This window comes from Lepisma saccharinum, chromosome 3 (assembly GCF_977018435.1).
Source record: "Lepisma saccharinum chromosome 3, izLepSacc3.1, whole genome shotgun sequence".
Classification (NCBI taxonomy): Eukaryota; Metazoa; Arthropoda; class Insecta; order Zygentoma; family Lepismatidae; genus Lepisma; species Lepisma saccharinum.
The window spans coordinates 68,626,393-68,749,826 of NC_139231.1; the positions used below are offsets into that span (position 1 = coordinate 68,626,393).

The following is a 123,434-nucleotide window of genomic DNA, read 5'->3' on the forward strand; positions in this document are numbered from 1 at the left end:
CCGGGATCGGGAAAGAAAATTTCCGTCCCGATCCTGACTTTCCGACGTTTTGGGATCCCAAGCAGTCTGGAAATTCCGAATGGTCATTTTAAAACGTCGTCAATTCTAGACATTCTCTGCATTGTGGTTTTGTACCAGAAGTGCAAAAACAAGCACTTAAGATGGAAATTACATGTAGAATTCGAGATTTCAAGAGCTTTGGGAAATTTCGAACACATCCCGTCCCGAAAATTTTCCGACTTTTTCGGGAAATTGAGAATTTTCCCCGTCCCGACCCAAAAAATTCTGTACCCCACACCCCTACCCTGCAGTATGGTAAACCTTATCTCCAAAGGTAAATAAACTGTCCTTGTCGCCATTGTACTCATAAAAATGAGTATTTTTTCTCTTTAACGACTTTAACTATAATTTACTGGGAAAAGGTTGAATTTGTTTTGTTTAAAACATGTTTAAAACATGTTTTTTTTTAACTCATGTTTAAAACTATGTTTAAAACAAAAAAACATGTTTTAAACAAAAAAAAACAGTTTGTTTTGTTCTTTTTAAAAAAAACACAAATTTTGCCAACCCTGATCTGGCCGGAACTCAGAGAATAAATTCAAACCGAACATATTCATAATTGTGGTCAACTAAATATCACAATATCTTAAACTCAATCCGTATCACACTGATTTAAACTTTGTTCTTGTACAATTATTGTAAATAATACACAAACCGTGTAATCTTGGTTCTTACCGTAGAAATTGATCAAGCCGACACAATTTCTCCTTGCATAAATCTATGCTGGAATGATGATCGTCGCGTACTCTTCGTGACGTCTTCATCCATACGTCTTCTTACGAAGAATCACCAAGAATATCCTGTACGACTGCGCCATAGATGTAAGCCTTGTTTTTGTTGTGTGTGATTTCTTATCTATACATTTACAAGACATACAAACACGTAGGTTCAAATTAACAAGGTAACTTTAATACATGGAAGCCATTCACGTACATCTTACACACGGTTACTATAACAACCAATCAATAACATGCTATAGAATACAAATTCTTCTTCTTCCTCTTATCATGCGTCTATCACATACAACATTCATCACAAATACAACATTCATACAACGTTGTGGCAACGTTAGTGTGTTGACTGGGGAAGTACGCAAGTGCACAGCTTGCAGTACAGACGGGAGCTGACTAGGTCACGTGATTTCCACACTCGTTGTTCATTTGTTTAAAATCTAGGAGGTAGAAAGTCAGCAACACAGGTTAAATATACGTTATGGGCCATCAAGTTGTTGGTTAAAGTTCTTATAATTTGTAGAAATGTATGTGTACGAACATTTGACAATGCTATGTGATTTATATTATGGTGAAAAACAAGTGTTTAAAACGTGGGGAAAAAGAGTACTAAGTTTTATCTACTGATTGTATTTGGCGCTGCAGTCGAAGTGCAATCGAAACACTTTCACCTCTAGTCCACGACTTGAATACCGCACTCCAAGACCATACTCGGAGGATGCTCACTTCAAGTATGGTCTTGCACCTTTCGGACACGGCCTGAGGAATAAGCGACACTTAGTTGACTTCTGTGACGAGCCATGTCAAATGTTGATCATAACTTAATTTCAAAGAATAGAAAATATCTTCAGAGAAACTTTTTATGCGAAATTTACGAATGTTCTTTTTATCAACTAATTGTTAAAATGTGAATTTATTTTTTTGATTCATTATCTCCAGTTGGGGCTGTTGATCTTTTTGCAAGTTTAATCTCTGCAAATGTTGTCAAGAGAATTTCAGCGTGGATTTGAGTTTGACGATGACGCTGTGATGTTTAAGTATCATCGAAACCTGTACTGCTCCACACGCCCATTTAATTTGAAAATAAGTCCTCCCGGATGGGAGAGTGGCAACAATTTGTCGCCTTGAAATGAAGGGATACAGAGTTCAATACACGGTGGAGGCACATAGAGGTTTGGATCCAACTTTAAACTGTAGGTCCAGCCCCGATTAGCCTGTCTACGCATGAAGTGGGCTTAGAAGCAGAACTTATTTGAAAATTGGACCCAAAACCAACAGTAAAGTTTTAATGCTTCTCTGCAACCACCTATTATTCCACATTAGTCTGGATTAAAATGTCGAACACTTTTTTCCTCTATTAGATACATTGATCTACCACCAGAAATAGGGTGACCAGACACATACATTCAAAAAAGAGGACAGAGCATGGCGAAAATTGAAGACAAAGTCATAAAAAAGAGGACACCGCAAAGAATGGCTATACATTTGCCATTACTCATAATTTAATCAATATACAAAAATCCTATCAACATTTTGCTCACAGATGCTTTTCAGAAGATCTCTTTCAAGAACTTCATCTTACCTTTAAGCAAAGAAAGCAATCTCCTAAACTGTTTTTTTTTAACAAATTACAAAGAATATCTATAATTTGAAGGGCAGAATTTTACTCTTTTTCTAATTTTTGGATATTAGACTGAAATATCTCCACAAATGAATGCAAATGTAACAAGTAAGATTTGCTTAACTTATTTCGAAAAGCCAAATTAAAATTTTAGGTAGTTTCGATTGGGTACAGAAATATGATTTCAATGCCACGAACATTTCTAGCATTCTTTCAACAGCAGGGGAAAGTGGCAACCACTTACCCCATATTCGTTTCTTCCATCCTTTAAAACTGGATATTTTCTTTCGCTTCGTTATTTCATGAAAGTAAATATTACTTAATAATCAAAATTCTCACTACGCATTTCTGTATCGCGTATGTATAACTCGAAAAGGAACTGGCCGACCTCTGTGTTGGAGTGGTTAGCACACCGCGCCTCAACGTCAGAGGCCTCGGATTCGAATCCCGGCCTGGGCATGTGTGTCCTTCATCAAAATCATCATATCATCGTTCATACTCATCTTCGCGATTAGCCAAAAGTGGCAGAAAAGCGAAGTAAAATAAACCAAATCAGTCAACCGAAAAGGAACTGCACAGACTACATACGTTCCAGCAGTCTCAGCACTTAATACTAATGACGGGTGCAGAAATTTGCCTATTTGCCTTTTTTATTCCTTTGTAGTAAACCATAGACTTTCATGTTTAAACTTTAAAGTTCGTTTCATGGAGTTTCTATTCCGAAAACACATTTTTATAGTGTCCATTATAAGTTCCTATTTTGATGGTTAGTGCCTATTTTGCTTAATCGTGCCAAAAAATGGATATTCTGCAATCTTTGCATACTTCAGCTTTTTCTTACGTGCATTTGGCTTTCCCTATATTGAAAGATGTAAGGCTTTGTTGATGATGTACTGACTGAAATCTGGAATTCTCAATTGGAACATTGTTTTTAATATTTTTTTGTTACAATGGTGCAAATTGTTTATTCATCATTTGTTCAAATCCACACAGTCGTTAGCACAAGCTCTTTTTGTGAGAATTATTTTAACAGATGATTCCCCGCAAATGTGAATTTCGATCAAAAGAGTATTATATAACACCATTAAGCCTTGTTTTGATGATATGAAAAACTCAATATGCTGACTAAGGCATAAAGTATAAATTTCTGCCTTGGTCAGCATATTGAGTTTTTCAGAGTATTATAGTATGTTAATCGCTAGCGCACTTTTATGTATAAACTGAAGTGCTAATACAGTATAACTGTGCATTGTAAGAAGAAAATTTAAATAAGTTCATATCCATTGCCTATTTTAATGTATTTTTTAAATTTTAGGGTGCCTTTTAAGTGCCTATTTTCGTGCATTTTCTTACTTTATGGGACTTTTTAAGTGCCTATTTTCATCATTTTGGTGCCTATTTGACTCCTATTTCAGAGGTGTTTAGTGCCTTAAATACGCGCCCTACTAATGACTCAGTAGGGAAAGTGATCGTATTGAGCTCCCAGATGCTAGGTGAGCATTGCTCGAATTAACGTGCACCAAATGAAGCATTATGTATGCAGCACATTTGCTATATGGTCAATGCTATACTCTTTCCAAAAAAGGAGGACATTTACCGATTTCTAAAAAATCCGCCCGGACGCCGGACAGACACCTAAAAAGGAGGACATGTCCGGATAAAAGAGGACGTCTGGTCACCCAGAAATAACCCCTCTCTTTTCTTCAAAACTTCTTGATCTCAAGCCCTGGACGAAGAGTGTTTCCAGCACCCACCTATGTTTTTCAACAAATTCCAGAAATAATGCACATGAAATTTACTAGGATACGTAACTGACAACACAAAATTCGCTGTAAATGAAGAAAAATATTGCAAAATAATTTATTTTAGGCGGATTTAGTTCGAAAAAAAACTGTGACTGGAATGAGTGGCAGTCATGCGTTCCCTACGCCGAAGACAGAGCCGAAGATCTACGAAGAATGCCGAATGCTTCCTTTCCTTTGCCGAGGGGGAGCGAAACGGAGTCACGGAGACTGATGGTCGCTTTCTATTTTACGACGAGGACAAACGTCTCGCGGTTTTTACAATAGCCCTTACAGTGGCGCAGGAACGGGGGGGTACAGGGGTACATTGTACCCCCGCAAATTTTTGGAGGGGGTACTGTACCCCCTAAATCCGTAAATCGAGTTGTACCCCCTGTACCCCCCTTTGGTAATTTGACAGCAGACGGAAGGTGCTACTGTTAAAATTACCTATTATCAATTCGCCCAACAAAAAAAAATGTATTATTGTCTATAAATTTTAAGCATTCTAGTCCTTACCACAAAAATTCAAAACATTTAATTGTAAACTTATTATACTACATTGTGCTTGCTACTAGTTAGTTCATTGACATAAGTTCTTGGAAACCTCTGTAAGGAGATGAAAATTGTTTAAAATGTGTGTGGAACGATGGAATCAGATTGACTCTCGGACAATTACGCTGCAGACGATTTCTGCTTTGCGTAAGGGGGGGGGGTACACATTTCTAAAGCAGTGGTCGCGCCGATTCGAAGATATGATACAAATCTTCATCAGAAGAGTATATGACTGACCCCATTTTCTTTTGAATATTTATAATGGAATTTTCCGAAACGAAACACTTACACGAACGAGACGAGACACAGACCAACCTGGGGGGGGGGGGGGGGGGGCGTCCAATACATTCCTGTACCTCACCTATATTTTTCATGAATTTGTAAGAGGGTGTTGGGAAAACTATACTTAAACCTATATATTAAGATATATATTTTTTAAAAAATAGAGTGCCGATTAGCCTATCTGAGAATGAGGTGAATTTGGAATAAGTTTTCATAACTTCAGAGTGGAAACCGAAAGAAAAATAAGCACAAACAAGAACGAGAAGGACCTCACCACACAGGAGACGAGATGAGGCTGTGACAATTCTAGACTCATCGCATCGCGATATCATTCCTAGGTGAAATTAAATCTTTCCTAGACATTTAAACAGGGTGCAATTTTCGATTTTATCAGAGGGGGGACTATTTTTTTACCTATGTATTAGGTATACTTATAATTGGACATTAATTGCTTAAAATCTAATTGTGATATCGAATGCAACACAAACACAAAGTCATTTTATGTTAAACTCTAAAGTCAAATTGTAAGAAAATTACATTAGTCAGATGAATGCACGAGATAAATGAGACTCACTGCAGGTTCTATTGGTAGATTTTGGATTGGATTCACAAGGTCTCTGGGAGTAAGATGGGAATATTTGATTGATTGATTTGGTTTATTTTACTTCGCCTTTCTGCCACTTTTGGCTAATCGCGAAGATGAGGATGAGTGATGATGATATGATGAAATTGATGGACACTCAAAAATAACACCCATGGGCAGGCCAGGATTCGAACCTGGGACATCAGGCGTCATAGCGCGCTATGCTAACCCCTCCGCCACGGAGTCCGGCGAGGTGGGAATGTGTTTTGGATTTTCTTTGTAGATGCGAAAATCTTTAACTGTGACGTACACATGCTTCTGCTTACATTAAAGTTTACCTTTTCACATAAAAGATAAATTGACATGTCTTCCTAAAACACACGCATGTATCTGCATTTAATACCACTACATACGAAAATAAACCTTGGCCGGCTCTTCACATTGTCCACCAAAAATTGAAAAGAAAGAATAAACTTTTGAGCGTATGGCTTTCCTTGCTACTTCTGAGAGCTGAAGGATTTCGGTTTTGTAAATGTACCGAATGATATTACTTTCAGTACTTGAAGAGCGTCATTAGGTACAGCTAATTATATTATAAATAAATGATTTGTCAAATTGTTCACAAATATTTCAAAGTTAGACATCTTACGAATTGATTGGGAACCATCTGAACTCATTTTTTTCTTTTTTAAAACAACAGCCTATAGATGTCTGAGAAAATACCAAATACATGGCTTCTAAAAGGCATTGGATGTGGTACACATCTGCCATAAATTGTTTAAAGACATTTTGGACTTTGAAAATTAGAATGAACGGAACTGAAGTGGAACTCTATATAATATAGTTTCTATATCCAGTGGGTGGGAGATGATTATTGCTTGTTGGGGTGGCTCAAGATCCCCCTCACTCCTGATTTTCCGTTCCGTGAAATCCAAATAAGCCCAGAATGAAGTCCAGAGCTTAGCCTTATGTGTTTCAGAATTGTTATCTGATTTTAAAATCTGTTTTTTTTTTTAAAAAAAAACGTAAATTCTAACAAAAACAATGAAAAATATTTATGCATATTGTGCATTAAATAACAGGACATTCGTGTGTGTTGTTCTAAAAGAGAATATTTATCATGGCTTCACATTATAACTAGGTATCAAGGACGTTTTGTGGGGTCCAGGGGGTCCGGACCCCTTCCCCCCGAAAGACTTACCAAGTAGTGAAAGTAATTTATCAAAATATAATTGTTTAGCATTTGTTATACTCAATTTCCATCGATGCCAATACCATGCTTGAACAGCGTAACAATTAAAAGTTAGGGTGCGGCAGAAATATCTCCCGGATTTCATTTGTGAATAACAAAGCAACGATAGATGTTATGCAAAACTTTATTGCACAGTTGGAAAGAACAGGGTTTACCATTTTATTGCACATTTGCAAAGAACAAAATGTTCCAATTATTTTTTGTCAAAATTGCCACAAGTCACCATTTTGTGTGACATAGTTGACTTTGTTTTAAAATGATATCGTCCAAATGGCGATCTGCACAGTGTACGCATTTCTGAAGTCTCGCCCTGAAGTTCTGCATTACCCTCCTAGTCATGTCTGGTCGGTATTGCCGCTCTTTCCTGTCTGATACCATCTTTCAGATCATTGACTGTCCTCGGCCTTCCTTGGTAAACTTCAGCCTTCAAGTACTCCCACAGAAAGAAGTCGCAGGGTGCGAGCTCGGGGGAACGAGTTGGCCATGGAAGGTAACTTCGTAGTGAGATTAGACGCCCTGGAAACATTTCACGTAGCACGTTCATCGATACGCGTGCTGTGGCACCATCCTGTTGGAACCACACAGCCAATTTGCCACGTTCGTTCGATTGCGGCTGCAGGAAGTTGCGTAACATCCATACATAACGGTCAGACGTTACATTAACTGCGTGCCGTCTTCCTCAAAAAAGTTCATGTAGTTGTCTCGGCACATATGGGAAACAAAATGGTAATCCTTGTTCTTTCCAACTGTGAAATAAAATTTTGCATAACATCGGTCGTTGCTTTGTTATTCACGAATGAAATCTGCTGCACCATGTATACTCGATGGTTTTCTCCGCTGAACTTATTGGAAGGCAAGGAATTTGCCGCATACGGCTTTGAAGGATTCCAAAGATTTATGCACACTACTAATGATAATATCCATAAAATATTAATCAGGAACTTTACTTTTCGTTAATTGAATCTAACTCCTTTTTTTGTTATTTAAATATTCAATTCTTTTTCTATCTGACATTAAATTCCTTGCCAGGACAGTTGTCTTGGCGATCTTAACTACACGTACGCTAGATAATGAATACTTGCTGTTATACTTCTATTATTTTACTATCTTTTACCTATTCATGTAATAATAACAATACAATATTAATTAATGTACATATTTAATTAATTAATATATTAATTTAATTAAATATAATTATCCTAATTATTATTATTGCTACACTTGATTGGACATATATATATGTGTGTGTGTGTGAGGGGGGCGGGGTGTGGGAGGCTGAATTTTGTACCCCCCCAAATGAAAAACGTTCCTGCGCCACTGAGCCCTTACAAGTAGATATACGACTACATAAGAATAGTTTGAATGAAACTAAAAATAAATTGACCACATAAACACAGTTAATACTTCTACTTTGTAAGGGAATTACTCATTCCATGGAATAACCGCTCATGCTGTGAGGTTACTAACTGAACTATGATTGGGTGCACACATAATGTTTAACACTGATGGAGAAATCATTCAGACTCTTGACTCAAATTACAAGTGTAGAATTATTGCATGGAATATATCAGAATAAGAATTGTTAATGTTATTCATAAAATAACTAACTTTCATAATCATGCAGAGTTTCAATTTATAACTTCAGATAGAGAATGGTGACTTGTGAAGATGCCAAATGAGGGGGACTAGGTGCCCACAGATAAAAAAGCCTTGATGCATTAGTTTGCTGTAAATGTACGTTATCACAGGACATGATATTATTGTATTGATTCTCATTACTCATTCTTCAAATGATCGTTAATTATACTAAATTTAATTACATATCAGAAATAAAGGGAAATTTTAAAATACTTTATTAGTGTTGTAATTTGAGGTCTATGACATTCCCTTGTTTGAAGTTCGATATCCCTCCAGACGAAAGTTGTTACATTCAACAGGGCCAGCGGAAGGGGGGGGGGGGGACCATGCCGCCGCCCAGAGCGGCAAATTTCTAGGGCGGCAAAATTGGAAGAGAAGAAAAAATAAGCCTATTAAAAACTTGAAAGTTATAATGTCACTGATAAAACTTGTTCGAAATAGGCTCAATTTTACTCCACATAAATGTAGTGAGCAAATATCTACAAAACATTAATAGATGCTGTTAGATTTCTTACAAATATATCAGAGCACTTTGAAATAAGAAGAAGTGATGAAAAATTCCAGTTACTTAGTCAGTGGCGGCGACTGAGTTCCAAAAACAGGGTGGGGCAAGGTGCCAAAACTGGTGGGTAGGAAGATAGTACGTATATTTCCCTTTGTAAATGAGGTTTAGCATAGTGCGGAGGCACAAGTGGCGAGAAGTGTGGGGTGGACTGCCCCCCTCTAATCGCACCACTGTACTTAATTGATGCGAAAGAATGGCATCAAGCCCGACCCTGTGGCCGAGTGGTTAGCACATCGCGCTGCGACGCCAAGGGTCCCGGGTTCGAATCCCGGTCGGGCTTGGTTGTTTGTGAATGTCCATTCATCAATTTCATCACTCATCCCCATCTTCGCAAATTAGCCAAGAGGCACAAAACGCGAAGTAAAATAAACTAAATCAAATCAAATCAAAGAATGGCATCAAATTTAGATATAGACGATCCAAAGATAGGCAATACTGTACAGGTCCGAAATCGAAAGAAGCAGTAGTTCCAGTATGACGAAACTTATCGAAGATCCGCAAACCCGGTACAAAGTCGATTTCTTGCTTGATATTAGTAAGCTTAAAGACATGCCATCTGAGCATGAGAGTCGGGAGGGGGGTTCGAACCGGTCCGTCGATCACTCCTAGAAATTGGCATAGTTTATTTGAAGCTCGAAAAAAACGTTTTGTCAGATCTGGAGCTCGTCACTTTTATTGTTAATTGAAGAAATAACGATCAGTTAATATTTGAAAAGAAAAACCAAAGTAAAAACAGCGTTAGATCAAAAATACAGTAACCAGGTTGTTTTCATATTTTACCATTTAAACTAAAATAATAAATGGTCCTGCAGTTTTCAAAATTCCAAAAAAGTGAGTTCTAACAGTTCTATGGGGTGAGGCGAAACAACAGAACTTTATTACTAACACTTTCCCAAATATTTATATTTTTCTTGGACAAGTTATGCAGAAGTTAACAACAAAATAAAATAGCTATGCATTTCAGTACACTAACTGTATGAAGTGGATATTCACTAATTCGGTGGATCGATTAGAAGTCTCTCCCCAACGATATAATAATAAAAAAATTGGAAAAAAGTAGGTTTATTTTCATTGGTTTATAATAGGTATTATATCATAATAATCAAGACAATGATAATAATAATTATTATTGTTGTTATTTCTACTATTCAAGTTTTATCAATGGCCTGACCGTCTCTATAAAAAATTCTGGCGACGCCGATGCATCTGATCTTTTGTCTCAAAAGTGTGCAAAACTTGCCTGTATATTAACACATGAAGGCTCCAAATATATTTACCCTACTGATTTAAAACATGAACTGAAAGTACTTTAGGCTGTCATAAAACAGAACAGTGCACCAAAGGAGACCATACGAAAAATAACATTACATATATTATTTTTAAAAAATGCAATCATATCATAAGCCTTCAATGGTAAAAATATGAGTCCAAGTCTCCAAGGCATTTCTTTCCTAATACTTGTTACATTTAAGATACGTATAATGAAATTGTAATTTAGTGTCGCATTTTTAAAGTTTTGTTGTGGTAGAGTCATCCGTTTGTTCAATGGTGTAGCATTATTTATTTTGTTTCTTATTTTATAGTTTGGTGTTTTATTTAAGAATATGTTGATTTTCAATTTCCCGTTGCTGCGTAATGACGGGCGGGAGGGTTCGAAAGGGAGCGGCATTTGCCGCGGTTGCCAAGTGCGGCGAAATGGCTAGCGCCGGCCCTGATTCAACATTATGTAGATGAGCGCCTGAAGTGAAAAATCTTAGGTGGGGGGTTTGGTTGAACCTGGAGGTTTAGGTGGAGTGATCTTCCTATGGTTGATTGATTGATTGATTTAGTTTATTTTACTTCGCGTTTTGTGCCTCGTGGCTAATTTGCGAAGATGTGAAGATGGGGATGAGTGATGAAATTGATGAATGGACATTCACAAACAACCAAGCCCGAGCGGGATTCGAACCCGGAACCCTTGGCGTCGCAGTGCGATGTCCCTATGGTTTAACATGGTGAGATAGCTGGGGGGGGGCGGGGTGCTTTGCGAAAATGTTGCTCACTTCAAGCTTTGATGGATTTAATAAGCCTATTGAATTATTTTTAAAAAAGTCAGCTTTCTTGCAACTACTGATAATGTATAGCTATGAATTCCATTGAAAGTTTTATTTTAGAATTAGAAATGAGTGTGTCTTTTCACTAGAGAGAAATGAAAGCTGTGGAACAAGAAAAATGCTGCCAACTAATTTCATATATTTTCATTGATTTGAAACACTTGGCGAAAAAAAGCCGGAAAAACTTTTTTTTTCAGTGACAATATTTTCTGGGAGAGCAGTCATATTTAATACATGCTTAAGAGAAAGCATAAGCATCTAGTGGTGCATATTTCTCAATGAAGGGATCCGTTTTCTGCCCCTTCCCTGGTGTCGTCAGTGGAGTTTCCAGAAAATGTATTATGGATATCTACGATATTGATGTATTATGTAATATTCGCCCTATTCCAAATATCTTAAAGGTAACCTGCTTATGACGATTGAAAAAATTGGGATTCAAATCCTCGTTTGGTACATTCAAGAAACCATCTACAGGGGAATGATGGAACAATTGGCTTGCAACACTGTTTTCAGACGAAGAGGCGTTACAACTGACGGCACGTTTCTCAACCACCTTTCTTGCTAGAGCCAAGTCCTTAGTCTTTCTGACAACAGGCTAGTATCTTTCGTTGTTTCGTTAGGAATGTTAGACTTAAGCCTCTTAACATTCATACAATGCATTTCTGTGACATGGCAATTCAAAGAGTGGGGCCTGACCAAAATGGTGTTTGAGAAACGTCCGATAAGTGATACCTAGAGCCCGGAAGTTTGGCAAAATGCCTCTTTTTATCTACTGCATATATTGATAATTTTTTTCCGGATATACGTTTCTTATGTTGTTTCGAATGTTTTAGAAGCCTTTTCATTTTGCCTATTTTGCCTATTTGGGACCCCACTGCCTATTTTTAATTATAATGCCTTTTTTTTGCCTTTTTCAATGAAATTTGACCATTTTTTTAAAAAAAAATGTGTATATGAATTATTTTTCTAAAAAAAAACGTTGTTGGCATTTATTTTTCTTTCGTTTATTATGTGAATAATTTTCGCCTTATTTAAGTAATATTGAACTCATGCATGTTTCGACATTGCTGAAGGAGAAAAGTGTGAGAAAAAAGTATTTCATGCTGATTTAGGATATTGCCTTTCGGTTAACATTTCCTTCTGCATGATTGACTGCTGAAGTGGACAGGTTGATTTCGAACACAAAGAAGATATTTCTGAAATATCTCTCTCGAACCTGAAAATTTAAGAAAGTTCCATCTGAGCTTAGTTTACCTCCGCAACCAGTATTGACCAGATGGGGAACCTGGATATTATGCTAACAACCTTGAAAAAATCAGTGAGGTGATAGATGCTCAGTAGAAGTTGAATTAGATAACGTCGGTCGCTATTTAATATTCGCAATTAATTTGCACGTACTTATAACTAATTTGCACGGGTTTTAATTAATTCGCACGTACTTAGAATTCATTTGCAAGTACTTAGAATACTTTACATTTATGTATTTGCATGTTTATAACTTTTTATGAATATATAATTATTTATTTTATGAAAAATATGTATATAGCAGGTAATTAGAGGTACTAAACGCTATGCATATGTTTTTATATTCATTACTGCAAAGTATGTAACGTATAAATCGATAATATTAATGTTTATAGTATTGAAAATAAGAGTTTATGGTTTATGAACCGCTATGAAAGGTGTTAATGGTACGAAAGAAGACGGTCCCGGTATTCGAAACCGCGATATGTAATTTTATTAATTAGTACTATGTAATAATGTATGTTATTATGGTATGAAACACGATGGTCTCAGACGCTAGACAGAATACTGTCTCCGAATCTCGACTCGGCGGTGAAGGTAGACGAGAAAGGAATTTGGGGAAGTGCGGTGAAGGTAGACAGAGAGAATGAATTAATATTCCGCGCAGGTAGAGGAGAAAGGAATTTGGGGAGTGTGCGTTCAAGGTCAAATGACGACAGAACAAAGAACGAACCCAATTGACCAATCAGAGAACGCGTCGGTAGGTTTTCAGAACCGGTTTTCTCCAAGGTTAACCAGTACGCAAGAACAGGGGAAAGCTATGCAATACTGTAGGGCAGGGGAGGGACTCAACCAGACAACAAAGGATGTCTGGAATGCGCAGCAAGGGTCAAATCTCTGAAGCTATGCGTCGCTTGTAGAACTGGTTTCCGCCGCCAATTAATATTCCGCTCAGGGTTGCCCCAAGGCACAGGCCGCTTTAGCGCAGGTTTTTTTTATCTGTACTATGAAGAAGGGAGAGCTATCAGGGACGGGGCCTACAGTTTTCACCATTTGCTTTTATCACGGGGTAACGAACCTAGGACCCTTTGATTATTGATTTAGGTAGTAAATGTATGTTACTGTGTGCTATTTAACTTAATTTTGAGTTGTTTTTTTACCAAACTTTGACTTTATGTCAAACATTTTCACAGCTTATCCTTATTTTTACAAAAATAACACTATTTATACTATTCAGGCAACATATTTTATTAAATCTTGGACTCACAAAGACAATTTTTCAAATTTTAACTTATTATTTTACAACTTGATATTAATTTTTTACAAAAATAACACTATTTGTACTATTCAGGAAAGACTTTTAGTTACATTTTCGACACACTAAGTGTGTGTTCTCAACTTCTATCTGTTTATTAGGCTTATTATTACTCAAATAACACAATTTCAGCTGTTCAGGCAACATTTTTTATTAAATTTGGACTCACAAAAAGACATTTTCTAAACTTTTAACTTATTATTTTACAACTTTATGTTAATTTTTTACCAAAATAACACTATTTATACTATTCAGGCAACATTTTTTATTAAATTTTGGACTCACAAAGATATTTTTACAACTTTTTAACTTATTATTTTACAATTTTATACCTATTTTTAACCTAAATAACACTATTTATACTATTCAGGAAAGATTTTTAGTTATATTTTCAACACACAAAGTGTGTGTTCTCAACTTTTATCTGTTTATTTCACAAGTTTAGGCTTATTTTTACCAAAATAACACAATTCAATCTGTTCAGGAAAGACTTTTAGTTACATTTTCGACACACTAAGTGTGTGTTCTCAACTTCTATCTGTTTATTAGGCTTATTATTACTCAAATAACACAATTTCAGCTGTTCAGGCAACATTTTTTATTAAATTTTGGACTCACAAAAAGACATTTTCTAAACTTTTAACTTATTATTTTACAACTTTATGTTAATTTTTTACCAAAATAACACTATTTATACTATTCAGGCAACATTTTTTATTAAATTTTGGACTCACAAAGATATTTTTACAACTTTTTAACTTATTCTTTTAAAATTTTATACCTATTTTTACCTAAATAACACTATTTATACTATTCAGGAAAGAGTTTTAGGTATATTTTCGACACACAAAGTGTGTGTTCTCAACTTTTATCTGTTTATTTCACAAGTTTATTCGAATATTTACTCAAATAACACGATTTGAACGTGTTTTTTTATTACATTTTGGACACACACACACACACACACACACACACTTACACACTTACACAGACACACACATACACACACACACACACACACACACACATACACACACACACATACACACACAGAGAGAGAGAGAGAGAGAGAGAGAGAGAGAGAGAGAGAGAGAGAGAGAGATTTTTTTCCAAGTTTACAGGATTATTCTCCACGTTTACTCAAATAACACAATTCAAATGTGTTTTGAATTAAATTTTGTACACACGAAGTGTGTTTCGTCAAGTTTTACCCTTTATTTTTCAATTTTATGCTTATTTTACCAAAGTAAGACCTCTTAGTCTATTCAAGAAAGAGTTGTCAATTATATTTTGGATGCAAAAGTATGTTTTGGCAAGTTCTACCCTTTTATTTTACAAGTTTAGGCTTATTATTACTCAAATAAAAACGAAAGTTTGTTTATTTTAGAGTTTGCTGAGTATTTTGTTACTGTTGTACTAGGTAAAAGTTTTCTAAATATATCAGATAGGGCTCTGTATATTTTTGTTTTTGCTATTTTGGAGATGATGCGATGAGATCAGCACCACTCTTCATCTGCTTTTTTATTTTATGTACCCTAATATTATTTTGAGGCTTAGTGAATTCTAGAGCCTATTTATGCAGGAGAGAGGGCTTGAAAATTTTGATCTCAGATAACCCACAACTATTTGTCAGAGTATTTTAAAGGATATTTTATACTTATTATGGGCCACTAGAATATCTAAGCTTGCTTAATTTTAATGCCTGTAACGCTGTTATTGTATTTCTAGCTAAGGCTTACTGGATAAAGTACACGAAATGTTTAATATTTCGACTATTTGCCAAATTTTTTGTGTAACGAAAATTATTGTGTGTCTATAAAGACTGAAATCCTTTTATCGAGGGGTCCACAACTGGACGCTTACCAACATTGTTTCTTTTCTTTTTTAAATATAACCATTTATCAATATATTGACAATTCACAGGACAAGACGAAGTTCACACACGACTGACTATATGAACCATAGGTCCACTTGCTAAACTTTTTTCTATGCTAGAAGAATAATTTAGCCTTATAGCCTTTTTCAAGGTATTTTTGAAGTATTACTGGTGTTTGGGTGCATCAACACTTGGGTTATTTCCATTTGGTTTATTATACGAGGCTACAATCACTATCTGAACACTGAAATCCTCAGATTGAAACTTAAAGCTTAGGCTGTAACTAGGGACTTAGTATGTATATCGACAATTTATAGGACAACACGAACCTTACAAAGGATTGTAGGTGACGTAGGACCAGACGCCAGAGCTTTGTTAATCTGCAAGAAGCACTTACAGCTAATATTACGAGGAAATGAGGTTGATTTTTACTGTTTGACAAGAATGCTATCTTTTATACACCCAATATTTGCTTTTTCAAGTAACTACATGTGCCAGAAGCACTTACAGGCCAACTCTAACTAGACTTCGACTTATTTTATATCAGGTGCTAAATTTATAAAGAACTATGATTGTGTATATTTCTGAGGAAGTACGCAAAAGCAGATTACCCGATTAAAGTATCTGAAAAACAGATTTTTCTATGTAAGTATATTTTAATGACTGGATTATTTAACAGATCAAACAGGAAGACTGCAAAATTCATTAAATGTAGTTTTATCGTATAGGTGGTTTCAGAGATATGAAAAGAACAAATATAAGATTTCGCTTTTTTTGCTTCTGAGGCTAATCGCGACGCTAAGGGTAAATGGCGAGGAAATGTAACGGAGGAGAAACACTCCCAAAAGTTATGGGCTGCATGTAAGTTAATACCACAGAGATATTACAGTAGGTGTAGGTTCTACCACCAGAACATTTCTATCATAATAATACTGGTTATGCTGTACTGTTAGCTAAAGATGCTGATATTTGAGAAACTTAAAAGCTTATTTGCAAAATTTTAGATAAATAATAATCTGTTAGACTGTAAACATATTTTATATCCATTCTGCAAAAGATCCGATGACAAAATTTAAAAATTGTAATCGCCCAGACAGAGACTCGAACCCTGGACAGATAGGTTAAAAGCCTAACGCTATACCAACTAAGCTATCTGGTCACAAGGTATTCTTTTCTTGAAAAGTTAGTTATGTTAAGAAATATATTGAAACACTTGAGAACACTCTTGGTCTGGTTCGACAGAGAAGGAGACAACATTTCCAAATTTTTACAGACTGGGTGTATTTTTCCACTATAGAGGCCTTCACTAATTCGAAACGCTAAAGTTCAGCTAGCTTCCAAAATTGAGGTAAAGATTGTGTTTGGCGAGATTAACAAGTTACAATTATATCCAGCTAAAACTCTCAGATTTACTGTACTAGCCAAGGTTTAGTAACATTTTCTTCACTTTAGTACAAATACCAAAGAAATAGGTATATTTTATTTATAATTTGACAAAATGTACTAGTATTTAATTCACAAAGTTAGGTAAAAAGCAGTATTTTTAAAAATATTGTTACTGCCTTCAAACTTTATGTTATTTAGCCACTAACAACTGGTTTACACTGTTTGGCATCCTTTAAATAGGAAAAGAAGGAATTATTTGTTTAGTATTTTTACTACTTTATATTTATTTAAGAAAACAATTCTACAGTTTAACTTAATTTTAACAAATTGTTACTAATTTATATATCAAAGTTATGTTATTTAGAGTGTATGAAGGCGTATAAAGTTAATATTTGTACTTATCAGTTCAACTAACAATTATATTTTACACACAAAAGATAATGTTTACAGTTAAATTACTTGAATCAGAGAATAATATTTTACAGTAATTGATTCATTCAGCACTAGTCAGTACTTTTATGCATCAGAAAGTTTTCTTAATTTTCTATTACGCATGCTATTTTGGGCTATTCTTAAAATGTATTTCTAGGGCAAACTGGTTTAATTTTCTGCTTATAATGCAAAGTTGACAGTTTTCGCACAATGCATTGTACATTTGTTACATTCTCTACTTACAATCCAAATATTATGCTTATTTAATGTATAACTAACTAACTCTCTAGCCTTCTTAAACCCGAATGTTCATGGCTGCAGCAACTCATGCCTTTCATCTATCCCTGTCCTGAGCAAGATCTATATACTTCTTTCCTTCCCTACCAATTTCCTTTAGGTCCATCTCTACATTATCCTTCCATCTTTGTTTTGGGCTTCCTATTGGTCTTTTACCATCAGGTTTCCCAACAAGAATCCTGTATACTCTTCTTTCCTCTCCCATTCGTACCACATGATCTACACACCTAAGTCTTCTTGATTTAATCATTCTAATACTATCTGGACATGAATACAAATTATGTACTTCTAAATTATGTAACCTTCTCCACTCATCTGTCTCCTCATCTGTTTTAGGCCCAAGTATTTTCCTAAGGATTTTATTTTCAAATATTCTCAATTTATGTTCCTTTTTCAATGTAAGGGACCAAGTTTATTTACTGTATTTAACTTTTATTTTTTTGTAATTAACAAAATTAAAAGCGTATACTGTAGTTATTATATCTTTTTCTATCAGCTTATTTTGAAATCAATATTATTAGATATAGTCTTTGATTTATAACTATATTGCTTTTTTTATCAATTTATCTAAGAGTACACACAGACAAACACATCTGTTCACACTTTTATGTACACAGATATGCCTTTTTTCAATATTTTAGTATGAAGATTGCACTTTAGCTATTTAAGCAAGGGTAGGAAAGGTAGGATTTCTGAGAATTTCTTAATTTGCTCTTCTTATGTACTACGTATGATGTAGCTTACTTGAGTAATTGGAATTTTCTACTGAAAAAAGGATTGCTTGTCTATTTTATTCCTATGTTGTTAAGTTTGTCCATAAGCAAGCCATGTTTTTACTCTATCCTATGCCTTGGAAGAATCTAGATATATTGTGTTTGCAGTTTTATGTTTCTCTAAGGTTTCAGCTATGTAGTTTTTTAAACTGTGCTATGGGTGTGACTATTGATTTCTCTTTCTGGATGCCATGTTGGTTTCTGTGTATTCCTTTTGCTGCTTGAATTTGACTTTTGTGTGTAAAATATAATTGTTAGTTGAACTGATAAGTACAAATATTAACTTTATACGCCTTCATACACTCTAAATAACATAACTTTGATATATAAATTAGTAACAATTTGTTAAAATTAAGTTAAACTGTAGAATTGTTTTCTTAAATAATATAAAGTAGTAAAAATACTAAACAAATAATTCCTTCTTTTCCTATTTAAAGGATGCCAAACAGTGTAAACCAGTTGTTAGTGGCTAAATAGCATAAAGTTTGAAGGCAGTAACAATATTTTTAAAAATACTGCTTTTTACCTAACTTTGTGAATTAAATACTAGTACATTTTGTCAAATTATAAATAAAATATACCTATTTCTTTGGTATTTGTACTAAAGTGAAGAAAATGTTACTAAACCTTGGCTAGTACAGTAAATCTGAGAGTTTTAGCTGGATATAATTGTAACTTGTTAATCTCGCCAAACACAATCTTTACCTCAATTTTGGAAGCTAGCTGAACTTTAGCGTTTCGAATTAGTGAAGGCCTCTATAGTGGAAAAATACACCCAGTCTGTAAAAATTTGGAAATGTTGTCTCCTTCTCTGTCGAACCAGACCAAGAGTGTTCTCAAGTGTTTCAATATATTTCTTAACATAACTAACTTTTCAAGAAAAGAATACCTTGTGACCAGATAGCTTAGTTGGTATAGCGTTAGGCTTTTAACCTATCTGTCCAGGGTTCGAGTCTCTGTCTGGGCGATTACAATTTTTAAATTTTGTCATCGGATCTTTTGCAGAATGGATATAAAATATGTTTACAGTCTAACAGATTATTATTTATCTAAAATTTTGCAAATAAGCTTTTAAGTTTCTCAAATATCAGCATCTTTAGCTAACAGTACAGCATAACCAGTATTATTATGATAGAAATGTTCTGGTGGTAGAACCTACACCTACTGTAATATCTCTGTGGTATTAACTTACATGCAGCCCATAACTTTTGGGAGTGTTTCTCCTCCGTTACATTTCCTCGCCATTTACCCTTAGCGTCGCGATTAGCCTCAGAAGCAAAAAAAGCGAAATCTTATATTTGTTCTTTTCATATCTCTGAAACCACCTATACGATAAAACTACATTTAATGAATTTTGCAGTCTTCCTGTTTGATCTGTTAAATAATCCAGTCATTAAAATATACTTACATAGAAAAATCTGTTTTTCAGATACTTTAATCGGGTAATCTGCTTTTGCGTACTTCCTCAGAAATATACACAATCATAGTTCTTTATAAATTTAGCACCTGATATAAAATAAGTCGAAGTCTAGTTAGAGTTGGCCTGTAAGTGCTTCTGGCACATGTAGTTACTTGAAAAAGCAAATATTGGGTGTATAAAAGATAGCATTCTTGTCAAACAGTAAAAATCAACCTCATTTCCTCGTAATATTAGCTGGAAGTGCTTCTTGCAGATTAACAAAGCTCTGGCGTCTGGTCCTACGTCACCTACAATCCTTTGTAAGGTTCGTGTTGTCCTATAAATTGTCGATATACATACTAAGTCCCTAGTTACAGCCTAAGCTTTAAGTTTCAATCTGAGGATTTCAGTGTTCAGATAGTGATTGTAGCCTCGTATAATAAACCAAATGGAAATAACCCAAGTGTTGATGCACCCAAACACCAGTAATACTTCAAAAATACCTTGAAAAAGGCTATAAGGCTAAATTATTCTTCTAGCATAGAAAAAAGTTTAGCAAGTGGACCTATGGTTCATATAGTCAGTCGTGTGTGAACTTCGTCTTGTCCTGTGAATTGTCAATATATTGATAAATGGTTATATTTAAAAAAGAAAAGAAACAATGTTGGTAAGCGTCCAGTTGTGGACCCCTCGGTAAAAGGATTTCAGTCTTTATAGACACACAATAATTTTCGTTACACAAAAAATTTGGCAAATAGTCGAAATGTTAAACATTTCGTGTACTTTATCCAGTAAGCCTTAGCTAGAAATACAATAACAGCGTTACAGGCATTAAAATTAAGCAAGCTTAGATATTCTAGTGGCCCATAATAAGTATAAAATATCCTTTGAAATACTCTGACAAATAGTTGTGGGTTATCTGAGATCAAAATTTTCAAGCCCTCTCTCCTGCATAAATAGGTTCTAGAATTCACTAAGCCTCAAAATAATATTAGGGTACATAAAATAAAAAAGCAGATGAAGAGTGGTGCTGATCTCATCGCATCATCTCCAAAATAGCAAAAACAAAAATATACAGAGCCCTATCTGATATATTTAGAAAACTTTTACCTAGTACAACAGTAACAAAATACTCAGCAAACTCTAAAATAAACAAACTTTCGTTTTTATTTGAGTAATAATAAGCCTAAACTTGTAAAATAAAAGGGTAGAACTTGCCAAAACATACTTTTGCATCCAAAATATAATTGACAACTCTTTCTTGAATAGACTAAGAGGTCTTACTTTGGTAAAATAAGCATAAAATTGAAAAATAAAGGGTAAAACTTGACGAAACACACTACGTGTGTACAAAATTTAATTCGAAACACATTTGAATTGTGTTATTTGAGTAAACGTGGAGAATAATCCTGTAAACTTGGAAAAAAATCTCTCTCTCTCTCTCTCTGTGTGTATGTGTGTGTGTGTGTATGTGTGTGTGGGTGTGTGTGTGTGTGTGTGTGTGTGTGTGTGTGTGTGTCTGTGTAAGTGTGTATGTGTGTGTGTGTGTGTGTGTGCATGTGTGTGTGTGTCTGTGCAAGTGTGTAAGTGTGTGTGTGTGTGTGTCCAAAATGTAATAAAAAAACACGTTCAAATCGTGTTATTTGAGTAAATATTAGAATAAACTTGTGAAATAAACAGATAAAAGTTGAGAACACACACTTTGTGTGTCGAAAATATACCTAAAACTCTTTCCTGAATAGTATAAATAGTGTTATTTAGGTAAAAATAGGTATAAAATTTTAAAATAATAAGTTAAAAAGTTGTAAAAATATCTTTGTGAGTCCAAAATTTAAAAAAAAATGTTGCCTGAATAGTATAAATAGTGTTATTTTGGTAAAAAATTAACATAAAGTTGTAAAATAATAAGTTAAAAGTTTAGAAAATGTCTTTTTGTGAGTCCAAATTTAATAAAAAATGTTGCCTGAACAGCTGAAATTGTGTTATTTGAGTAATAATAAGCCTAATAAACAGATAGAAGTTGAGAACACACACTTAGTGTGTCGAAAATGTAACTAAAAGTCCTTCCTGAATAGTACAAATAGTGTTATTTTTGTAAAAAATTAATATCAAGTTGTAAAATAATAAGTTAAAAGTTGAAAAATTGTCTTTGTGAGTCCAAGATTTAATAAAAAATGTTGCCTGAATAGTATAAATAGTGTTATTTTTGTAAAAATAAGGATAAGCTGTGAAAATGTTTGACATAAAGTCAAAGTTTGGTAAAAAATAAACTCAAAATTAAGTTAAATAGCACACAGTAACATACATTTACTACCTAAATCAATAAAAAGGGTCCTAGGTTCGTTACCCCGTGATAAAAGCAAATGGTGAAAACTGTAGGCCCCGTCCCTGATAGCTCTCCCTTCTTCATAGTACAGATAAAAAAAACCTGCGCTAAAGCGGCCTGTGCCTTGGGGCAACCCTGAGCGGAATATTAATTGGCGGCGGAAACCAGTTCTACAAGCGACGCATAGCTTCAGAGATTTGACCCTTGCTGCGCATTCCAGACATCCTTTGTTGTCTGGTTGAGTCCCTCCCCTGCCCTACAGTATTGCATAGCTTTCCCCTGTTCTTGCGTACTGGTTAACCTTGGAGAAAACCGGTTCTGAAAACCTACCGACGCGTTCTCTGATTGGTCAATTGGGTTCGTTCTTTGTTCTGTCGTCATTTGACCTTGAACGCACACTCCCCAAATTCCTTTCTCCTCTACCTGCGCGGAATATTAATTCATTCTCTCTGTCTACCTTCACCGCACTCCCCCAAATTCCTTTCTCGTCTACCTTCACCGCCGAGTCGAGATTCGGAGACAGTATTCTGTCTAGCGTCTGAGACCATCGTGTTTCATACCATAATAACATACATTATTACATAGTACTAATTAATAAAATTACATATCGCGGTTTCGAATACCGGGACCGTCTTCTTTCGTACCATTAACACCTTTCATAGCGGTTCATAAACCATAAACTCTTATTTTCAATACTATAAACATTAATATTATCGATTTATACGTTACATACTTTGCAGTAATGAATATAAAAACATATGCATAGCGTTTAGTACCTCTAATTACCTGCTATATTCATATTTTTCATAAAATAAATAATTATATATTCATAAAAAGTTATAAACATGCAAATACATAAATGTAAAGTATTCTAAGTACTTGCAAATGAATTCTAAGTACGTGCGAATTAATTAAAACCCGTGCAAATTAGTTATAAGTACGTGCAAATTAATTGCGAATATTAAATAGCGACCGACGTTATCTAATTCAACTTCTACTATGCTCTTCCAGAAAATGAAGCGGTTTCAATTCGTGATGTGAAAAAACTCCTGTGCTATTCAAGTTTATTTTTGCACATAATAGTGCATTGCCAGAGACAATTACAATTATAGCATCCATGAAAATCTACGAGGAATCTATGCAGCAGATGATGGAAGTGCCAGGAGAAAAGGGGTCAGCTGTTGTGGAAAAGTGCAAACGGGTAGTGAGTGCAAATGAGGACTTGAAACCAGGGTTTCGGAGCGGAGTGCGGAGCGTACTAAAGGAGCGCTCCGGAGCGACTTTGAAGCGTCATTTCTACTCCGCTCCTCGCTCCGGAGCGGAGCGTGGTACGACAGCACTCCATCCGGAGCGGAGTGGTTCGATTTCTTGAGAGACACGCTCCGCTCCGGAGCGGAGTGGTTCGACTTTTTGAGTCGCACGCTCCGATCCGGAGCGGAGCGTGATATAACAGCACTCCGCTCCGGAGCGGAGTGGTTCGGCTTTCTGGGACACACGCTCCGATCCGGAGCGGAGCGTGATACGGCAGTACTCCGCTCCGGAGCGGAGTGGTTCAGATTTTTTAGACGCACGCTCCGATCCGGAGCGGAGCGTGAGACAACAGCACTCCGCTCCGGAGCGTGGTGGTTTTGACAGCACGCTCCGATCCGGTTAGGAGTTTTTTTTTTACACGAATGCTGTAATGCAACTATGAATAATGGAATGTGCGCATTAAAGCCGATTTCCGTGACGGAGTGGTTATAGTGGAACCACATAGAAAAGAGCCTGCAGTCCTGTTTCCACGTACTCCAGTTGTTGGTCTGCATGATCGCCCCCGCTTGGAGGGGAGGGACAGAGTGGATCATGCTTCCTTATGGCCCTAGTCGAACGGGTGAAGGGGGAGGTGCGCGGGGACTTTTGGCCGAAGCATTTTTGTTTGTGTTCGCTCTACAGCACAGCACCCTATCACGTCAGGGATCCGTGGGGTGGTTCAAAACCCGGCATGGGCTTGTACAGGGTCAACGAAGTTAGTAATAAGTTTGTTTTATACACTTGTATGTTGAATTGTACCTTCTGCAAATATGCTGTATAAAGAAACAAACTGCCAGAGTACTAAGTGAGGCGAGTGTACAATCTTTGTGTGAATCGTTAATCAATTTAATCATAACATCAATCATCTCCATCTTCGCGATTAGCCGAAAGTGACAAAGAAGAGATGTAAAATGAACTAAATCAATCAATCAATTATGCACATTAAACATTGGTAAAACAATACAAGAATGTTGTTTTGGCTCAATAGAGAGAGAGAGAGAGAGATAGAGAGAGAGCTATAGTACGTAAATTGTTCATTTGATATAAGTTGAAATATGAATTACGTAAATAGTATTTCTGTATTGAGATGAAGTATTTTGTATTGTGACTCTTAGATATAAGAGTTTGAATGTTATGTGTTGAATGGGTTACGAATAATTTCAAGCAATCAGTTTTTCTGCTTTGCGAATTTGTCCGACCCACCTCCCCCATACAACAGACAGCTTCGTTTTGTACCGTATTCCGTGTTCCTTGCAGGCAGCGTTGCCAGGTCATATTTTCAAAAGTCGGGAGATCGTCCCCTGAAAAATCAGGAGATCTGCTTAAAAAATCAGAAGAACTAATAATAGCGGATTATCAACGTTCTGGGGGGGGGGGGTTGAGTGGGAAAAGCTTTCCACTATCATTATTGAACGTTAATTAGTAATTTTAGATGTCAAAAAATAATACTGTTATGTTAATACAAATTACTATGAATTTGCGCTTCAAGTGGTACGATAACCCCACCCCTTTAATTCACCTAAGGTAAAGGTACAGTTTCCCCCAACCAGTGGCGATGATCGAGTGCCAAAACAGAGGGGGTGCAAGTGACAGAAAATCAGACCTCGATTTTCTGTTCATCTCTCAGAAATATTCTAAAATAAATGGTTGTGACTGTGCGTGGATTTATGTACTTGCCGTTTAGAAGTTTATGGAAACATTTCGTGATTTTTGTGTTAACTAAGACTAGAGCTTCAGCCACTACGCATTCGGGGATATATTTTTGAATTTCTCTACCTGATAACACCTTAGCTTGCTTTTATTTAAAATTAGACAAAGTTAGAGGATGTAAGAACGCCCACAGCTTTTTTTAACAACACATTCAAAGCATACTCGCATTAATGGAGAAGGGCTATCATGCCTGAACCCCCGAAATATCCTTGAATTAAAACTTTACTTTCAATCACGGAAGGTAACCAACCAGTATTAGACAGATTGATTGATTGATTTGGTTTATTTTACTTCGCATCTGCCACATTTGTCTAATCATAAATATGTGAAATTGATGAAGGGACACTCACAAAGAGCACCCATGCCCAGTCCGGGATTCGAACCCGGGACCCAGTATCAGTCGCGGGTTTTTCCATCAACTTTTTCCCCAGTCACTCCAGACAATGTAAATGTTAATTAAATCGCCTTTTGCATTCGAGGATTATCTGGTATAAAATCGGAAAAGAGAATTTCTACCGTCAAAGGTAGAGTGTTCCCCTGTGCATAGCACCACGCCATGAAGGCGTATAGGGGGTGTGGGGGTAACGCCCCACACTTTCTTGATCCGGTCGTGAGTGGGGTTGATGTGATCAGCATCACGCCCCTGACCGCCTTTACCCCCCAGGGTTTCCCCCAGGTACCCATGTGATTCGACGCTGGGTGGGCGCCGGGGCCGCTTCCACCGTTTCCAACCCCTGTTTTCACTATGCTTGCCAAACCTAACCTAAAAAAAAGGTAAAGGTAAAGTGCTCCCCTGTACCGTCACAGTATTGATTGAGTATAAAGGGACATAAGACCAATTGTAGTAGCAGTTACGCTCAGAAATGGCTTAAATTAAAACATGAACTATTATTTCTAAGTTAAGAGACTGCGACGTATAAGCATAGGTATAAGTCTGCAACAGCAGTTTACTAAGCCGACCTCCGTGGCTGAGTGGTTAGCACAGCGCTATGACATCAGGGATCCCGTCTCGGGATCGATTGATTGATTGATTGATTTAGTTTATTTTACTTCGCGTTTTGTGCCTCTTGGCAAATTTGATGGGGATGGGTGATGAACTGATGAAATTGATGAATGGACATTCACAAACAACCAAGCCCGAGCGGGATTCGACCCCGGGACCCTTGGCGTCGCAGCGCGATGTGCTAACCACTCGGGCCCAGGGTCCTGCCGTCTCGGGATCGAATCCCGGCCTGGGTACGGTTGTCTCTTTATCAATTTTATCATATCATCACTCATCCTCGTCTTCGCGATTAGCCAAAAGTGGCAAACACTACCATAAAACTGAAAACTTGTTCCTATGTGTGGGTGGCAACATTGGTATCTTGTTGTAACCAGTTTTCAGTTACCTTCCCTTTGACAAAAACCGCAACGGATGGGACACCCGTGTTGGAGTTCCCAATGCACGAAGGGCTCAAGAAGCCGCGCGTCGTTCCCAATGTCATCAAGCCTGGTATAACCACATTCTATGGTATAACCCTCCTCCACCACCTACCTCTCTCTCTCTCTCTCTCTCTCTCTCTCTCTGCGGAATATTCATGGGTCTTAGCATTCCATCAGCTGAATATGTATGTAAATTTTAAATCAACTTTCCATTTTTATTAAAATAATTGTTCATTATAAATATTTAAGGAAGCAAAATATCAGGAGATTTCCACATTTTCCTGAAACTTGTCAGGAGATCAGTAGACCGTGCTGAAAATCAGGAAATCTCCTGCGAAATCAGTAGACCTGGCAACACTGCTTGCAGGTGACTCAGTGCAATCGGCAAGCGCTTGGTCTTGTGCCCGTTTCAAGAGGGAAGGAGGGTGTTTATGTGTGCTTTCGGGGTTGAGAACTTCGTTCGCTGCGCTGTACGTTGCGTTCGACTTATCCGTACATGGTAGAGACATCGCCTTTACCAGACAGCTCCAGTGTTGCCAGTTGTATTAGAATTATGCTACACCAATTCTGGCTAGATTGTTCTCTTTTAAAAGTATTACTTGCGCGTGTTGTTCTTCTCTTCACTTTCACAAAAAGAAGTGGATACATTATTAGGACTTTGCCAGATTTCAGAAAACACACACATACACACATACGTAAAAGATATGAATAAGAGGTTGTTCATTTGGAAATTAATTTCCAAGTAGTATTTTTATGCTCTTGTGAATAGATGTAAAGGAAAGTGAAGTCTCTTATTGTTAAACAGAATTATAAATGTATATTTGCTTAAGGATTAATTTATCACAATATACATTGCAATTATACATTCAACATACGTTGAAACAATGCCTTGTGTTATGGACTTTTGGTGGATTTAAGATTCAACAATACGCTATCGAGAATAGACCTACAGTTTAAATCCTACCTAATGTGGGATTCGAGCCACTATGTCCCTCCACCGGGAGTAGTTGTATTGGTACTACTATAAACTCAGGAAAGTATGAACCCCCCCTCAAGCAGATTTGCTATACTTAAAACTTGCTCAACATGTTCATATGAGCTTTTTGCTCAAGTGTGGAGCTCTTCCTAATCCAAGATTTTTGTAAAAAATGCCCTCGGGAATTTTTCAGAAAGTATGAACCCCTCAGATTGATTTGGCTATACTTACAAAAGGCACTTCTGTGAGATTGTTGTCCATAAATTTGTTAAAAATGATGGCCACACTTAAAACTAGGCCACCCACACCTATACACACCCATACACACCTACACCCACCCACACCCACCCACACATATTTACTTCCGGTCTACTTCCGGTCCACTTCCGGTCCACTTCCGGTCCACTTCCGGTCCACTTCCGGTTTAAGTTCAATTGGACACCAGGCTCAATTTGTTTATCTATTATTAAGACAATGCAATATGCAGAGACTCTAGAATTGCTCTGTGACCCTCTCATTTCTTACATCATAAACATATGATTTTTCTCCTATGAGAATGACACTACATATGGTGTCATCGGGTAATGCCTCGTGGAATTCACAGATAATTTTAATGTTTGTTCTGTCATTCACCACAACTTGTTTCCTTTTTGAAGTGTTAATTACAAACATGGGTCTCTGTGTCTTGAATTCATCTGGTGCGTAATACATGTCAGTACTGCCAGTAGTGACCCTCTTGAAAGCCGAAAATGCCTCATATAATTTAAGAAAATCATCCTTGGACATGTCTAAATTGTAATTTTCTCTAGGAAATACCTCATTTCTGCCATTTTTAAGATATATGTTCTTGATGTTGCAGCTATCAAATTTACTTGAATTTTTTTCCTGATTGTTGTGTCTCCCAGTCTGAAACAGTACCACCACAAAATCAGGCATGTCGTATTGTATGCTGGAGAATGAATTTGTAGCATCAAATTCATAATATGTACCAGATGCAGGCTTCTGTACGCATTGATATGTGTAAAATTGCAGAGGAACCTGTGGATTTTTTATTATATCTGCTTTGTATTTAAGAGCGTAACTGGCCTCATATTCAACAACCGGGATTCTTAGCTCCATAGTCTGAATAATGCATTTGCCTGCATCTGGTAAGGTATTGGGCAGAGCTTCCCCTGTAGAGTTTAATGTGCTGTACCTCATCAAAGCATTATTATCATTTGCAGCTCTTCTAAATGTAATTCTTAACCCGCCTTTCCACATAATTTCTTTGTAATCCGAGAAGAATCCTGGCAACAGGCGCATGGGGAACAGCACTGTGTGATTCTTGGATAATATCTTATCACCAGCTTCAAATCCCCCTATTTGGTAGTATGAAGCCTCGGTTTTGGATAATTTTAGTGTGGCCAAAGCTGTGGAGGTAATGCCGGGATAATCCACTCTGTTTATAACAACGCCATGCTTTCTGATCTCAATTTCAGAGAACAGATGCGGCACAAAATTGTCCACCAATCTTATATTTGAATTTGCCGGAAAATCTGTTCCATCGAGCTTTACAACATCAAATTTGATGTATAGATCTGCTCTGTGGGGGTGTATAAATCCATCCCCTACATCAAGATCAACCTCAATTTCTGTGTTGGGTTGATTTAAATTTGCAAATGTCCTCCTGTTTGGGGGGAATGATTGTAGCTCATAACTCTCAATATTTTCCATTGTATGTATTTTTATTTAAATGTTAATCTCTATGATAGCAGTTGTTGTGGCTCCAGCAAAATCAACTAATTCTTCTTTTTCATTAGTGACCATCAACTCAATGTAATCTATTCTATTATGGCACACAGGAAAATATAATGTTGGGGATGGATTGTAGATGATCGGCTCCATGAATTCGGAATTAGGTTTGAATGTTGCAATGATGCCAGTTTGTTTGTGAGTGCCTATGCCATTTGATTTGGTGATCATACCCTCGGCCACATTACAGTGAATATTCAGAGTCTCTATGGCTAAGAATTTAGGTATATTCATAGCAGTGTGTTTGATGGCCGCTTCAAGTTTTGTGTTGTTCTCAAATCCCAACAGCTCTCCTATAGTACCCAGATGCACTGTTTCTGTAGCAGACACAATCTCTACTCTGTGAGTGACAGAATTTTGACTTAACACTACACCTCTGGGTAATTGAGCATTTAGAGTGGACAGATTATACTGCCCTGGAGTGATGACAATTTTTTGATCCCCTACTGCAATTGTGTTGTTGTGGTGTGTAATATTAGGGATCAGGTACATGCCGTAAAATGCCCTGAGAGCTATTGTTTTGGGATACACTATGTCATCATGCAATTTGAGTTTCAATATTGAATTTTGGCTGGTGAGATGGAATACCCCCATGATGTTTCAAATACCACAAGGCTTTTTGAAAATTTTCAATTGATGGTTTATTTATTTGAGACATATATCTAAGAACAGATAAACACAAATGTCCGCAATTAACATCTTTGAAGTTTTGAAGACGGGCATTATTGTAATAAAGATTAGCTGAATTTAGATATTTTATTAAATTTTCAGGTGGAACACCTCCAAATGAATCAAACACAAATGCCTCATTTTTTAAATATTTAAGATAACAGATCCAGTGAGTGCCCTGATTTTTGTACTCATCCAAATTAACAATGCCACACTCTTTGTTGAGTGGTTGTTCTGGCAAAGAATCAGACATGTACACACCCCTAAAATTTTTGATGCCCAGTGGCTTGATCAAAGCTTCAATATCTTGGTTTGTAAGCGGCTCTTGTTTTTTTTAAACTTATTCATGGCTCTCTTAACACCTTTGCCTTTTTTCTCCATTGCCAGGTTATGGCGCCTCTGCTCATCTAATTCTGCCCTATTTTTCTTGGCATCTATTACTGTTTTTGCTATGGCAGCTGATCCCCCAGCCAAGCTCCCAACAGCCCCCGAGGGCAGCTAAGATGGCCGGGATGGTAAATATGAAACCCCCTACATGTGATTTTTTTCTTGATTGCTGTAATTTTTTTAATTGGGGGGTACTAAGCAACAATTTCATACCATGTCCCTTTGCAAGACAAGAGCTTTTTTTCTTGCGCTGCTTTTTGGTCAAAAGACTATCAATAGTTTTAAGAGATTTGAGACCTGCATAAGGTATTTGATACATAACACCCTTGGCCTTCATTGTAGGTTTATTATATACATATTCACAACCCCCACCCCAGTTTTTGTTTGGTGCTCATAGCTATGGTGGTCCCCAATGCTGATATTCTCTCACTTAAAGAAGCATCTTTGCTTACAAATCTACCAAATGCAGCCTCTTCTAATTTCTTGTCTGCAACATGTCTCTTGTCAAGATCAGAATGTGTGTTGTATGCTATGTCATGGTCTCTACAAGCAGCATCTAGGGGATTAACACCAGGGTCCCCTCTGTTTAATCTATGATCCAATTTTGTGCCTGGACCACAATACTGATAGCCTGGAATGTGTAGTTCAAATGGCAGCTTGTTTATAATGTCATTAACCAGTCCCCGACCCTCAGAGATATTCCAAAATTTGGGGGGTAGAGTATTAATAATTTTTATGAGATATCCAATCCCCTTAGGGTCATTCACTATAAAATTAGACAATTTGGTGCTTATCATGTCCATAATTCCAACCTTTTCATTGTAAAAATTGTGGTTCCCAGCATTTTCCTCCCCAGCTATCACCAACAACCTATCCACAAGTTTCCTGACATCATCAACCCACACAAATTCTTTGGGCAGGGTGTTGTATTGTTTGATTCCACTGCCAGTCTTGATCTGTGACCATATGGGCTTGATTAAGTTATTGTATTTTGCCCCACTGCTCGACTTGACTCTTTTTTGTGTGGGATCATTGTTCTGGTATAGAGCATCTGATTTTATTAATATTTCTTTGTAATCCTCATAATCTTGATCTGTATAGCTGCCAGGCCTTTTCCTAGTCATCAGTTCCCACAACCCAGGTGTGCCGGTGTACTTAACAAAAGCACCTTTTTCTCCGAGACGAGATTCAGAATATACAATTATATCATCTCCCATAAATGTTACCCTGAAATTGCCAATTCTATGAATGATGCTCCCATCAAGCTCTGTGTCAGCATATAAGCCAAAGACCTCATCTTTGTTGTCTTTAGGTGTGGTTAAATATTTTTGAGCAAGAAGACCCAATTCAATAGGATCCTGACTAGCTTCAATTCTTCGAGGAGCAACAGGACTAGGTGTATGAATACTGGAAAGTGGGGTGAATGGATAATCTAATATGTTCCTTGCAGCTACAGGTACAAGCTCTGTGATCAAATCTTGATTTTGCTCTGTAACAGTTTTGATATTCTTACCTAAATTATTAATAGCATCAATTACAGGCTGTTCTGTTTGTTTGTGTTTTTCATAAATTCCTCGGTTCTCTGATTTCCATCCCTTAAATCTTTTTACAAGATAATCTCTTAACTTAAGATCGTCAATGATTGGTCGTTTCATGGTTGTTTATATACGTCTCTACGTCTAGAAAATTGTTGATTTTATTTCTGTATTTGCCACTATTGGGTTTTCTTGTCATATCAATTGTGACAAACCCATAACTGTCCTGGTTCCAGCACCTGCTGCAAAACTTGGAAAAATCATTGTAGCTCAGGTCCCCACCTACATATTCATCATGTATGTGTTTGAGGTTGGTATGATCTTGATGAAACACACATATAAAATTGCTGTTGTCTCGGATCAGCTGCTTCGGTATTTTTGAAAAAGTCTGTGCCAGGTAGAAACAATCAATGTTTTTGTGTCGGCCCTGTGTAAAGAAATTTCTAACCTTGTTTTGATTATCCAATATAACGTCATCAAACACAACAACAGAATTATCGAGACATTCATCAAGTGGCTTAACATCTGGTTCAAAAGTAGCAATATCTAATCCATCATATAGCTTCATCAGCTGCTGATATTTTAATTGTTCCAAGCTCTTAGAGAAGACATACAAGTGCCTGTTTTTCCAGTCTAACCAGTTGGGGGCCAATAAAAAATTATCAACCATTAGTGTAGTTTTGCCACAAGCAGATGGCCCAACAATAAGACACCTAATATTTTCAGGCAGCAATTTTCCATTTCTCTTATTCTGTTGTTCAGGTTCTGGCAGCCTTTTTATAACATCCCAGGTGCTCATATTATTATTTTGTCTGCATCGATCCAGCTGTTTTCCGGATGACCCAGCCATTTGACAAGTAACTTGTTGCCTTTTCTGCGGATGATTTTTTCTATGAGATATGTGTCAGGCTGTTTAGTTTTGCTGAGTTCTTGTTCATAGAACCTGCCTTTGAGAATTTCTCCTCGATGATCTTTTATTATATATGTGTTAAGGGTCCCAGGTTTAACTTGAACCACTGTAAATAATTCGGTGCTCCAGTTTCTTGTAAAGCCTCTTTTGAATAAGTGCTTATATTTGCTGATTCTTACTTGATCACCCACCCTGAATTTGGCCCTTCTTGTTGTTGCCTGGTATCTAGGATAATAAACAGTCCTGATCAATTTTTGCTCATCAGATGAAGTTACTTCAGAGGGTTTCATGTTGATTGTGGAATGAACCGAGTTGTTATATTTATGTAGAAGTTCTGGAAGAATATTAATCCATTTATAATTACCTTGAAGTGTAAATTGTTTATACATAAGATTTTTTAAGGTTCTGTTGAATCTCTCTACAATTGAGGCTTTGAGGTCACTGTAACTCGAGTAATGTTTTATTGCCTGGCTTTTAATAAATTGTTGAAACACTGAATTATAAAATACTTTGCCATTATCTGTTTGCAAATAGCGCGGTGATCTTCCACTCTGATTGATGATTGTCCTGAAGGCTTCTGTAACACATTTTCCAGTCTTGGATTTGAGTGGCACAGCCCAGGCAAATTTTGAAAATGTGTCTATCACAGTAAGTAGATACTTGTAGCCCTTGTTGATTTTGTCTAAGTTTTTCAACTGTCCACTTGACAACTCAATCAAGTCGCTCTGCCATAAATCATCTATGCCCTTTGTGACTACTGGGAGTCTCTTAAAATTATGTCTGGCCTGTCTGTGTAATTCATCGACTATAATTTGTCTAGACATAATATGTAAACAGGAATATTGCAACTATGGGGTGTTCAGCAGCTGAGACTGCAGGATTTTCTAAATATAATTTGTCCCCTATTTGTATTTTAAATTCCAGAGAGCCATCATCTTCAACATATGCTGTTTCTAATGTATTGGGGTCTGTAAAATCCTCTAACTCTACACTGGTGATTTTCGGTTTGTTCTCAGCATTTGTTATTGATAAGGTAGGGTAGTGGTGTGCCTGTGGCTGATGCCAATATTTGATCTTGATTGGTCTCAGTGTGCCCCCAACAAAAAACTGGTAATAAAATTGTGCAGGGGACAGCATATATATTTTGCCACCTGGTGTAAATGGTGAATCATATTCTTTGTTGGGGATACTGTACAATTCAAGAATTACTGTATGTTTTGGATTCTCGATTATGCCTGTTATTTCCTTTTCTGCTGTAAGCAATCTGCTTGTTACAGATTCAAGGTGCTCATTGATGGTCCTAACAACATCATCATGGCCTGGCTTGATCTTTATGTCCACAATGAGTTTCTTGTATTGTTGCACAATCTCTTGTAGCTGGGTGGCAAAAACAGACAGAGCATTTGCTTGATTGGATTCCATGGTCCCTAGCTGTTGCTTGATATTGGCTACAATTTGTTGCAAATTTTCAACTACTGCCAATTTTGAATTTTGAGCAGTAAGATCATGGACCTGTCTTCTGATATCCTCAAACAGGGCATGCAGTTCATTAATATGTTGATTGGTTGGTAGAGTGGCCACTGTCTGAGTGAGATGTTTGATCTCTGCCTGGATATTCTTGATATCTTCTGATTTCAATATGCGATTCACTGCTCTCTTAATATTTTTAAGTTCCTGTGATGTGGGAAGATTTGATACTGTATTTTGCAAAGATTCAAGTGCCAATTTTACATTGTTTAATTCAGAAGCATCAGCCACATTTTGCATAGCATTTTGGAGCAGGGCTATATCTGCCTGAGTGGGTGTGGATTGTTGTAAAATTTCAAGCTTTGTTTGGATATCATCAATCAAATGATGAAAATGAGATAGTTCAGATTCAGTGTTGAGGTTTTCAAGCTTTGTGATTTGTTGCTGGACACTGACAAGTGTGTCTACAATCCCAGGCAGGCGAGATTCTTGTACATTTGCCAAATCACTTTGCACTGCTGCTATGATACCTTCAAGATGGGTTATGGTACTTTGAATTTTTCCAAAATCTTCATATGTTTCAAGTTGCAGCTTAATTTTTGCTACACTCCGAGTTATTGCATTCAAAGCATCAGAAGATGGCAAATTGTTCATAAAATTTTCAAGTGTCTCAATTTTTTCTTTAACCTCGGCTATGGCATTGTGCAGAGGATCCAGATTAGGTATCTGGAGTGACTGAATCTGTTCTTTCAGAGTGGAAATCACTAGATCAAAATCTTCCTGTGATTTTATGCTTTTGACAATTGTTTGGAGCTGTGTCTGGACATTATTTATCTGCTCTTCTAATTGTTGTTTCAATTGCTCGGAGTTGTTAGCCTGGGTCTTAAATTTGGCTTGAAGAGCTGCTAAAGCTTCTTCTAAACTTTGAAAATTATCCAATGTGGCCAGGTCAGTATATTTCTGAAGCAGTACTTTGAGTTCGGAATCAATTTTAAGAAGAGGGTCCATGCATTGTGATTGCAAATTTGTGATTTCTAATTGAAGACTGGCATTCAGTGTGGTTTGTAAAGCTTGTAAATCACTTCTTAATTTCTTGACTCTGACATCAAGCATCAGAATCTCATCACTGTGATCTTCATGTCTTGTATGGCCAAATATATCATTAGGCATTTTTGTTTATAGGTTATTTATTATAGAGTATCTGATTCTTAATTCTATAAAAAAGGGTATAAGCTTGTCATAAGATCCAGGGACCTCAATATATAAGCAGTCACCAGCAGAAACAGTATATACAGTGCCAGAAACCATGTTTGAGTGCTTAATTCTATAAATATTTCTCCCTACTGAAATCTTGACATCACCCTCAGGGGTTGTAATAAATTGCAATTGCCCACCTACAGGTAATTGGTAATGATTTAAATTATTGTTAAATATGTACAATATTTTGCCTGTTTCATCATCAACATCTGTAAGTATGCTGTTCAGATGAATAATTAACAAGCCACTCAGTTTAGACAGCATATCAGGAGAGGGTTGTGGTGTGGGCAGGTCCATAATTTTGAACCCAAATAAGTTCATAGGCATGTTTATTTATTTCAAATCATGCTCTGTAATTGGGCATTGTTTGCCACTTTTCAAATCACAATGACCCCAAGGTAAAGTATGTATGCCACATGATAAAATGCATCTCTTATCATCATGTGGGTCCAGAGCCACTTTTCTTACAATATTTGAAGTCAATAAGTGATTCTCACTCTGAATTCTATTTTCTGATGTTCTGATTGAATTCTGGGATTTGATGCAATTTTTATAATCTTCAAATTCAAGATCTTTTTCCACAGTTACTTTGCCAACGCCCTTGGCCTTTTTGACAACAGCACTACATGTTTTAAAACTGTACACCTTGGCACTTAACCCAGCAAATTCCACAATAACATCACCAAGTGTCTCATCTTTTAACTTGCCAGGCACCTTTTTGTTGTGGGGTTGAATTCTTGTATGTTCACTGGTATCAAAGTATTGAAACAATTCAGGCTGTGACATATCTTGATAAACATCTTCTGTTTGAATATCAAGAATAAAACTATCCGTATCCATGTACAATAATTTTACACGATCACCATAAAAAGGTTTCAGCACATCATAATACAATATTAACATATGTAATTTGGACGATTCCAATATCACAGCCCCTACATAAATAGGTTTATCAAATTTGATCTTTGTTTTCATCATGTTGAAAAGTGCCATATGCTCATCATAAATTCTTCTGTAATTGAAATTAGGCTTTGCAACCAATTTTTTGCTCCGGCTGGGGTCAGTAATTATTTTAACATCGGTATGTTTTCTGACATTTTCAATAGTTTTGCCATATACTGAATTCACCATCAATTTAAACAAGCCCTTATCAAATTGGCTCTTTGCAGATGTTCGAAGCTCCGTGTTTGTATCAATGTATGGTTTCAACCATTCTGAGTGCCTGAACCTCAAAACTTTTCTAACTTTGGTTACTTGAACACCATGTTTCATCAGGAACTGGAGGTTTTTGTAATATGTAACATAGCCTTGTTTCGGCTCCAGAGTCATCATGAGCTTCTTCTGTTTAGAGCCAGGTGAGCACTGAACCTCGGGAATTGGGGGCAGATCAGAAAATTTGTTGTGCAAATGATCTGGAAATATCAGATCAACCTCTAAGAAGAGGCCATATTCACTGTCATCAAAATCCTTAAGATCCTCAATATTGAAATCTTCAACCCATTCAAGCCCTGCATATGGCAATTTATCCATCATAGCGTGACCATAGAGGTTGTTTGCATCCACAAAAAGTATATAATTTGATGGCCGTGCTGGATCATAATCAGGCATATATTTGTTATTTGCTCTGGCATATCTCTGGGAACATTGCACCATCCCTCCTCTTATACATTTCTCCATAAACAGATACATATCTTGATCGTGGATCAGATCCAATTGCTTTTTGGTGTTGAAAAACGTTGCGGCCCATGCTAGGCCTGGGGCACTGTAAAAATACACTGGGTCCAGTCCATAATTTTGCATGGAAGATTTTCTGAATGCTTGCAGTATATCAGCTAAGAGGGTGACATCAAGTTTTAAATATGCCATGTGATAATCACCAAATGTCTTGCATTTTAAATTGTTCCACATCAACTGAGCATGGTGATAATCTTCATCACTGATTCCAGATCCTCTGATTTTGCTATAAAATGCTTGTTGTGGTGGCAAAGAACACTCATCAAATTTAGAAAAATCTGTAACATAGTCATATGGATATACACCCTTCCGCCTAATTAATTTCAGGTCCTGATTTGGAAACGAGGCACGTGTGATTTTGAATTGATCATCAGATAATTGAGTGGCCAGTGTAGCCAGGCTAGCAGGTAAAAATCTGTAAGAATCAAGAAATCTTATGTGAATAGGAACACCATCAACTTTAATTATCTTGCTAATAGATATATATTTCTCATCATTTTCAGCTAAAATATTTAAATTCTGCTTCTCAAACCCCTCGTACCTGATCAGATGATGGAAATCATAATTGGATGCTCCATGGCAAAATATGGGGATAAATCTTGGTCTCTTGATCTTAATATTACAGCTATTACACAGGGCCTGTTTATATCGACCATCTGTATGAGAATGGTGATGTACCTTGATATTTGTATCTGAAAATTCACAATCACATACCGGGCATTTTTCTGCATTGTTGAAATCTTCAATCTGTTCCTCTGTTAAAGGCAACATAGGCTTTGATTTTAATAAGATGTTATATGCTATGTCACGGCACACATTTTCTATTCTATGTGCAAATATTTTGATGGTATCTGGTCCCTTGTATGAATATTCTTTAATAACAACACCATCCCGTATAACCATAAAACAAAAGCTGGAAGGTTCATGTTGCTGGTACGGTGTAATTGAAGATTCTTCTGGATCTGGGCTACAGAATGCAAGAGATTTGAGGTTCGATTCGAAATCACAGACAATATATGCTGGGTGTTCCAACAAGGCTTCATACTTTTTGAATTTGCAATTTTCACTTGGATTGGGCATCACCATATGAACAGGTTTATGGTTCCCACAGTATTTCAGATGCTCAATTAACTTGTTTTTAGCAATTTCTGCACTCTCTTCCCGAACCCCTTTCACCATTTTTTGACCATCAAATACAGTTAAACATCTTCTGCACAACTTAAATATTTTTTTATATTTGTCTAGTTGTGTTCTCACTAAAGCTTGAAGATTATGTATCAGAGTGTAATGATATGTGCCATCCCCTTCAATTAAGAGCAGATCAATCGGAATAGCAGATTCATCATCAATTGTACTGATTCTGAGAGGTGCTATCGGGCAATTGCCAGTGGAACAAATAAATACATTAATAGATAATTGTTTGCCATTGATGTGCCTGGCCCTTTTTTCAAATTTATCAATATTCTGAACTGACATTGGATATTCCAAACCCTCTATTACATCGTCAAAATCGTGCTCATGTTGTTTATAATAAGTTATTCTCTGAGGATCCCTTGAAACTGGATACAAAGCAGCTAATATACACCACAAAAAGCATTTCGCGTCATTATTTTTTATATTGACCACGGCTCTTTTGTTTTTGATATTAGCAGGTAATGGCACATAAGTGGATCCTTGTAATGGAGTGAATTCAGAAATATTAACATAGAGCTTGTGTGATGAACCGCATAGGCTCCATCCTGACTCTTTTGCCGCAAATTCAGAGTGTTTGATATTCAATTGATCTATCAGCCTGCTTATTATTGTATCTGAATTTGAATTTGAATATACAGGTACAGTTTCTGTTATGTGGGGGTGTGTAAATTTTGTGCCGTCTGGTTTCTTATATTGTACAAACAATTTGAGGGAGAGCTTATAAGATCCATTTTGTGCATTAAGAATTGCCTGCAGATCAGAATTTACACTGTTCAAGAAATTCTCAATGCCACATCTTGGCTCTGATACAAACCGGTAATCCCTAAGTTGGGCATTAAAACTGCTACGGATAGGTGCATGGCGTGGCTGCTTTGCTGCTCTGGCATTAAGAGGTGCTTCGTGCTTTCTTTTCAGACCAGATGTTGATGACTGTACAGAGCAAGTATCTTTATGTTTATATGTGAAATATTCCATGTTATATTTTCTATTGCATTTGGGGCAAATTTTTGTGGGAGTTCTGTATTTGTCCGGGTTACAAATCTTTTGATGCTTGGCCCAATTAGGGCTGGATATATTCTTATTGCATTGATTGCAATATTTTTGATTCGGCATTTTTGCTGTTGTTTATTATATACAATTTCCTGGGTTTCAATTCAAAATTCTATGCTGGATCAGTTGGGCTTCAGCACTGTACTTTGTGTGTGTGTATGCATATATGTGTGTATACACTTAATATTTTTGGCTTTGGTATTTATATACAATTTCTTGGGGTTCAAATCAAAACTCTATGCTGGATCAGTTGAGTTCAGCACTGTGCTTTGTGTGTGTGTGTATGTGTGTATGTGTATTAATATTTTTGGTTTTGGTATTTATATACAATTTCTTGGGGTTCAAATCAAAACTCTATACTGGATCAGTTGGGTTCAGCACTGTGCTTTGTATGTGTATGTATATATGACCTTACTTGGGTTATTCCGCCAAATTATATGCTTCAAGTCTCCTATACTTTGGTGGAGCCTGTTCAGGTTCTGCCCCCTACTTGTGGGTTCCACTGCCAATCCAGCAATGGTGAAGAATCTGCACTGTGCCCTGGCTTTTATAGTTTTACAGAGCCAATAGAAACACTGTGGGGGTGCATTCAGAAACATGAGCTATTCTCTAACATTTTTGCCGAAGTACTTTCTTCTGAGCGCACCTCCCGTTTTTCTGCTGAGCGTACATGCAATCCATACCGCAGCGCCATGCCTCAGCGCCGGGGAAGCGGAATTGTCTGGAACTAATCGATCAGAATAAAACTGCAGGAGCTCTAATAAGACTCAATGCAGGCAAATAGGACTGTGCACCGTGCGGAAAGTATCGATCCCACCGCTTTGGGGCCGTCATGCGCACATATTGTTCAAGTATTGATCTTATACTCTCTCGGTGCTTGATTTTATATATGAACAGATTACAACAAAGAAACTGAATGTAACAAATGCAAAATATCCCAGTTTCTATTCAATCCATTTATCTGAATTGAAGAAACCAACAATTCACATATCCCCATATCATTGTATGCTTGTCCTATTATTTCACTAATAGGCAATGTTCTTGAAGAGTCCTAATAGGCAATGTTCTTGAAGAGGCCTAATAGAACAAGATACAGCGGTATGAGAAATATGTGAATTAAAGATATTTTAGTAATATACGACGTCTTAAGAAAGGAATATTCAGCTCCAAAGTACTTTGTCTAATGCTTGCTACCATTCCCTATTACTGGCAAAAAGAGTTAAAAATATTGACATAATGAAAAAAATTGACTTGTTCCCAAGTGTTCACCGAGTTCAGGCATTTGCACATAGATGGCTCTGTTGTCACGGAGCAATTCTAGAAGAATTACATTGTTTTAATATTAGATAAACAAATTGAAGCTGGTATCCAATTGAACTTAAACCAGAAATAAATATGTATGTGTGTGTGTGTGTGTGTGTGTGGGTGGCCTAGTTTTAAGTATGGCCCAAGAGGGGCATATTTTTAACAAATTTATGGCCAACAATCTCACAGAAGTGCCTTTTGTAAGTATAGCCAAATCAATCTGAGGGGTTCATACTTTCTGAAAAATTCCCGAGGGCATTTTTTACAAAAATCTTGGATTAGGAAGAGCTCCACACTTGAGCAAAAAGCTCATATGAACATGTTGAGCAAGTTTTAAGTATAGCAAATCTGCTTGAGGGGGGGTTCATACTTTCCTGAGTTTATAGTAGTACCAATACAACTACTACCGGGTATCGATCCCAGTGCCCTTCATTACAAGGCGACGTTGTTACCACTATGTTGTCGGGGTATAGCGCGCTACTTTTTTTTCAGTACACATTTATCAATTCTCTCATTATCATCGTCGCGATTAGCCAACATTCAAAGCTAAGTAACAAAAATCAAATCAAATGCCATCTGTGAGGAAGTCACGTATTGCTCGCAGCCCTTTTTTTCAAAATGAAACCATAAAATTCAGGACATGCTCCTATCCAAATAGATAATATTACATTTCGTGTTTATCACGGTTATTAAGGTTTATACATCTTGTTTCGACTTATCTGTTGACTACACATTCTTCATTACTGAAAACTTGCTTTCAGTTTGTTGTGTACAACGTACTCAATACAAAAAAATATTACTTTTATACGTATACGTTTTCTGACTTTCTAGACTCAGAAAGTTAAATATAGCAACATTCCATTCGTCGTTTTCCAAAATTTTTGCAATTTTCTTATAACCACCATGCCTATTTCCAGGTTACTGCTTACAAACTTGAAATGTTAGATATGGCAATCAGACATTTTGTAATTTTTGCAGTAGTATACGTATGTAACCATTAAATACCTATTTCAACTTCCTGCCTTTAAAATTGGGAAAAAGAATCGATATGACAACCCTGTATTTCATACTATTTAAATTCCCCGGTTCGGCTGTATAAAAACAGCATTCCGATTTTCGATTTTATACCTTCATAAAAGTAAACCAAATGTGGCAACTTACATTTTTGGTTAAGCTGGTTTTCAACTTTCTAGTGTCAGGATTTTTAAAAAGTTAGATATGAAAACTCTGTAGCTATTTCAAATTAACGGTAACATTAATAAGCATGATTCCGATTTTCAACTTCATACATTCAAAAATCGAAAAGTTAAAATAAGCAACCTGAATTTCCAATTACTTTAAACTTTTCCCTTTCCCTACATTCAAAGTATCATACACAACCAGCGTAAAAGAAAGTAAGATATGGCAATCATGCACCAGCGAGTGTTTTGCATGAACACCTGTCTGCCTTTTATCTTCCTCCGTACAATTTGCTTCGCTTTTCCTCTGCGCGCTCCTGGCCTTTTAAAAGGTCGAATGGATTTTCTGCAGTAGTTTCGCCAGTGTTACTCGAACCAATATTCCGGAATAACTCACTTCTCCCGCGACGTGGACTGTAACGTCGGGCCGATATGCCGAAGTGCTTAGCCCGAACCAGAAGTTGAACCGAAATGGGTTTCAGTCGCGATCCCTGGTGGCAGGAAATGAGAGAGTGGTTCCATTCTCTCAACTTATAAAACCACAGGTGGCACACCTGCTATTGAAATATATTGCCCCCAGAAGTAGCCTAGTAGTAGAGTAGTAAAAGTGATAATGAAAATGTAATAATAATAATAATATCGCTCTCTTCACGAAAACAGTCCAGTGAAGATCGAAGCTTCCCCTTGCCTCCTCCACACCCTTGGCCCTCCAGGTTTGCCACACTTCTTCTACGCTTCACAGTTGACACATTGCGCGTTGTACAGTCACGGACACTTCCGGCTTGTAACGATTCCATTGAAAGTCAATGTATTCATTACAAGCCGGCAGTGTCCTGACTGTACGTATGCGGTTGAATGTGCCTTCCCTGGTGTATTGTGTAAGGATTATTCCTTGCTTATTGGCAACACTGTAGGTGAGTGACGAAATATTTTCTGGACTGTTTCCGTGGCGTTAGCTTTAGTAATAATCAGTTTTATAACAACAATAACGGGCGATTTTCAAATGCCGTACAAATTCCACAAACAAAATTACTAATGTACTCGGAACCTTTGATCGTTAGTTTTCTGTATACACTCGTATTATCCAACCTCGGATCGCTCCGGAGTCGCTCCGGAGCGGAGTGCGCAAGTTCTTAGAATATCGCTCCTCGCTCCGGAGCGGAGCGTCACAAGGCATCGCTCCGCTCCGGAGCGGAGTGAACCGTTTCCTAAAATTTCGCTCCTCGCTCCGGAGCGGAGCGAGAAATTTTCCAACTTCCTCTGCTCCGATCCGGAGCGGAGCGTGTCAAGGTAGCGCTCCGCTCCGGAGCGGAGTGAACCATTTTCTAAAACTTCGCTCCTCGCTCCGGAGCGGAGCGAGAAATTTTTCCGATTCCCGCTGCTCCGCTCCGGAGCGGAGCGGGCTAAGACATCGTTCCGCTCCGGAGCGGAGCGAACCATTTCTTAGAATCTCGCTCCTCGCTCCGGAGCGTGGGCAACAGTCGGAGCGTTGATCCGCTCCGCTCCGAAACCCTGCTTGAAACATTGAAAACAATTTGTGATATTCTAAAAGGTGAAAATGCTGTTACCGAAATGAGTCCAGCTACATTAGCTTACTTTATGTATGCTCCAATAACTTCTGTCGAAGTAGAAAGATCATTTTCTACTATGAAAAACATTCTCTCTGACAAACGACTATCAATGAATGTTGAGAATTTAAAAAAACACCTTGTAGTTATGTGCAATCAAGATGGAGAAAATTGAAATGCTCTTCCCAATGTAGATTTTAACATGTTGCCAGAAATTATAGATAAAAGTAAGACACTTCCAAATGTGCCTTTTTTTTACATTTTTAATGCCTATTTTCCACATTATAAATGCCATTTTGCCTGCCTATTTTAACGAAAATAAATGCCTGAACTTCCGGGCTCTAGTGATACGTGATACCAATCTAGAAGAGGGGGGGGGGGTTTCCCTTATCACACAACACTAGAGCAACGTTGCGTTCTGACGTCTTCGGCGAAAGCTTTTATTTTGTTAGGCTAAATGCCGAAGTTGTATAGTTAGGCTAGATACGTCTTGTTCTCTTAGCATAAATAATAAATTTTCTGTATTTTTGCTAATATAACCAGATCCAACAAAACAACGTAGGCAGTCCTCGTCTGACGTCATAACGCAAGGTTCTCTAGTGTTGTGTGATAAGGGAGACCCGGAAAAAAATAAAACACATGAAGTAAGATGAAGCGGTATCCAGTACACGTGAGGTAGAAGCACATTGTAATTTTCTTGTTACGTGCACAATAATTCATTTTTACCACTTCCAGCTTGGTTGAATGAAATGATAGATTACGCTAATTGATATAATCAAAATATATCCGTCGTCGCGTTGTAATCAAAGGATCCCGGATTCGATACCCAGTGGAGGCACATAGTGGTTCGGATTCTACTTTAAAGTTTAGGTTCAGTCCCAATTAGCCTATCACTGCATAAAAGTGGACTTAAAACAAAACTCGGTACTATTATCGTATGAGGGAAACACCTACGAATCATATATTTCGGACTTCTTTACATTGCTAACGTGTTATTTTCGAATATGGAACATTTTCTAAAGTGAAATAATGCATATCAATGTCTATTTCTTAGATTTAAGTGTACTTACTGTTACTTGTTGTTTCGAATCTGTAACACATTATGGCCGTGATAGCGTACTGGTTTAGGAGGCGTTCTGAGTGTTTTGTCGATTTATGCAGTGTTGCAACCTCGTTCACCGGAAAATATCTACTTTCGTGCCCGGATTTGAAATTATGCTAATACGTCGCAAACCATTGACGTTAGCCCCACAAACCATTGACGTTAGCCCCTAAAACCATTCACGTTAGCCTCAAAAACCATTCACGTTAGCCCCAAAAACCATTTTCCGTTAGGTTAGGTTAGGCAAGCATAGTTAAAAAAATAAATTAAAAATACGGTAAAAATTTACTATCCTCTATTTTTTTTCGTTTCGTCAATTTTTCACATTCGTACTTACGTATCTGCTTCACGGAACATTCCTGAAGGTGTATCAACGTTGTTTTGATGAAATTAATTGCAATTTTTCACATTACCAGTACGTCTTTCTGATAGGCCTTTTCGCTTGCCTGAGATGAACTAACCTAACCATGCGCCAATGGTTCGTGGGGCTAGCGCCAATGGTTCGCAATTATTTCCAATTTCTAGATCCTGATACTAACACGACACCAAATTTTAACTATGTTTCCTAACCTAACAGAACTAACCTAACCACGTACCAATGGTTCGTGGGGCTAGCGCCAATGGTTTGCAATTATTGCCATTGCACTCTCGTGCAGAAACAGCGTGCCGGACAGAGATTTTCGCAGAAAACAACATGCATTCACATTAAAATGGATCAAATCATTCAGGAACTTCCACAATGCTAAAGAAAATGAGTTCTGTAAGTACTTCCTCCTGTAAATTTGAAGGAATCCGTTTCCCTCATACGATAATGTTACCAATGCGTCATCTTAACACACGGAACATTACACTCTCGTGCAGAAAGCAAATGGCGGGAGCAGAAACAGCCCAAAACTCAAAGTAAAATAGGTAACGGTTCCGATTGTTTTATGATTTTTTTCAAATTCTCCTAGCAGGAAGACTAATTATCGTAGAATTTTGACAATTATTGTCACACGAAATTTGAACCTTCCCTAAAGTAATGAATGAACGTTGTTTGGATTTCGAAAAAGACTTATTTATGTTGTAAATAACGGTAACACTTTACCATAGGGGTGACGGATTTCTTACTTTTTACAGGAAAAGTACTTACGCAAATCATTTTCTGTAGCGTTGTGGAAGTTCGTGAATGTAGTTTTGATCCATTTTAATGCGAATGCATGTTGTTTTCTGCGAAAATCTATGTCCGACACACTGTTTCTGCTGCCGCCATTTGCTTTCTGTACAAGAGCACAATGTTCCGTGTGTTAGATGACATAAACCCCGTAGTCAGTGTTTGAAACTCGCCGTGTTTTCACTATAACATGACGTGCCGACTATTTTTTTTTTAACTATGCTTGCCTAACCTAACCTACCCTTACGGAAAATAGTTTGTGGGGCTAACGTGAATGGTTTTTGGGGCTAACATCAATGGTTTGTGACGCTAACGTCAATGGTTTGCGAGGTATTAGCATAATTTCAAATCCGGGCACGAAATTAGGTATTTTCCGGTGAACAAGGTTGCAACACTGTTTAAATCGACAAAAAACCCTCACAACGCGCGATGAACCAGTATGCTATGGCCATAATGTGTGTTACAGAATCGAAATAACGAGTAACAGTAAGTATCGTAAATGTAAGAAATGGACATTATTTTCATTAGAAATTTATTATTTCACCTAAAGAAATGTTCCACAATGCAGAATAGTACGTTAGCAATGTAAAAAAAAGTGTGAAATAAATGATTTATATGTGTCACCCCTATAGTAAAGTAGTACCCTTTATTTTAATGCTAAGAGAGCCAAACCTGGCCTGCCTAACCTAACTACGAAAGCATGTATTGAACAAAATGTTAAGTAATTGCTAAAACTCTGCAGTATGCGTTAACGGAAGTAAATCGAACCATGTTAAAATTGCATCCTTAGCATGATGAAATCGTAATAAATCAAAAGGAACTTGGGCCCTAAAATATATCGTTCATACGTATTATTTCATGCCTTAGTATTCTATTCTGGCAACAAAGAAGTCTGCATTCGAGCAGGAAGTGAATGTGGTATGTTATCTCTTCTGTCATGAGCAGAAATGGTTGTTTTATGGGGTTGAAGAAGGTAGTGAATGGAAAGGGTAAATGTCTGTTATATCGGAGACACATTTCTTTATTTTTACAGAAGAAACTACTTACGGAAATGAGTTTCTGTAGCATTTTGAAAGTTCGTGGAGGTATTTTCTCACCGTAGAATGCTGCACAACAAGAAATAAACACTTTTGATATATTGTGCATTTTGTGCAAAGCGACAACATTATGCCATTGTTTCCATTATGTACCTGCAGATGGCGCGAGTGTCGAAAGTCACGCGGTCTCGCCACTGTTTCCAAACGTGTTTTTTTTACGAGAATTTTTTTTTAAGTATGCTTACCTAACCTAACCCTACCTAACCTAACCTTGCCATAAATTGTCTGTGGGGCTATCGTGAATGGTTTTTGGGGCTATCCGTCCGTGGTTCGTGGGGATATCGTGAATGTTTTTTGGGGCTATCGTGAATGGTTTTTGGGGCTATTGTGAATGGTTTTTGGGGCTATTGTGAATGGTTTTTGGGGCTATCCATCAATGGTTCATGGGGCTATCATGAATGATTTTTGGGGCTATCCGTCAATGGTTTGTGGGGCTATCGTGAAGGATGTATACGAGTAAGTATGTTAATCAGGTGTTATCTTTTTGGGGCTATCCGTCAATGGTTTGTGAGGACATAATGAACACGAAAGTAGGTATTTTTCAGTTAAGAAGGTTGAAACACTGCATGCCTACTCCAAATCGACAAAACACAAGCAGGACGCACGATGATCCACAGCTGTGCTTGCCATATTGTATGTTTCACAATGGAAGAAAGGAACCAAAAGAATTACTCGTAATGTGAAAAAATCTAAGTTATTTTCGCAAAATGGCACCTTCAACTATGTTCCGCAATACACAATTGGTAAGTACAAACCATCCGAAACACAAAATATCCGACTTTAATGTGTCTCTGATATAACAGACATTTACCGACGGAAAGATGTGCAATCGCCATTCTGACATCTCGCAGTGACAACAGAACGGAACTTCAAGTTACTTATCGTAGAAATTTGGGGACAATTTACCTACTGTACCCCCTCGAGAATTACGTCAATTTTTTTTTTTTAATCTACAGATTTCAATGTTTTATGTAATGTAAAAGTGGTTCCACCATTAGGATAGAACATGCCAAAAATAACCACCAGTACCAAACCTAACAATCGTAACCTAACTACGCAAAATTATAGCTGTTGTTGTGGAAAGTCGTTTTGGGTTCTATATTCACTTGCGTGAAGCCTTCGGGCTGTTCTGCTTCACAGTAAGGTAACATGCTAAGGTAACAGGTGTACTTTACTTCACAATAACACATTTCCGAGAGCTAAAATCAACTGAAAACTTTCATAAACAACAAAATCTTCATAAACCATGGAAGATATTTCACTTTCCCTATGGGGTACAAAGGTCAAGGGTACCAAAATTTCAAATTGGTTTGGTTTTTTCTGGGAAAATCTTGTGGAAGGTGAAATATTTTCAGTCCACACCCAGCAAGCGTAGTTAGAAGATGAAGATGAAAAATGAAATTTTATGGGATTTTCTCGTTACCAGTTTCATAGATCGGAGACACATTAAAATCTGATATTTTGTGTATTGCGGAACATAGTTCAAGGTGCCATTATGCTTTTTACACGAAAACAAACTCAATTTTTCACATTCTGAGTGCTTCTTTTTTTTTATTCCTTTCTTCACTTCCGGAAGACACAATATGGCAGGCACATCTTGACTCATGTTCTGGGTATGCAGTGTTTCAACCTTCTTCACCGAAAAATACCTACTATCGTGTTCGTCACTGGTGGAAATTATATATTATGCAAGGGTAGCTGACGGATAGCCCCACGAACCATAGTATAGCCCCACAAACCATTCACGGAGAGCCCCATGAACCATTTCCGATAAGGTTAGGTTAGGTTTGGTTACATTAGGCAAGCATAGTAAAAAAAAATGGGAGTTTGAAACACTGACAGGGGCTTACGTCATCAAACGTATGCAGCATCCGGTTGTCGTAGGGCAAGTAAATTAAAGCAATGGCAATTGTGCGTCGGTGAGATATTTCTCTTGAAAAATACATGATTTCCTGGTCAAACATATTCCACGATGAAAGAAAATACCTCGACGAACATTGTAAACCTTGGAGAATCTCATTTCCGTAAGTAGTTTCTTGTGTAAAATTGAAGAAATGTGTGTCTGATGTATGAAACTGTTACCAATTTTTCATTTGGTAAGTCAACATTTTGGCCACTAAGGTCCAAGTTCCGATTGTTTAATTCGAAATTAATCATGGTACACAGGAACTTTTTACATGGTTCGATTTCTATGCATGTTAGCACATTCTTCAGAGTCTTAATAATTACTTACTTCATGTTTTCTGGAGAATTATTTTTCTCTTCCATTTGCTCTCGTATGATTGATTTGCGTGCAGCCATTTGTTTACTGTCATCTTGGATATGGACTGTTGCTGCCATTTACTTTATGTGCATGGGGTTTGAAGAGGTATTATGTCACTAAATACTTTCGCTGTTAGGTTAGGCTTGTCAGGTTTAGGGCTATAAGCATTTAAAATAGCATCCCTAAATGCTTCCAACACCTGTTCATGTGACATCTGGTCTCTAGCTTGGAACCTCCTTCAAATCTCGCATGAAAATCTGCCAGATCTCCATGTCTGAGATGGCTGCAAACCATGGGTGGCTGGTTGCTGTATGGTGTGGATGTTCATGTAAGCTACTTAACATTTGGAAGTTACCAAAACTAAAACTTTTTTGCATATGTATGAAAGTGTTTAGTTTCTCTGAAATTCCTTGCTGTTCTGATCGGACTAAGTTGTACATCAATCTTGTTTGACAAACAGCTCTCATTCTATGATCCTACTTGTGCTTAATGAAACTGGATGTATAGTGTATAACAGACGTAACTTATGATGAAAAAATCACAGGAGTACGAATGTGGTGTGTTTTCATGTAGGGCATATAAAAATACTAGGCCTATACTTGTTACAGAGCACACATTTACTTCCTTTCCCCCACTTTTTATCCACGCAAAGTCATATAAATATTATTTTAATAATATTTTAGTTGATGGGACAAACTTTGGTGTGGATAAAAATGACGTTGCACCAGGAGGTGCTGTTTTTCACGCTTCTCACGTTTGCCTGTTTTTACAGATGGAATGACCCTTTGCTCAGATGTTTCAGATTTGAGAGAAATTTTTTATGAGAAGACTGTGAAAGAATGAAGAGTGGCGATTGCCCCCCTCCCAAAAGACATCTAAAAGTAAGCGATCCTCCTCCTGAACTAACAATAAATCATTTGTGAATATAATAATTGGCACATGTGGCCGCGGTGGCTCAGTCTGTAACGCGTCTGACTACCATGCTCAAGGTACCGGGTTCGATCCCCGGCCGGTTCAAATCCGGGAACTTTTCTAACGGTGGAAGCGGCCCGGCGCCCACCCAGCGTCGAATAACATGGGTACCTGGGGGAAACCCTGGGGGGTAAAGGCGGTCAGGGGCGTGATGCTGATCACATCACCCCCACTCACGACCGGATCAAGAAAGTGTGGGGCGTTACCCCCACACCCCCTATACGCCTTCATGGCGTGGTGCTATGCACAGGGGAACACTTTACTTTTTTTTTTTTTTTTTTATAATTGGCAACATGTCTCTCTCACCGCTAAAACTAAGTGATCGGCCAGTCCTGGCCACTATGTCTAAAGTTAACATAGCTTTAATTAACATAGTGGGTGAGTACTAAAAGAAGGTCATCTGCTCATCCCTTCCCATGAGAGAAGGTGGGTACTCTGCCATTACCCATGAATTCTTTCAATGTTTTGTCTGATATGAAGAAACTGAAGGATAATATATATTTTTGTGTGTTCGAATCTTCAATTTCTGGTAGTCGTATTTTGTAAAATAACAATGGAATATATGCTACAAAGTTTGCAGACTACAAACTGAAAGCACAGATTAGGGAAGGTATATGGGGGTGATACTTAGCAGAGTTTTTGTCTTTCTCAGCCCCGTAACATAGAAAATATAGAATTGTACCTGTTTGTTGATTCCATTTTGTGGAAAATATCTTCAGTACAGTGGTCTTACAATATGGTGAAGAAGGAAATCCAAACTCATTATGACTACACTTTACAGAAAGTAACTGCCACAAGCTGTTGTTAAAGCCCTGCATTTCCTGATACACTCCACATTTTATCAAATGCAGCCATTCCTACTCAGGTCAATAATTTGGCTACCTTACCAATTCTAAATTTGAAAAGGGAGAGGGAGATTAGCCCAGGAACTTGAATTTCCAAGTCTTCCATGTACTTATGCATCTTTTTACATGGCTGATGACCTTTTTGACTGCAAACAGATTATGTCTGCAAAGATAGAAGTAAGTTGGCAAAATTTGCCAGTGAATACTTGAACAGAAAACTGCTCTGATCCTGAATAGGCTCAAGGGACTTGTTGGCTACTACGACCTATGTGAAAGAATGCAGCATGCAACCTCACGCGTTGTCTTGTTACCCTAGGGAATGCACCTTCCTGGCCTATATGATCCCTTGTCTGAGCTTGCTCTGTTGGCTAATGTCAAGGAACTGAAGGACGATATTTTAATACTTGAATCTTCAATTTCTCATTGCTGTATGTTGGAAAATGGACAGAATAAAATATATAATACAAAGTTCCCGACACTAAACATGAGAGGTCTGAATAGAGAAGGTATCAAGATGAGACTTGGCAGTCTCTTGCTTGTCTCATGGGTGAGAGGTCTACCTTGTTCTCGGTATTGTCTCCAGCTGCAAATGCCTGTCTCATTGCGATGTATAAACATCCATTTTGTGCATGTCTCACTCCCGATTGTAGAGATGACTTGTGATTTTGAAAAGGTCATCCCGGTTTCACCTCATATTTGTTTTCACCTTGAACTTTTTACGAGAGGGTTCAAGTTCACTTCCCCATCCTACTCACCCTGGATAAGAGCCCCTGCATCCATGCAATGCAGTTGGAGATAGAAGGGTTTTCAAATTAAGCTGTCTACTGCCCCTCCCCCGGAGTACACTGGATTTTCTGTTACATGTTCAAAATTTGTGCACTTCAAAGGAAGACTGGAAGCATAAGTAGCAAATTCCTTTCCACTTTACACTTGTTTTGCAGAGACTGCTATTCTTATATGTTTATGGATCTTTGAGTTGTGTACTTCCTGTTGTAGTGGAAACTTGAGTCCATGTTAATTTCACTAGTGCAACAATAATTTTGGATTTTTTTTTTAAAACTCAAAGTTAAGTTGCAAAAGATGTAGTCTGATTTTTAGAGCATGAGACTATCTTGCTTCCTTCTCCTTTAAATTAGGGAGGGTGTTTTGCTGCACCCTGTATTTGTCGCTGGTACATATGTTTATAATATAGTGCTGACATGTTTGTGAATTTATATGCAGTTCTCTTATTTTTCATACATAGACTACATCTAGTTTGCATGTCTTTTCATATCAGGTTAAGTTGGGAATTCTACTTTTACATTGCAGAAAATGACATTCGAGTCTGGATCTTGTGAGGTATGATGATAATATAGAAAATGCATTGTGGATAGCTGCATTCATTTTTTCTTGAAGTCTAAATGTTAGCAGAATGAAGTTTTCATTTAAGGTAAGATTAGTGAACATTTATGTCTTTAAATTTAGTGTTATATATTCTAGATTGCTTGAATTATATTTCATGTATTAATTAATGTATATGTGAGCAAGGGTTAATGTCTGCAAGATATTGTGAGTTATAAAGATTAAGCAATGTCTACATTATAGGTACAAATCCTGAAATTATGCAATTTTTATGAAAACTGTTACATAGTGTGACATATATTGTTCAGGAAATTAGTAGATAAATGTTATTTAGGTAAAGATATTACCTGTATTTCATGAACACATGTAGAGTGGGAGTGTGGACCAGGTAATGTTGATGTAGGACTCCACACATTTTTTATCTCTGCTGTAGTGGAGCTGATGTGACAAGCTCCAGCCTCTATTACCTTTTCCCACCCCGATGGGTACCCATTGCTTAGGTTCCCACTGGAAAACCTGGAAAGACAAAGAAATCATCCTATGAAAAATCATGAAAAGTGGAGGAATTTTGAAAATACATCCAAGAACAATGTTGAATAAACTTCATTTTCTTAACTAGCAAGTATAGTTTAAATCTTTGTTATTAGACTGTTAACCTTTTGATTACTGAATCCATTTTGCCATGTAAGTCCCCCGGGATCGGGCCAATTGTTAGCAAAATGCAGAGTTTCATTTAGATTACTGTAGATCGGAGGCTAATTGCCCTAGACAGACAAATGATATATTGTTATATGCGGAATGAACCATAGATTCGGACTGTATACATTTTATGCACATTGAGTGGAGGGGTAGGGGAGGAACCGGAAAATTCCAATATTTATGAAGAAAAATGCCCCTCCCCCTGCCCTCCCTGGACAACAAAGTACAGGACATTGTCAAAATACACATGGAAATGATCGCAGGCATGTTAGGAACAAGAAAATAATTGCACTATTATCATATGAGCAATAGAACACGACTTGTACCCCCCAAAATGACATGTCTGTGCGCCACTGACTCAAGCCTCGGATTGCAGAGTTACCTTGAAACGACTGTATATTGGTGGCTAATTGCCCTAGACGGATGAATCAAGTACCATTATACGGTGAATGAACCATAGATTCGGACTACATACAATTTATGGACATTGAGTGTATATATGGATGGGGGCAGGGGAGGAACCGGAAAATTCCAATATTTATGAAGAAAAATTGGGTTTCCCCTTTCTCCTTGGACAACAAAGTACAGAACATTGTCAAAATACACATGAAATTGATCACAGGCATGTTTGGAACAAGAAAATAATTGCGCCATTATCATATGAGCAATAGAACGTGACTTGTACCCACCAAACGACATGTCTGTGCGCCACTGAAACTTGTCAATGCACAGCCACACATTACAAGAACTTTTCGCCGCACAACCACGATTGTGAGTGACTCAGAACCACGGAACTTCTTAGAAGTGTGTTTTCAGTCTATTTTTGGCCGTTGCCAGTCACATTCCTGTCACGTGACGAGCACCTGTACTCTAGTATAAGGATTTCGTTTGATTGTTTTCTTTGTTACACCCCCTCTTTCCTCCACCCCTAACTCCCCCCATTTTTGCCGAAACTGAAAGTACTTGGCAACCTCCTGCTACCGACCAGCAAAATATTCCCAAATCGAGGTTGAACTGCATTATTGTAGTGGAACAAAAATTCCGGCCTTTGATGGGCACAATGCTTTTTATTCTTCAGAAAAAGCCGACAAAAGAAGCTGCCATTTTCATGCCTTTTTTTTGGAACACCAAGACATGCAAGAGTCCTTGCGGTGCAATATATGTGTTAACAACCAATATAAAAGAAGAAAATCGCAATTCCAGCGAATAATAGGGAAATTATGACATAAAAACTATGAACATATCAAAGTATCTCGACTGAGATACTTGGTCCCCGAGGGGTTACCGGTAAGTATCTCGATAGAGATACCTGGTAAACAATAGGTTAAAACACCAAGAAATGGTCTGCAATTTTATTTTTTAGTTGCTAGGAAAACCTGTAAAAGTCAGGTAGTTTCTTTTTTTGCCAAAATGACTAAGAATCCTGTTAGAGGCAGGGTGAGCTCCAGAGCTTCTTTAAGCCTAAGAAAATCCGCACTAGGAATCCAACTTGAATCTCCCGTCTGGCAGTCAGAAGGCCAACTGACTGGACCACAGTGCATTTAGAATTACGAAGTACCCATGCAACCGAATACTTAACACTCCCATCACTGCACTCAATGCCACCTTTATTCAGTATCAACTGTTTGTTCATGAATGGGGAAAGCTGTACACAGAGTAAGGAGATTCTGTTACAAACAGTATTTGTTTTATGTGTTTTGTGTATAAGTATGAGAAATTAATTAAGTGTATTATTATTTCATAATTGCGTGTGGATGAGTGTGTTTGTGTGATATGGACAGATCTTAATTAGAGTTAGTTATTTTAAATTGTAAAGAATTGTGTATTCTTGGGTTTCTTCCATGGTTCCTAAGAGTGTAGTTTTAAAGAACCAATAGGATTTGAACTTTGAGCCCTCCCCCCATGCGGCGAGGGAGTTAGTATAAATATGACCTGTCTGACAGTTCGGACTTCAGCAGCCTCCCATCAGTCGCAAAGCATCTCGAGGCAGTTCCGCCGATGATAGCTTGCACATAGCGGTTCCGCCGTGGGGCTCAAATTAGAGAAATATGTAAATAATGTAAAATAGAGAATCTAAAGGAAGAATCCGAGCCTTGTTCTTTGTAAATAAATGTATAAAGCCCATTACTGCGACTTTCAGCAATTACCCTGCTAGGAAACTTCAGTGTGATCTTGCCTGTAATTGATTCTTTGGTTTCGAGCATTCTGGTGAGGAACAGAATGGGAACCCAGGAATAACGAGCTGATTTAATTGTTTATTTGGGTTTTTCCTGCCAGAAGCGGTCCCTGCAAGGGTGGTGTGTTGCTGAACAATACATGATATTCAAACTTCAATTTTTTGAAAACGAAGGAAGGGATGGAAGTTTTAAGTAGGGGAGAGTGGGGGAATAAGAAACACATGGGGTAATAAGAAATATGGAAAATTAACATAGCCAACAATTTTAAATTTCTAGCATTGATAATTTTTTCTTGCATAGTTGGTAACCCAATGTAGCCAGAAAAAAATAATGAGCTCAATTGTGCAATAAAACGAGCACACAAAAATTATAAAATAATTGACAATTTTTTTTCACCTTATTACCCCAATAGGGGTAATAAGAAACAAGCTGTGTATTTTAATGCATTATATCTATTAAACTGGCTGGAGTAAAAAGATACACTCAACATGTGTATCTTATTTACCCATAATATTTTGGTGCATATTTTTTTTTAATATTTTTTACTACAAAGGAATGAAAATGCTAGAAAATAAATGTAATGGCAAAAGTTTTGATACAGCTCTATATTTTTAAAGCAAAAGCAACTGACAACTTCAAATGCTTATTTCTAATAGGTTTTATGGTAAATTAACAAAGAAAATCATATTTGTGACTTATATAATGTCCTTTTTCTTCTCTGCATATAGTGTTTTGATTCTAACTAGGTTTGAGCAGTTTAAAGTAAATGGTCCATTTCCGTTTAAAGATATAGGGCCACACAAGATAAAGTCTTCATGTACACTTTGTATGTCGTCATAAGAAGGCCAATTAAAAGTAACCGAAGATTATTTGAGGAACTAGATTATGCAGCAGTCTTCTTGAACTTTAGTAACTTGTCCCACATACCAGCTCATGCCATAGTAAATGGCATAGTATCGTTCTGGCATAATAGTATCTGTTTCACTATCATCTTGCTCTTCATGAGATGATTTCTGCTTGCCATGATGAGAAATCAAATTGATTATTGCCCAAAGCAAGGGGTAATAAGATACATGACAATAATCACTCTCTATTTTTGTGACTGAAAAATAACAAAATAGGACCAGAAAGTCCTATCTTTTGTCCACAGAATCACGTAAAAAATATCAAGAATGTATAATCTGTATTTACTATAGAAAATAATAGTGTGAAAATGCTCACTTTCCGATGGAAAAGTTTCACACAAGCATAAACAAATGATGGAATAATCTTAAACATAACCACAATCTTCTTGATTATTTTTTTGTACAGTGATAGACAATTAGTGAGGCTAGCTTGTGATTTTTTTTTTCAAATTTTTACTTTCACAAATAATGAAAATAAAAAATAAGTTTCTTATTACCCCTGTTTCTTATTCCCCCACTCTCGCCTATGGCAATTCAAGGGCCACTCAGGTGCAAGCAAAGGGAAACATTTTTATATGTGGTGACTGCATGGCACGTAACAAATAACTCTTCACTTTAGTTGGCCAGGGGTCTTTCTCTTCTTGGTTCAAACTGTGCTTGAAAGCCCACAGAATGGCAGCCCCACCACTTAGGTGTGTTTCTTTGTGAGTATCGCTTCATAAATTTTTCTAATTATAATTAATCTGTATCATCACAATTAGCCAAAAGTTGCAGAAAAACAACATAAAATTAGTAACTTTTCCAAACAGCACAAGTATAGTGTTACAATAACTCATGAATAATTTTGAAACTGATGTACACAAATGAAAATTTGGTTAGAAAAATAACATTTTGTTCTTATACAGTGTGTTTTAAAAGTCTTTCAGGATTCTAAAAAGTACTTTAAAATACTTTAAAGTAATAGGTTTATTACAACGAAATATTGATTTTTTTACACAGAGGAATACTTAAAATGTTGTTCTGTCCACACTGCTGAATGACATGTGTACTAGTAATCACGTGACTCCAAGATGTCATTGATGCAGGAAAAATCACTTGCGTGTTATGGCTTGCCGAGTTAAAATCTTGTGTTTTGGCATGGAGAAGGTTCCAAACAATCTTTGGAAAAACACCTCCAGCGGAGACATTATCCAGAGATGGTACAAAAAGTTCAAGGTTATGGAAAGCGTACCAGATTTGCCAAGCGGGAGGCCAATAACGAATAACGATGTGGTGGGTGAAGTGCAGGAGAGTGTGCAATGGAGTCCAATGAAATATCTTAAACGAATATCCTTGGAACTGAGAGTGGCGAGGTCTATGTTACACAGTATCTTACGCAAGAAAGGGAAACGGCCCTACAAGTTAAGATTTGTGCACAATCTGATAGAAGATGACTGGGACATGAGGAAGGAATTTTGTGAAATATGTTAACCCAATTAAATGGTGATGGTCTCTCATTCTTTTCTCTGAGGCCATGTTCCACGTTTTGGGAAAAGTGAATAGACACAATTGCTGAATTTGGCCAGTTGATAATCCACACGAGTTCGAGACACGCAAGCGGAATAGCCCCAAGGTCAATGTGTGGTGCGTAGTTTCCATGGACCACCTCATTGGTTCATCATGACACAGTGAATAGCGCCAGCTACCTGAACATGTTACAGACATTCCTTGTCCCGGAACGTCAATTAGGTCCACTTCCAGCAGGATGGTGCCCCCCCCCCTGCACTTTGCCCTTGAAGTTTGTGAGTTTCTTGATGGTCAGTTTGGGGAAGAGATGAATTGGCCAAAGAGGTATCCAGACCTTAAGCCTTGCAATTACTGGTTGTGGGGACATGTCAAGATGCAGGTGTATGCACAGAAACCGACAGATCTTGATGACCTGAAGTTAAAGATTCGTGATGTAATTCACAACATTCTGAACGAGAACCGTCAGAATGCAGATTAAAGCTAAGATTGCAAGAGTGAATGGTGCAAAGCTGGAGATCTGGCAATGAAGCAAACCACATCAAACATTAATTTTAAAGTTTCTTCTGTGTAACAAGCAATATTTCATTGTAATAAACCTATTATAGGTTTTATAATTCTGCAGGATTTTTAAAACACACTGTATATACCTATTAAAATTTCTTACGTTTCTTTTGAAATTTTGTTTTGTAACGATTGTGTCGAATCAGTATTTTTCAGTAGTTTTGAAAAGTTTTAAGTGTTTTGGACCTTACTTCAGGATTTTTCTAGTCTAATTTAAGATTTTTAAGATGTTTAGAGCCCATTTTAGTATTTTGAAAGCACACATTTTAGTATCTAAAAATTTGAGGTTTGGTGATAACATAACATGTAATTTAATTTTCTGATGTAATTCTTGAATATTTTAAGGCAAAATTTTGGTAAATTGATGCATATAATTACAGTGAAATACTCACCCACTAATATTAATCAATATTTTGAACAACTGTTAATTATTACAATTTTCAAGCATCAGTATCGGTGAAAGTATCGGCATCGGTATTTGACCAAAGTGGTAGCAGATCAGCCTTAATTTTTTAAAAATATATTTCATTCTAGCATAAAATACGGTCAATGTTGATTGTGACTAGTGGAGGATTGCTGTCGTTTACTGCTGTCAACATCTACACCCAAAATGAGAAATTTTATAATAATTGGCTGATGCCAGTGATACATTGGTGTGATCCTGAAATGTCCCATAAAATAGCTGTGGCTGCTGCAAAGTACAAACTGTTGGCTCCGAGCAAATACAAGGACCCAACTAGCCTTGTAAGTATCTTTTTTTCTGAGGGAGGGAGTGGGTTTGGATATCTACTGTATTTACTCATGTATAGTGTGCATTTTTTTCCAAAATTTTTGCTCCCAAAAACTGTGGTGCATATTATGCACGGAATAATTCGGATAGCCAACACGAAACCGTACGGGGCCATTCCATGATTTTGTGACACTTGCATTGATTTGTCATGTTTACAGAACCCTATCATGTTATATATCGTTGTAAAGCTTAAATTCTGCAGTTTCTGAATATGGCAACAGTATTCCATTCAGGATGGTAACACTAATGTGCAATGAGATTGAAATAAACTCATCACAAAATGAAGGATCGTTCTGATTTTTGTTGTACTTTGGGTGAATGAAGAGATGAGGAAAAGAAAATAATTAAAATGTATTACTGGCCAAATAATATGACATACATGGAGTATGTAAATGCTTTAATGGAAGAAATAATGTGCTGCTAACTGTTAGTTTTAGGGTCCTGAATGTGCCTCATAAATGTTAGGTTAGTCATGGAAAATATATACATTTTGAAGTTTTTTTTTTTTTTAGAAAAAGTAGAGGAAATTAACAAAACCATGTATAAAATTTTAAAGGCCATTTCCCACGGTTTTTCACTGTGTAGTGTAATGTTCTGCAACACCAAGATAAGCAGTGCTGTTCTGACTGAATTCAAGCATGCACCTTCCGTCACATGGGATGCATATCACCAGTATTTGTTGAGCGAGAAATAGAAAATAACTTCCTGAGCACTGCAAATCCATAACGTAATTTTGATCTCCCTTTCTACTATTACAGAATAAATAAGGTGGTTAAAGAGTGAAAGCTTTGGGATGCTAAACACAGTGGAGGAAGAGGGGGAAAGGTGGCATGGGTTGGTGACTTATTGTTTACACAAGAGGATATTCTCCTCTTGGTCCACATAGCAACAGGTGACTCATTGAATAGGCAGGATGTCATTCACTTTTGATTGGCATAGCAACAGCTTTATGACCTACAACTTTATTATTATTATATTTATATTATTATTAATGCTGCGTATTATATACGAGATATAATTTTTGTCACTTTTCCCAACAAAAACCAGGGTGCACATTATATATGCATGTGCATTATAAACGCACGTGCATTATACACATGTAAATACGGTATATTGTAAAAAAAAAGTGTACTGCAGAAATGATAGTCTAAGGTGATCCATGTTGTCTGGCAACCAGCCACCACAAAAATTACTGTGACCATTTTTTAAGGTATTATCGACTTCTACATAGCTAACAGTAAATTAATTAATTTCATTGAGACAGTTCTTTGAAAATTTATATAGCAAACTAGAATGCATAATTATAATGCACTATAAATATTCAAATTTAAATTATTATTTTTTATGTATGTGTCTCAATGATCTATTACAGGCATTGTTCTGTTCAGTATTCCCAGTGGTTACTTGCAAAATGTTCACTTCTCATTCTAAACCACAGCACAGAGAGCTGGCAACATGAACATGCTCACAAAATGAAAGATACCTGTTTTTCTAAATCAGCAGGAAAACTATTTAATGCTAGAAATTATAAATTTTACAGTGACTTCTAATGGTATGATAAAAAGTAAATGTCTTTGCAATTTTTAAGTTTTATGGGAGAATTTGCTAAATGTGCACATTGTTCCAAGTATGGATACCAGAAGAATTAAAAAAGCGCTTGCTTACAGTCTGGAGCTCTCCAATAATTGATTGCCAATGTTGCAGGCCCGTAGCTAGAATTGATCTCCAGGGGTGGGGGCTCACGGGTTATCAAGGGGGGCTTTGTAAACCAATTTCATTTTTAAAAAAAATTAACAGTATTAAATGAAGGTAAATTATGTGTGGGGGAGGGGTCATTACGTCACATAACATTTATAAATATCACACAAATACTACATTTTTCTACATCTTTTAAAATATCTCTTGAAGTGTTAGTACTGAAATCATCCCTTACACACTTACATACTGCTTTAGATGCATTATTTATATCACACAAAAAAAATGCACAATATTCAATCACAGTGCCTACAGTACATTCCACGTCTGGCTGAAGCAATGAAACTCATCTTTGTTCCCAAAACTTAGGAACCGTTGACCTTAGATGCAGATGCGGAAGGAATGTGGATTATTGACATCAAAGTCACAGATTTCTGTCTAAATGGAGGCCGCAACAGGGGCACTGAAGGTACAGATAAAGAAGCTCCCGCATGAAAGAACTTATTAAGTCCAGATAATCTTCTAAATACTTGCAGCTACTTAGACTTCAGCTCATAAACAAGTTGAGCGAATATAATAGTAATAGCTGCTGTTCCATGTTTGTGTATTTTTCCTTAAAGTTGTGAGCTGTCTAAATTTTCACTTTTCACTGCATACAAATTATATAAAATAGTTTTATCTAATGTCAAGGGGGGCTGATGACAGTGCCGGGGGGGCTGACGACCCCTGCCTGGCTACGAGTCTGCAATGTCGTGAAAGACAAATATGTTTTCTTTCTCAAGGCCATACCACGTCCTTCGTGTTGCCCCCACGTTGTGAGAGCACAGCTTCTGTATACCACGGCTAATCTCGAGGGTTATGGGTTATTTTCTTTGGAATGTAAATCAGAAAGCAGAGATATATGCCAATGGATATAAGAATGAGAATATATATTCTGAAACCTTCACAATTACAAATATTATATGCTTAAAATTATATTCTTCTAGGAAAAAGGGTTGGCTTCTTCTTCTTCCTTTTATGGAGTGGTCAACTTCTTCTTTGGGAAAGGTTAACTTCTTCTTCTTCTATGACAGGATTAACTATTTCTTCTATTCTTCTGTGCAATGGTTAAATATTTCTACTATTCTTATTAGAAAGGATCACCTATTTCTTCTTTTCTTCTATAGAAGGATCATCTAATCCTTCTATTCTTCTGTACAATGGTTAAATATTTCTACTATTCTTATGTAGAAAGGATCATCTATTTCTTTTTTCTTCTATATAAGGATCATCTATTTCTTCTGTACAGTGGTTAAATATTTCTACTATTCTTATGTAGAAAAGATCATCTATTTCTTCTTTTCTTCTATATAAGGATCATCTATTTCCTCTATTCTTCTGTACAATGGTTAAATATTTCTACTATTCTTATGTAGAAAGGATCATTATTTCTTCTTTCTTCTATATAAGGATCATCTATTTCTTCTGTACAATGGTTAAATATTTCTACTATTCTTATGTAGAAAGGATCATTATTTCTCCTTTCTTCTATATAAGGATCATTATTTCTCCTTTCTTCTATATAAGGATCATTATTTCTTCTGTACAATGGTTAAATATTTCTACTATTCTTATGTAGAAAGGATCATTTATTTCTTCTTCTTTTGTTCTATAGAAGTATCTCTAGACTTTTATCATCAATCATCAACTTTGCCTCATCTATCTCCTTTTCCACAAATTTCCTATTTTCCTCGCATGCGTTAGCTATTCGTGCATACATTTCTTTACTTTCACTTCTTCCCTCTTCTATCATATCCATCAGTTTTTTTATTACTTTTGTTGAACCTTTTATCAAATCTTTCTTCTAATCTCCTATTGTTTTCATCGATCTTCATATTATTTTCTTCTAGCTTTTCTTTCACTTCTCCATTACTCTCTTCTACCTTTCTATTGTTCTCTTCCACCTTCCTATTAGTTTCTTCTAACTTCTCTTCTACCTTCCTATTACTTTCATCTATCTGGATCGATAACTTCTGGAACATTTCAATCAAGTTCATCTCTTCTGTCTTCCTTTGTTTTTCCTTCATTTTTTCTTCTTTTTCTTTTAGTCTTTCTTTCTTGCAGCTCCTGCATGTGTAACCTTCTCCTCTTTCACTTAGTCCTATGTATTTTTCCTTTCTTATCCCCTCACACATCCAATGCTTCATCTCTTTGCATGAGCTACACAGAATAATGTCTTCCTTATTTCCTTCTTCTCCACAGCAGTTAAATATTTCCTTTATTTCTTCTAGTTCCTTCATTGTAGCTTCTCTGTTCTCATCCTCAACTTTATTTTCTTTCTCCATTTTTAGCTTTCGCTCTCTTTGCTTTCTGATTCGCAATTCTCTATGCCGCAACGTTGGTCGCCACTTTAAGCCTCGTCCTTTGTGTTGCCCCACGTTGTGAGAGCACAGCTTCTGTATACCAGAGCTAATCTCGAGGGTTATGGGTTCTTTTCTTTGGAATGTAAATCAGAAAGCAGAGATATATGCCAATGAATATAAGAATGAGAATATATATTCTGAAACCTCCACAATTACAAATATTATATGCTTAAATTCTCAATACAAAATTATATTCTTCTTCTAGAAAAAGGGATGACTTCTTCTTCTTCCTTCTGTGGAGTGGTTAACTTCTTCTTCTTTGGGAAAGGTTAACTTCTTCTATAACAGGATTAACTATTTCTTCTATTCTTCTGTACAATGGTTAAATATTTATACTATTCTTATGTAGAAAGGATCATCTATTTCTTTTTTTCTTCTATATAAGGATCATCTATTTCTTCTTTTCTTCTATAGAAGGATCATCTATTTCTTATGTACACTGCTCTCCATAAATTAAGCAACAAATGGTGAACATCCAATAGAATCAAACACAAGGCCAGAGGGTGTACATATTTTATTTGTAAAGAAAGTGACCGTTGTCTGACACTAATACGGGATATGATCCCTAATGCATTCGTTGCTTTCTTTCAGCGTGCCCAATACTCTTCTTCTCTTTTCTCCAACTGTTTTCTCTTTTACCTCACATTTTCTTGTTGTTGCTTAATTGCTGGAGGGCAGTGTACAATGGTTAAATATTTCTACTATTCTTAAGTAGAAAGGATCATCTATTTCTTCTTTTCTTCTATATAAGGATCATCTATTTCTTCTTTTCTTTTATAGAAGGATCATCTATTTCTTCTATTCTTCTGTAGAAGGGATCATCTATTTCTTCTATTGATTAATTATTTCTTCTATTCTTTTGTAGCTCAATTAAATATTTCTTCTGTTCTTCTCTAGAACTCTTTTCCCTGAGCGTTTCCCCCTTTTGTTCGGCCTGAAGCCTGAATTTGGCTAACAAAACTCAGATGTATTTTGGGGTGACAAATCTGGATATAGCGCCACCTAAATAACAACCAAAATGACAACCCAGGATCGCTAATGTAAGAGCGCTATCTATGGCCCAGTGCAACTAAAGTCAGCTAGCGCAATCGCAATGCTTTGGGGCGACAAATATCAATAAAGCGCCACCAAGGGGAAACAACCAAAAACCTAACAAGGCGTTCCTCCTCGCCAGAGATAAAAGACACTGATTTGAATCGACATCTTGACTTCTTTACTCTCCTATATGTCTAATCCATGAGTCTTTCATTAGTCATCATAATTCCTCTATTATATTTCTTATCCTATATTTACAATGGTTTAATCTGTACTCATTATCTTTCATTTGTTTTGTTTAATATAATCACTTTCTGTCTCCTCTAATTTCATCAATCAATTTACTTTCCGCCTATCCATCGCACTGCCACCTATTGTTGCTTGCATCAACTAATTCTCCCTATGTTGATCATTGGGTTCGGCCATTCAGGCAAGTAACAGCCACTGAAGTTTGATGTTACAGAAAAAATTGAGAAATGTGAACAAAAAACAAAGATTCTAATTTATAAAAATAATAGAATCATAATGAATGAATGAAGAATAGATTCATCATTTGTCGCCAGGAAAGCTTGAAGTCTTACTTCAGAATCATAATGTAATTGTTCCAGATCTCAATTTCTAATTTTAAATCATTTAAATATCAAAGTATCGTCCTCTGCAGGATCAGGATCATTATGATTATTTCTATTTATCGTAATTTCAGAAAACTCGCGTGTGGAACCTAGACTTCAAGAACCCCATAGGAATTGCTGCTGGTTTTGATAAACATGGAGAGGCCGTGGAAGCCTTAGGCAGAGTAGGGTTTGGATTTGTGGAGATAGGGTCTGTTACCCCAGAACCTCAGTTAGGAAATGAGAAGCCAAGGGTGTTTCGATTGCAGGAGGACCAAGCTATCATAAATAGGTAAATATTCAATTGGTTAATTAGGTGTTTTTTTTTTTAACCTACATTAGAAGCTCAAATATATATGTTGCTGTCAAAAAATAAAAGTACATGCTTACAATCAGAACAGTGTGGCAAGAGAGAGAAGTTCTAAAGGAAAAAGAAAAACATGAAGGAGAAAATGAATCTCACATGGAAAGAAGTGGAGGAAGCACTGAAGAGAATGAAGAGAGGTAGAGCAGCTGGAGTAGATGAAGTGCCAGTGGAAATGGTACTAGGTGCAGGAGTGATTGGTGTGCAGTGACTGTACAGAGTGTTGAAAACAGTGTGACAAGAGAGAGAAGTGCCAAAGGCACTAACAGTTCGCATATTCAAGCAGGGGGACAGAAAGGAATGTAAAAACTACAGGGAATAACATTAATGTGCCACTCAGCAAAGGTGTATGAGACAATATTAGAGAAATGAATAAGGTAAGTAACAAGAGCTGAACATGAGAGAGGAACAGTATGGATTTAGAAGAGGCAGATCAACAGTAGACCTGATATTTACCATAAGGCAAATGCAGGAAAAGCACTATGAGTATGGAAATGATTTGATTATGGTATTCCTAGATATAGAAAAGGCATATGATAGCATGGACAATGGACATAAGGATTTGGAAGAGAGAAAGGAGTCTAGGAAGATATAGTGTGTAGAGTGCAGAGCACATACATGGCCAACCAGAGCTCTATGAAGAGACCGGAGTGGTTCAATATAGTAATGAATACTGCTCTTCATAATTACAATTGATCCAATTAACGAAGAGGTGGGGAAGAAGATAGGAGAGTTAGAGATGAAGGCCCTGTTGTTTACTGATGACTTAGTAATATGGGGGGACAGGGAAGAAGAAGTACAGAGACAGCTTGATAGTTGGAATAAGGAAGTCAGAAGAGCAGGAATGAAACAGCGCAGAAAAGAGTGAGGTGCTAATAACAACAAGAAACAGAGACAGAAATGAACCAAGAATAAAGATGGACACGGAAAAGGTGAGGGTAGTGGAGAGCTTCAAATATCTAGGAAGCATAATTGAGAGATGTGGAAGAATAGATGAGGTAAACATAAGAGGACAAAGGGGTGGTGGACTATATAAAAGCATTCGAAGATTAATATGGAACAGGGATGTACCTATGAAATGCAAGAAGGTAATATATAACTAGAGGCACATATTTTTGGTAAATGAAAAGCAACATTTCGGTACAAAAACCAAGTCAATTTCGGGTTCAAAAGCTGTAAATGAAATGAAATTTCGCTGTTATAGCAGTGAAAAAGCGGTATATAAAATGACAATTTGGTTTTAAAAATGTGAGTGTAATCCCAAATTTGATTTAAAACCTGTACTATTGCACAAAATAAACATATCCCTTCTAATAGCACATTAAATTATTACCAGAATATTAAGTTTATTCCTGTATAAAGGGGTCCATTTTTGCTCCTGAAATATTTACATCAGAATTAATAATTTTTCCGTGAATTGCATAACTCACAGGATACTTCAGACTTCAGAAAGTGTCACATCTGTATATAAACGGTAAAATTCGTGTTTAAGAGTCTTATTTCGCATGTTGCAGTTCATTTCGCATCATTTCGTGACAAAACAGGGTAGGAAAATGCACCTCACACGTTTCAGAAACATGAAAAATTAACATTACAATGTGTTATTTCACATTTCGTGTTTTCGTCAAAAACAAAATAAGCATGCTTCTATATATAACACATACTATGTGCCAATAATTACATATGGAGCAGAGACTTGGACAATGATAGAGAGACAAAAGAAAGATTCAGGCAGTGGGGATGAAATTTTTAAGGACTATATTAGAGAAGACAAGAAGGGATAGAATAAGGAATGAGGAGGTCCTGACAGTCAGTGGGGTTGGTGAAACTTCAGGACAGGATAGATCAGGCACAGATGAGATGGTTCGGACACGTGAAGAGGATGGATGCAGAGAGACTACCGGTAAGAGCTTACAATACACATAGAGTTCGAATAAGACCAAGGGGGAGATCAAGATGTCGGTGGAAAGAGCAGATAGCAGAGAATGTCAGGAGAAGATTGGAACACCATGGAAAAAGAGGAGTGGTGAAAGACCAGGAAAAAATGGAGAGGCTTGACTTCTATGCCGACCCAGTCAGAGGCAGGAAACGGCAAAGGATGATGATGGTGCTTACAATCAGTGTGGATGTGGAACGTCTTTCCTGATTCCCTCAGGAACATCAATTTTATGTGGTTGACTCTCATTTCTAGTTTTCTTATAAACAAGCCCATTACCTACTATGTAATTTGGTACATCATTTTCGTGTTTTTATGACAAAAATAGCAGAAATGCAACATAAGACAACAGAAATGCAAATACAAATATTTTACTAACAAATAATAGCCGAAACAAACATGCAGGGGAAAATAGGCACCAATTCTGTACTTGGACCAGAAATATAATAAATAACATACACGTACGTTTTTATTTCCATGCTTTATTGTTTTGACAAAAGGTTTGTAATATCACAGTCTAGATGTAAGATTTACAAACTAAATAAATAAGTAAACAAAAGTAGGAAAAAACAAGAATCAAAACCAGCCCGTGACCATCCCAGCAACATATACATCTGTTATTTCACTTGATGAAGACTGAAACAGAGGAATTAGCATGTTTAAAAAATATATAAATGCCAGAACCAATTATGAAGAAAGTAAGTTGATTGATTGATTTGAAATTTTTGGGTGCTTTGGCATGTATCTCCATTTTGCACCCTTCTAAGTATATGGGAGAAAATGCCGTTATTTACAACCCTTACCTTAAAATAAAAAAATAAGAAAGGGATATAAAGCGCCCCTTGAGAAAAGTTAAAGATCAAGTTTTAAACATATCTGCACAGGACAAACACAACTAGGGCTGATTTGATACCAATGATCTTGAGCATCTAGGAGAACGGCCAAGAGAAACAATGCATTTTGTCAAGATTTGTCCTCTTCAAAGATTCGTTCACCCTTCCTTGTGACTTGAGGGTCCAATACAGGAAGTTCCATGTAGATTTCAGAGAAATTCTGTATCCTCCTGGGAATCAGATGACACGATCAAAGGGAGGACAAGTGCTGCACCCGAAGGCATGTAACTGCCTGGTGGTCAACTCTATGTGGAAATAAAATAAACCATTCATTGCCAGTTTTTGCTCATAATCTCGTGGGGTAAGAACGTGGACTTTTTGAAAACCAGCAATATCATCATGCTTCCGGAGTTCTTGAGATAGGGATGAATGTCACTTTGGGGAGGGAGGGGTGAGGATTATTACCCTTCTGTGTAAGTCTTTTGTGCCACTCCTGGCCGATTCCGTCACTGCAGAGACTTGTTTTTATTGCAAATGACAGAGAATAATTTACAGCAGGGCATAAACAGAGCTGGCCAAATGATCATTATTATTATACAAGTATGGCATTTTTTTTAACCATGAAATTTATGTATTTTTATACATCTAGTTTATCACCTTGGAAATAGTTCCCCTGAGCAGCTATACACTGACGGAGGTTTTGTTACCATTGTTTATAGCAGTGTTGGAAGACTTTTGCTGGAATGCCTTTCAGCTCCTTGGTTATGCTCTTCTGGATGTTATCCAAAGTGCCAAAATGATGTCCTTTCAAGTAGTTTTTGAGCCTGGAGAATAGAAAGAAGTTACAGGGACTATGGTGGCTGTGGAACCACAAGAATGCTTTTTTCTGCCAAAAATTAATTGATGGAGATTCCCGAGTGAGGCATTATCATGGTGCAGCTTCGGAGATTGCCGAGTGAGGCATTATCATGGTGCAGCTTCCAACCACATGCAATGCCCAAATTCTGGGTTAAAACCTGATTGACAGTAAACTGATTAAAATCTAACTCGCTACGAATCATTCTCAATCTCAATCGACAGTCTGACCTCTCAAGAGTCCTCGCTCTTTCCACATTGTCACCCATTCTTGAGATTGAAGGTCCTCCTGCACGAGGTTCATCTTGCACTTCTTCTCGGCCCTCTACAAAGCCCATGTGCCCTGGATAGGGAATGTTCTCCATAAGCCCTTTGTAACTTTTCGTAAGTCACAGTGACAAGATTACACAAAATTTAATGGCACAATGTTGCTCAAAATTTTACTGGTCCATTTTTATAACGCACCTCACAACCAATCACGTAGCAGCAGCAGCGGGTTGAAACTTATGCTGAGATTACGGGAGATGTTTATCTAACTGCCATATAAAAGGGAAGGCAGCAGTGTTGTTGGTTTGTGTGCAGTGTTGCCAGTCTCATTACTTTGCTGCCACACCTTGTATATCTGTATTTGTACATATTTTTGTTTTTTTCATCTTTCTCCAGGTTAACCCAAACGACAAGAATGTTGTTTATATGAAATTACAGCAGGGACATTTATAATAATCCACTGATTTTTCAGTGTAATTGCAACACTTTAAAAGACTTGCAACATTTCAAAAACTTCTTATTATTATTTTTGCATCCTCTGGGTCTAGAAAGAAGTTCGCGTAATATGTGACAAGACATTTTGAAGTGCTATTATGCTACATGAGAATAATTTGGGTTTATTTAATGTCATTAATAGAATGTGATGTGATGAGTTGTTGTGACTGTAACTAGCTAACTTGTTATTGTATTGTAACTTGTTATTTTAAACTGGAGTTATTCAAGTATCAGTAGTGGAACCGTTCAGTGTATTGGTATATGTATCGGCAAATGGTGGTATCGATTCAGAAACAGTGTAAAAGGCCCACGCTTCTCAAAAAGCTAAAAACACTGTAAAACATCATCATATCCCAAAACGAATATCAAATCGTTGGAAAGGTTATAACTCTTGTCTGAGAACAAGTAAGTTGAAACTAATCACTTAAATATGTATTCTTGTACTTTATTTTGTTTGCGTTAACTTTGGTAGGTATTAGAACATACCAGAAAATGTTCAGGTTTCTTAATATTTATACAATTTTTGTTTACCATTTTAATTCTCAGGTATGGTTTCAACAGCGATGGGCACGATGTGGTGTATAGCAGGTTGCAGTCATTGAAAGAGAGTGGCAAGTTCTCAGGTGTCGTTGGAGTCAACCTAGGAGCAAACAAAACTTCTTCAGATCCTGTCAGAGACTACGTTGAAGGCGTGAAAAAGTTTGGTGATGTCGCTGATTATTTGGTTATTAATGTGTCCAGGTAGGCCTCATGGAGTAAATTTTAATCCTAGGATTAAATGTAGTAACATGTCCTACACTTTTCTTGTTGACATATGATCTAATAATGTTTAACATAATAGTATCAAAATTTTTTTGTTACATAAGGTTGTATATTAAGCAGGGAAGTAAAATCTTAGTGTGGATAAACTGTTCCCCTCTCTTCAGTAAATACAATGTGTTCAGCCCAAAAGTAGGTCTCTGGATATTAATACTGAAAATTTTGATTCAGCTTACTTAATAAGTTATAGCAAGTACAGTGGCCTGCATTCTGTTCCGTACATATTTGGTTTACTTTAGTACACTGCCTTCTTCAGATAACTGTACAAGAAGTCTGAACTTGTAAGGTTCGGAGACCTGGCAAGTAATAAAACTTTAGCATATATTCTCTTTGCAAAAAACTTTGCGAGCATAACCTCAATGGATGTAGCAACCAGGGTTTCGGAGCGGAGCGGATCAACGCTCCGGCTGTTGCCCACGCTCCGGAGCGAGGAGCGAGATTCTAAGAAATGGTTCGCTCCGCTCCGGAGCGGAGCGATGTCTTAGCCTGCTACCGCTCGAGCGGAGCAGCGGAAATCGGAAAATTTCTCGCTCCACTCCGCTCCGGAGCAAGGAGCGAAATTTTAGAAAACGGTTCACTCCGCTCCGGAGCAGAGCGCTACCTTGACACGCTCTGCTCCGGATCAGAGCAGAGGAAGTTGGAAAATTTCTCGCTCCGGTCCGGAGCGAGGAGCGAAATTTTAGGGAACGGTTCACTCCGCTCCGGAGCGGAGCAATACCTTCTGACGCTCGACTCCTGAGGAGCGATATTCTAAGAACTTTCCCACTTCGCTCCGGAGCGCTCCGAGGTTGGATAATACGAGTGTATATAGAAAACTAACGATCAAAGGTTCCGAGTACTTTAGTAATTTTGTTTGTGGAATTTGTACGGCATTTGAAAATCGCCTGTTATTGTTGTTATAAAACTGATTATTACTAAAGCTAATGCCACGGAAACAGTCCAGACAAGATTACGTCACTCACCTACAGTGTTGCCAATAAGCAAGGAATAATCCTTACACCAGACACCAGGGAAGGCACAATCAACTGCATACGTACAACGCGAAATGTGTCGAACTGTGAAGCGTAGAAGAAGTGTGGCAAAGCTGGAGCGCCAGGGGTGTGGAGGAGGCAAGGGGAAGCTTCGATCTTCACTGGACTGTTTTCGTGAAGAGAGCGATATTATTATTATTATTATTATTATTATTATTATTATTATTATTATTATTATTACATTTTCGTTATCACTTTTACTACTCTACTACTACTTCTGGGGAAAATATATTTCAATAGCAGGTGTGGCACCTGTGGTTTTATAAGTTGAGAGAATGGAACCATTCTCTCATTTCCTGCCACCAGGCATCGCGACTGAAACTCATTTCGGATCAACTTCTGGTTCGGGCTAAGCACTTCGGCATATCGGCCCGACATTACAGTCCATGCCACGGGAGAAGTGAGTTATTCCGGAATATTGGTTCGAGTAACACTGGTGAAACTACTGCAGAGAATCCACTCGACCTTCTAAAAACCAAAAGCGCGTAGAGGAAAGACGAAGCAACTTGTACGGAGGAAGATAACAGGCAGACAGTTGTTCATGCAATACACTCGCTGGTGCATGATTGCCATATCTAACTTTCTTTTACGCTGGTTATGTATGATACTTTCAATGTAGGGAAAGGGAAAAGTTTAAAGTAATTGGAATTCAGGTTGAAAATCGGAATCATGCTTATTAATGTTACCGTAAACAGGGCCAATTAGGAAACGTTTTAATTTGAAATACAGAGTTTTCATATCTAAAGTAAAAAAAAAAAAGTAAAGTGCTCCCCTGTGCATAGCACTATGCCATGAAGGCATATTGGGGGTATAGGGGGTCTGGGGGTAACACCCCACACTTTGTTGATCCGGTCGTGAGTGGGGGTGATGTGATCAGCATCATGCCCCTGACCGCCTTTACCCCCCAGGGTTTCCCCCAGGTACCCATGTTATTCGACGCTGGGTGGGTGCCGGGGCCGCTTCCATCGTTAGAAAAGTTCCCGGATTTGAACCGGCCGGGGATCGAACCCGGGACCTTTAGCATGGTAGTCAGATGCGTTACCGACTGAGCCACCGTGGCCACTAACATATCTAACTTTTTGAAAATCCTCACTAGAAAGTTGAAAACCGGCTTAACCAAAAATGTAAGTTGCCACATTTGGTTTAATTTTATGAAGGTATAAAGTCAAAAATGGGAATGCTGTTTGTATACAGCCGAACAGGGGAATTTAAATAGTATGAAATACAGGGTTGTCATATAGATTCTTTTCCCCAATTTTAAAGGCAGGAAGTTGAAATAGGTATTTAATGGTTACATACGTATACTACTGCAAAAATTACAAAATGTCTGGTTGCCATATCTAACATTTCAAGTTTGTAAGCAGTAACTTGGAAATAGGCATGGTGGTTATAAGAAAATTGCAAAAAATTTGGAAAAACTACGAATGGAATGTTGCTATATTTAACTTTCTGAGTCTAGAAAGTCAGAAAACGTATACGTATAAAAGTAATATTTTTTTGTATTAAGTATGTTGTACACAGCAAAGCGAAAGCAAGTTTTCAGTAATGAAGAATGTGTAGTCAACAGATAAGTCGTGATAAACACGAAATGTAATATTATCTATTTGGATAGGGGCATGTCCTGAATTTTATGGTTTCATTTTGAAAAACAGGGCTGCGAGCAATACGTGCCTTCCTCACTGATGGCATTTGATTTTATTTTTGTTACTTAGCTTTGAATTTTGGCTAATCGCGACAATGTTAATGATAGAATTGATAAATGTGTACTGAAAAAAAAGTAGCGTGCTGTACCCCGATAACATAGTGGTAACAACATCGCCTTGTAATGAAGGGGCACTGGGATCGATACCTGGTGGATGGACATAGTGGCTCGAATCCCACTTTAGGTAGGATTTAAACTGTAGGTCTATTCTTGATAGCGTATTGTTGAGTCTTTAATCCACCAAAAGTCCATAACAAAAGGCATTGTTTCAAGTATGTTGAATGTATAATTGCAATGTATATTGTGATAAATTAATCTTTAAGCAAATATACATTTATAATTCTGTTTAACAATAAGAGACTTCATTTCCTTTACATCTATTCACATGAGCATAAAAATACAACTTGGAAATTAATTTCCAAATTAACAACCTGTTATTCATATCTTTTACACACGTGTGGTGTGTGTGTGTGTGTGTGTGTTTGTGCTTGTTTGTTTGTTTGTTTGTTTTTTGTTTGTTTCTTTACTGAAATCTGACAAAGTCCTAATAATGTATTCACTTCATAAGTGTCTATTACATAACAGAAAGCATCATTGGGTATTCAATATCAGACGAATAACGAATTCCATGGGAATATTTCTGCTAGTTCGTGGATGTGAGTTCAGCTCTCAACGACAAATGGTGTTGGTTTGACCCACTTTAATGTCATTGGTTTGTGTTTGTTTCTCTATCACAGTATATTTCTTTTCCACAGTTTCGGTGTCCTATTTTTTTGCCGACTTATCTAGGATTTGTTTAAAATTACAGATCATGAGAAATATACGATTAAAGGCAAGGCAAAGTTAATAATCCTGTAAAGACAAATTGAAACTTATACTTAGTTGAAATGACAATTGGTCATTGTTGATTACAATAGAAATAGCTTGATCGAAACACTTGGTTTTCTTTTACATACATTTTTGTAATTCTTTTTGTGCACCTTTCCATTCCTACTTGAACAGGTAGACTATAAATAAAAACTTGGCATGATTTCCTTCAATTCATTATTACAGTATAGATCTTCCATGATTCTCGTGGCTTATGATGCATAGAATTAAAAATTACGGATTTTTCTTTCTTGTTCTTGTATATTGATTTAATAAATCTAGTCACATTATAATTCCATTAACCGAGACTGGTTGGAATGATTTATCCATACGCATGGACGTCCGGAAGGGAGGGGGGGCCATGCCACCCGGAAATGAAAGTCAATCAAAAAGCTCATATTTCACGCATATAATTTCATTTCAGTCACAGTAATATATGTTAATTATTGAAAGGGCGTTGCAGGAACATGATAACTTCAAACTGTAGAATTTTTTTAAAGGGAGTAATACTATTTTGAGGAAATTCTGCCTCATTCTGCCCCCCTCCCTTGGAAAAATATCTTTATTGTCCCTTCCCGGAAAAAAAAATCCTGAAGACGTCCATGTATGAGCGGCGTTAAAAATTTCATTAAATGTCCATACATCACCGTTGACAAGCACACATAATATGCATGTAATGATACAAGAGAACACAGCCTTTAAAGGCTTCTTTTTATGACAGTGAAGAGAAGAACAACACGTGCAAGTAATACTTTTAAAAGAGAACAATCTAGCCAGAATTGCTGTAGCATAATTCTAATACAACTGGCAACACTGGATCTGTCTGGCGATGTCTCTACCATGTACGGATAAGTCGAACACAACGTACAGTGCAGCGAATGAAGTTCTCAACCCCGAAAGCACACGCAAACAAGCTATGTACCAGTTTCACCCTCCTCCCCTCTTGAAACGAGCACAAGACCAATGATCTAGCCGATTGCACTGAGTCACATAGTTGCATTACAGCATTTGTGTAAAAAAAACTCTAAACCGGATCGGAGCGTGCTGTCAAAAGCACCACGCTCCAGAGCGGAGTGCTGTTGTCTCACGCTCCACTCTGGATCGGAGCGTGTGTCTCAGAAAGCCAAACCACTCTGCTCCGGAGCGGAGTGCTGTTATATCACGCTCTGCTCTGGATTGGGCGTGCGACTCAAAAAGTCGAACCACTCCGCTCCGGATGAGAGTGCTGTCGTACCACGCTCCGCTCCGGAGAGAGGAGCGGAGTAGAACTGACGCTTCGAAGTCGCTCCGGAGCGCTCCTTTAGTACGCTCCACACTTCGCTCCGAAACCCTGGTAGCAACATGGCATGTCTTGCTGGAACCAGCATTCACACTTGCCCTTTTTCAGTAAGGATACAAACAGGGTGATTTAATTGTTGGTAGATATTTGCATCCAAGTGCCTTAAAATAATGGTGGCCCAATTACCCTGCATCTAGAGACAGTGTACCACCATTGCATGTACATTTTGTGGGTGCAGAGTGTTTTTGATAAAGGATCGCAAGTTGTTGTTATGTTGCTAATAGTAGGCAGTGGGTCATTGTGAATGAGATACTTCTTTGTCTGTTGACATCTATTGACATTTCTCATAAAACCTTTTCCTGAAATAATGTTCAATGGAAAAAAATGTGATATGTGATCATGAGTACTGAAACAAATTCTTAACTATGCTTTAAAGAGAGTTAAAGTGAGCACTGCAGACACTTGTTTATGCTAGGCATTCCACACTTATTTACTGCGGCAGCAATAACTGGTTTAAGGTGGTTCACAATCTCTTTAAAAACAACTACCACAAAAATACAAATAGATTCAAATATGTGCATCAGCAGTGGAGAGAGTAAGAATCAAAGTTTTAATAACCCAAATAGAATTTCCATTGGATGCTGCACGGTGGTGAAAGCAAAGTGGGACCAATGGCCCAGGAACGTTTTTCATTTGGGGTGGTACAAAGTTCCCAGAAGGGCGGATAAACACAAATGATGAAGGAAACAGTAAACACTTACCACACGAAAAGAAATATGGTGATATTTCGCGGTATCACTGTGTCACGTAGTGCAGGAGCACAGAATACTGACGGTAGGATCTGTACAGTCAGTGGCACACACTGACACAACAATTTTGAACTTCATTTGTCTGTGAAGCATATACGCTGCAGATGCTAGTAACTATTATTGGTGAAATGTGCGAATTATATGCGTTCACAAACATTTAAGCCTTAATGCAATTAAAAACAACAATAATTTTCACATTAATTCGTTTTGTTATTAACATATAATAGGACCACTTTTTGTGGAATAGCCCAATAGGGAAACATGAATGAAGTGTCTTTACATTCTTACATATTATATGAATGGCAGAGGGGTTAGGGTATGGTACCATCGTAGCTTCTGTCTTCAAGTCTGCCATTTTGCAGTCAACATCATTTTTTTCATGAAAAAGTGATCTTGGAACTTCAGAATGGACTAGAATTTCGTGTGAAACATGTTGGTATACTTATTTTCAATGTGGCTTTACTATCAATTATTTTGCTTTAACCTATAATGTTTTTAATTACATATGGCTTGATAAGTGTGGTTGTTAACTTGAAGTTTTGTAATTAACTTGGTAGTCAGTCTTAGTGAAGTTTATTGAAGTGTTTTGCAACAACATGACACAATCAGAACGATGTCCAGTGCTCGAAAAATCTTCTTCAGCTCTGAAAATCAGGTGTCACCTACTAGCAATTGTGCATACTATAAGAAGCTAAGCATCACCGAATTTAAAACAAGCTAAATCATGTGAGCATTTAATTATGAAGTGCTTGCGAAGAGAAAGTGGGAAGTTGGGGGTGGGGGACAAAGAGTAAGAAATTGTTACTGATTCTATAGAATGTTCACAATGTTGATTAAAAGTCATTTACACTGTACTGTAATTTGAACTTAGAATCTTCAAAATTTCGTACATGCAAATTTAAAAAATGGCAATATTACAGCAAAACATCACAGTTGCCAGGCAGAAATTTTCAGTCACCATAGTGACCTGGCGACCGGGGTTTTTCGAGCCCTGATGTCTACTAGTTTTCATAGGGTGAAAAAAACATCAACCATGCCACAGAAAACAAAGAAAAATTAAGGTTCAGTCAGCGTAAAGGTTAAAGTTAGGTTGAAATTAAGCATACCAACATATTTATTCTGAAATTCTAGTCTATTTTGATATGTCATGACACCACATTTCCATTTTTTAAAATAAAAAAAAGTTTAAGGAGGGCGACTTGAAGATGATCACCATGCTGGTAAAATAATGTGACAAGTTTCTCCCCTTTCCTATATTGTATACAGGGATGTTTTATTTGTTTCCCTATCTATATTTGTTTCAAAAGGTTTTTCCACACTTATAGATCACTCTGTATATGTCCGATTTAAATGTTGAAGTCATACAATTAGTGATGATGCCAGAAGAGAGGAGAGCTATGTGGGGAGATTTAAGCCCCCATGCAACCAGTCTGCTCCGGCCGACATGGCAGAGTGGTTAGCGCATCATGCTACGATACCAGGGGTCCCAGGTTCGAATCCGGGCCTGTGTATGGATGTTTGTGAGTGTCCAGTCATCAATTTCATCACATCATCCCTCATCCCCATCTTTTCAAATTAACCAAAAGTTGCACAAAAAGCGAAGTAAAATAAAGCAAATCAATCAACGTTCTTTCTCTCTGCGGTACAGCGGTGATATTATCTCTGAAGTAGCAAGAGTTGATGTTTGTGCTGAAACAAAAATGTAATATATCAAAGTGTCAATATAGTAAACAATTTTTAAAACTAGACAAGCAACCAGTACTGGACCACACACTTTACATCGAATGACCCAGGGACGATCAATTTTCATACTGCACACTGGGATGGGCTCAGTGCTTTCATGTTCTTACTAGAGCTGAGTGTCAGTAGCCGGCCTCTATGGAGGAGTGGTTAGCACAGCTCAGTAACGATGCGAGAAGTTCCGGGTTCAAATCCCATCCTGGCCATGGGTGTTCTTTATGAGTGTCCCTTCATCAATTTTATTATATCATCCTCATTTTTGCGGTTAGCCAAAAGTGGCAGAAAAGCAAAGTAAAAGAAAAATCAATCGGTAGTATCAGCAGGGTGGCGACAGACCTGGAAAACCTGGAAAACCGGGAAAAGTCAGGGAATTTGAGGTGTCAAAAAAAGTCAGGGAAATGTCAGGGAATTTCGTCTTCATTGACATCAAACACTCTTTGGAGGAAAATTGTTATAACTCTGGCACTATGGGAGCAATCTACTTCGGATAACTTTTGTTTTGCAGCTAAAACATCAGCGCATGCAACCGTGTACAATTCAGAACACCGGACCGAGGAAGGGGGGCTTGGGGGGGGCACGTCCCCCGAATTTTAATGGGAAAACATACAAATTTGGAGTTTGCCCCCTCTTCTCCCGCTATTTTGGGGAGAAGGTGCAAACCTTAGTATTCTTTTCAAAGAATGGACATTTCTCAAGAGAACGAAACATGTTTCATGTTCTTGGGTGCCATACAAGTTGAATAATAAGCCAAAATGTGATTATTATTTTTTTTTACGAAAAATAGATAATTTTTATTTTTCGAGGAAAATTGTTATAACTTGGGCACTATAGGAGAAATCTACTTCGTATAAGTTTTGTTTTTCAAACAAATCATCAGAGCATGCAACCGTGTACAAATCAGAACGCCGAACTGAGGAAGGGGTGTTGGGTGCCGCGACCCCCGAATTTCAATGGAAAAAAAAAATCTGGAGTTTGCCCACTCTTCTCCCACTATTTTGGGGAGAAGGCGCAAACCTTAGTATTCTTTTCAAAAATGGACATTTCTCAAGAGAATGAAACATGTTTCATGTTCTTGGGTGCGATACTAGTTGAATAATAATAAAAAATGTGTTGTTTTTTTTAAAAAAAAAAATAGTTAATTTGCATTTTTCGAGGAAAATTGTTATAACTCGGGCACTATGGGAGCAATCTACTTCGGATAAGTTTTGTTTTGCAGCTAGAACATCATAGCATGCAAACGTGTGCAATTCAGAACGCCAAACCGAGGAAGGAGGCTTCGGGGCACGACCCCTGAATTTCAATGGAAAAAACATAAAAAATTGAAGTTTGCCCCTTCTTCCCCCGCTATTTTGGGGAGAGGGCGCAAACTTTAGTATTATTTTCAAAGAATTGTCATTTCTCAAGAGAACGTAACATGTTTCATATTCTTGGGAGCCATAAAAGTTGAATAATAAGCCAAAATGTGATTTTTTTTTTTACGAAAAATAGTTAATTTGCATTTTTGGAGGTAAATTGTTATAACTCGGGCACTATGAGAGCAATCTACTTCGGATAACTTTTGTTTTTCAGATAGAACATCAGAGCATGCAACCGTGTACAATTCAGAACGCCGGACCAAGGAAGGGGGCTTGGGGGCATGACCCCTCGAATTTCAATGAAACAATACATAAAAGTCTGTAGTTTGCCCCTCTTCTCCCGCTATTTTGGGGAGAAGGCGTAAACCTTAGTATTCTCTTCAAAGAATGGACTTTTCAAAGAGAAGGAAACATGTTTCATGTTGTTGGGTGCCATACAATTTGAATAATATGCCAAAATGTGAAACTCTGTTTTTTAGTAAAAATAGGCAATTTGGATATTGCTCAGAAAATTGTTATAACTCGGGCACTATGGGAACAATCTACTTCGGAGAACTTTTGTTTTTCAGATAGAACATCAGTGCATGCAACCGTGTACAATTCAGAATGCCGAACCGAGGAAGGTGGTTTGGGGGGCGCGACCCCCAAATTTCAATGAAAAAAACATAAAAATCTGGAGTTTACCCCCTCTTCTCCCGCTATTTGGGAAGGAGGCATGGGCGTCCGGAAGGGGGGGGGGGCAAAGCAGGGGGGCACGGAAATGAAAGTCAACTAAAAGTTATATATTTGACACATAATTTCATTTCAGCCACAATAATATGTGTTAATTAATGAACGAACATGATAAATTCAAATTTAAGCAATGTTTTTGAGGGAACAACATTATTATTGGGGAAAATGTGGCTTTTTGCCCCCCCCCCCCGGAAAAAATACCATCCTTGCCCCTCCCTGGAAAAAATTCCTGCGGACGTCCATGGAAGGAGGCGCAAACTTTAGTATTCTTTTCAAAGAATGGACATTTCTCAAGAGAATGAAACATGTTTCATGTTCTTGGGTGCAATGCAAGTTGAATAATAAGCCAAAATGTGATTTCTTTATGAAAAATAGGTAATTTGCATTTTGCAGCTAAAACATCATAGCATGCAACTAAGTACAATTCAGAATGCCAAACCGAGGAAGGGGGGTTTGGGGGCACGACCACCGAATTTCAATTAAAATAAACAACATCGAAATCTGGAGTTTCCCCCTCTTTTCCCGCTATTTTAGGGAGAAGGCACAAACCTCAGTATTCTCTTCAAAGAATGGACGTTTTCAAAGAGATTGTAACATGTTTCATGTTCCTGGGTGCCATACAAGTTGAATAATGATCCAAAATGTGAAACTGTTTGGAAATGTGGCATGGATATGTTGCAAAGAGTGTGGAGAGGGGATGGGGGATATTCATCAATATGATTTTCCCAGGCTTGCTCCAGACCTGTGTCAGAGTTTCCACGCAAACATAAGAGTATGAAGGTCCAAAAAGCACATCCATTTTGTAATCAGCACCATGATACCATATGGTATCATCGGGCCAGTACGACCTTACTCTGATGATACCATATAGTATCATCGGGGGTGTAAAGGTTAAGCTTCTAAATATCACGTGAAAAATGCATTGAATTATCATTTTTTCTTGTCCGTATGGGAGTAGTAAAGGGACTTGTCAAGAGATGGAGGGGATAAGAGCGGGTGGCGCCATCCGATAGTTGTCGGACGTCGTAGTAAGGCATTTTGTTGGGCAAACTGAAGGAACATGGAAACAAATAGGTTCCATTGATACATGCGATTTTTGTCGAATATCGCCACCCGACAAAGTATCTCACTACACCATGCGACAGAAATTGCATGGACTGCAACATCCAACAAAAATCGCATGCATACACAAGAAGAGCTTTAAACTGCAAATATGCTGCTGGAATTTTATTACTCTTCTGGCTCACTTCACCTTATTTAATGTAGCAGTGCTTACGAAGGTCTTCTTTCATCATCCTGACATATTACTGGTTTCGCACAAGTTAACATATGTTTACAATGACATTGCACTATTCTTAGATATCAAGAAGAATCCAACCAAATGGGATATATATTGAATACTATCACGAAAAAGTGAAACATAAATCTGCATTGGTGAACGTTATAAAAATTGGCAAGTGCATGCTCCCAACCTCAAATTTACTGCAACACTAGTATTGCAATGAAATTAACGCCACTCTCTGTCCTGTCTGTTTAAACTCGTGAGAGATGGTCATTAATCTCTTACTGAGTAAGATTAATGTCCAATATTATGAAATAAAATACTAATAATAAATACGTAAATATTTTAATATCATATTTACTCGAATCATTCAATCATAAAAACAAATCACTTTCTTCAAGAATTTACTTTTCTCTGCCAGCCCTGCTAAATTTTCACTTTCCATCTACTGATTTATACGAGGGGTGGCCAGAAAGTAATTTCCAATTACTAGGGACATTGATTTTTCGCAAACGCCAAAACCGTGAAAAATGGTAATTGCTGCGAAGTTATGTTTAGGAATGTGCAGTTATGTCTGGACACATTTTTCGCCCGTTTGAAATATCATAATAACTCGAATTTGGCATAAAATGCGAATTGTTGGCGTTTTTAGCGATTTTTTTTAAAGAAATGTCCTAAAACAACGAAAAATTCCATGAAATCTAACATTCTTGTCTTTTCTAGGCCATGTTTGTGTACATAGAACATGCAAGTTTTACGTACATGGAATAATTCTGATAGTCACATTAAATCATGTATTTCCCACGATTTTTTTCAACTTCTGTCAAAACCATTTGCATCACAGAGCAAAGTGGCAGGGTTCTAACAGGAGATAGAGTGCGTATCTACCGTCACACGAGAGCCACATCTTCGTATTTGTCGCACGAGATATGTTTTGAATTACCAAGCTAAGTGCGCACCATCAGCATTTGTCGAGTGAGTAATAATGGAGCTCAGTCCTTAGGTCGTCTGACTACTATGCGAGAGACCCGGGATCGATCCCCTGCGGGGGAGAAACTGGATGTTTTCCACCTATTCAAACTGCTCCGGTGCCCACCCAGCAGCATATGAAGCTGGTACCTTGAGGAAACTTTGAGGGATAAAGGTAGCCAGGAGCGTGGTGCTGATCACATCACCTCCACCTTCAACCATTATCAAAAATGTGTGGTGCCATAATTCCACACCCCTATACACCTTTATGGGAAAGTGCAGGGGAGCACTTTACTTTTACTTTCTCAAAAAATCTGTTCCAACATATCAAACTGTCACGTAAATACGTAGACCATGTGACCTACAATGTAAAATAATAGTTTAAAAGCACAATGGAGTATTACGTTTCGGTATATTTGGCAGATAAGTGTTCTAAAACAAAAACGCGAATTCTGGGAAACGTAACACTAACAAGTAAGATAATGCCAATTTTTGGTGCCATAATATATCGGTATCTGTCACGTGAGATTGATTGATTTTAATTTTTTGGGTGCATCTCCACTTATGGTCATTATGCACACTTCAGTATATACGGGGAATATTCCATTATCTAAAATCCTTACCTGAAAATTAAAAAAAGGGGTATGGAAAATAACTTTCCCAAAATAACTTTCAAGATATCAAACTCTCACGAAGAGGCATAAGCCATGTGACTTACAATTTGAAACGGTAGTTTACAAACACCATGAAGTAATAATTTCAGATATTTGCGAGAAAATGCGCTAAAATGAAAATGTGAATTTTGGGGAAAATAACACCTTATAGTTAAAAATAAAAAATAAGAAAATACACCAATTTGAAAAAGAATATATATCAAGGTCTCTACCGATTAGGCATAAATAAGCAAGAATATCGGTTGTAATTTATTGCATTAGTAACAGTGAGTCCTAACCTAATTTTCGGCATAATCACCACCGTTGTTCTGGCATTTGTCGTAGCATGGCACTAAATTTTGTATGCCCATGGTATATGTGTCTGACAGCAAAGACTGGAACTATCTCTACCGCATTGTAGCTGTCAAATCCTTGCCTCACCAGAAACATCTTCAAGGCCGTGGCTGTACAGGGAGTGGTCCAAGATCTCTCACCTGAAGTAATGTAAAGGGCCTGTGTGTACTCAGCTGTATGGGGTTGTGCACATTCGATTGGTCTTCCGTGAATTGTCTGCACCATCGTCTGACCATACTATCACTCACGACGTCCGGTCTGCACACCTTACACGATTGCTGGTGGCTCTGTGCCAAATCCTGAGTGTGCAATGTAGGCTACATCGCAGTCGGTGGGAGACTGTATGAGAGCTGCAATCTTTAACCTAGAACTGTCCTAAAACGGCTGCATTGCAACTGTACCAGATTACAGCTACATGCCACTTCTTCCTTCCTCCATGTGTGTGTGTGTCGCTCTCCGACCACTAGTGCTGCGTATAGGCACCATTGGAGCTTTTTCAGGATGCCCCTCGTATATGAACTTTCAGAAGCTTTTAATATTAGTGTGTTCCTGTTTTAATGTGTGGTTAGCTAAATCAGGTACCTATACAATGCAATTCTATAAATTCCTTGCGTTAAATTTCTAATACCTACATACCTTTTCGTCAGCATTAATGGTATAACTGCATGTTGTCAGTTTCACAGTAGTTCACTTTGATATACTGTACTGAAGCAGAAATCCCATTGATAATGTAAGGAAATATGACACCTTAATTTGTTCGATTCAATTGTTTCACTTATATGTAAGAATTAAGTTGTTTGCTTTACAGAGAAGAGAGAAGTAGCTTTATGCATCGAAAAATGAGTCTGCACACATGGTTCTTGCAAGCAGAGGGTTCCAAACCTCAGTGGAAATATCAACATATAATACCGAGAATGTATAAGGAGACTGATAAATTACAAATTGTATTTCTTAATCAATCACTCTTCACTCTTATCTCATTTAGTCGTAACTTTAAAAATAATCAAGTATTTTATTTTAAACTTACTGCATTTGACAAAATTTCGTAATCCTTCCCTAGCTTGTGAATTGTAATAATTTTCCAAATTCACTATTTTGCAGTTTGAATTCAAATCATAGAGAATGGAGAAATTAAGTCAATTTCATACAAGATAATATTAGTACTTAACAAAACCATAGGTGGATCTGTATGAGTTTATTATTTCCATTTGCAGAAACATCGATTTAGTTTAGTTTGTAATTGTCAGGGAAAAATGTAAATTTTGTCCTGGAAAACCTGGAAAAGTCAGGGAATTTCATTTCTGCTTGTTTGTAGCCACCCTGATCAGTAACTGGAGAGTATCAAATCAAACTGAATCACATATATCAGTCAGTATACATCACAGGGTTCGCAAGAAATACCACGCAATACTTTCATGGAGTCTTACTTTCCAGGAAACTGTGGAGAATTCAAAATTTTCATGTATTTTGCACCAGTATTGTGCTAAAAGGTGTATTTTGTGATAATTCAATTTTACTATTCCAGTCAAATTCTTTGCATATTTTAAATAAAGCCTTTGTTAAATTGATGTGGTGTAAACCAAAGTTAATTACTACAATGTTCAAGCATTGGTAGTGAATAAACGTTGAATAAATTTTATTCTCCTGAATAGCAAGTTCAGTTTGATGCTTAAAACTACATTATTAGCATGTTAAAACACCAAAGAATGGTCTGGAAATTTATTTTTAAAATGCCTGGAAAACCTGGGGTAAAAAATCAGGAAATATGTTTTGCCAGAATAAGTGTTGACCTCGCTAACACATGGAGAATTCAGGCTCAATTCCTGAATGGGTGATCCTTTTACAACAATTCCCATGCATAAAGCAGCGCTGATGCTCATCCAGCCTCGAATCGATGGATACATGGGGGGAGGGAGGGGGTAAAGATGACTGGAGCATGGTTGAATTCGACAATGTGTGGGATCCTACACCCATAGACCCTATGTGCCTTCATGGTGCAATGCACAGGGATATGTGAGTTATTACTGGCATCTGTAAAGTTTATATCAGTACTTTGTGGATATTGGTGCTTCCCTTATATGCATATTCTATTTCTTTCCCAGTCCAAATACTGCAGGTCTGCGTGATTGGCAGAAACAGCAGAACTTGGAAGAGTTATTGACCAGGGTGATTTCTGCCCGTGATTCCCTGGAAGTGTCAAAGAAACCTCCATTGTTGCTGAAGCTAGCACCTGATCTAACAGAGAAGGAAAGGAGAGACATTGCTTCTATAATTACCAAAGAAAAGGTATTTCATTTAGAAGTTCTGCTTTTAATATTAATTTGCCATTATAAATATTATTGCTATGAAGTATAGTTAGGGGACTAGATTTTATTGCAAGTTTAATGATACCAAAAAAATGTTTGTTGTTCCTGGAAATATTTATATATTGTTCATGTATTGTTCATTGATATGCCCTGACCATGTTTTTGATGTCCATAAAATTGCAAAATTGCCCTAGTACATGATTTATCTAATTTTGTGCAAATTTCAACAAATTTTCCACTTAAAAACCACAAAAATCAAACATTCATAGTTGCACGAGTATAAAATTGTTCTTTGTTCTCTTTAAAATGATAATAAAGTGAAAACTTTTAAAAAGGATGATTGTACATGTGGACTCATGCAAATTCAGGTATGAAGGGCTCGGGTGTAAAACATGGTAAGTGACGTTTTGGTCATTTTGGAGTTAACAATGTGCATTGTGTAGTCCATCGTAAATGGAGTCGAATTGTACTCGAAGTGTTTCGTTTTGTCAACGGATGACAGAGCTAGACATGTTGAAAGTTATGGTATCTACCAGTTGTTTCATGTAAAGTATGGTAAGTAGCAAAGATGGCAGCGAAACGGCTGTTACTGAATTGCAACGTGTCTCAGAAAGTTCGTGAGTATTGAGGCAACAGCAAAGATGAGAACAAGTTAGAAAGTGTATACGATTCCCATAATGACCCGGAATATGTACCACCGACTAAGAATGAGGAGGTTGCCAATCAAAAATGCAACTAAAACTTTGCATGGCCACGTACATTCTATTTCATGTAAAACGTGGTATCTACTGTAGATACCATTGTTTACATGCAGCAGTGCTCATGATGGCAGTTTCGAATTAAATTTTACTCTCGTACCTGGATGTGAACTGCGATCTAGTAGAGAAGCACATACTTTTCTTCTACTAGATATAAATAACTGTAGTCACAGAAATTCGTTTGATTTTTTATTGGGTATCGCATTTAAGACTGCTTTAAGATACCAAGCCTTACAAGCAACGTCAAAAATGTGTTATACTTAAGGAATATGTAAAGTGATCTGAATCGTATCAATTATTTGGAACGGTGTAGTGTTTTTTATAAAATATTTCTTTCATACATCTGTAATGCGCATTTTAAAAGTTATAATATTTTTATGGTGTACCTAATAACGTATTTGTAATTTAATTAACTTTTATATTTATGATATGTGTGACTTTGATGAAAGCAAATTATTTTATTGTTGATATTGCAAATATGTCTTCTTCTTGGTTCAAAATTATAACTATTTTAATCCATAAGACCTAAATATCAGTGAAAACTATTAAAAACTTGATCCCTGTGTACATTTGAAATCATTCTTTACAAGCATGTCAAGTTAAAGAAAAATACAACAGAAAGTTACAAGGTCATAATTGTGTCTTCATTGATTTGCTTTATTTTACTTTGCGTCTTGTGTCACTTTTGGCTTATTTGCAAAGATGGAGATGAGTGATGATATGATGAAATTGATGAATAAGCACTCAAAAACATCCATGCCCAGGCCGGGATTCAAACCAAGGACCCCTGGCGTCGTAGCACAATTTCCTAACCACTCCGCCACAGGGGCCAGTAATTGTTATCTTGAAGCTAGAGATTTTAAACTAGGGATGTCCTTTTCAAAAAAATTGTTTTTCGATTTTCGAAAATAAAATTTTTGATTTTTTGTTTTTCAGTTTTTCGAAAAAAAAATAATCTTTTTTCATTTACTGAAAAGTGTTTCATTTTTCGCTTTCTTGTTTTTCGAAAAAAATATTGTTTTTAGATTTTCAAAAAAAATCGTTTTTAGTTTTTCGAAAAAATTCATTTTTCGTCTTCCAAAAAGAGAAATCGATTTTCGAAAAAAAGTTTTTTTAAAAAAAATCATTTTTTGCCTTTATGTTTTTCGAAAAACTTTCGTACTTCCACTTTTCCTTTTCGATAAAATGATTTTTAGATTTTCAATTTTTCGAGAAAATGATTTTTAGATCTTAATTTTTTCAAAAAAAGAGGCCATCCCTATTTTATGTATAAATTGCTTATTGAATCTAAAAAATCTAATATTTCCATAGAATACAATTTGGATAGTCTACGTAACACAGCTTTGTATCGAGAGAGGATTGTGAATCACATTCTGCTTGGCATGCTGAGGTAATAAATAGAGCCTCTGTGCTTGTGAAGTAGATATATGAAGCTGAAAAACCGCTCATATATAAACATTCTTTTATGAATATTGATCTCCATATTAGATGTAAGGAAAGTTATTTTTAATCACAAGCATTCAGAACTTATTTTTTAAATACTAACATAATAGAACGATGAAATCTACTTTTCTAATTGTGTTAATTTCAGTCATAGACATAGGAAAGCAAAAACTTGTTACAACATGTAGCTCAGGTTACTGTTTATTGAATAGAATTATTATTATTAAAGGCTTTCATTTTTGTGTTACAAATTGTTATGGTTGCTACAAAAATTCTAATGTCAAAATATTATTATTGAACTGACATCACAAGTTAGATTGAATAAAGCGGTATCTGATCACTCATTTTGATAATATCGTTGCATGTAAAACATTGTAACTACAACAATTCCTTGAACAACCCTCAAACAAATCGCATTTAGCACCACCGAAAAAAATAATTCGGATGAAATATCATGTTTGTATGATAGTAAACATACAAGTGAATCATATTTGCTGTAAATAATTTAGAAATTTATTTTAATTTGTAAATCAGATTTTTTTTAAACATCAACTTTCAATATCTGGAAACATGCATTTTGTCACTTACTGTGTTTTACACCCGAGCCCTTCGTATGTGTTCAAGGACAAAGACAAGATATTAAGTGCAACATCCTCCCTTGGGGGTAGAGTGGAGTGAATAGTTGCCTAGAAATGCAGTTGTGTAATAGCTTTCGAGTTTGAGAAAGGTGGCTTTTATTCCAGTGACCCAAAAAGTATTTTTTTATGTGTAAATATTAAAATTGTTTAATTGCATGGGAGGAAGAAATTCTGAGAACGAAGCAAACCTGTCTAATCTTCTCATGAAAGCATCCAGCAATCAGAAAGTGCATCTTATTTTTTCTAGAAGTACTCAGAAATTAGATATCAACTTAACCAGAAATGTAGAAGCTCTTTTTGCTCTAGCACACACTCTTTATGTACAGTTTTTGTTTTGACTAGAGGTTTTGAACCAAAAAAGAAAATGTATGTGCATCTTTATTGATGGAATTGGGCGTAACTACAAAATGGTTGTCTTGCTTTAAAGAGTTTTCTTTCCTATATTCTACACAAAATACAATTTCAGTTTATATTCATCTTGTGTTTATCTTGCAATGGAGATGCAGTGTCAACAGAAATTCTAACTTTGGTTCAATCCCAAGTGTGGGTAATCTCGAGTGAGCATTTCTCAAACGCCTCTGCATAAATAAATGGCTTTGGGGCTCACCCATCCTCTAATCAATGGATACCTGGGGGTAACACTTTGGGGAGGGGGGGTAAAGGTGACTGGAAAATCTTGCTGGTTGCATCACCTGCACTTTTATAATTAAAACACATAGTCTAGGAGCTGGAAGAGTTCTGTTGGAATTTTGAGAGCCAGAAATTTTGTTTATTTATATGATTTCTACTACATGTAAGCATTAAAAAAAATTGGTCACATTATCTGACATGGTCATTTTCTAGAAATTTCTGCATTTTGAATTTTTGAAATTTTTTTCTTTCAATTTTTTATGGAATAATATGGGGGAGTAGTGTGTTATTTTATAGGTTTTCAAGCATGCTGAGCTTTGAAAAAGCACACATTATTCTCTAGAAATAAGAATAAATGGAATGTGGCCTTTAAATTTTGAAGCAGGGGACATTAAGACTGAAAAGAAATGTAATGTTTCCCTGTGCTTTATTTTAAATTTCAATCAAACATTTAAACTGTTTCTTTTGCATTTTAAAAATGTACAGCAATTGATGATTCAAACTCTGCAAGGACATACCATAGCTCGTAGGTACTTCTGGCATGTACAGGGTGGACCAAAATCAGTAGGTCTTAAATGTTACGTTATAATAGGATTGTAAGTAATGTCTTATCTACATAATCATAATTAAAGAACCCAGTGTTGGGCTGTTTTCCAGCACATTCATCTACTGTATATATGGCACTGAAAGGAGGCACGCTTTATGTGGAAGAGCATGTTTAAAATCGGGGGACAACATTTCGAAAAGTTTACATTTTTTGCTTGGTTGCATTGTTAAAACTGCACTTCGTCACTAGTTTATCTGGATGAGGCAAGTATCATTGCAATGAATTGTTCTGCTCATTGAACCATCATCCAATTTCAATTATGCATCCTTGTACCTTAACTGGCTTATTGTAATGTTGCTCTAATGTTTGACCTAAAGCAATACTGCAGAATATTTTGTTGGAATGAACGGTGAAATGACGAGCCTTGAAGTCTTCATGTATCACAGGGTGCTCCTCTTTGAGTTTCAAGCAATCATTGTAATATGAAATACACCAATGTGCATAATTCTATCAAATGCAAAGAAAAGTCATAAGCACTTTTTATACTGTATACACAGAAGTCCCTATTATTGTCTGACTGCTCAAGGGAGGTCTCTAAAGAAGTGGTGCTAATACAGACAGAAACAGGTCCTAAGGACAAAATGCTTCACTGAAGTCGGAATTCCCCAAAATCTATTGTGCTAATGACCAGAATATGGACAATATTTTGTTTCACGCATTGAGAAAGAACTACACGTGAATAATTGAAAACATCCGTGAATACTTTGATCTTGAAAATTGTCTAAAAATGTTTTCCGCTGAAGTGTTTCTATGAGTTCATAAATCATCCGAATTGTTCTAACTGCCTAGCATAATGATGTCCATTTACAGGTCCTTAAGTTGAACGTGAGCCCATCGTTCAATTTTCTACAAGAATTTCAAAATTTCTGCTGGTTTTGAGACGAGGGTGGTTCAGCATGCTCCGCCCCTGACATAGAAGGAACCCTCGTAGGAAAACCAAATCACTGTCACTTTTCAACATAGTCCCCTGCAACATTAACACACTTTTCCAATAGGCCTTCCAGTGCTTCAATCCCAGCAGAAAAAGAATATTTTGGTTGGTCCTGCAACCAAGCATTCACAACATCCATAACCTCGGAATCGCTGGAAAAATGTTTTCCACGAAGGTGTTTCTTCATGTTCGGGAACAGGTGGAAGTTACTGGGGGCCAGATCTGAAAAATAAGGGGCATGAGGGACAATTTCGAACCCTGCTGCATGAATTGCAGCCACCACAACTTGGGAGGTGTGGGCAGGAGCATTGTCACAATGGAACAACAAACCACGGGCGAACATTCCGCGGCGTTTCTCCTTCATGGCAGTACGTAATTCTTCAATTAGGGTTGCAGAATAAACACCTGTGATTGTCTTTCCCTGTTGGAGATAATCTATCAAAATGATTCCTTCTGCATCCCAGAACACAGATGCCATCACTTTGCCCTTTGATGGTTGAACCTTGAATTTCTTTGGGGGTGGAGAATGGGGGTGTTTCCATTGCATGCTTTGGCGTTTACTTTCGGGATCGAAGTGGTGAACCCACGTTTCATCCATTGTAACAAATCTCTTCAGAAACTTTGGCTTGTCAGCCTTTATTGTCCGCAACAGGTTCTGACTTTCACACGACGTGTCCTCTTTTGGTTGACCGTCAGCATTCTCGGGACCCAATGTGCATAGATTTTTTTCATTAACAAATGATGATGAATAATTGAATGCACACTGCCAGTTGAGATGCCACATGTGTCTGCTATATGGCGGACAGTCACTCGCCGGTCTGCCAAAATCATGTCATGCACTTTTGTAATCATTTCTGCTGTGGTCACCGTTGCAGATGAGCCACCACCATGCTCATCTTCACAGGTCTGCCGACCAGGGGCGGCCGCTCATAAGGACGATACGGACGCCGCACTGCCGTGTGTAATCACAAGTGAACAAACATTACTTTAACATTTATATATTATCTTTTACATTGTCTGAATTACAAATATTCTGTTGCTTATAGATCGTTGGTTAGTCGGTTCTGTATTAATTCTTCCGCGACAATTGCGAAGTTTGCAGGCCACCGTGAGGGGGAATACGGAACTTCGAGAGAAATCTGGCAGGGCGGCATCCTCCCACCTTACGAGACGTAGAGCATTTTCAGGCGCTGCCGCGAGGGGTAAGAGGCGAGGGAACTGGCGGAATAACACGCGCGGGATCTGTGGCTGGGAATGGGCTGGGAGGACGGAGGGTTTGTCGTCTGAAACCAACCCCCTAGGCGAAACTGGCCCTCTCTACGGAGAACGGTAAACAATGAAGAGTTGCCAGAAGCAATGAAGTTAACGTAAGAAACAAAATTACCAATCATTCTGTATTCCATAGAGCAATAAATAATGCAATTTCCAATGAGGAAAGAAAATATCGGTAACTGAAAAAGTACAGACAGGTGCTTGATATTTGTTATTTACCATCGCTTTCTGCTACTTTTCGGTAATCACGACGATGAGGATAAGTGATAATTAAATGATGGAAGGGCACTCACAAAGAACACCCACGTCCAGGCCGGGATTCGAACCTAGGATCCATGGCTTTTTATAGCCACGGAAGTCGGCTACAGCTTCGTGTTACTCACAAAATTAGATTTAATTACATGTTTTGATTAGCACGTTTTGAAAAAACCCTGATACTGTGACAAAGTTTCACAATTTCTTTTCAAGCCGGCTCTTAAATAAATTAGAAACTAGTCATCTAAACTCACCAAGAGCCGCTACAGGAACCTGTGTACTACGAATTTCTGAAAATTTGGCAAAATTGTCTGGCAACCCCGAGGCAATAAAATGACTGCATGGGAAGACGATAGCATTGACACTTGTTGCAAAGATAATACTCGATTCTCTTTGCTTGTTGTTTCTTCGTTTTCCATGGAAAAATGAAGCTTTTACGGTAGTGTGCTGTAGTTGTGCGTTTGTTGCGATGAGCTATGTGGAGAACTTGTTGGTGCGAAGTTTTTCTCCCAGAAGTCTAGATGAATAAAATAAACATAAAAAACCTAGGCCGGCCTAGACCGAATTTGAATCTAGAACAAGCATGTCTGAAGAAGATTTCTGGTAAGTTTGAAGTTTTTACTGTAGAGCTTGAGCTTCTGGTAACGCAGATATCACCTTTCCAGTGAGATATTTACTTTGCTGCCGTATTTCATATATCAATTAGTCATGTTGGACAGGAAACGTTTTTTGTGTAACATTTTTACTAGAAATTTTCACGTTCAATGCACGTAAATATTCGTCATTTTGCTTATCAATTTTCCCCTCTGTTAAGTTAAAAAACAAACAACTAAATCTGTTAGAACTCTATTTCTTCTTCCATCTTTCGTAATCTTCGCATTACTGTTAAATAATTATTAATTTATCATAATATGTTCATCATATTCATCATAATTATGTTCATGTTGGCTGTTATATACGAAATTAATCAATTAAACTCACAGTACAAGTAGAGCAAATTTATGAGCTGTCGCCCCTCCACTTTGGTTCACCACGAGCCGCCACTGCTGCCGACCACATTTAAATTCACGGCACCATCTCTTCACTAGATCATATGAAAGGCTAGAGTCTCCAAGAGTTCCCACCATATCTGCATGGATGTCTTTCGGTGTTAGATTTTTCTTGAGTAAATATTTTATCACTGCTCGGACCTCAGATTTTTCCATTGTTTCACATGTGGCTACACTTCTTACTGATCATCAACGTGTAACGAAAAGAGAAATTGTAAATTCTTGAAACTTTGTGAATATTAGTCTCAAGAATGAACAATGTTACATATAAAATTACAGGTCTCTACTATCACTGGAAATGGGTCAGGGGCGGAGCATGCTGAACCACCCTCGTACAGTCCGATACATGAGGTTAGTACTTTTTGAAATGAAATCTCCTAGGCCAAGAGAGATATTCTAAGACTTTTCCGGGTGAAGAAGCTGAATTTCCTCAACTATGCGATATACTCCTTCATCACGCCACAATAAACCCTCTTGATTCAACTGACACAGAACATCTTGCAAGTTGACTACGGTTGAATGTCTTGATGGTATGTCTACTGTTTCAGGGAAGTCAAGCTGAGACACATTAAAAGAATTAGGAAATCACGAGAGAAACCACACATGTTTCAAATCCCTTTCTGGCTTTCTAATGTCAGATGTTGTATCTAAATCACTATTTGACATAAAATTACTAGAAATCGTGCATCTTCTCTTTACTTTAGAATAGTGAAGCAATTGCTAAGCTTCCATTTCTTTGTCTGACTAGGTGATGTACCATCAATACCAAATGTACCTACATAGTTTTCTGGGCTATCAATTTCCTCCAGTATAAAAGAAGTAGTACTGTGCCGTGTGCCCCACGCATACTTGACAGTGTAGCTTCCTCTCTATGATAACTGTCTGTAGCATCATGTACGAACTTTATTGAATGTGGTATTGGGATACGGTGTCCTTCAGCTCTGATGATAGTTCTGTTTGCTAACATCTGATCTTGGCGTAAGACAATATCAGAGCAGCAATAGAGTCCTTGACGGTTGAACATAGTGATAAGCTTTTTTTGATTTACTTAAAATGTGAATAGCTTGAGAACTGGCAATGTAGTTGTTTTCACCCATTATGAATGAGAAAATAAACAAATTGACACAATGTGTTGCATCTACGCTCAGTACTTAGGGTTTTTGAGGCTGAAACCGCTAATTCTTGTAAAAACCCCCTCTGTTGGTTAAAATTGCTCAATTCATCACTTGACTTTGTATCTCACACACCACCAAATTTTCCATCCCAATTGAAGTCTTAGTTTTTTGCTTCTTCACGGAGTCTATTGGTACATTCCTTAACAACACCAGTAGACTGTCCTTTATCTACAACTGTACTGTAATAATGGACGAATAGGCAAGCTAGGAAAGTAATTTTTTCCCTTGGATATGAAAAACTTCGCAAGAATCATAAATTCAATATCTTTGAAATTTTAAGTTAGTGCTTTTGCTTCATAAATTCATTACAAAGAACATTTGAAAATTCAAATCTTCGACAAATTTCCTTACCTTACAATCTTTTGTATTGATACAGGATCACTTTGAGTCTTGTTAGACGCTTTGAACATCTTGTTTTGATATATTGCACCTGAGGCAAAACACTTGACACATCACTAACGGTAGAAGTTATTTCAAAAACTACATCTAGAGAAATTCCTGTGCTCTTCCACGCTCGCAAATTTGGAAAAGTTGAGTTTCTCCCTGCGATTTTAACTGATTACATACCACACATATGGTTGATATGGATTTTGATCCACTTGGCCTTGGAGTGAAGACCTGCCTGTTTTCTTTGAAGTCAGTTGCAGAGGATACTGATCTACTGATTTAGTAACTCGTTTCGATGTAAGGTCGCGTGATAGAAAAGTCGTCTATGTCTATAATTACACCATCATTTAGCACACCACTTGATTGTTTGAGTTTCTGTCATCCAAAGTCTGTCCTATATAACTTTTCTCATTCTTTCGATTTACGTTATCAAACAAACATAAGCTTCATGAAAGTCTTTTCTCTTTTACTTCAGTGGAAATTGCTCTAATTCAACAATTTTAATTTTTAATTCTTCGCAAGGCAGGAATCATTCCTCAAAATTGAAAAGAAAAATGAATTAATACAGTGTCCTTAAACGTATGTACAAACATTAAAAAACTATAACAGCATTTTAAATGTTGTCCTCAATTTCTACAAAACTCATACTTCTATCTCCAAATGCGATTTGCATGTAATTATTGCACTCTGGGTGTCAAAAACAGATAAAATGACATTATATTGCCATATTATGCGATAATATTATTTTAGAAAAATAAATCGAAAAATCCAAGATGGCCGCAATTTCTGCAAAATGACCATGGGTCAGATCATGTGACCATTTTTTTCTAAACCACTAACTATAGTAGAGAAAGTCTGAACAATCAAACTTCTGGCTCTCCATCTTCCAACAGAACCTTCCCAGCTGCTACATTAACACACATGAATCCTGTTACTGAAATTGTGCAGGTACCAGGGTAATTTAAAAATACATTAGAGGCATATTATGCTGACAATGTCCCTGCATTAAGTAGGTCCAGGTCTGTTTTACAGCCTCTTTATCAGTGGGTACCTGGGGGAGTAATGGCTGGAGCAATCACATCACCTCCACTAGGGTGGAGATCAAGAATGTATGGGGCCCCTTCTTCCACACCCCGTATGTGGTTTCATGGCATGGTGCAATGCACTTGTTTTTACTGTGTGTGTCTGAATGATTATGAGTAAACAACTTTAAATTGTTACAATATTCATATTTGTGATTGTGTAAATTTTGACATTGACACCAGTATTGCGTTATTCTTCAAGTTTTGGTAATGGAGGAAATCTGTTCATGTATTTGTATTTCAAAATGGTATTAGCTCAGGCCTAGTGTACGTGTAAATAAGGTTTGTTTCAGTTATTTAACAAATGTCATGTTTTTTTCTCTGGACAGTGTCATGTGGATGGACTTATAATAAGCAACACAACCATTGCAAGGCCTCCAAGTCTCCAAAGTGCCAATCAGCGTGAGAAGGGTGGCTTGAGTGGTGCTCCGCTCAGGCATATTTCCACTCATCTCATTGCAGAAATGTCCCAGCTAACACAAGGCAAGCAATGTAATTTGTTACTTGAGAGTGCTTGCTTTCAGGAAAATTTAAGATGACCAGAAATTTAAATGCCTGAGAATTCTCTCGCATATTGAAAATCGCAAAATTAAAACTGTAGAGCAGCACCAAAATGCCAATCGTATGTTTGGTATTTCATGTACACTAAATGTGTACATGAAATATTAAAAAGAATTAACAATGATATGTTAATATTGAACTGTGATACCAAAGACCTGATTCTGTTATTGCACAAGAGCATCACAAATTTCTGCACACTTCAACAATTATCAATAATGAAATTCTTTCAGCACAAAAATTAAAAATACTGAACAGAAATATTCCTAACAGACATGCGCACACACACAGAATGCAACAATCAGCAAAGAAAAATGAAGCATTCAAAAATGTCAAACCGTACATACAATTTAAAAGTTGTTTTCTTACAGCAATTGCAAAAATTCTGCACAGCACTTTTGCAATCTAAATATCCTGGAAGTTATACCAAATGCATAATTTAAATACTTTTGTAACATTATTTTTTCTGGAAGAAATGTATTTTGTCATTAAATAATTATCTCAAATTAAATTGTGAATATTTCAAAGCAAAAGTCTAGTAGATTGCTATGATATAGTTGCAGTGGAAAATGTATACAGTATTTATTCATGTATAATGTGCAATTTTTTCCAAAAATTTTTGTCCCAAAAGACTGTGCTACATATTATGTACAGAATAATTTGGACAGCCAACATGATACCACACATGTTTTAACTATGTCACTGCATATAACACGTATATATCAACAGGCGCAGATACAAATTACCAGGTTGGTTTTTTTCAGCAATAAATAAATTATTAATAAATTATAATTTTTAAAAAATGCATATAAAAGTGAAAGGGCTGTTTCCCATGATTTTTTACTTTGTATCAGAACGTTTTGCAACATCGAGAAAAGTGGCACCATTCAGGTAGGATTTGAGCATGTACCTCCTGACAAATGGGATGCATATCGTCAAGTTTTTGCCGCTCAAGAAATAATAGAAAATAACTTCCCAGGTGTTGAAAATACATAACATCTTGCCCCTGCTTCACTTCTGAAAAGTCGGCTTCTTGGATGGAGCTGCCTTCGGCTTTTCTTGCTTCTGTCATACACTTGCCTCACCAACATCAAAGTTTCGAGCTGCAGGCCTGTTGCCGTTTTCCTGCAAATACTGCAGAACTTGGAATTTGAAAACATCAGTATAACTCACCCTCTTTCCCGTTTTGCTTTCTCCTACTTCTGAATAAACAAGGTAGTTACAGAAGTAAAAGCTTTGGGACTCTGAACACAATGGAGCGAGAGGTGGCATGGGTTGATGACTCATTGTACACACAAGATGATATTCTCTTCTTGGTCCACATAATAGCATAGAATAGGTATGATATCATTCGCTCTTGATTGACATAGCAACAGCTTTGTGATTAAGAAATCCATTTATTGAATCTGAATTGTGCTGCACATTATTATGCACGCATATATTAAAATTTGTAAATGTTTCTGATTTACTTTCAATTGTTACAATTTTGAAGTATCAGTGGGAACTGATAACAGTATCGTCATTGGCTTTGGTTCAAAGCTATATCAGCTCAGGCCTAGATCTAACAAAATAGTAATAAAAATCTCCCACCAGGGAAAACACACATACACACACAACTTTTTATTTCATTACCAAAATTCTCAGGTTGTGGGCCTTGACCTGGGCATTCTTTGTATCTTCATCAGTTTCTTGTAATCATTACTCATCTTCATATTTGTGATTAGCCAAAAGTGTTGTAAAATAACAATAATATACCAGGCTGGTTGTCACTATATTCCTTTTATAATAAAAAGTAATGGGTTCATAATGTCCAATGTCCAACAGTAAAAAAAAAAAAAAAAAAAAAAAAAGGCAGAGTTCTTATTTGCTTTTTGCTTCCAGGAAAAATCCCAATAATTGGAGTTGGAGGAGTGTTCAGTGGCAAGGATGCCTATGAGAAGATCAAGGCTGGAGCAAGCCTTGTGCAGCTGTACACTGCCTTCACGTACCATGGACCACCAATTGTAGCCAGGATTAAAAGGGAACTAGATGAGCTACTTAGGTAATTATTTGCTACTTTACTTGTCCTGGCTAGTGAAAGTTGTTATTTTTGTCACTGTGTGGTGCTATTTCTCTAAAGTTCATGTGTTCAAAAACAAGCTGTACTCAGCATTATTCCTAACTTTTTGCATTCACCACAGTACTTAATTGACAAAATTCTCTAAATAAACGACATACAACTAGGGCTAAGTTGATACTGATGCCAGTGTATCAGTATTGACCAATACCGGTGGTGTAGGTATCAGGAAGTATTGGTTGGAATTATTTATTCACTGATACTAGTACTTTTCTAGAGTTTGGGTATCTTGAGGGCAGGAAGGGGGGGTCTTTAGAAATGCCATGCGACACTTTAACTTCTGGCAGCTAGGTCAGAAAAATGTAGTCTCAGCACTTGTAATTTCCTTGAGATTTGAAGGGAGTCACCACAAAATACCCACCTTGAAATTCATGTGGCCCCATACAAATGTTTGTGAGAAAAAAATATTAATTTTGTGGAAAATTTGGAATTGGGCATATCCTGCCAAGCCATAGGCACACATGAAAAAAAAATTGGTGCTCATAGTACTAACATGTACCTGCAATTCACAATGATTCGGCACTTTTCCTTTCATAATAAGGTGGGGGTAATAAAAAAAAAGTTGTAATTGCAGTCTGTCTGAGATGCTTTGTTCTCGAAAATCTATGGAGCTGATTTAGATTATAAGTTTAACATAGAGTACACCAACCAGAAGAACTTCACATTGAGAGAAAACATGAGGCTTTTCCTCTGGTAGCACAATGTGGATATTAAGGAAGTCCTTTTGTGCTGACACACCTCAGTGCTATCTTTTTTACACCTGTATGGTGATTTATTTAATTTACATTAGCCTTTATACAGGGTGGTCATAAAGCCTGGAACCAATGGGAGAATTGATAAACAACAGTGCTGCAAAAAGTGCTTCACATGTCTGCCACCAGCCTTACCACACTTCTTCAAACATTTCAACACATTTCCTTGACTTCACTTCCAAATGTGAGGATCAGAGCAGCTGTTGCAGTGATTATCCTTTCCCAGAGTTGACACAGATTCTTCATTTTTACAGCATACATCTCAGATTTCAAAATTCCCCAGTCACCTTTCATCAGTGCATCTCAGTCACAATCAGGAAACAATACCATAATTGATTCCAGGCTTATGACCACTCCTTATTGTTTTTGTACATTGGCAGTGCAGGAATAAATTGTTTGTTTTATCTTTTACAGTGCTGATGAAGTTGAATCGGTATCAGCCATGGTTGGTAATAAGGAGCCTCTTCGTTCAGCTAGCAATACATCAAAAGTTGCATTGGATTCAAGTACACCGAAGACTATACATAGTGGAGAAGGAATTCCTGTTGTGAATGTAGTATGAGGCAAAGACCCCTGTCACTTGAATGATATTAATATGAAACTCAAGAGTGTGTTTGTTGCAGGCTGTGATGATGGTGTTGAACAAGTGATGTGCCTTACGAAAGGTTACCAGTAGAAAGATATGCCAGTCGCTCTTCTCAAAATATATGTATTGTTGTTCAAGGCTGACATTCCGAATTAAAATAGGTGCATGTGTGTTTGAATGTTTGCATGTGGAGGACATCATGCTGAACATATTTTCTTGATAAAGATTTCCTCTTTGATGTCTCAACACTATAAGGATTTGAAGTAGTTATATTTTCATCCTTTTCACATGCATAGCAATACAGATCCAGGATTGCCAGTGGCATTTCCTGTTTGTGTGTGGTGAACAAATACTATAAATATGTTCTGAATTCATATTTCTATGAACATTCTAAGTAGGTAGTATGACCTTATGCCACATTTATTTGTAGAAACCCCACTTAATCTCTGTGTGTTACGGTAAAGTTTGGATGAGACATTTAAATATATATGTAGCTGCTCTCATTAATATGTAAATGTCACTGAACAAAAGCTCTTTCTGCATGGAGTTCCTTAAATTTACAACATATTGTGAAACATAGTATTATTTCCCTGTCAAAAAATCATAAACGCTGCTGGCAATTCTGCATTTGTGTCACTAGGCTGCATGCAAACAGGATAAAAATGCCACATTTCAAGTGCTTCTAGTGTCCAAAGAGGGAATCAAATCTTGAACATGATGTTTTCCAAGTTCTGTGAAAGCTTAGTGGTGTTTATGAATGCCTAGCAGATGGAAAATAAAATGTTTTCGGTTTATTTTACTGTTGCTAAATATAAAAGAAAATAAACCGAAAGCATTTGTGTGTTTGTTAATACAAATTTTGTAATTATCTCAGTTTTATCCATCACTGTCATTGTTTTCAATTTTATAGCTGAATTTGCTTTGTACACATTGTATATAACCAATGATGTTATGTTATAATAAAGTATAAAGCTAAGGTCTTATTATTTTAATTATTTATTAACCTACTGTGAATGTGGATGTGTGTATTTTACCTGTGCATAATTAAGGTTTAGTATATTGTAATGTGTTTGAAGATGTCATTCACTGTGTGTTGCGGTAAATGAAGGTTAAATATCGCAGGGGAAAAGGTGGTTTCCTTGCTATAAAGAAAACTCACTGTTAAACTCGAAGGTTCACTGCCACAGCAACATAAGTTTTCCATCTCTCCCTATTCTGAGCACAATCAATCCAGGTCTCTTACCATCAGGTCTCCGAACAAGAATCTTCTAAACATGTCTTAACCTCTCCCATGCCTGTTACGTGACCTGTCCATCACAATCTTCTGGGTTTAATTGTTTTAATAAGGAACAATATAGTCCTTGTTGATATTTTCTATTCACAGATTAATTTCAAAGATCAACTGCATTCAATTGCAAGTTACGGCATCTGAGGCAGACATATTGCACCACTATATTATTTACCCTTGGCTGACAGTAGTTTCAATTTCTACTATTTTACAGTACTCGAGGTGTACAGTGTGTTGTCTGGGATAAACCTCTCCAGGTTTAGTTCCAATTTCTACTGAAGGATCGGGTAAGCATCTTCGATTAAGTTATCCGTGAAGAGACATATGGGGGAGGATGGTGTGACCTGTGGTGCTCTTCAAGGCCAGTCTTTAGTGTTTTCTTTTTGGCATAGTTCAGATGCTCACGTAATCTTTCTTTAATAGTTTTGAAGGACTTCTGCCTACGTAGTGTAAACAATATGGTGATGCAATGCCATGATAATGAAGGCAGAGGACCTTCAAAATTAATCAAAGGAAAAAAGAAAGACAATTGGAACCTTTCAATGTGAATTATTGTTGTCAAACAGCAGCATTTTGTTTTAAAAGTTGTTGGACAAAAATGGTAATCTGGAGTCATTTTAAGGAGAGTTTGTATCTACCACTGTGGGTTTTCCAGAGCTATTTGCTGCTTTCATTTGAAAATTTATATTTTCTCAAAATTTTAGGCTGCAGCCTCATCATCTACCGCTACATATGCCAGTAATTGTGGCTGATTAATATTATCCAGTGGTCAGAAGTAGCTAGCTACAACATTTGTAGCTGTAGCTGCAGTGACGCTACACTTTGAAAATTGTAGTTGTAGCGGTAGCGAAGCTACAAAATTCCTATAGTTGTAGCGAAAATTTCGCTACAGCTACATTTTTTCTCAGCATTTTGAGGTGAATTTTGAATGTGGCAACAGCGTCAGAAAAAAATCTACAATAACCCGTAATTTTGCAGGAGGTTCATAAAGACAGTCATATGGAGATACAGATTATCTAGATTGTAGATTATAGATATCTGCGTAATTTATTTAATTAGTATCTGAATTCAGATATCCAGATAACTAACTGACATATATGAATATATTCCTGCTAACAGCTACGTTTTTTTAGCTGCATCGCTATTTTGGGGAGAAACATGCCTCGTTTGCTGCACCACTGGAAAAAAAAGTGCCTCATTTGCATCACACCCGGAACAAATCCTGTGGATATTCATGTTGTAAGAGACACCAAAATGTCATTAATTGCTGTGTAAGACACAACTTGCAGTGCAAAAACGAGCGATGGATTTTCCACTGCACTGACAAGGGAATAGTGCCAGCAATAAATGGCTCAGTACGTTAACAGCATTGATCATCGTCAGTATATAGGATTTCACCAGCAAGAAATTATTGTTACAAGAATGATAGAGTTTCTGGAATTACAATTATTTTCGCTATAGTATTTGTTCACACATTTTAAAATTACAATATGTTTAGAACACTCAGGTTTATACGACAGTTTTCTCAATAATTTTATCATATTGCAAAAAGTATGTACGAGTTATTGACTTTCCTGCTGAAACGACAATTTTCTTTAGTTAATATACATAGTTTTCAAATTTATGTATTTCTCCTACTTTTGCGTCACTTTTCTGTAACGTTTGCTAATCATGACGTGATCATCATCATTCTTCGCTGTTTCCTGCCTCTGGCTGGGTCGGCATAGAAGTCAAGCCTCTCCAATTTTGCCTGGTCTTTCACCACTCCTCTCTTTCCACGGTGTTCCAATCTTGCACTCTTCTAACACTCTCCACTATCTGCTCTTTCCACTGACATCTTGGTCTCCCCCTTGGCCTTATTCCCACTCCTTGTGCATTGTAAGCTCTTACTGGTAGTCTTTCTGCATTCATCTTCTTCATGTGTCCGAACCATCTCATCTGTGCCTGATCTATTCTGTCCTGAAGCTTCACTACACCCACTGTCTGTCGGATCTCCTCAATTCTTATTTTATCCCTTCTAGTCTTCCTCAAAAGACTCCTTAAAAATTTAATCTCCACTGCCTGCAACTTTTCTTTGTCTCTCTATGTCATTGTCCAAGTCTCTGCTTCATACGTAATTATTGGCACATAGTATGTGTTATATATTACCTTCTTGCATTTCATAGGTACATCCCTGTTCCATATTAATCTTCGAACGCTTTGATATAGTCCACCACCCATTTATCCTCTTCTGTTTACCTCCTCATCTATTCTTCCACTTCTCTCAATCATGACAATGAGGATGAATGGTTTATTTAATTATTCTCTTATCTATAGTAGCTTTCTGCCACTTTCGGCTAATTGTGAGAATGAGGAAGAATGATGAATGATGAGCAGTGTGAGGAATGGAGGAGCAGGACGATCCCATCCTCCCAACTTGGCATCTTTCCTAGTTTTTGTTTTGAGTCCATTTTAAACATAGATAACACAGGGGAACAATTTTTTTTGATGTGCTGTTGCATGAGATTTTTCAACTGTTTCTGAATACTTTTTCAATGCTGATTTCAAATCTGAAATTAGTTTTCTGCTGCATGCTCTAGTTTTCATGCAGTTTGGAATTTATGAATTTTCGCCAAAAGGGAACACCCATTGTAATATACAGTATGGGTAGCTGGAGAAGTAGGCTTACATCTGCCCTAACAGTACACTAATGAGGCCAATTTATATTTATTGTTGAGTTTATAATACTTGTTTTACTTTGCTTCAGATCTGATCATGGCTTCGTCAAGTAGGCATCCATGCGTAAATAAACCTGATGCATTCTGTTATGTATGTGGCTGCTACACACTTCTTCGTCAAAGGTGCAATATAACTTCATATGTTCGGCGTGCCTATAAAGCCTATTTTGAAGTTCCCCTGGGTGACCAAGACAAGAAATGGGCTCCACATATGGTGTGTCATACTTGTGAGGAAATGCTTCGTGACTGGACAAAAGGAAAACGACGTGGTCTGCCTTTTGGAGTTCCCATGGTGTGGCGAGAACCCAAAGACCACATAACTGACTGTAATTTTTGCCTGGTAAACACAAAGGGTGTCGGTAAGAAAAACAGGCATAAGATCTCCTATCCCAATATTCCCTCAGCAATTCGACCTTCTCCGCACTCTTTAGAACTCCCAGTTCCAGTTTATAATGGTTTTGACTCATCTGAAGATGAAGGCAGTCAATATGATCAGCAAGAGCATGAGGGTAGTGATAACGAGATTCAAAATATGGTTGCAGACTCTTGACACCAAACAGCCAACATCTCCTCAGCTGTTTAACCAATAGCAATTGAATGATTTAGTGCGTGACTTAGGGCTTTCCAAGAAAGCGGCTGAGGTATTAGCCTCCAGACTGCAGGAAAGAAACCTCCTTGGCCGCTCTGTAAAAGTTTCTTATTTTCGAAAGCGGGTCCAGATTTTTGTGCCATTTTTTTTTAGAATACAAGCAGTTCGTTTATTGCAACAATATTCCAGGTCTTCTCAAACAATTAGTATAACTTCGTATTGTCCAACAGAATGGCATTTATTTGTGGACAGCTCAAAGCGCAGTCTCAAGTGTGTTCTCTTGCACAATGGCAATGTATATGGAACGGTTCCAATTGGTCACTCAGTACATTTGCGAGAAGAACATAATGACATCAAAGTGATCATTAACTTACTCAGATATCATGAGCACAACTGGATCATTTGCGTGGACTTGAAAATGGTGAACTTTCTCCTGGGTCAACAGAGAGGCTTCACGAAATTTCCATGCTATCTCTGCATGTGGGACAGTCGAGCTCGGGAGAAACACTGGGTACAGAAGGAGTGGCCCATCCGCCAAACTCTAGAAGCAGGCATGCCCAATATTGTGAATGATCCAATTGTCAGTAAAGAAAATTGTTTTCCCCCCCACTCCAGATCAAGCTCGGCTTGATGAAACAGTTCGTGAAGGCGTTAAATCCCGATGGTGATTGTTTTCAACACATAGTTTCTACTTTTCCTACTTTGTCCTTTGAGAAGATCAAAGCTGGTGTGTTCGATGGACCTAACCTTGTACGTGATGAAGTTTTTTTTTAGGAAGATGAACAACAGGGAGAAGGCAGCATGGCTGTCTTTTGTGGCAGTTATTGAAAACTTTCTTGGTAACAAAAAGGCAGATAACTATGAGTTTCTTGTTAGCAGAATACTGTTGGTATTTCGTGATCTTGGGTGCAACATGAGCGTGAAGCTCCATTTCCTGAATAGTTACCTTGATCACTTCCCAGACAACCTAGGTGCTATTTGTGATGAACAGGGTGAGCGCTTCCATCGAGACCTCATGACGATGGAACAGAGATATCAAGGGCGATGGGATAAACATATGTTGGCAGACTTCTGTGGGAGGATCAAACGAGATTGCTCTGAGGACATCCACAAACGCCATAGCTACAAGCGAAAATTCCTGCCTGATTAGAACAAATTTGAACTTTGCCTCATAATAGATGTTACATGTTAATGTACAGTAAAAAGCATTAGTTCATACTTATATTTGATTATAATAGAAAAATGTTCAAAATTCGACTATTAGCAATACTGATTGTACACCATAAAAGTGATTTTGTAAAACTGTAATGTATATTTGCAAATACAATTGTATATGCTTAATTTTACGACAGGGTGGCCATAAGTTCCACAGACATACTATATCATCATGCGTGAGGTGTCAAAATTTCGCAAAAAATGAAAATGTTGAATTACGAGGGTCACTATTTATATTTTGAGCCTAACAATGAAAAAACAAAAATTTGGCATTGAAAACTGCTTTATTGTTTTTCGAAGTATTCTCCTTTATGGTCAATACACTTTTGCATTCGTTCGAACCATTTGTCAAAGCAGTTTTTCCAATCTTCTTGAGACACCTCCATAATATGGTTTTTGAACGCATCAACGGCATCTTCCGCCGACGAAAATCATTGTCCACGCATTTTATTCTTGACATTCGGGAACAAGAAGAAGTCATTGGGTGCCAAATCAGGACTGTACGGCGGATGACCCATCAATTCGATTTTTTGACTGTTCATAAAGTCGGTTTTTAGATGAGATGTGTGACAGCTGGCATTGTCTTGATGAAGAATGATCCGACGGAGTTTGTTTGTTTTCCATATTTGACCGAAGACCTCTGGCAAACAAATTGTTGTGTACCATTCCGAGTTGACCGTTCTACGTTCCTCTAAAGGCACAGTTGCCACATGACCAGTTTTCCCGAAAAAACAGGCGACCATTTGTTTCAATGTGCTTCGAGGGCGAACAACTTTTGTTGGATTGGGTTCATCTTGAAACACCCATACAGTCGACTGCTGTTTACGTTCCGGCTTGTATGCATATATCCATGATTCGTCACCTGTTACAATCTTATATACGTCTTTTGAAGCACCACGATTGTATTTATTGAGCATTTGTTTGCACCAATTGACGCGAGCATCTTTTTGAGTTTTCGTCAAATTGTGTGGGATCCAACGAGAACATACCTTTCTCACAGCTAAATGATCATGTAATATTTTATATATACTGGTGGAACTAATGCCTATGGTTGCCTCAATCTCACAGTATGTCACATGACGATCTTGCAGTATTAGGTTTTGCACAGAATCGATGTTTTTTTGAACAACAACTGATTTTGGATGACCTTCGCGAATCTCGTCGTTGAGCGAATGGCGGCCACGATTAAATTCGTTATACCAGCGTTTCACAGTGGCAAAGGATGGGGCTCCATCGCCAAATGTGGAAGTAAGTTGATCGTTGCACTCTTGTCTTGATAATTCACGTCGAAAATCGTAAAAAATCATCGCACGAAAATGTTCGAGTTAATTCCATTTTATTGTTGTCGCGCAATCTCCAAGGCAACATAACACAAATGAAGCTATTGACAAAACATTTGAAGTACGTTATGGTCAATAATGCCAGACGATTCCGTGCAAACGTCAAATCGCACCTAACTTCAATCAGTGTTGCCAAGGCTCAAAATATAAATAGTGACCCTCGTACAAAAAATCTGGAGCTTACAGAGAAAAACCAACTTCAGATTTGAATTCAGCACACTCAAATTAGATAAGAACAAGTGCTGGTATCAATGCAACAAAAATTTTGTTCCCCAGTGTAATCTGATCGAGACTGGATCCTAACCACTATGTGCCTCTGCTGGGTATCGAACCTGGGGCCCTTTTGTAGTCAAAGGGCTCCAGGTACTTTTCATTCAAAATGCTGACTTCATATCAGTCTATAAAAAATTAAATATTTATTCTCAAGAAAAATATGTTGATGTGAACATAAAAACGTAATCCTACCAAATTTTATTTGTAATAATTAATTTGAGTAGCACCCTAATTGCAATTTCATATATAATATTTGAATTGATATGCCACTTGCATAGGTGTTATTCTCAAAACTATAGTAAAAATAAGTAACTGAAGTAACACTGCTATCAAAATTATCGAATGACTGGAATCATGATAATAAATATCAAAATCTATTTACCAGTAGTAGGGGATTTTTTTAATACCCACATGGTGGTTTTCATTTTTTTTATACAGAAGTAGCGCAAAAAGTAGCGAAGTAGTGAGTAGCGAACAGGAGTAGCGTAGCGAGCTACTTTTTAGTAAATGTAGCTGTAGCTGCAGCGAAGCTACATTTTGGAAGAGTAGCTGTAGCTAAGTTACTTTTAAAATGTAGTGTTCTGATCACTGATATTATCTATGCAGAAATAGTTATATTTTATGATATTCTCAATACTTTCAACTAGGGGTGTGTGGGATGATGTTAAATAAAACAAAACCCTGTCATTAAGGATGGAAAATGTTTTGGATTTCCTGACAATGAAATTCTACACACAATTCCTCCCTGAAATGATTGTTTTCTAATTTCTGGAAACTCAATTTTAAGGAGGCAGGTTGTTAAGGAATGCACTGATATTATAAGAGTTCCAGCCTGTAGAACCTGATGTAACTGTGGAAGAGACCTCTAGTGTGCATGTATGGATTGCAGAGTGACCAGCCATACTGGAGCATTGCAAGAGGGGTGGAAAGGAGGGAGGGAACGAATAGGCTTCATCCATCACATCCCTACAGTGTGCAAGGAAGTAGGTTGTACTGCACGGGAGCACTCCTTTCCCCCTTCTCTCGCTCTCTACAGAGAGAGAGAAGAAAGGGAGCACAGAGGGGGGAGAGAGGGAAAAATTAGGGTAATCAGGAGAGCTTTCTTTTCTTTTTCCTTCTTTCTTTGCCCCCCCCCACAATCTCTTATATCTCTCTCTTCCGAAAAAGAAAGATGAATAAAGAAAGAGAAGGCTGAATATTTCTCTCTCTCTCTCTTGCTGCGAGAGTTGGCTCTCTCCCTCTCTCCTTACAGTCTTTTCTTCTCTCTTCACACAACTCTTCCTCTTTGAGAGAGAAGGAAGAAAGAGAAGAGAGAGAATGTAAAACCTCCTCTCTCTTTCTCTTCTTTATTCCTCTGTTACCTTCTCTTTCTCGGGTGGGAAGGGGTTACAGGAGAGAGAGAGAGAGAGAGAGAGAAGGAAATTCCTGGTCTCCACAATTGCAAGCGAGTTGCTTAAGCCTGCTGTTAGAAAGTTTTGCAATCATCCCTTCCCCTTTATTTGCACACTGAGTTTACAGTTTTATTTTGTGGGTTTCGGTGAAGCAGGTGTATGCATTATAATGGTTTTAACAAGAGGCGATTAGGGTACACTTCCACTAATGTAAGGTAACATGCGATGTTATGGAGTAATGTAGGGGGTGAATACATTGAACTGGTGCTACTACAAAAGAACACTGAACATGTGACAATGAAGGTTAAAGTAAGTTGATATGTATTTCTCATTTGACACACATTTTTCATTTTCATAAGTTTCATAAATTATTTTAACATTCAATTAGTTAACTATACATTATTATAAAACTGCCATTAACTGCAATAGTAGGCAATCATGGATAACCCAAGGATATTTTCCAGAGGGGACAAGCAATGAACTACTATTTTCAGGGGTGGTGATAAGGAGAGTGCATGGAGCAGGTAGGATATCTTTAACACTAGAACGGCGGGAGCAATCATTTTCAATTTTATTCCCCCCCCAATTTTTTTACTTTCAGCGCAAGAATTTGAAAGAAGTTAGACTTTTAATTATTTTGTACCTTCTTTCGATGGGTGTAATCAGTTTTTACAAGTTTCCAAAACTAGGGGCTATGGGACGTCACTCATTACCCTAGAACAATGATGAGAGGTCATTTTGACCGCCTTAGAAAACCATTGGATAATGTACCATTGCACACTACAGTTGTTCTCTGTAACATGTTTCATTGCATGCAACAATTGTTACTTGATTGTTGCTCGTGGCTTTGTTTTGAACTTATGCAATTGTTGCGATTGGAGCTATCATGTTCCTTTGTTCTTCGACTCTTCATTCACGAGTCAGTACTCGACTGATAGCATGTCACATCAACATGGGTTGTCTTCGAAGCAAATTGAGCGGTTTCTCGAGCAATCTGAGGAAGGAAGAAGGAGGGTTCTCAAGTGTAGATTCAGGAGGGGCAAATCCAAAAATATTGTCTCATCCTCAGTCATAATCTTCCGGTGAGGAGGCAGTGCCGAGTGACCAAGAAGACTACATGGTAACTGAAACAGTGTCGGCAATGTCTTCACACAACGAAGAAGAAGCATGAGCTGCTTGGGCTGGTGTAAGGAAGGCATGGTTGGGAAGAGACAGTTCAGTTTGGAAGGTCGTCGCAGGTAATGTTCTCGTTGATGGCAGAAAAGCTGCCATGAATGTACTGATAGAATAGGGTGGTTCTACAAATTAAAGGTATATTTGTGAAGGGGAAGTTTCAAGCGCTTTTCGCCTACTGTTTGATGAAGCCATGTTGCGTCTAATTCGGAGGTGTACAGAATTAGAGCCAAGCCATCAGCTTGGAACACACAAATGTACCCTAACGTTGAAGGAACTGGACACTGCAATATCTCTGATGTATGTGAAGTGTTCAATGTGCAAAGGGAATATCAGTCAAGGATCTGTGGTCTCAAAGTTGGGGAGTCAGCTTCTTCCTAGACACAATGACAAGAGATCGCATCAAGGAGCTATTGAGATACTTGCATTTTGATGAAAATACATCTCAAAAGGAAACACTAAAGACCGACAAATTTGCACTGCTGCCAGAAGTGCTCCCCTATGCTTTGCACCATGCCATGAGGGCATATAGGGGGTGTGGAGTTAGGGTCCCACAGTTTTCTTTTTATCATGGCCGAAGGTGGGGGAAATGTGATCAGCACCATGCCCTAGGCCACCTTTACCCTCCAGGTATCCACTTTATAAGATAACAGGTGGGCGCCGGAGCCACTTGAGCAAGTGGAAAAAATCCCAGTTCGGTAAATTTCTTATATCGGACAAACTGCTGAAATTTGCTAGTTCTTTTGGTACTAGTTTATTATCCTTCGGACAGATTTCTTCATTTCTACAGAAGAAACTACTTACCGTAATAAGTTCTTGTATTATCGTCTAACATCGGGAAGGTGTTTTATGTGAAATTCAGGTAAGTTTTCCGTATCCTAGAAACTGATTTCTTCAAATTTAAAAGTTGGGGCTCATTTGGGGGCAGGTGACTCCGGCCAATTTCTAATATGCCTTTAACAGGGAGTCTATAGAGAAAGCCGGGGAGCCGGAGTGGAGGCGGGGCCACGTTAGCGGTTGGGGGTGGTAGGTCAATTACCCCAGGGGGCTCAGCCCGGAATCGGTGGGAAATTTGGACTCAAAAATTTCAAATGAAAATAATTTTTTAGTGTAAATTTCGCACCGATTCCGGGATGGATAGCCCCAAAAACCATTCACGGAATGTTCCGCGAAGCAGATAGGTAAGTATGAATGTCAAAAATTGACGAAACGAAGAAGTTATAGGTGTCCGAAGGATAGTAAATCTTTACCGTTCTTTTAATTTCAATATTCGTACTTACGCATTCTGCATTGAGAAACATTGTTGAAGGTGGCATTTCGCTTATTTCACAGAAATAAGCTATATTTGCGACATATCGACTTAAGTTTTCTTGGTTGTTTCTTCCCTTCTGTAACACGCGAAATGGCCATCACAGTTTCACCACCGTAGTCATTATGCAATGTTTCCACCCCACCACGCGTAAAAAGTGCAAGATAAGCAAAATTGAGTGGTCCGCGATCGGCATAATTGCTCATTATTTACTGGTGAGGTGAATGTAGGCAATGTGCATTATTTACCGGTGAGGAGGAATGTAGGCAATGTGAAATTTGTTATACTTACTAATTTTGGTCTCCTAATAGTGAATGTGCAGTTGAAGTTTGGAACTCATTTGGGGCCAGGTGACTCCGACCAATTTCTAACTTGCCTTTAACACTGACTCTATAGAGAAAGCTGGGTAGCCGGAGCAGAGGCAGGGCTGCGGTAGGTAAATTACCCCAGGGGCGGAGCCTGGAATCTCTGGAAAATTTGGACCCAAAAATGTGGGAAATTTGGACCCAAAAATTTCAAACAATAATATTTTTGAGTTCAAATTTCCCACAGATTCTGGGCTCCGCCCCTGGGGTAATTGACCTACCGCCCCCTACCGATACCGCGACCCTGCCTCCGCTCCGGCGACCCGGCTTTCTCTATAAAGTATCTGTTAAAGGCATGTTAGAAATGCAAAATCACCAATCATCATGAAACAGGCACGGTTAGGTTAGGTTAGGATAACATAGTTAAAATTTGTATTACATATTAAAAAGAAAAATAATTAATCCATGTTACGGTAACATATGTTCTCTTTTGAACTACATGTAATGCATAGCACCTGCTCGCATAAAAAATTCATGCACTCTACTGTCCAGTGCGAAGTTGGTCTTGAAAATGTACTCCGACAAATAGCCAGAGAACAAGTATTTCCTCCTTCCAAAAGTTGACATGGACTGACGGACATTACGCCATACTCGTTGTATGTTTTGAGAGTGAACTGAAACATCATCGCCCTGCATTCTTTGCAAGTTTTCTTGATGAACACGTCCGCTTGCTGGTGTGTCGACAAACTCCACTAACTAACTAACTAACTCTCTAGCCTTCTTAAACCCGAAGGTTCATGGCTGCAGCAACACAGGCCTTCCATCTGTCCCTATCTTGTGCAAGATCTATATACTCTTTTCCATCCCTACCGATTTCCCTTAGGTCCATCTCGACGTTGTCCCTCCATCTTCGTCTTGGCCTTCCTACTGGTCTCTTACCATCAGGTTTCCCAACAAGAATCCTGTAAACTCCTCTTTCCTCTCCCATTCGTGCCACATGGCCTGCCCACCTAAGTCTTCTTGATTTAATTATTCTAATAATGTCTGGACATGAATACAAATTATGTAGTTCTAAATTATGTAACCTTCTCCATTCACCTGTCTCCTCATCCCTTTTAGGTCCAAATATTTTCCTAAGGATCCTATTTTCAAATACTCTCAATTTATGTTCCTCTTTCAATGTAAGGGACCAAGTTTCACACCCATATAATACTACAGGCAAAATTACTGTTTTGTATATTTTAACTTTTAGTTTCTTAGATATTAAACGAGAAGACAAAAGTTTATGAAGAGAGAAGTAACATGCATTTCCTGAATTAAGCCTACTTTTTATTTCCTCTTTAATATAATTTTCATTTGTTAATATTACTCCTAAGTATTTGAATTTGGAAACTGGTTCAAACGAGTTGTTACCAATAATTAGATTTTGATTATTATCTAACACTTGGTTTCGGCCTGTAAGCATATATTTAGTTTTCTCTTTGTTAACTTCCAAACCTATCTCTTTAGCAGTTTTGAAAAATATTTTAGCATTATTCTTAATTGTATTCACATCATCCCCCAGTAAGTCTACATCATCTGCATATGCTAACAACTGAGTCACACCATTTAATTTTAGTCCTTCTTTAGTTTCGTTTACCTTCCTAACAGCATATTCTAAGGCAAAATTAAAGAGCAATGGAGATAATGCATCTCCTTGTTTTAACCCATCATGAATTGTAAATTTGTCAGACATATTAATACCCACACGAATTTTACTTTCTGTTTCACTGGTGCATACTTTTATCATACTCACAAGCTTCTTAGGTATTCCAAACTCTACTAATATATTATATAATTTATCTCTTTTGACCGAATCATATGCTTTTTTGAAATCAACGAATAGCTGATGGACATTTTGATTATATTCCCACTTTTTTTCGAGTGTCTGTCTGATGTGAAAAATTTGTTCTGTAGTTGATCTGTTGCGTTTAAATCCACATTGATAATCACCTATAATTTCATTAGCATATGGGGTTAGTCTTGTTAAAAGAATGTTAGATAATATTTTATATGTTGTTGAGAGTAGAGAAATTCCACGGTAATTATTGCAGTTCATTTTATCACCTTTTTTAAACACAGGAACAATTATGGATTCTTTCCACTGTTGAGGGATTTCTTCTTTATTCCATATTAAACAAATTAATTTATGAATTTGACATATTAATGAATTTCCACCATATTTAATTAACTCAGCTGGTATTAAATCAATGCCAGGTGCTTTGTTATTCTTTAGCCTTTTAATAGCATCTTTAACTTCAGTCAAGTTAGGTTCTGGAACTAAAGGTTCTGCTGTGTGGATTTCATTTACTTCTGATTTATCTTCTACATGGACATTTAAAAGGTCATTAAAGTAGTTCTTCCATCTATTTAGAATATCGCTTGGGTCAGCTAGAAAATCACCATCTTTATCTTTTATCAAGTTTACTTTAGGTTGCCACCCCTTTCTAAACTCATTTACACCTTTATATAAATCTCTGATATTTTTATTTTTGCTGTTTGTTTCAATTTCGTTAATTTTGCTTTTCAAGTAATCTCGTTTTTTACTTCTAAACGTGCGGTTAACTTCTCGCTTTATTCTATTATAATTGTTTAGATTTGTATCATCAGAGTTATTTAACCACCTAAGTCTAGCCTGATTTCTTATTTCTATTAGATTATGACATTCATTATCAAACCATGTCTTACTTTTTCTCGGTTTATGGTATCCTATACTTTCTTTAGCTGCTGATTCTATTGCATTACATATGTGCTCCCAATTCTTATTTACGTCTGTTTCACTTATATTTTCATCATCATTTAAATCCTGCAAAACATCAAATCTATTTGACAGTTTAATTTGGTAATCTTTCTTAATTCTTTCATCAGTAAACTTTCCTGTATCAAATTTTAGAACTTTTAGATTTTGTTGCTTATGATTTATCACTGAGAGTCTTTCTCTTAATTTAGCAATTACTAAATAATGGTCACTGGCACAGTCAGCACCTCTATGTGTACGAACGTCAATTATACTAGTATGCCTTCTCTTATCAATGAGAATATGATCTATCTGATTATGAGTTTTACCATCTGGAGAAGACCAGGTATATTTATGGATATCTTTATGTTTAAAAGTGGTACTTTTCACAATTAAATTCTTTGAGGTTGCAAAAGTAATCAATCTTATACCATTATCATTACTTAATTCATGAAGACTTTCTTTACCAATTGTGGGTTTAAATGTCTCTTCTTTGCCAATCTGTGCATTACAGTCACCTAACAGAATTTTCATATCATACTGAGAAAATTTATCAAAGACCTGTTCTAACTCTGTATAAAAATCATCTTTAGTATTATCATCTTTATCTTCCGTTGGTGCATGTATGTTTATTAAAATAATTTTACACCACCTACCCTGTAAAACTGTATATGATATCCTATCATTAATAAATTCTACTGTTTTAAGAGACGAGATAATTCTATTATTTATGAAAAAGCCTGTTCCAAAATTATGATTTTCAGTACCACCATAGAAAAAAGTATAATTTTTAGTTTTACAATTCCCTTCTCCTGGCCACCTAACTTCCTGGACAGCTACTACATCTAATTTATACCTAACTATCTCATTAACTGTACACTGAAATGCCCCAGGCCGGTAAAGGCTCAGAACATTCCAGGTGCCTAATTTAATATCCTTATTCCTAACGTAGATCTTATCCTTAGTCCAGGGACCTCCCAAAGTAGTCCCCACCCGGAGATCCGAACGGGGGACTATTTTACCTCCGGAATATTTTACCTTGGGAACATCCATGGCCTTATATTGCTGATTCTTGACATGGCTTTTTACAGTGCAGAGTTGTCAGCTCTACGCCTAACCCCCAATATGCATGGAGGAACTACTACAGAAGACAAACACAAACACATTAGAGAGCACAACTACTACACAAGACAAACTCCACGCTATGGTTAACTCTTAGATGTCTGTAGCCTGCTCCCTGTAAGTTTATGTATGCTCTCCAACAATCTGACATGATAGTTGTTCCGGGAAGTATGAATTGGCGTATTACATTTAGCAAAGTTTCTTCCTTTCGGTTTTCTACAGGAACCATGAAGAAGCGTTTACGGTTACCCCTTTCTATTCCTCCAAAGACCCACTGTGCTTCAATTGGACATCCTCTTCTATTCTTTGTCTTACCGAACTTAGCTTCATCAATTTCGACAATAACTCCATGTCCTCCGATAGGTCTGGAATTTTCAATTACCCAGTCTTCACACACTTGCCTACAATGGTTTGACCAGTCCACAAACGTTTGATTAGAAATTTTAAGTTCAAATTTAATGAGAGCTAGCCTTGGGTTTGGCAGAAGCAGCCACAGTACACAAAACTGTACGATTTTCTCAACACTTAGTTTACTTTGTCCTACGAAAGTTCCTAATCTTGCAGAACAAGTAAAACCACACGGAACTCTTTTGCGCCTCATTTTGCCATCTGCCACTCGCTTTGTACAAATAAGTTTCCATTTACCTGTACGTAAAATATGCAGCTTACATGTGCTACCACATTTCAGACATTCCATTTCTTCTTTCACAATACCATGCTGTACTACGAACTCTACAACATCTTCAACGCCTTTCAATTGTACCACGCATCCTGCACATGTCATTTTAAAAACGTTCGTACAGTCCCCATTAAATTTGGTACAGTCAACGGCAAAGATAATGGTAAGCAAATTGTCCACCGCTAGTTTCATTACTTTTTTATTCTACATCCTGTGTTGTTTTAAGGAATGAAACTATGTTGGTTCGAAGCAGGCATTGTTCTCTGCTTATTGACGTCTTTATTTCAATTCGTTGTCATCACATTGTGCAATTCAGACCGAATGAAAATGGTGGTGGACATTTCGCCTACTGTTTCTTTCGCCGTTCGGTGTACACAAAAAAAATACGTTTCCCAGTGAATCCACACATTATAGCAAGGTTGAAATTATTGGAATACCATCTAACCATCAAATATTCATTCATTCTTGATTATTTCCAAAGTGGTTGACATTTGCCTGTCAATGTGTATGTAGGGTTACAAGAGATTAAAGGGGGGTCACTCCGCAACTTGCACGTTATTGGCTAGAGCTTGTGACGTCACCAAGCGGACACGAGCGGAAGAAAGGTATGCGGAGAATGTAGCAGATGGCCCTTGAAAAGCTGCGTTTTCTCTCATCTTTTGATGTTATACACCCAAGCTGTTAATTTAATTTGACAACAAGAGATCAAATACGCGATAGAAGAATACATTTATTGCGAAACAATGCATAGTTTCTTTTTCAGACATTATTATGCGTGATATCTTGTCCCTGAAGGCTGTAGTCCACTGCCAGTTTTCTTTCCAGCTAACCTCTTGCATTTATTTTAAATGTCTAATTGTAAGGAAAGTTCTTGTCCAGGCATATTCTCATATGAATTTTTACTAAATGTCCTGGAATTTCCCTTTAATATTTTTACGTTACTTTCAGAATCCCCAGTTGATCGCCACGATGAGGATAAATTTGTATTTGTGTTTTTGCTATTTAGCATCTTCTTCCACTTTTGGCTAATCGCGACGAACAGAATGAGTGATGATTAGTTTAAATTGATGAAGTGACACTTTCAGCAGGCACGTATCCAAAGGGACTTAGGGGGCTCGAGCCCTCTGCCGAAAGTTTTCGGTTTACACTAGATAAAATGAGGTTTATTGTTTCTTGTGGTGTGAAATAAAATAATGTGACGATAATTTAAGGAGAGAAATAATTATCGAGTCAAGCACGTATCCAAGGTGGGAATCCGGGGGCTCCAGCGCCCCCTTCAGAAAATTTTTCAGTTTACGCTACATAAAATTGGGTTCATGGCTTCTTGAACAATGTGATGATAATTTGAGAGAAATAATTATCGAGACAAAACACAGAATGTTCTATAACCCTGTTATTGTCAATAACGCGTATCCAAGGTGCAGATCAGGTGGCTCGAGCTCCCCCCAGGATATTTTTCAGATTACACTACATAAAATTAGGTTTTAGGCTTCTTGAATAATGTGACGATAATGAGATAAATAATTATCGATGCAAGACGGATAATGTTCTATAACCCTGTTATTGTTAATAGTGCTTATCCAAGATGGGATCAGGACGCTGGAGCCCCCTTAAAGTCTTTCAGTTTACACTACATAAAATTAGGTTTTTGTTTTCTTGAATAATGTGCCGATAATATAATGAGAGAAATACTTACCAAGGTAACACGGAATAAGTTATATAACCCTGTTGTTGATAGTATTGCATTAAAACTTTTCTTGCGCTTTCGGTGTTGTCGCAGCACTATGTAAAGACTTGTCAGCATTTGGAAGCTGCAAACGTAGCGCCACACGTAGGGCGATTCATTGCAATTTTTTAATCTCTGGAAAGCGCAAGAGAGAACTTTCTTGAATAAGAGAAGGAGTCGAACTACTGGCAATATTAACGAATCCTTTTATCTGCGGAACCTTCTAGAATATAATGAGGTTAAAATACGTGGCTCCAATTTCCAGGTTGATCTGTACAACAGAATCGGTTAATGAGAGTTCAATGGTAAGTTCATACAGTCGATTAGTGATCAGTCAGTGTCCATTGGTGGCTTTATAAGATCTTCGAAAATGAAAAGGACTAAATACCGTAAAGTAAGGAAGTCTACTAGTTCCAGTTCGGGTCCGAAGCTGAAGACATTGACGACAGCGGAACTTCCGGAGCTAGTTTGGTTCGAGGGACGAAGAGATGAAAGGTCAACACTTGGGGTGGCAATCAGTGGAGTGCCCAAGGAGGTTGGTGTGGGTCATAATCTCCCCTCCCCCCTTTAGGGCCCAGTAGGCTATTCCTAAAAATATCAAATATTATGAATGCCAACAAGCAGATTCACTGAAAGAGGATATATAAACATTTTTCGTCAGAGGGAGGGGGCAAGTACCAGGATAAACGTACCAATAATAATAACAAAAAATTAATAATGGCATTTATATATATATATATATATATATATATATATATATATATATATATATATATATATATAACAACAAAAACAATAATAAATAAATAACTCTCTAGCCTTATTAAACCCGAAAGTTCATGGCTGCAGCAACACAGGCCTTCCATCCGTCCCTATCTTGAGCAAGATCTATATACTCTTTTCCATGCAAACCCATTTCCTTTAGGTCCATCTCAACGTTGTCCCTCCATCTTCGTCTTGGCCTTCCTACAGGTCTCTTACCATCAGGTTTCCCAACAAGAATCTTGTAAACTCCTCTTTCCTCTTTCAATGTAAGGGACCAAGTTTCACACGCCCAGTCAACACACTAACGTTGCCACAACGTTGTATGCATGTTGTATTTATGATGAATGTTGTATGTAGGGGATCAATGTTAGGATAACATTGCCACAACGTTGTATGCATGTTGTATTTATGATGAATGTTGTATGTAGGGGAACAACGTTGTGATAACGTTGCCCTGCCGCAACGTTGTATACATGTTGTATTTATGATGAATGTTGTATGTAGGGGAACAACGTTGTGATAACCATGCATCAACGTTACAAAAAAAAATATGGCAGTGTCTGCTGCCACGTTCTTTTTCTGCTGGAATCTCAAAAAAGGTGCGCGTGGCAGTAGACTCGGTCTTTGTTTTATCGTGATTTCATCATGCTATGTATGCAATTACGTCTGTAACACATATTGTGAAGTTGTAGCGATTACTTTCACAAAAATGTTTTAAGATTAGGTCCCTCAGCATTCTTCTAATAATAAACCTAAATGCTCTCGTAGTTAGATTAGGTTCTGTTAGCATTAGAATAATATCGCTAAATGCTTTCTAAAGAAAAAGATTCTAAATTGCCTGTACATTCATTCCCACTAATCATAAACTTGCATTTCTCTCGTCTTAATCAGTTCTTAAGATTTGTAACATACTCTTAGCAGACGAATTACGTGGCAGCAGCAAATTTGACGCTTAATCTTACTGCTGACACGTGCGTGGCAGCAGACTCGGCCAAAAAATATTCCGCTGAATGCGGTTCAGTTTGGATGGTCCCCACCATGAGCGCCACAAGCGTCAGATCGGAGTGTTTTATTTAATCTGAATTTGTATGTGCACTGTTCACCAAAGCTTATATTTCCTACAGCGTGCACTAGATGGCAGTGTGACTCAAATGTAAAACAAACATAAGTTTTAGTACATAAATAGACCGTGTTAAAAAAGTAAACATATACATTGGTGAGGTCTTGCCCGGTCCCCCCGGAACTTCCGGTTTAGGCCAGTCCCCGTTGTTGCCAGTGCAGATTCACCGGCACACGAAGTAAGAAATGAGAGCTTGTTTTCATCAGTTGTGCGACGATAGTATAGAAAGGTATTTGTTAAAGTTCTACTATGAAGGAGTGGACGTCTAGAATCCGTCTGATGAACAACTGCAGAGCAAATTATTAAAATATGACGTGTCTTTGTGGCAGGGACGGCGACAGGGGTGGGCACGGGTGGGCAAGCGCCCACCCAAAAATTCCTGTGCCCACCCGATTGCCCACCCAATCAAATTCAATAAGTACATATACTTGGGGATATATGAATGATTTAATAAATGGGTGCATTCTGGTGTTCATAACATGTATATTTTACTTGTGAATATTATCTATGCTGAAGTGTTCACATATTATCAACCCATAGAAAGCCAATTTTGTCATTAAAAAGTTAAAGTAATTACTAGGGTTATTGAAACAAAAACTGTGATCAAATTAATACTTCCATGATTAAAAGCCGCTAGCAGGCTTAGGAGGCTCAAAATTAATCAGGGTATGATCAAAATTAGATCAGAATTTAGGGCGAACTCGAGGACTGCAGCTCCGGGCATCCACATACGTATATAAATCCCTGCCTGGGTATGGTTAATAAATCTCCAAATAAACAAATAAAAACCTCATCTTAGCGTTACTTTCTTCAGCAACACAATAAATTATTTCGACTTTTTAATTATTATTAGAATAATTTAATCAAGAAGACTTAGATGGGCAGGCCATATGACGTGAATGGCAGAGGAATGAATAGTTTACAGTATTCTTGTTGGGAAACCTGATGGTAAGAGAACAGTAGGAAGGCCAAGACGAGGATGGAGGGATAACGTTGAGATGGACCTGAAAGAAATCGGTAAGGATGGGAAAAATTAGATTGATCTTGCCCCGGATAGGGACAGATGGAAGGCTTGTGTTGCTGCAGTCATAAACCTTCGGGTTTAAGAATGATAGAGAATATAATAAAAATTAATGTAAAGTGCTCCCCTGTGCTCTGCACCACGCCATGAAGGCGTATAGGGGGTGTGGAGTTAGGACCCCATACTTTCTTGATCTCGGCCGAAGCTGGAGGTGATGTGATCAGAGTATAATATAGTTTTAATTAGCTCTGCATTGAAATTCCAGAAGTGTCCCTTTTTTTATTTCATTACAATTTTTATATACCTGTCATCTTCAAATATCAATATGGTATGCGAAATATCAACTTTATATTCGTTCTACTAATAAGTAGGAATCACAATAATCACTACAATACCAAAGTAAATAAATTTTAATAAACCAGTTATGTATGGAAAAAGCTACAGAATTTTTCAATTGCTAATGACTGGCTATCCTATTTAGAAATATTCGTTCGACACATAAATTTTGCCACATGAATCAGCCGAAAATGTCAACAGAATCTGTAGATGCAGCTGAAGTAAAGAAAAAAAAGTTATGTCACGAAGCATCCAGAAGACGATTTTGTTAAGTTTTTTTTTAAGCCCACTTTTATGCTCAGATAGGCTAATCGGGACTAAGCCTACAGTTTAACGTGTAGTCCGAACCAGTGTGCATTGTGCTTCCACCAGAGGAGGGGGGAATGGAACACAGGACCTCTTCATTTTTAATGTGACAGCGTTATGCCATTGGGGAATAAATATACAGAAAGAAATCGGACCAAACGTGTCATTTTATCACCACAGAAGATGCGTCCATTTTAAGAGGGTGATTGCCTGAGACAAATATTTGCGACTTTCGAAAAACAATGTCATTGTTCACGTAATTAGCTGCCTTGATCCACTAATGAAATGCTGTGCAATTGAAACTACCACCTCAACTTTCTAAGAGGTATGAACTAATGAAACTCCATTGATTTGTTTTATTTTAAGTCATTTTTCTGCTCTAATTTTGATAACGACGGTAAGGTTCAATGGTGATTAGATGAAAGTTACGAAGAAGCGAAAACAAACACATGCTGACACTCAAAATATAAACCCTCATGAATTATTACTTTGACAGTGGTTCCAGGCGCCAGGGACTCGTTGCCCTGAAAGAATAAAGTTTCCAGGGTACGCTGCATAGGATAGAGGTTGACATTCTAGTGTGTTCGAAATGGTCATGCCATACAACCCAAGACATCTATGAAAAATAGATGAATTATTACTGGTACGGTGATCAACTTCAATGAATTCCTTGTGGCCTAAATCATTTTTTTACCTCAAAAAATATGTTCATGTAACCATACGTGTATTGTTTCTCCCGCATTAGTAACATGGCAGTTCAGAAAACAAATAGCAACTTAGCTAATATTCTCTTCAATTCTGAACAGATTTTTCAATCTTACTTTTTTATTACTTATGAGTGATATTTTGTCAAAATATCCTTTCATTAGCCTAGGAATACTTCATGGACAAGGAACAAAAAATCATTCCTAATAAGACATTTATTTTAATCCAAACATTCAGTGGCGGTGATTAGGAGGAGAGGGAAGTGGAGGATGCAGTTCCCCCCGTCACATTTTGCTACTTTTTGCCCCCGCACTATGGCCTTTTTATGCTAAGCCTTTTCTACCAAGAAAACGTATATTGTCCTTGCCCTTCAAATGTTGGCTCCCAATCGCCTCTACTACAAGCATTCAGATAGATTTGTCAGTGTACAAACCTTGTATGATAAGAAAAGTGACCCTCAAGGAGTAAGAAAACTCTTGCAGTCAAAAACTCTACGATGAAAATACTGTGCTCAGGAACATGCATTTAAATTACGAAAAACTTCACGGTTGTCTACCATCGCACTTTCTATCACTGTCACCGAATACATAAACTCAAGTATGTTCCTTGTATTTGCAACATAAGCTTAAACCTAATTCACATTTATTTCACTGTATTAACATCCATGAAGGAATGTGATTAGAATGTATGGCTGCGCATGGGTAAACACTTCCTTGAAATAATTGTGTTCATCAGAGACAAAGCGAAAGGAAATGGAACAAGATGCGAGAATAGATTAGAAAATAATAAAGAGGAAAACAAGAAAAGGAAAGGAAAAAGAAGTAAGAGGAAAATCGGGAGTGTAAGAGAGAGGAGATACATACGTCTTACATACAAATACTAGTATATACTATATATGGTCTTACATTTATACTGTCCACCCTAATCTATCAATATGTAGCTTCTGCCCACCCGGTCGAAAATTTCTGACGCCGCCCCTGCTTTGTGCCCGCCAGTTGTATAGCACAGTACGTACATACACATATCAAATGTACACGCACGACGAACGTTTAGGTATTCAATTATTTTGTAAATGGAAAAGTGAGGGAAAGATAATTCTATAATACTAGTGATATTATTATATTATAAAGTATGCTTAAGCCAACAAATCTGCAGAAGTAATGAGACATAACAAATGCTAGTAAATATATGTGCTTTCAACGTCGCCTTTCCGCCTGAGGGATTTAGAGAAAACCTATGATATGGCATGTCACTTTCACTTGCACGAATTTACTTCAAGCAACAGGGGAGTTTTCAGACTGAAGCGACAAGCGATATCGGGATTTCGCACAGAAGCATTCGATCTAAAGCAAACCATTTGCCAGTCACGCTTCGGCAAATAACAGGCCTTGGCAACACAATGCGCGGTATTGACAAAACGACCAAGTCCGAGCGACATGAAATTTACAAGCGACACCTGCAATTTGTCGTGTCGCTTTAATTCGGAAGGTGTTGTTTATTTTGGTATGTTGGTTTCCAAGAGACACGTATCGCTGCAGTCTGAAAGCTTCCTTTCGAACAAATTCGCCACGAGAAAATGCACAT

General features: G+C 37.4%; 1 protein-coding gene across 5 annotated transcripts; it reads left to right on the forward strand.

Moving 5' to 3' along the window:
• The first annotated feature begins 44,248 nt into the window (after nt 1-44,248).
• Nucleotides 44,249-100,663, forward strand: Dhod (dihydroorotate dehydrogenase 2). 5 transcript variants are annotated; one of them, XM_083118706.1, is made up of 9 exons: nt 44,249-44,328; nt 52,394-52,514; nt 58,809-59,018; nt 64,900-65,099; nt 70,104-70,298; nt 85,252-85,435; nt 96,012-96,165; nt 98,122-98,281; nt 99,523-100,663. In XM_083118706.1, the coding sequence occupies exons 2-9, from the start codon at nt 52,497-52,499 to the stop codon at nt 99,668-99,670; spliced, it is 1,269 nt and encodes a 422-aa protein (XP_082974832.1). In that variant the 5' UTR covers nt 44,249-44,328; nt 52,394-52,496; the 3' UTR covers nt 99,671-100,663. The 5 variants fall into 5 exon arrangements, with proteins under 5 accessions (XP_082974832.1, XP_082974834.1, XP_082974836.1 ...); XM_083118708.1 differs by lacking the exon at nt 44,249-44,328 and adding an exon at nt 44,557-44,577; XM_083118710.1 differs by lacking the exon at nt 44,249-44,328 and adding an exon at nt 49,011-49,029.
• Nucleotides 100,664-123,434: the final 22,771 nt, after the last annotated feature.

Bases quoted from the DNA above. Each gene is read 5' to 3' on its own strand.
- Dhod (XM_083118706.1), top strand. The intron at 59,019-64,899 runs GTAAGTATCTTT...TCGTAATTTCAG, and splicing joins ACAAGGACCCAACTAGCCTT to AAAACTCGCGTGTGGAACCT. The intron at 98,282-99,522 runs GTAATTATTTGC...TATCTTTTACAG, and splicing joins GAACTAGATGAGCTACTTAG to TGCTGATGAAGTTGAATCGG.